A 107,575-nucleotide genomic window follows, 5' to 3' on the forward strand; every position below is an offset into this window, starting at 1 on the left:
GCCAGCCAGCTAGCTAGCTAGCTAGTCCCGCCGCGGGATACTACAATTCTCGGGCACGGATTTCGAAACTGAAACGAAAACCCCGAGGTATTTTCAATCGTCTTCTTTGCTGGCAGTGCCTTCGGTTGCCCCTCGGAGCAATTCTTCGTCCTGGCCGGACCGATAGGTGAAGGCAACCGAATGCATTTGCTCCTCGGCATATTTTTGGCGGGCACGTGAAGCAAGATTTTACGATCTGCACAAGGTACTTCGGAGTTTTTCGAATTTATTTCGACGCGCTAGCCGTGTTCTATGTCACCAGACAATGTAGCACAGGCAACTATAATTTTGTTAACGCGTTCACCGCCGCAGCAGCGTCCATAAAAGCCGATCAAAAGGGAAACAATTTATTTAGTAGTGTAAGAATAGAAAATAGGAGATTTATTATAGCTCGACTACTGCTACAATTATTTAGCAATGTCAAAATAGAAAAGACGAGATTCATTATAGCTAGACTTAACGTACAGGAGCTACACAAACATTTATTTCTTTCCTTGATCATTGTAATAAGCTGGAAATGATACAACAACATATTTAAATTATTTAAATGTTTTTACAGTACAAGAGGCTGATTGAACAATTGTGTCATCCATATTTGACCGACGTGGCAGACAAAATGTTAGACTATCAGTTTGCTATTCAAGCACATTAGACATTTTTAGAGGTGTATTAAAATTAATCATACTTTACAAACAGTGATGTCTAAACGTTTTTTCTACTGGATCCGTAATTAAAGAAATCTGCCAATAAAAAGATCAATTTCTCTTTAATTGTACTAGCGATAGCCAGATGTTATTTGGTAATGTACATGATAGTCACTATTTATTTAAGATTTAAGATAAAACTAGTCGCTAAAAAATTAGAATTTGTGCGGAACGTTACTAAATTTTTGTCAAAATTGACCCAATTCCCGCCGTCCGATGGTTCGCCAGAAACTGAATGATTGAGTAACGATTTCGATACTCTGGGTCGAAATAGACCCGGACTCTGCGGTCGGAGTGTTAAAATAGAAGTGGCTTTACAGTTTGATGGTTCGCCTAGCCTGATCACAAATGCATAAAATCCACAGTACACTGATGACTCTGAACTCGAGCCTATTTTATCCAATAATTGCTGACGGTGTAGAAGGCCGATGAAAATTACAATGGCGATTTGAAAGTTCGTACAAAGCTCGGGAGATTTGACGATACGTATCGGCAAGTGGAAATTCAGAAAATAGTAGTCGATTTGGTTAACCCAGTTCCATAGACCTAATTCTCGGGGCGTGCGCGACCTTTACATCTGTTGGTTTGACTAGCCGAGATAGAGAGGGATCCACCTCAAAAGCTGCTCCACCTGCCACCGGACACCAGTGTGACCAGGCTGACCGTCCGGCAGACCGCCCACACGAATTGCTACTGCGTTATTTCGAGTGTTTTAGCCTTGGGTGGCGGCCAGAGAAAACTTTTGAAATATCGGGGAACGCTTCGCGAGCTCTCTTTCTCGGCCATCAGAGTTCCAAGATAAGTACAGACCATCGCCGACTGTTCACGAGTAGTAGCTGCAATGACTCTACGCCATGAACGCGTACATTCCCGAAACTGTGACACTCTACTATCGGACAATAATACCAATTTTCACTAACGAGGGACTTAACCCTCAAACACTCCTCGGAAATAGTCCCATGACGGATCTTTATGCTAAATAAATATTTTATACCTGAATTGCGATAAACTAGAGTGATATACATAGAAAGTTATTTTCTTTTTTATCATGGCTTAAAATAATATAGTAGCGTTTTTAAATTCTCGTAATGTCTTTGAGCCGTTTTAAATTGCGCTTACTTTTTTTTGTCATAAATGCATGAAATCCGCAGTCTAATGATAACCCATTTTTCTCTAGACTTAAGCAGCAAATTATGTTTCATTGATGACGTCACATTTTAAAGAAATACAAACATATATACATTAAAACAAAAATGTTAGTTGAATTAGTATTGATCATAATTAATTGACCTGTGAATTTTAGAATATTAAAAAACATTTTATATTGGTTAAGTAAAAAACAAACAGGAATGGATAAGCCGAGATATTTAAAAAGTATTAGTGCATTAGACAGACAGATTGAAAGCGGGTATAAACATAAAATAAAATAAATAGTAGTATACCAGAAACTCATAAGTGTGCCAATACTTTTGTTTGAATGAAAACTACTTTTAATATATACTTTATATTAATAATATACAATATTCTAAAATAAAAGATGCAGTAGTTATGATTAATAAAAAAAGCTAATCTAATATCGTGCTTTTTCTTCCATTTATGTGCGTTTGTATAATTAAAAACCAGTTGTGTCACAACACAGACAGATAGGGATCAATAATTTTATAGACCGAAATTTTATGTTCATTTCTCATGACGAAACCTTGATATAATGGACTTTGACATAAACTTTGCAACTTTTATTCAATATTTACCCTTTTATTCCACTGGTATGTAATTTGTGGGCATTGATTCAGGCGATGTCTACTTCGTCGTAAATCATCAGACGTTGAATTAACGTTGCGTTCCTCCTCGAGATACCGATGATGACCGGACTGACTGTCAGCCAAGATTACAACCGAGTTATGATATATTTTGTCACGTGCTGCTTGCACGTTCTCATTTTCCGAATATCTGTGCCGTGGAATTTACGACCAAAATGCGAAAATTATGCAAGTCAATTGCAGATTAACCCCTTGCCCTACGATTTATTTTACGATTTCAGTGATTAGAACTTTCTTTGAAGTTCGTAATTTCCTGAAAAAGGAGAAAATGTACATTTATTGTATGCCTACGTGTTCTTCAATAACGATACATTAACAAAACCAAAATAGAATTTCATCTCGGTTTAAAGACGATTAATAACATACATATTTATTAGACTCTGTTCAAAACCTTCGTCACGAGTCTGACATGATATTGTAAAGCAAGGGGTTAACATTAGTTTTCACAGTGAAAGTCATCCATTCTTTAAAGATATAATAAATTGTCTTATTCAAATTATAAATACATATTATATTAACAAGGTTTGATCTGTGAGTCATCTGCAGAAATATTACAAATAAATTACATATTCAGAGTACCAATTGAACTGTAACAATTATTTAATAGTATAGTGCTTTCCTTTACAACTGAAATTACAACTGTTCGAATAAAAAAAATACAATCATTGAATATCATTGATATTCTACTTTCTAACCAGCATGATTTGTCTTTGAATTTACTTTCGAAGGAATTACTTTCCAGGAATTCTGTTTGTCCCAAGTAAGCAATCTGCTTAAACTGCGAAATTTATAACATGAGAGCGTTTCTCATAAAAGTTGTACGGTGCTACAGAGCTTATCCAAAAATACCATAATTTTTTCGGTCTCTAGTAAGGAAGGGTTTACTGTATTATTAGGTTGTTGCGAATGAAGTGTTCAATTTTAGAACGTGAATACTAATACTTTATAATTATATTTTTCATTTTGTAGCGAGATATCCCGGCAAGGAAATCTCAAGAATTTCTCAACACGTTATAAACGCTATCCCCGTCGAATTTATAAAATAATTCATTGAAGCAGATTAAGTGAAAATTGCGGGAGCAAGTTTGCTTATCCACAGTCGCATTTCTGTATTCTAACTTAAACAGAGGATCATTGGACCGGTGAGGGGTTAACGTTGCCGTTGAGAATGAGGCATATCTCACATGCAACAACCTAATATATTTTTCAGCGAGATTTCCCAGCAAGAAAGTCTCCGAGGAATTTTCGTCTACTGTGACGTCACATGCGTTTCGTATTATTTGGCACGGATTGGGTGTGACGCAGTCGACGAAAGGCAATACGTGTCGAGGGGAAAAAAGTGTGATAGATGGACGTGCGTGGCAATTGACGCGGCTCGGCCGGGACGGTAGGGATAATTGTATTTTTCAAAAGAGTACGGGCTTGGCAGCGGGAAACACTTCCTTGGCGAAAACGAGCGCTGGCCACGACACCGAGCGTTCGGCTCGAACGTGAAATAATAATAACAGCTCACGCAAAGATTCCACTCATGATTTCTCGATCGGAAATTTAAATAGATCCCGCGGGCCGCGGTTCGCCGAGGGACGACGTGCGGAAGAAAATACACCGGTAGTCTGGAAACTGAATCGAAGTTTGTTTTCATTTGTCGTCTTGGTCTCTCATCTTCACCATTCTATTTTACATTAGATCGTACAAAAAGTTTTCACTACGATCACCATCGTCAGCTATTGTAAAACGATCAGTTTTGTCATCTCTCTCCGTTTGGTACGAGCGTGCCGTTATACTTTTTGTCTGCATTATTCTCATCCTATCGTATTATACCACAAACGCAGAGCATCCCACGAGAAGAGGTTTGCCCTAATCAGGCACGTTCTTAAACATACGTCGGATCATCCAGGCGACCACCCCACTCGTTAAGATCAAGCCGCTCCTATAAATAAAAGCAATTGTTTTTAGCCTGCTATGCACAATTGCATGGTTGTTTCCCTTCAACCCTTCTCCGTTAGCGCCACTATGGAGATCATCTAATGCCCAATAGTAACAGCGATAGTATTATTTTTATTTATCGTGCAATAAAGTAAACCAATAGAAGTAGTAAATTGATTCACAAGTGTTTTCAATTTTCTGTTTTTTTGACGAATCATTCCACCGAAGGTCATGCGAAAGTCAACATATCATACGTAGTTGAATTTGTTTTTTCATCAGCTATCCCATTATACCAATCAAAATAAGTCATCTTGTTAAAAAAAGCAACGACGGCCTTGAAATTGTTCCTATCATAATAATTGCCTCTATGAGTCAAACAGTTTCTTTTTCATTTAGGTGAAAATTCCGGATGACGCGTCTTGTATATCTAGCGGCACAAATGGTGGCTTGCGGAAATGGCTTCAGGAGAATGGCTGCCACCGTCCTCTTAGTTGAAGATACTTAGCTCAATTTCTCAAGGAATTTCACTTAAACTTCACGTGATAAGAACGTGCATATGTAGTTTTTAAAGAAACATAATTTTACACTTAAACAAAACATTGCTGAATTTCTCTTATTTCCCAACAGTTCAAAGGTATGTAGCCCCGCAGTCCTCAGTAAGCGGATTCCCGGAAAGCGATCACAGCGATTATTCGATGCTTTCCACAAAAGGGGAAACAAACAATTACGTAACAGAAGTTTCGCAAGGGTTTCGGTGGAACGTCGAAGAGGAGCAATCGAAATCGGAGCATCTCCAACGTTTTACCTTAGTGTTGGGTAACGCGATGGGTGCCACGATCCGCGGCTGCCTTCGCAACAATTGGCACCGTGAACAGTACTTGTGCATCTACGGCAATCTTAGTGCTAATTAGAGATTTTGCAGGCACAGCGACTCTTCGGCCCCGCTAAGAGGGGCCATTAATTTGTTTGACGCAACGAGTGGATAGCCTCGTTTTAATTCAACGGATTGAATTAAACCCGCGCGTATCGGTATCGGAACGACCCGTTTAAAATTCCGATTACATCACGCACACCCTGGGGTGGTAGAATGTTACCGAATTAGTGCATACCGCGTGACCTCGGGAAAATGGCACACGAACGATGCACAGTGGCTTAAAATCGTAAAAATTCGACTAAACTCGTGTGCTTGTTTGCGAGTTTTAGAGATTGGTTTTAACGATTTCACCAATGAAGTTCCAAGACGAAGAATTGGAAGGCTTGATGATGATCCATGTCGGGCACTTAAAGAATTATCAGAAACACCATCACTGCTAATCGTTTCCGAAAACAATTAGTCAATTCAAGTCGAGCATTGAAAGAAGAACAGCCTGAATATGTAAAAAGACAAAGTTTTCGTACGAAAATGCTAGATCATACATTGCAAAACTAGTGAGAAAAACGTTGTGACTAGGATAGGATGTGCTACCACACCCGCCATATTTGTCAGATATTGTCCCATCAGATTACCATTAATTGATACCGGTAATTAAGACCTGGACAATAGACCTGGTATTTGATAGAGAGGACAATTTTAGATCACTGTAGCGGCGGCCCCCAGGCATCGAGGGATCGTAGCCGGCGCACCAATCGTAAAATATTTGGTCCTCGAGGATTGGTCGCCGAATTCTGCGGACTTTCCACCGTGTATAATAACTACTATACCAAACGCAAGAGCGCATGGTCCATGTAATTTTAGGACCGTGTGATAATGCGGTAAATTATGCGGCGATAAATGTCGCCGGCCGTTAAATCACTTACACCGACAACTTTATATTTACGCACGGGACGCGTTGAAACGTGCCGCCTGTTAGTGTTAGTGGTAACACTGAAACAGTACTTTCAAAAAATAAAACGGTTCCAAGCGATCGTAAAAGTGTAAGAAGGACAATAAAATTGTAGTGGAGCATTCCTTATGCGCCTTGATCCTAATGCATCCCTGTGCAATTATTGGAGCACTGTAGCTTCGGAAAATAAATATTTAGTTGAAATGATTAGACTGTGGATTTTTATAAAAGAATTGAAATGTTCTATCGCAATTACACCTAGGCATTAAATAAAAAGCTTTTTCCAGTTTAAGCATTTGAATAGCTTGGGATTTTCAGTTTAAATTTTTCAGATTGTTTGAAATAAACCTTTTTAATAGAGTTTTTAGTAATCTGTAGTGATTGAATAATATTTCCTTCAATCAAGTAAATGTTCTTTTAATATATCTATGTATCTCGGTGCTATTAATAATAATTAAATTTCCCATTTTCTCCACGTTTTGTTTGCATATAAAGAATACATAGCTTTTTGTTAGTTGTCTAAAACTTTTGTTAGAGTGGTGCACGTCAGAGTGTTCGACGCACGACTATTAGTAAGTCAATAATTCAAATTACGCACCATAAAGCGATTTTCTTCGGATGAGCGTGCCTTATTGAGCTGTATCTAGCCACCTGCATTTCCTTGCTGTTCTGGAAATGGTTCAATATGTCGACCGCACTGTAACAAGATTTTTAAAGCGACCACAATTATAACACCTGGGTAAAAATAATTCTCTATCGATTATGTTAAGCAACGTAACTGGCTTGCATTACTGTTGTCGCAGTGGGAAACAGAATTAGAGAACCAATAAAATTATTATTACTTTTTCAATCCTTGTATTTTGTGTTAAAAGTTCGAAGATCTATTTACCGAGATATCAATAAATAAGTGATCTTTGCAAAAATACTGTGACCGATGATTAAATTGCGGATTTCTATGCAAAATCAAAATTGTCTGTATTCATTGTAAAATAGCGGAGATACAATACACATTTATTTCTTTTCGTGATCATTGTTATACGTCGAGAATAATACAACGCGCGGGGTATTATTAAATTATTAGAATATTCTCACTGTTTAAATTTGATCTACTCATGTTCGTTAGAAATGCATAAATCTGTTCTAAAAATGAGATCAAATGAAAACAACCTTTTGGAATGGCCAGCATTATTATTATATTATACTTATCAACGAAAACAGTGTTGCAGTGAATTCGGTTTGCATAATTCGGATAGGCGGCGGCGGCGGCGCTAATACAAAAGTGCGTCGGTTTGAAACGATACACCGACTTTGGAACAATGCCAGTACTGAAGAAAATCTGATACTTATAATATATGAACGTCGGTAGGCCGCGAGTGAATTGTGCTGGATGGTGAACGTAAAAGAGAATGCATCACGCTCGTGAAAATGCATACTTGATAGCGGGGCACCGGATAATTCATTTTGATCTAATTCGGGAATGGTGAAGTCACCTGACTTGCGTACCCCCGATACGCGCGATGGTCTTTACGGGCTGAACGATACCCTTTGTGTTCTTAACCAAAGCTATTGTTGCAGTTTCGAACGCCACACTCCTAGCTGGATCCACGATGCAAATTTTCGTCACAAGAAAACTACCCAATCGTCCCTCAACACGACCAATCCTTAAAATTCTCACAAAATCAATTGCCTTATTTACCCACTCATAATTAGACAGCGGATCTTTATGCAAAACAGAAATGTTCTACCTGAACTGCAATAAAATGGAGTGAAATTGAAATGTATTTTCTTTCTCGATATGTTTTGAAATTCCTCATTTTTCCTCATGAACAGTATTTTGAAATTCCTCATTTTTGTCATAAATGCATAAAATTCGCTGTCATAATCTTTCATCATAATCTTTTAAAAACAGTTTACGAATGTTTCAAGCAAGTTTCCTGAAATTCGAAAATGATCTAAATTGAATTTCTAACACAAGACGAACATAATTCAATCATATAAATGTTATGTGCACTCCTTTTAAAAGGAGTAGACATTTAAATCTTCATCGGCCGTTTAAATTTCATCGTGAGTTTCAATGAAATTCCAACGGCAGGATGCAACAATTTCCCGGTTACGATAGTTCTTATATAAGTGCTCGTTGTTTCGGCAGCTCGTCGAATGAAAAGTAAACCTATTTTAATGGATTCGCTTGAATTCGATATTTCATTGACGATGGTTTGTGATTCGAAGCTATCTGAATTCAGAAAACGTGATCGATTGTTCACTCGAACTGTTCAAAGAAATAAACTTGTGTGTGAGGGTTATTGTGACTGTGCGTGATGATTCGATTCGTGCAGCGGGATTATTTATAATGAGCTCTACGCCTCCAGGTCTAGATATTACTCATCGTAGTTTACCCGAGTGGACGTTAACGTATTAATGATGCTTCAATAAATTCTTATCCTATAATTGTCGTTGAATTTTTATCTTCATTCTTAAATCCTTATGAGATTCATATACTATAATCTAATATATAGCTTCTTTCGTGTAAGATATAATGAAAATAAAATTCACTAACTCATTCTCACAAAAGATTGAAGTTTAATCATAATTGCAATTAAACTTTCGACACAAACTCCAAATATATAATTCTAAATGTAACGAAACCTAAATGTACATCACGCAAAGTATTGATTGTATAATTAGATTTATATGGAAACTCTAATGGTGAAAATAATCTTCAAGGGATCTTAGGTCGTTCACCTCTCCCGCCGATATTTATAGCTTTCCTGTTGATTCACTACTGACAAGTTGTAGAATTATACTAAATCTGTTTCCGAGACTAACATTATACCATGCTAATTGTATTCTGCAAACAGGTAATCAGTCTCCTTTGATTTTATACGTATGCGTACGCCTCAGCCTCGAAATTACTAACGATCATTAGCCATGTGATGTGAGCCAATTAATGCGAGTTTTCCAGAGAATTTTTATGAAAAATATCTTGTCGAACGGTCGGGGTAGGGCTAACCAGAACAAATATCGGCAAAACGGGCGTATATAATAGTTACATATAAAATCATATCCACTGAGATTACACTTTGTAAGTGCAACGACGAGTATACGTGGTTGCCCTTGGATATGATCCAAAATAGTTCCGCCACCTTACTTCATAGCAGCTTCATACTAAAATACCAACTGCGTACTTAATACCTAATTATATTTGCCTGGTGCGTGAACGAAAGTATAATGTGTAAATAAAACGATTGCTACTAATGTGTCTATATTTCCAGACATGCTCGGTCGACGGTTATCGTGACGGAAATTTCAATATGTCACGAATCACGCAAGAGATTCATGGTACCCGGTATCTCCCTTTAATCTCCCTATTGTTTTCTTAACCCGGATACTGTGCCGTACGAACTGTAAAATATGAGTTTCTGTGGGAGCATGTTTCATGTCAGTACGACAGCCTGCACTAGGGTTATTTGTGCTCGACGACAACTGCGTTTAAATTTGTTTCGCTCCGAACGAGTTATCTGCTTCGACAGTACATGTATATATTGTACATACATATGTATGGGCGGTTCCATACTTCTGGATTATTGATTTTGCTAATTGAATCTTTTTATTTCTACAAAATTATAAACACGCGACACTGTATTAAACGTTAAATTAGTATGTGTATATACTTGTATGCAAGGTTGACTCTCGAATGTTCAAAATGGTTTTTAAAGTTAAAAAAGAATGACTTAGCGATTTACAGCAGGTAAAATAGTGCGCGTTTTACTAAGATGGAGAGTATTTTTAAGTCGAATAGCCTTCATAACATCTTTCCTAAAGTATATGATCAGACTGCGGATCTTTATGCAAAATAAAAATTGTTTGCATTGATTGAAAGACACAAAAGCGAAATAAGCATTTCTTCCTTCGTTTAATTATCTAATTAAACTGAATCCAATACACTGATGACTTTAAATCTTTTTAATATGTCCACTGCTTCAAATGGTGCTTTTTTATTATATAAATATTTATAATTATAATAATTTAATTTATTAATATAATTATTATAATTTATTATAAATATATTTTTATCATAACTGCATAAAATCCGCAGTCTATATATGATAAACCCACGTTTATATAATTTATAAATTCGTGCACTGCATGTTTCAAGTTAATGTCAAGTTAATATCACCAAAAATTTAACGTTATACTAACCTTCTGGGATTCACAACAGCTACCAGTATACGTCTTCGAGTAAAAGGCATTACATCTACAACTCCAAAACTTGACATCTTATCAGCAATCTATTAATGAAATTATCAATTAAAATAATAACAATAAATAATGATATCGCTATACATATAAATTAGTATTCTGACACACCTGTTTTATGTTTAGAGATGATGAATTTAATTTAACATGAAGCCATTGTGGTCTTGTGCGTGTTGGGTCCTTTCCATCAAGTTTCTGGAACAATTGGAACTTCACTTAATCACTCGTCTCATTGTGTTGTTAATTCTAATGATTAGTTTTCTCTTACCGAATATACTTCATTACTCCTTGCTATATTTATAGAGTTCACAAAATGTTTTACACTGCTCATGAACTCAGAATGAGTAACAGCACGCTCTTCTAAACCCCTAAAATTTAAATAATTATTGATGTGTAAAGTTTTAATAATTGAAATTTGTTAAGAAATGAACACACTTTCCGTATTTTTGGATAGATAATACATGACCCATTCTCACGAAAATATATCCAGCTACATAGGCATCCCAACCCGCAGTATGATAAGCATCTTGTTCTGAAATGGAGTTTAAACGTTATTTATCATTTTAAAATAAAATACAAGGCGTTACGAACAAATTATGAATTAATTACCTTCACATGTACCATCCATTTTAATATTTGGTGAATTAAATGCTATAGTGTTTCCTTGATTCGACTTAAAATATTGATATATTCCACCGAGTGTATTCGATTTCCAATATACTTGAAAAAAATTGTCAAATCATTATATTATTATGTGCTGTTGTTTGATTTTGCACTTCCACTGATATTTCCATTACCTTCCTTTCTGCTATGCTTTTTCTTGAATTCATTGCTCAAAAATTTTGTATCATACAATTGTGGAAACAAAGAATGTATATTACTTTTAAATTCACTATACTTTTCTGAAATGAATATAATTTAATCTAATTAGCTTTAAATATTAATAATTATAAATAAATGTTACATATAAATTAATTATGTCTAGAAATATTAATAACTATCAGTTAAGTACTAGTTATTTAAGAAAATAGTAAATTTTTTTGTGGACTCGGATTTATCTATTTAATTTTAAACATATGTGTAATGCTTTTGTGACAAGACTAATTGAAAAACCTGGACCTAATTAAAATACATGTGCTCTTAAACCGATTCTGGTTTAACAATAAATAAATCTACTTTTTCCATATTTTATGAACTACGTAATATGCAACCAATTACAAAAGAAAGTAAAGAACAAATTTTGTATGAACATAAAGTTACGAATATTGTCTCAACCATCTATATGTATATGTATACGCGAAATAAGTGCAGCGACCTGTACTACCAATATTACTAACTAATTTGGCACATACTACATTATATTTGACTTAATTTGAAATCCCTGACATCAACTTCAAAAAATTATTTGTTTGTCGTGATTTAAAAGTACAGGTTCTCACATTTTCTGTGATCAAATTTAGAAAATTTGAAATGAAATTGATAGAAATATACTTTATTCGTTTCTGTTAACAGGATTTCAATACTGATATATATTCTTCAGCGAATCTGCTTGACATCCACTTGATCTCTTAATTATTTGAAGCATAGTTACGTGGTAATGGCTTGTAGAATTGTTGATGCATTAAAATTAAATCCAGAAGCACATTATGTCCTATTATTGGTTTCTTTACAGAAGTTAAGAGTTTAAATACTTTAGAAAATCCTATATAAGAATCCAACAATGCTTCCTCTAATTCAACACCATTATCTAATTCGTAAACATTGCGCATGTCCTGTGACGTCCTTATAATGATCACCTAGAAACAGTATAGAATCTTATAAAACATTTCATTCGTGCAAGATTTTTACTAATTACTTTCTACATACCGACTTGTAACTGGACATTGTCCAAATATTTTTAAAAGCACTTCTTAACTCTTTATGTATCATATATTGTAAAATAGGACTTGAAGTTGCCAGTTTAAGAGAGATTTCGTTCGGTTCATTCGTAAGCCACTGATACACTCTCTGTTTACACTCCTTAAATTCATCTTCCTCTGCGTACGATAAATGTTCTAAACTATTATCTAAATTGCCTTTTTCTAGATATTCTTTCAATAGCTCTTCATCTATCTGGTTCACAAACGATATACCATTGTGCATACACTAAAATGCGAATAACATTATTTACTTTCATTCAAAATTGCTTAAAATTATAATCATCTTCGTACTACCAAACTGAGAATTATATTTGTCTCCTTACTTTGTTAAAATCAAAATTATGTATGGAGAGGAACTCTAATGCAGACACTTGCAATGAGAATTTCCTATTTTTAAATGGTACAGATCGTGGCAGCAAGTAAAAATTATAACACTTTGCTTTGTAAACATTTTCATTGGGTATATGCTGGAACGCAGCAATACCAAATTGAATTATTATGAAAGGCTTCAAGGTTTGTTTTAATAACTTGTATCGGTCATCGATAGAATCGAAAAGGCTGAAATAAAATAGCAAGCATCCTAAACAATATCAGCACAATACAAATTATTGTTATGTGTAAATATTTAGAATCGTGCTAACCTGTACTTCTGTTCGTGATCATGTGACTGTATTCCTGAGAATTCTGAATCCATCGCTATAAAAGTTGCATTTTTTATGCTATCCTCTATATCTGGATAAAGCTCCTGAAAATTTTTATCCACAACTTCATTCATTATTATTGTTTTATGTACTCTGTGATCACACAGTATCGAAATACATAAATATATTTACAGGATAGGGAACTATAACCTCAATCTGATAAGCGATTGTAGCACCATCGCATTGCTTTTGAATTTCTTTATTGTCTATTACTAGGATCTATATTTTTTAAGTAATTTTAATATATCACATATTAGAATTAATTCTTTTCTGAATATGCTAAGTTATAAACAAACGTTTCCGAAGCATGAAGTAAATTTATTATACATTCACATTTCTTCTTTGTAGTTATATTTTCAAATATGAACCACTAAATATATACTTGAACAATTATTTCCAAGTAGATTTGTGTACATTTATAGCGAATAAAGTTTAAACGGTGTCAACATGTATGTTGTTATTTAACGTGATTTAGAATTTATTTGAAATAATTTTCCTTTTTAGTTTTTAGTTGATCAAATACTTTTTCAACTACGTCGGAAATACAATTCAGTTAGTTGATCAATTTAGTTCAACATTTTATGTAAAATTATTTGTTAATTTGAGTCAAGTATTGGAAATAATAAATTATTTGTAAATAGTTCATTTGAATCAAGCATTATCTTATTTCAAATGAAATGTGCTCAACACTGTATGTAAAACAGACGTCTATTATATCAACAATCTTTTGTCAATATATTTTACATAATTATATATATAACCACAACGTGTAAATGTAACAATTTCATGTAGAATTTGTTGTAGTAAATTACAATTTACGGTCAGTTAACCAGTCAAACAATTGTTATATCTACTCTAGCAACGATACAAGCAAAAATTTGCCGACATATATGTTTATGGTAAATAAATTTTAAACAGCATGACTTAATTCAGCACGTAAGGTAATTTGACTTGCTTCCTATTCTACGAAAAAGAAAATTAGCGTCCGTTAGAATTAGTTAAGGATTTCAAGTTGATATAAAACAGACTTCCATCGTTACTGCATACTAAATCCTCTATTACATGATCAATGTTTTTATTGTATCGTATTCATCACGTCAGCATATGTTACAGACTTTCTGGGAACGTATAAGTGTAACAATCTCACGTAGAATTTATTACGGTAAATTACAGTCAGCCAGTTTTTCAGCTATTCCGGCAACAACGCAGACGGTTTTCCGGTGTGAACAAGTAATTTGTTCGTTCTTTACGAAGCAAAAATGCGATCCGCAACATGCGGATAGTAGGAGCGCGAGCGTTTTCGCAATTGAAAGATCTTTCTTTTTAATCAGGAAACAACTCTCTCCCTGGCAATGAACTTGTTGGTAACGTGCTAGTGTACCCGCGACCACGAAACCGGCCAGTTCGGGCACCTGATCGTTTCGTTCTCGCTGCACACGCCGAGTACTGAACTCTCGCTGGATCGCGCGGATCTTTCTCTTAAAACTCGAAGTATAATGTTCTTCAGATTCGCAATTTTTGTCGGTCTGAGCTCCGTCGTCGCTACCATCATTTATTTGACACCTATACCAGGTCAGTTTCGTACAATATCATCATTCGTGTCCGCTGCACCCTCTCGCAGTGAAAATCACTTGCGAGGCTTCATCTCATAATGCATATTTCTTGCGCCACATAATTCAACTTTGATCAATTTTATATATAAAACTGTCGTTACAAATATATACGTAGTTTTCACCGATGCGAGAAATTATTGGATTGGATTTATATAATAATAATTAAATTGTTTAAATTTTTTGAATGGGACTCTAATGGTTCGTACAGATTCGGAAATGTGTTATCTTGAGTGGACATACAGTTTAAGAGGAAAATATAAATTATAATTCGATTTTGTTTATTACAAATATGTGAATTGTTGCTATTATTGGCTGGTACAGTGCTTGAGCAATTTTGGAAATGTTTTTACTAAATTATGTTCATTAAAAATGAATAAATTTGATTTATGAATTATTTCATTATTTATTTCTCTGTTATAACATTTATAACGTGACTATATTACTTTTATTTTTAGTTTCGACAAATGTGTTAATGGTTGCTATTATTTATTTCTACTTTTAATTCTGGTAAATGCGGTAATTTGTGTCTACTATTCTTTTTATTTTTAGTTTTGACAAATGTGAATAATTACGTTTCATCTATAATTATTTTCTATCGAAGTTACGCATAGCGCATTTAGACTTCATGCAACGAAAATTTTGTACTGATTGGAGGTCGATGACTTCGTCTTAAGATCGCACTCCTCATACCAGTCTTTACCTCAAGAAACTCAACCACAAGCACCAATATCATTATGTATCAAAGATACAACAACCGTTATGAACGCGAGATGCGATTCCGTATAACCTGCTCTTTACATCAGCAGTATCATACATGGTGTTCCATAATAAATGATTTAACTAAACGGTAGATAAATAGTGTTATATAAATCTATCCGGTTCTGAAAGTTTTTCCTTAAAAATGTAAAAAGGCAATAGTTTTGAAGATACTGTATAATTTTTGTAGAACTGATATAGTTATTGCAGAATTAGAACTTTATTTCGCGACACAGTCATGCAGCATCTTGTGCTCCTAGAATAACCTCAAACAAAAGTGACTTGACAGGTGAGAGCCTAACATGTTCGTCTCTTGATGAGCGAATTGGACTTCAAAAAGTTGGTCAGACTACATATTTTCTGTTCTTCGGAACATAATTCGGAATATATAATTTATAAACAAAAACTTTTTAACTCTGGCACCAGAGAAAAGTTAATTAATCACATGATTATACATGTAGTTATATTTTCATCTACCAGATCTAAAAGTGAAGTAAAAAATTGATTTTCTGGATCGTGCAAAAGTATTTTCACATTACAAACTGTATTCAAGTTCTGAGATAAACGTACTATTTAATTGTAAATACATCTTCGACTTTTTTCTCAAGACAGCGACTATAAATACGTATAGTGTTTACCAAGGTCCGTATTTAAACATTTTAACGTGCTTGACAGCGAGCAAAAGCTAAGCGTGAAAGCGTGGTATGTATAGTCTTCTGTCTGCAGAAGGAAGTCATCTCGACTTTCTTCCGCTTTTAACATCTGCTCGCTTCAACGTTAGTTTTTTGCTCAAGCTTTCGTTTAACAGGTAATTAAAATTCGAGTGTTTTCGTATCCGTCCTGCCGCGTTTTATCTCGAGAGAAACTGTTTAATATCCCGATGAATCATTTGCGCCTCACTTTCTCCGTCGTTCGTCAACATTAAACATCTGTAAAAATTAAAGAAAGTCGAATTACTTAGAGATCTACGCTTTTAAAGTTTGATGAATCGGTCTCGAAACATCACGTTGTTGCGCAACTTGCACGGCGCAGCAAAAAATCGTGGCACAACAAAGTTGCTAACCGAAGTATCTTACCTCGGCTGGCGAAAGTGTTTTTGTTTGGCAAAGAACATTTTGTTATTTGCAACGGCGGCAATTTGGAGACCCGCAGAAAACCAGTTTCAAGGGAAAGTAATTCGCCAGGAATTGCGTAACTGGGAGAAGAAGAAAGTACGTTTTCATCATGGATAGCTGTTATTTTTATACATACATATATCAGACAGTTGTCTCTGTGCGACGGCGTGAACAACGTGATTCTATCTGGAAATATATAAATATGATTGAAGTTTGCATACGAGTCTTCGCTTTCACGAAAAGTATTAGCAGAGGAAAAGTCACCGTCAGAAATGATCAGTCATGATTACGATTTCATGCAGTTACAGTGGGTGTACGAAGTATTCGTACATCTTTTAAAAACGAATAACTTTTTGAAAATTGGACCTTACAATTTCAATTCTTTTGAGACGTCAGAAGGATTAGTTTACTGGCTAATGTGCAAGTAATTTTTTTTTAAATTAAAATTTTTTATCTGTGCCTCTAATGAAAATTTAAAACATGTAGTTTGTAAATCGAAGTAATTTATACACATGTACAAAGTTTCATTGAAATCGATCAAGGATGCTGATGCGTCAACCGATTTGATTGAAACTTTGTAAATGTATATATGTATAACTTACCTAGATTTACAAAATACATGTTCTCAATTTTCGTTACTAATTTTTCAACCAATTATAACTAGACTGCGGATCTTTATGCAAAATAATAAATGTTTGCATTGATTACAGGACACAGGAACCAAATAGAAATTGTATTTTTCTTTTAATTATCCCATTAAGTTTAACTAACACATTGATGTCATTAAATATTTTTTATATGTCCGCTGCTTTAAATTGTACGTACCCATTTTTGTCATAAATTTTTCTTTCAATATTTCTTATCAATTTTTTGAAAAATATTCTTGCAGTAGTGTTCGTTTTAATTCAGAAACTGAGTAATTGAGCTATTTTGATACTCTGGGTCAAAACAGACCCGGACTTCGGAGGATTAAGAAAGAAAATTTTGTATTTCATTCACATAGTTACGACGAGACAACCGATTTCTAAAAAACGAAGCTTCATATGCAAAAGTTTGATTCCGAACTTTCATTAGCCCGCGTACTAATTTCTTCATTAGAAATCAAGCTTCTCCTGGTTACGATTTGCGGGAGCACTCTGTACACGTGGACTGAGTTGTACAGTTTAAATGATAATCTGATAATAACCGCAAAAACTTTGAGAAGAAATGAAATGAGCTCACGCGAGTTTGAAATGTGGGGTAAATTGGGTAAAATGAATCTCAGGTGTTGAATCCTGCGATATGCATGACTGCGTATGGAGATTGACGATTTCATGCCTATCGCGGTGGCACGAAAACACGGTTTAGCAGTCCTTCGATCGGCGTTAAAGCGAATTGAAAAGATAGACGATGCATTAACTTATCATCATTCAAGTTGAAAGTTGTGTGGAAACGAAAGAAGTTGCAAGACGAAAAACTGTAGCAAACCCCTCCAAACGGAAGTGAAAGCGGCTGCATATTTGACGCAAACACATGCGAGCAGTCGAACGCACGCACGAATGCTTCTGTCTTTTTTCTTTATTGATTATCGCAAGATAGCAGTGATTTAAACAGGTGCTAAAGTACTTGACTGAAATTCCATACGTGTAAACAATACGAGCAGCTTTCTAACGTATGGAAACGAGACGGGTTGAAGATTGAATTAGTTTCCGTCGTCCTCGTCTTTCGCTAAGCTTCAATGAAAGTTTCATAGAAAGGAATCTAATCGCAGGTATTCATTGGTTTTAGTTCTCCATTCTTGGCTGCCCCTTATGTAGGTTGTGTAGTTTTGTTCATTACTTCGCAAATAAATGAAAACGCATTCTATCGTATTATACCAGTTCCTTCATTCGCAAACTACAGAAATATTAGTTTTACTTCAAAATTTGTTCATGCAATTTCCAATTTTTGTAGACGAATTTTAAGAAAGTGGAATCAAATTACAAATTATTGTCAGTGGTAGAATTTTATATTCTAGCTTCTTTTAATTTCCAGAAGCCATAAATGAATATAACAGGTTGTACTATAAACTTTTGGGAAGTAGGACAGCTTCTCCTTATTTCAATCGTATGCTACGTTTCTCACTGAAGCCTTTGAAAGTGACTGGAACGGAGATGACAGCTTGTCCCAATAATGACTGCAGCATGGCCCCGAAACAGTGTCGCCAGATAGGGTAGATTGAGGGGAATACAGTTACCCTCTCTCTCCACTATTACGTCCACGACGGCAACTTCAGGGATAATTCTTCAGAACTGACCACAGCTATCGCTCGATAAGCTCGAGCCCTTTAAAGGGGAATCTCAAAATTGTAGTAATTGTCAAATGCGTACATTCCCCTGTAGGAATCTCAATAGTCAGTATTAATGCATGTTGATCCACCAATAAGTTCTGATTAGTTCCGATAAGTACTAATTAGACAATTTTTTTTAAAAAGCTTCAAAATTTTAGACAAATTCACTTCAACTTTTACTTAATGAAAATACGTTGAGTTAGTCTTGTAGAAATTTTATAAAGTTCTATAAAAATAAGTATAGTGAAAATTCCTCATGCTCATTTTGAGTCAACGCTAACACAGATTAACAAAACATATGTATCAAGTTTCTTATTCCGATCAAGAAAACGCAAACGTGAGGTCACTCGCCGCGCAGCGCGTTACAATAACCTGTATGACGTGATCGAATATATGTTCACTTTGTGGTGAGAAAGTTTTCAAATGTTATCTAATACCAGAAACACAAAGTGTAACCATCGAGTTCCATCAAAGTTCATGCATCTCAAAGTCTCCTTCACCATTAGGTACGCATAAATTAGAATCGCTATTCAGTTACTAACACAAATTACTTGCGCTCGCGCGCACTCTTCTGTCTCACCTGAGGCTGCCATCGTTACGCACCTGTAATTCTAGTAAGAAAGCAGACAGGATAGTAGCTGAGAAGATACGCGTGTAGTTGACCCTCGCGATAAGTGCATTCAGCTCCTCGGAAAGCCCTGGTGCCTCGTATTAGCAATAATTAGCATGCTTATCGAGCATGCACTGTAGGTATACCTGCAATCGAAGATTGAAATTAAGTAACCAAGTACAATAACTTGTTCATCGAATAATCAATCTTTTATGATCGTGCACATTACAATATTACCTTAAACAATTATTATGATAGCCAATTACACACAAACCGAATAGCACAGAAGCAAGGTGGCTAGGCTTATTATTTTATGTAACTCTAAATTCTAAATAATCCTAATCAGGAGCATCAGCTAGTACATTGTTTATAATAGCACAGCTCGTAGATACTACGAAGCCTAGTAGATGATACATCTACAACAATACGCCAATATTCCTTTAAATAATCCTCATCAGGAGCATCATCTACTACATTGTTTATAACATTACGGCTCGTAGTACCATCTACCAGATTTTTTGTAGGTGCTTCACAATTAAGTGAAAATTTGATGGAATCCGTTTATCTAGGCTTTAGATTGGCAGCGTGCGTCTTTTTAGAGTGCCGGCCGATAAACTAGAACCAATGATTATAAACGGCACGCATCGAGTAAGAAGTAGGTATAATTACTCACGCAACGAGTATAACGATTATAGAAAGCTATCTGGAGTAGACCGATCTCAAAAAATGCTGTCTCTGGCAAGCATCCCGATTAATTTGTTGGTACGATTTACTGTCTGGTTGCTTGGTCAGAGACGAATCCCGGCGACAATTAGAAAGCGTCGCTGTTTGATCAAAGGAGAACGGCACCCGTTCTCCAGTCGGGGAGGATCAATAGAGCTGAGCCTCTCTCAGCGAAAGTGAAATCTTTTGGACCAAGGATCATCGGCGAGAGGTTGGGTGTGTAATGTGCAACCAGAGGAAAGCAGAGGCAGGTTGCACCAGAGGGAGAGAGAGAGCGAAAGAGAGAAAGAGGAGAGTGGGGAGAAGGGAGAGGAAAGGGTGGGCTCAGAAATGTCGAGAGATGAAAGTATGCGTGCAGTTTCTTGCTAGACGTAACGAAAAGCCTGAGGTAAGATACGCGGGTGTGTGAAACCGTCTGCGAGCCCTCTGGGCAACTTTCACTCGGTCGTTTCGACGTGACGCTTCTGACACATATTTCGAACAAGGTTTTACCAGCGAACAGGAGGCCAGCCTGGTCGATTGTCATCGGAACCGGTGTCGATCGCAAATTCTGTTCCGGAGGAAATGCTAGAACACGGAAGCTCGCAATATACACGCGACTAGAGGGAGAGCCACAAGGGAGGATCGGTGTCACGAGAAACAGAGAGAGAAAGAGAGAGAGAGAGAGAGAGGGGTGGGGAGGAAGGTCGCCTCCAGTTTTGGCAACGAAATTTAGGCGAAAATGGTCAGTCGTCGACGAAAACCGCGACAGTGACTTAGTTCGGATCGTTTCGAGTACACGTGTCCAGTTGATACACGGTGCAGTGAAATCCTAAACTTGTTCCCCTACTGATCTTCATTCCGGGATCATTTCACCCAATCGATCGGCGCATTCAGTTTTCACCCGTCGACTCGATCCTCCCGTTTCGCCGCGGCTTTCGTGATGCTTGCTTGCTTTAATCGTCTCCCCTGTTGGTGCTGGTTCACCGCGGACATCGATCAAACTTAGCAACCGGGAGGACATGACTTCGTACGGGACTCTTCCCTTTAGAGTTCTTTGGACATTATGTTAATGAAAGATATCTTCGTTTTATCTAACGAAATTATGTTATCCTTAAATATTGTAGGATATATAAATTTCAAACACTTTAACGTGTGCAGGCTTATATGTATGTAAACGATTTCACTGGTTAGTGATTTAGTGAATAGATACTTCGAAATAGTTGATAATAGACAGTGGATCTTGATGTAAAATAAAAATTACCTACCTGGATTGCAACAAACTGGAGTGAACTAGAAATTTATTTTCTTTCTTTATATGTTTATATAACAGCAGTATTTTAAAATTCTTCTACTGTTTTTACTGTTTTGAATTGCACCTATCCATTTTTGTAACGAATTCATACAATTCGCTGTCTAATAATAGATTAAATTGTAGAGAATTTTTGCGTATTTCCATCTTGCTGCAATGTGTCACTTTTCAAAGAGAGTGTAAGTGCAGGACATGAAAGCTTGAATATTCATCGTCACCCAACGCTTCACAGGATGACAAGAGCTCTTCCTTTTTGTTTTCTTGAAAGTTATCGCACCCGCTTTCTAATGTCTTCGAGCCTTTCTTTCGAATTTCACCTATCTTTGGCTTGAAGTGAGCATTTTCTCGAAAAATTTGCCACTTGTTTGCGAACACGTGGTCGTAAGAGAAACAACGAGGTGTGTAACACGACTTAACCTTCGACGTTTGTGTTATTCGTTGTCAATTGTCGATTTTGACAAGACGGAGCCTTTCCTTTCTGTTATCGTGCGACATAGGCACCATTCGTGAACTCCATATTCTAAGAATTCGTTTCTACTTTTCAAGAAATGTTTAAAGTCTTGAAAATTTATTCTAAACTTGTTATGGCAAAGAAACGACGAGCTTCCGAGCATACATTTGGTCATGGGGTACATGTAACATAGTCGTTTGAAGCTTTCATACTGATACCAAGATGGTTGCGCTTGACCCCTCACGAAATCAACTACTGTTCACGTACTATAGTGCCATATTTAACCCTCGGACAGCGGACCATTCGTCTGTACAACTAAACTGCGGATTTTCATGCATTTATGGCTTCTAAAAATTTTCAAAAAAAATGCTAGAATATAGAATTCTACAGAGTTTAATACGATTTTTATTTAATTTTAATTGTTCCCACTTTCTTAAAATTTGCCTACAACAATTAAAAACTGCATAAACGTCTGCAGTCTTTACGTAACTATGCAATTGATGATGTTTGGGACCATTACTTTGTTTACCAATTTCAAAATCTTGCAGCAACTATTAATTTGCCATTAACTGAGTAATTGAATGACGATGTTAATACTGTGGGTCAAAATGGACCCCGGCTCCGCCGTTGAAGGGTTAAATACGCCGAGAAAAACTACATTTACAATCAATCAAAAAAGTCTTTATATCCTTTATCCTCTTAACTGGGTGGCTTTTCAAAGATGCACACTGGCAAACCGAAAATTTGATCATAATGAATGTAATTGCAATATAGTTCACAGCAATATAAATGATACAATCAAGTGAAAGGGTTAGTCATTGAATGAACAGCACGACACATGGACGAATCACTTATCCATTTCCAGTTCAAAGATTGAAACAAGGTAACTTTTCTCAAATGCGTTTAAACGACTTCAGAGTAGATGTTAGAGGGACTACTTGTTTTAGCTGGTGTCTAATATTTTATAGAAAAAATACACGCATGCTGACAATTTTACCACAAAAATAACTGACAGGCACTGAAATATATAAGTTAATATGAGTCTTTATGCGAAATCAAAGTTTTCTGCGTCGATTGTACGAAATAGAAACTTCTTTCTTTAATCATATTAGTACTTGAAAATATTGACATTTGTAGATTCTTTGAATCTTCCTTATTCAATTTTATTCTTGTCATAATGGAACCATAAACGTTACCATATATGGAACCGATGGAAATCAATTATTATAAATATATATTATAATTATATTATTTTATTATATATATATAATTATAATATAAATGGCTATGTGAAATTAATACTTACCATCGATCAATATCACATCATCTTTACATATCTTGTAGTAAAAATTCTTCTGAGCTCTCCAACACAAAACCGTGAAGACATAAGTAGACTTTAGGAACATTGTCACTTGTTCTTCGCCTGTTGAAATGATCGAAAGAAAAAGTTTGTCCTCATTTCTCACAATTGACTTAGAAAATCTGCGTTTATTTCTGCTCCGCAATCTAGCGATCATTAAGTAAGATGATTGCGTCCAGATTATTACGGTAAGGCTGAGTAATCGAAATTCTCTTACACTTAGATAATTGCCAGTTATTAGCATCGAGGGCGGAAAAGGAAACATAGAACCCATTTCCTCTCGTGACCGGATTTTCTCGGTAAAAAATTGATTGGACTGCCCGCGGATGACCGATGTAGAAGCATTAACAGGTTGTGCATATCGCGCGGGAAAAGAACGAGAACGTGAAGCAGGAGAAAGGGAAAGCGGGAGAGGACACCATTCGGTGTGTTCTGGCAACGAATTTCGGACTCGGGTTGCCCGGCTCAGTTGTTCATGAGAAAGCGCAAGTGTTTACGAGTTTCGAGTGTTGGGTTCAGGTTGGGGCAGTCCTGACGCAGTAGAATATGGCATCCATCATTATTTTCGGCTTTATGGATCATATTTCACAGCTACCATATCACACGCATTACTAATAAGTAGTTTCCCATTTTCAATTTCTTTCTCGGTTGCTTCGGAAAATGTATCATTTGTGATTGTACTTCGCCAACTAGTTCTTTCACTTCAAAAACAGCGTTCTTCCCTCAGAGTTTGTTTAAACAATTCGCAACAGTGTGAATTTGTCTAATTAATACAAACAGTCTCAATACAAATTCTTGCGACGACGTCAGATTCATAGATCTGCTGTGGTTAATTAACTGGACAAACGTATCTCGACTAGTGGAATATCATATATGTATATCACTCTACATCACTGAATGTATCCTTTATTATAGATTGTACTACTTTCCCTCCATCGACGTACCATCCATTTTGAATCTCTTCTGTGCACTTATTTCTCAAAATTTTCTCGAGACAGTTCAAGCACAAGTAGATGGTCCGTGGCTGCTCCTTTTGATCATTGTCTTGCTTCTCTGAGGAAAGTATCCTTCAATTCTCAACGTTGCTCAGGGCGAAAATTCACCCATTTGTTTCACTATCGCTGGACTGCAGAGTTGATGCATTTATGGCAAAAACGAGTACGTACAATTCGAAGCAGTGGACGTATTAAAAAGATTTAAGGAGATCTCCAAAAGAAGGCAGAAGTGTCCATCAGGCCTCATTTCATTGATTCTATATTTGAGGATAATTTTATTAAGGGATTTAATGCAAACATTTTTTGCATTAAAAATGCAGTAAAGTGTCAAGCAAGAAAGTAAGAACCTATGTGGGTTAATAGACATCATTCATCATTGTTATTTATCATTCACGATTAGCGAGTGGATTCTCGTCACCATCCTCAGCAGAATTTTGCTTCCACATGTTACGAATTTCCATCTCTGATATCTGTTCGCAATTCCGCGAAATTCTCACTCGTTCCTATCATTCGACCAAGGTGATGTGCTCTTCGTTTATGAATGACATTTATCGACCCTGTGCGTTCGAACGTGACAATTTTCGTTTTAATTGCGGTGCGGGACGCGTGTGGACAGTGGTGCTATAACGCGAGTGACGCGGCACGGGGCTAATTAAAATCGCCACAAGGATTCCGTGAGGTTGGCGCCAGGAGTGATTCTGCGTCGACCATGTGAACGAATCACGCCACTGGGGTGCATTATGCGAGGATTATACAAGATTTTACGTAATCATAATGACACCGTTTAAAGGAGAACAGGAACGAGATTGCGTGGCCTTCATGCATCTCTAGAAGACATTATTTAACGTCGCTTAGTCTGCTCCCTTGCCCGCGATAGTCCGCGAAAGAATATCGGGGGAAACTGATATTAACATTACGTCATCGGTGCTCCACAGAACATTCATGGCTTGACTGTGGCATAAGATTCTGATTACTAACTCGTGATAAAAAGATTAATCTCGGTAAATTCTGCAGCCGATCAGTGAAGCAGTTTCAGTGAACCCTTGCATGGCTTTTGACGATTTTATGGCAGCGATTCATTAAAATCCTTTTCTAACTATAACATAAATGATCTAATGATTTAGCTTGGCTAATTCTTCATTTTAGTTTTTCCTCTGCTTCAAGTGGTACCTACTCAATTTTCTTATAAATGCATATGCAAACAATAAATATAAATTTTCTTTTACGGACATTATTCGTAACAAATTAGTTCCAATCATGGTAATTGTGAATGAAATCACAAGGGGTTAAGTATGTCTATTCATATTCACCAAAGGCAATATAATTGCGAAGAGCTTTCTCCGCAGATATTAAGATTAATATTCATTACAATTTGATGCACCATGAAAATTGCAAGAGAGACATGTACAAACGAGCACTTAATTTTGCCGGCACAATGAAAGAAGCTGATTCCGATTGTACATTAACATGCTGCGCGTTTACATAAGCTTGCAGTGAAATTGAGTATGCTAGTACTTGTTAAAATTTTTATTACATGAAAAAAGATAAGATTGCTATTAGTTGTAATGTATTATCTAAGAAAATCTTTGCCGGCTCGGTTACGAGTTCTCTATTAATGGTCGTTTGGTTATCTCTGTCGCATCTTCGAGTTCGTATTCGAGAGAAGGGTGTCGTTTCCCGTTAGTAGCAACGACCTCGTCGCTTTAACGTAAAGTTACATCGTAAGTGTTACAGCACGAGTGTTTACTCGATTCGCAAATTGTTATATTCAAAACAGTTCTTCGTGCGACGCGGATAATGAATGCAGTCAAAGGCGTCTACCCTCGCAGAGTATGGTAACGAGGCGATCAAATTCGAATATTGTGACTTTCATCTTCAACGAAGCGATTACTTTCGCTTTTTTCGGCACTAACTTTCACTTCGTGACGTCAAAACGCCGGCGTCCGGTGCTGATCTGTCGGCATTTTCAACCGAACACAAAACTTGCTCATCCTACACGTGGCATATCTCGACATCGTCATCGTTTCTGTCGCATGATCGAACTGCGGAACAGTGAAACCAGAGGCTGGCTCATTCATTTGGATCATTGCGGATTCGTGATCCTATTATTTGTACCCGGTATTGTCTCGATATAGTTTACAGACTCGACATTTTTCTGTTTCTAATCATTTTTTTATACAACTTTTAATAACATATTCGTGACATTTTTCTGATTGATACCAAACACGACACGATTCGGATGGTATGTACTTGTTTAATCCACGATACTTTACCACCTCGTTTATCTGAACTGAAGATGAAATCGTTGTAATAGCGTTGTTATAACTTCGTATATAGTTGTACGTTGTATAACTTATTCTTACAATTAATCATGTTGTATATGAATGGAATTATTTAAATGTGGAGGATTTAGGTACCATTGGTTCGTGAATTAAACAAGTAACTACGAGCCAAATTGTATCGCGTCGGGGCTCATTTGAATCAGAAAAATGTGACGAATACGTCGGTAAAGGTTTCATAGAGAAATAATTATATCCTCATAAAGGTTTGTTGTATCTAATATTACGTTACACTCTCTTCCACATAATATCGAGCCATTACTGCACATCGGTAAATAATCTTTCCTAACATAAACACACTGATTAGGCGTCACAAATATAACATTTACTCACATAGAAATATACGGAAAGTATAGAAAACGATGTATAGTAAGAGTATACCATTCATCATCTATGTAATAGGTGTTGGTTATGTTTCGTTTCAGCAAGCAAAATATGAAACATGTACACGCTTAAAAAATCACTGACATAATTCTGACATAAAATGGATTCGATAAAAGTTGATCCAGTTTTACCGTCAGACGGTTCACTGTTGCACCCCGTGTTTAACCTGTGATTCTGGCTTGTTTGCGGAATAGGGAGAACTCGAATATAATTCTCAGAGGTCTAAGCAGCTAAAGGTTGCTTTTGAGATTTTCTGGGAAGAGAGTTGCTGTCACCGAGAATGCAGTCACCTTTTGTTATCGTTGTATAACAAACCGGTTAGACGATGCAGTCTGCAAAGGGTGCGAATTGCGCGATGACGTCGGCCACCTACGGCCTACGGTTTCTGGTGGTCGTTTTTATGATCGCGGCTGCGGCGACCTTTTTGCACGTTAATAATTACAGGCCCAGTAAGTGTACATCATCACGCGATTATCGCGACTAGACACGAACTAACAGTCACATCTCACAAGCAGCATCGTCCAACTGTCAATCATTGATTTTTACGGAAACTTTTCGCGTTTATAGTTCAGCCAAAACTATTTTATATTTTTATCGGCGGATAAACAGGTTTAGAGGGTGAAATTACCCCTCGAATTAAAGCATAAAGGTGCGAAAACTCTTCAAGCTCAATAACTCGAAAACTATCAGACATAGGAAAATATGATACAAATGAAAATCACTTGGATATTATACAACGAGTAATATGGCGAAGGCGAAATTTTATTGAAATCATAGGTGGCGCCTCAATAGCCAGAAAACTCAGATTTTTAATTAATATTTTCTGCAAACAGCAGTTTCTTAATACAAGTAGTGGAACCTATCAAATACATATTTCTCCTAACTCTTCCAAATTATTGATAGAAGAATAAAATTTTTATTTGGCTTCAGTAAATTGTAATTGGTGCAGATAATTTTTATTTTGCATAAAGTTCCGCAGTCTATTTATTATATTGTGTTGGGGTTCCATAAAGGAATTTTTCAAATAGTAAATTGTAGAGAGATATAAGTAACTAAAATACTTCTTCATCATCATAGAATCTATGGAGGTGGAGCATCAATTAATTAAGTCTTTTGGTTATTCTGGCGCCATCTATGATTTTACTCAATTTTCGCCTTCACCATATTATTCCTGCTAAAAAAAGTAAGCATTTTCATCATATTTTTATATGTCTGTTACTTTTCGAGTTATTGAGCTTAATCAAACCTCTACTTTGAGAGGCTTCATCCCCTAAGCCTTAACCCTCTAGATCCGCCGATGATAGAAAATACGCGTAAAATAGTTTTGGCTAAACTATAAACATGCAAAGTTTTATCAATCTCTGTGACTGATAGTTTCCCGATGTTCCTTGTCAGCATTTTCTCAGAATTATCTTTCTCATTCAGACCAGGGCACGAGGTACACCTGGGAATTAATTTAATTAACACTTAGACCTATTTATTAAGAATAACGATAGCTTTTCTTTTACGTTTATTTACTATAATTTTCTTTCTCTTTATAGAACAAATATTCCTTTCGTGCGAGAGACCATGTCATCACTTGGATTGGCCGATGATTTGCCGAGTGAAACTCACCCTCGAGGTGTTCCAATCTCTTAGCAAGTAACGTGACATTTTCTTTGATACTAGTTTCTTATTCAGATGCTTTTTCAACATTTTCAACTTTTGTAACTACTATAGTACATTTATTCTTAGTGCAATGCTCCATTACTGCGGTAAATTTACTTTTCAAGGAGTACAGTAGTGTATTGTTGATTTTAAAAGCGTCATTCTTTGTAAACATCTTAAAAAATTGTTTTGTGAGTGATTTTCACAATTTTTGTCTGAATTCTTGTTGAAAGAAATTAGCTTCTTGACGATTGGTTCTCCTCGAACTATATACACACGCTAATAACTAGACTGTGGATCATTATGCAAAATAAAAATTCTTTGCATCAATTACAAGAAACAAGAGCTGAATAGATAATTTTTTCCTAAAGCAGTATACTGAAATTCTTAAATTCATTTATATGCATAAATGTATAAATATCCGCAGTCTACTAATGATTGACAACTTCAACAGTGTTCAATATCCTGACAATTAATTGTAAAAATAGTATTTTCAAACAGTCTTCATGAAAATGTTTCCAGTTTTAGTATCTCGTCTTTTGAGAATGGTTTGCCATTCCAATTGTTCTCTGGTTTAGTCTAACTCTTACGAAATAATAAAGTCTTAAATAAATTTGGACATCTCTATTTAGAATCATAGATCGAGTTAACAACCGTTGAAACAACCGTTACGTAATTTCTCTGTGAGTTGAAACGCGGAAGTCTGTCGAGCGAGCGGGCCATGGCTTTGAGCAATCGCCTCTGTTTACGGCACGATCGTAACCCATTTAATTTCTTACAAGTAAACTTTTTGCGTAGATCATGCGGCGACTGTCCGCAAAACGAGACAGCATGCTTGTCGAATCATTGTGTGTCAGCCGATGGACAGAGACGCGGGATCCTGACGGCAAATCGGCAATTACCCGGTCCTACTATTCAGGTAAGCCAAGAGTTCAAAGTGAAACTTTGAAACTGACACGAAAGAGGCGTGGAAAAGACGAGATAACCAGTTACAGATTTTTCTTACAAATTATCTTAATTCTCATAAACAACTTTTGCCTTAAACGGCTCATGTGTAACTTCATTCATCTATTTAGAACCGTTGAGAAATAGTACAACCCGTGGCATAATGTTTCCGATCGGAGGCATTGATACGAATTTTAGAGGAAAACATTCACAATTTAGAAGTATAAAATATTACTTTATGGAGTTAAAACTGATGGGAAATGAAAACGGGCTTATTGAAGAATGAAAAACAACATAAGCTTCCATTTATTATAATAAAGAAACGAGAAAATAAACAAAATGTTACACGGAAAAAAGATCCCGATTAATACAACAGCTGGAAGAAAGTTTCCGATTCGATTTACACTGTCCAACATCAAATTTGTTCAACAATTACTGTTGGATGATTCTTATCGATTTTTCCCCTAGCCGCACAGTTTTTGAGAAACTTGATTTTGAAAAAACATATTTTTCAACTTTAAACAAATATTGTGATGTTATTATAAAAGATATTGAATTGTCTTTGCAGCAAAAGATTCTGTAGACTTTTCCGAATACAGTGATATCCAATATTAATACATTATGAATGTTTAAACAATCGTTAACGATGGAGAGACACCACTTTTGCACCAATTGTTGAGGATATTTTTTAATTTATCTCAAAAAATAAGGGTTTAGCGGAAAATTGAACTACACCACGCGATAGAGCAGACTTTTATCTTGGGAAACCACCCTTTAAAGTTTGCAACGTCGACGTGTTTTCGAACCAAAAAGCAAAATATCTTTGTCCGACATGAATTGCCGCCAGTGGCGCTCACCACTAAAACGGCCGTTTGTCGCGCCATATCCCGTCACAAGTAAAATTAGAACATCAGAAAGATTAGAGGATCTCCATATGTAATTTGCACCTTTTTGAAGTCATTGATTTCAATTGATGGAGACAATTTTTATTTTGCATAAAAATCTGCAATACATTGATGAATTTTACGTAAATCTATTAGTGCGAAAGTCAATGACGAGTCTGAACCGACATAGAACCGGAAATGGTTAATGCACCAAATTTTTCTAGCAAATATGTTAATTATTTACAAACAACCAAAATGAATTTTTTTAAATAATCTCTTAAAATAATTAATGAATGTGTGTCCAGTAGTACGGATTGAAAATAAATTAACAATTGCGAGAATCACGAATTAGTTTGTACGCCTAATGTACACCTAAGTCAGGATCAGCTTGACCTTGGCAAATAGCGTGCCAGTCGGAAACAAGTAATTATCAGGGTAAAGCACCTTTAGCGATTATCGCCGGCATTATTTCATCTCTAAACCGTTTATACTCCTGTTACGTTATATAAAATGTTATTTATGTTTCCTGACAAATCGGCACGGGGCACTGATTCATGACGTCGTGACTTTATACATAATCGTAAGAACCTTAACGTATTTCAAATGATTAGACTGCGGATCTTTATGTAAAATAAAAATGTTTCGCACTGATTGTGGGAACGCTCTTAACGAATTTGTTACATTAAAAGCAACGTTAGAACATTCTTGAATTTCTTAAACCACTTACTGTTTTATATTTCAACCAACCTATTTCTTCATAATTGCATAAAAAGATCCGCAGTCTAGTATAATTACTAGACTTAATAGTTAGAGGATAGTTTCCAGCAATAAAATAAACATTGGCTGAATATCTTTTCACCACGTCGTCTGAATAACAACTTGGAAACGTAAATGGCCAATTAAGAGTGATGGCTGCATATTAACAAAAACTTTCGCTGGAAGAACAGTTTGCGCGATGTTAATACTCTTTGCAGAATTAGAAAGCGATGTTTTATCGGGAAAAACGCTTGGAACATTGATCGCGTTATTTGCGAAACTTCTTCGAACGGTTTGATGGAAGATTATACACACATAATATTAAATGCAGATCCACTTGGCGAGCGGATCGAATTTTCCAGATGCAGAACTTGATAAGAGCTATTCGCGTAATGCATATTCCGCTGCGTTCTCTACGTTGATGAACACGCGTTACTTACTTTTACCCTGTACACCGACTTACATAATATGAATACATATTTAAATAACCTGTCACCGATGTTGCAATACCCAAGAATGAGGAATTACATGGTGTACTCCGTTCTAATTTTGTGTACACATTAAAGGCAATTCGCGTTCTCGTGAGTCATATAGATTACTTTCATTTTTCCTCTTCTGAGGTTTCCATTAACTCGTTCACCGGTAAGTTATTTTGACAGACTTTCTGTTCAGTTAGACCGGGCCCGGGAAACTTGTTCCCCGCTGTCGCTTCACGATCCCCACTATCGATGTACCGGTCCCCCCACTATCAATATTTCATATTGCCCCTACCGTGCTTTGCCTCGCGTGACTACGAGGATTCTAATATCTCCAATCCCCTCCTACACTCCACAGGAGTTCGGTGGGGAAAACCCAGGAGTAGGGAGAGGAGTCGTCTGCGGCTCGCGAGTCTGATTGAGATTTTTGTCCCCACTCTACCTTCCCTCTCTACGACGGCATTCCCCACGCATCCGCTGCGACCAGGTCACGTGACGGGTCTGGTCTCTGTCGTGCCCGGTACTGACAGAGAGAGAGGGTAACTATTTCCCCTCAATTCCTGCTCCCTCTTTTCTTGGCGATTCTGGCCACGAGTTGCCCAGGACTTACTTAAATAATATTGTATTAACCCCTCGCTGTATAATTTTCTCTATCCCTAACGATTTCCCAGTGGAGAATGAAAACGTATATTTATTAGGTTGGAACGAAAGTTCGTAGCGTTTTCAAATCAGAATTCAAACATAAAATTAAGATATTCACAGGTTGATTGAATAACATGATAAGTCATCTAAAAAATGGCAAAAAGTAATAGAAGAGAATGGAAAATATGTTATTGAACAAATCTCTATGTATAAATATCCTAAATTTATGTTTGAGTTTTAATTTAAAAACGCTACGAACTTTCGTTCCAACCCCAATATTATTAAAACCCAGTGCAACGTGTAAAAATAATGTTATTGAAATGTTGTCGAGCAGTTAGTCTTCAAGGCTTCGATACGAGCCAGATTAGCCGTCAACAAACGTGTTAAAAAAGTGAAAGATTATGAGGTTCATCGAACGAAATTTTATACGTATAGGTAAATCAACTTTTTGAGTTATGCACTGGTGTGCTGAAGTTCCTTCAGCAGCTTTCTCTTTCGTTTTGTGAGGCCTATGTACGAGCGATGCTTTAGAGTATGTTCGCAGGCAGGTTGTCGTAATAGCGAGATATGCTCAGTTGACAGCGATCACCAACGACAAGCTCTTCTGTCATTCAGGTTTGTGAAAACGACATCTTGGTGGTGGACGTGATCAATCGGCTTCCGGGTAAAGCAGCTGCGATGCACTGGCGCGGTCAATCGCAAGTCGAGACACCGTACATGGACGGAGCACCTCTGATCACACAATGCCCGATACCGAGTTACACTACTTTCCAGTACAAATTCCGGGCTTCAGCCGCTGGAACGCATCTTTGGCATGCTCACGCTGGTAATTCACAATCTACATTTATATCAGTACCTGTAACTAGGGATGGGATCATGTTCAATATGTACTCACGAATCCGAGTCAATTTCAATAACCAAGTTTCATTTCATGGGTTTCGATTACTACTTAAAAGCAATAATGTATCAATGATTATGTCGCTGCTCCGGAAGTATAATGACACAACTGCAAAAATTGAAGATTCGGTTTAATTCTTCTATGAGAGTAGTTTATAGACATTGTGGGTTATTATTGCAACTTTTAAGTTATTTCAATTTATAAAATAATAAGTACCAGCCTCGATTTACATTATGTCGATTTACAAACATCTAGTAAATCAATTTCACAAAATTTTACAGTTGCGTCATTATACTTCCGGAGCAGCGATATTTGAAAAGTATTCATTCTATACAAACTGATATCGAACCTCGGAATGAGCACTCACAAGTTTCGAAAAGATACTTATAAGTACTTCGATGTTGAAAGGAATCGAACCTTTCACAAGTAGTACTCGAATCTCGAAAATCAGAACTGTATAGTAGGTCTGTATAGTAGGTTTTAAGCACTTTCTTTATTAAATTCGTAACTATTTCAGAATAGTATTTCATTTACAATATTTGGTTTTAGCCTACGTCTTTTTTTTATCTTTGATATTTCCTGCTTTTGAAAACACTCTTTCTGAAGGTACAGAAGTGACCATTATACAAATAAGATATTCACATGCAATTTTTGATAAAATGAGGTACTTAATTCAATTTTTACGGATATGTATTCATGTGAAAATACGATAGATTATGAAATTATAGTTGTACATGCTGAGTTAAATTATGCATTAAAGGACAGCATAATTGATTTTAAAAGTAAAAAAATAATGATTAGAAAAAAGTCAGAGAATTTCCGGTACGATATTCATAAAAGTTTCGAATCTGTTCGAACAAGATTCGAATATACTTGCAAGTATTATTTTCGTTTACCAAAGTACTTGTAAAAGGTTCGAAACTGTCTGGCATACGTTCGAGTATACTTAGGAGTACTATTTCTGTTTTTCGAAGTACTTATAGAGAGTTCGAATTCAATCAATCAAAGTTCGAACCTGTTTGTGAGGTACTTGATCCCATCCCTATCTGTAACCTCCAATTAAAATATCACACTTTTATCAAATATTATCCTTTTTTAAATTGTACAGAATTTACGAAAAGAACTCTACGCTGATTACTTTTCAGGGGCGGACGTTACGAACGGAGTATTCGGCGCGTTGATCGTGAAACAAGCGGATATTCGAGACCCGCACCGTCCCCTCTTCGATATCGATGATCCGAAACACGTGGTCCTGGTGACCCAATGGCAGCATACAGCTGAGACCACGTTCAGCCAAGGTTATACGAAGCCAGCGATGCTTCTGATCAACGGGAGAGGACGTCAGCCAAACGGACCGAGTGTTCCGTTTGCAACGTTCACCGTCGTCCCCGGCCGTCGTCACAGGTTCCGTTTGGCGAACGCTGGTGGTGCTGGAACCTGTCCAATAACTATTTCAATCGATGCTCATCCCCTTCTGCTGATTGCCCTCGATGGGCACCCGGTGGACCCAAGGCAACTTACATCGATTACTCTGGCTACAGGTATGCCTACACAAGCTTATCTATTTAGGGGGCATTTTATTTAATCCATCTACCTTGGTAGAAAAACTGAAGTTGTTTGGTCCACTTATTGGGTATGGGAATAAGTTTCCGCCCTTTTTTGTTGAAAAGAAGCTCTTTATTCAGAAATTCAAATGGAAAGTAAATTCATTCAAAGTATGCTCCATCGGCATCGACAACCTTCTTCCACCGTTCAGGTAATAAACGAATTCCTCAAAGAAAAAAATCTGGTTGTTTCGATGCAAGCCATTCATCGAGCCAATTTCGGATACTTTCATAGGAAGTGAACTGCTCTCCAGATAGGGCCGACCGCATGGACCGGAACAAGTAGAAATCTGAAGGAGCAATGTTCGGCGAATATGGCGGGTGGGGAAAAATTTCCCAGTTCACTGCTTCCAAGTATTTCTTGACGGGTTTTGCGACATGTGGCCTAGCGTTGTCATGTAACGGAATCGGCTTATCGTGCCTGTTGTCCCATTCCGGTCGTTTTTCTTGTAATGCCCGCTTCAAACGTAATAGTTGTACTTCTTCAAGTGTTTGACGTAGATTTTCATCAAGTAATGCTCGCAAATTTGTATCTTCGATTTTTTTTTGGCGCACCATCGCGATCTTTGACCCTTACGTTGAAACCATGGTTTTTAAACCGCCGGAACCGTTTTTTACAACTTGTATTTAATGGAGCATCATCTCCGTAAATATCCACGAGCAAACGATGCGTTTCCGCGGCACCTTTCTTTAAAACAAAATAATGCAACACAACTTCCCGCAAATGCTGCTTACTCGGAACAAAAGTCGACATTTTTGACGCGAAAAATTGACTGCTGTTCACGCTCCAAACATTTGCCACTAACTGTGTTTTGAAGCTTATTGTTATAGATGCACACCTCTCAAAAACATGTACTAGGTTCCCAATATAAAAATGTTATTCTGATATAAATTGAAGATTGGAATTAAAAAAGGCTGTAAGTGCCAAAATAACAATTCGGAGGAATCAACCAACTCAAAACTTGTGACCAATCGTCACGTCCAAGCTTACATCCTTCCTTGTGGAAAAAACAATCATTAAAAAATGGCACTTGCAGCCTTTTTAATACCAGTCTTCAATTGTGCGCCATAAATCATGTGACTGACTGTATATGACAATACCGCTGCGATGAACTGACGTTTTAATGACATCGTTACTGTTTACTGTCTCCGCAGGTGAAAGGGCAGACTTCATCTTGAAAGCGAACAAGCGCGTTGCTTCGTATTGGATAAACGTGCACACATCGAAGGAATGCGGGCCCAGTCCTATAAACGGTGCTGCGGTTTTGAAGTATACGGGAAGCTCGAGCGAAGAGCCGCTATCTGCGTCGGAAATTATCGATCAGATCGAGGAGGAGCAGACAGCAACGAAACGGCTTGCTATGACAACGAATCCGGTCGAGAAATGCGGAAATCCCGAGAGTCTTTGCGTCACAGATTTGAAGGCGTTGCGGAAGATACCTAATTCTCTCTCTGCGCCGAAGATGGACGTTACGATACACCTGCCGATAAATTACAAGCTCCAAACAAATTACATAATTGGTACGTTACCGATCTGTCGAATATCTGATTACCTTGCAAGACCACTTACGTCGTCACATTCGCATCTACTGAATGTTCGTCAGTCATCTTGTTTTACTTTCACTACTACATTTACCAGTTTCTTTTACAATTATTGTTACTGTTTAATTGGAGTTTGTGGTATAACGATCGTTTGCCAGGATGCAGACTAATCGCTCAAATCTATCCGAACATATGTAATTATTTTCTGTCGATAGCTTTGGAACAGGTTGTCCTGTAATATTATCAAATTATATCCGGTTCGTAATTTGTGGAAACAAAATTAATGAAGAAAATGGGCCTATTATATTTTTAAACCGAAACGATTTAAAGTTCGAGTTCTTATTTCTTGTTTAGTTGGTTTATCCAACCATAATTACCTAACAAGTATCTGTTCTAATAAATACCATGCGTTCGAACACAAAATGGTTCCAGTTTTCTGAAACGGATTTTAATTTCGAGGAATACCAGGTTTATTTGTATTTTCACCTACTGATCGTCCACCAGGAGATGGTATGTAGTTAGAAACTTGTAGGAATCACGTGATATCCCTACTCCGCGCTATGCGTCTTCCGCTATTGGTCGAATCGGTGACGCTGAGCTCCTATAAGCGTATGAGTGGGGTTTCGCAGATCCCCCTGCGCTCCACTGTCGAAATCACTGCCATTTCCTGATGGCCGATCAGTACCTACATGTATTTATAAATGTCAAATATGTTCAAACTATTGTAACTTGATACTGTTCCTTATATGTGTAATAATTAATTCTTTCTTCGCATAATGTTTCTGTAATCAAGTTATTCTTATTTTAGTAATTGAGTTACCGACAACCGTGTCGTCAACTTTATAAATATACTTTTTCATTTCCAGGATTGCAAGAGTGCGGGATGCACCATCTCATTTCTCGATAATGCAAAGATGGGGGTTTTCAGTAGTCAAAAGCGCTAGATACAAGATCAATCTAGGCCCTATCTGTAATAAATAATGTAAATTACGCCACATAAACGTAAAAATAAGACTGTCAAGGGCGACTGCGGCCTAGATTGATCTTTCTGCCTAAATTGAGAAGGTGTATCCCGCACCCTTGCAATCCTGGAAACGAGACTACCCCTCTGACGGGAACGTGTTTGAGGAAATATTTTCCATTATTATTTCAGGCGACAGCGGAGTAGAAACAAGAGTACTTAACGTGAACAACGTTACCTTCACGTATCCCTCATCGCCTCTGTTGACTCAAGGCGATGATGTCTCCAAAGAAAATCTGTGTCTCTACGAAGCCGACAATGACTTTCACAACGAAGATAAGGGAACAACATCATTGTCATCGCAGCCAAGCTGCCGGCTCGGTAATGGCAACGTGGCCAGCACGTGCGAGTGTGTTCACGTGAGACACATACCGCTCGGAGCGACCGTGGAAATTATTCTTCTAGATCAAGGTAACCAGTGTTCAACTGAACAAATTATAAAAACGTTACTTGTATCTTTCAATTTTTAACCAGTCAGTAAACACAATATCAATCCAGGGACAAATCTCTCTTTGTGTTTATTTATTTTTTACCACGTTTTTATCTTAATGAACATTTCACCAACACCATTTACCATGAATTATGTCATGTTTGTACTCGTTTTAACCAGAGAAAAGATAGTTAAAAAGAAACAATTTTCGTCACTGGATAAATATTGTCTTATCGATGTATCTAATTCGATAACTGCTACACTGCTCTCTGTTCACTCTGTTTTTCGAAAGAAGATGGCTGTTTTCCATCAGCTAACTTTCATCATGTTTGAAGTCATAACAGTGGGGTGGACAGCTATTTTCTTTCGGAAAACAGATGACAGGTGGTTCCACACTCGAAAGAGAAGCTTTCTGCTACATTAATACTTCATCTTTCTTATTGCCCGACTATCCACAGCCCTTTGATGACAGCTTGACTCTCGATTCCCTTAGGGTATCCAGGACTCTTGCTCCTTGGCAATCCTCCAAGTCTTCATCCTTTCCTCTTTTCATTGCTGAACACCTGATAGTTCGATACTATTGTAGACCTCGTTGCAATTTCTGTTGCTATCTTTTGTTTTGTAACATTATTCCTCTTAATTTATTGTTAGCAAGAGATTTGAAATTCTAGTGTTGCTAGATGAAATCCTTGAATTGGCTAGTGTACCATGACTCATAATTGATCAGAATAACTTTTTTTTAAATACAACCAAATGTTTTTTAAATAAATTGAATAGAAATTTTGAAGCAGTAGTGTACTTGACCAATTTCAAAAATGCAGAAAGGCCTCAAGTATATTAATCAGTCCCTGGCATGTTAGATGAAACATTTACGGAAATCGGCATTAATATTTAAGATTGACTAAATAGAAAATAAATTACATGTCTTCTGGAATCACGTCACTGTACCCAGAAGCGAACGTGTCATCTTTAAGAGACCTCATATGTGTAACGTTCTACGGCTTCGTCTGTGATGAAACGAAAGGAGAAATTAGATTTTCAATTACCACCGCGGTAAACACGCAATTTGCAACAATCACGGCTCTGTCGATGCAACGCTGCTAGACTTCAAGAGCACCTGTGAGAATCTAAATGAACCATTCACAATCGCACTCGGTTCATTTCACGTGCAGATCCGTCTGCGATTTTAAAAATTTACTAACTATTTTTTCATAAAGTATTTTAGATTTAATGAAAATGAAAAATGTTTCTTAGCACTATTTTATATTTCTTTTAAATTACACTTTTACAGCTTACGTCACTTCTGCTACGTTAAAGTAATGCACGCAAGTGCACTGTTGTTTAAACGTTTATTTTTTGTTGTTTCGAATCTTAACGTCAAGTTACATATTTTTAATTATACACGTCTATGTGCTTGTAAATCCTCTTAATTATAATGCCTCGTTAGTTCCAAAACAATTTCGAAAAGTCTGATATCGCGGTCGCGTGACCTTGTTAGAGTGTAACCTTGCGTTAAGGATCTTGATCTATATTCAAGCTGCTCGTACAGCCCGGGAACATTGATCTTTATTTCAACTCCGAGAGTTACTTCTCAGAATAAACACGATACGGTCACATTAAAAAACCCATTTGAACGTGTAACAAATTTCTTGTTATCCTCTATCTAATTGTCCATCTGCTAACTTACACCATGTTTTCACTGAACAGTATTTCACGTTAAAAGCTTCGATGATCTATCTTAAGAAACATCTCGTGCGTGAACTAGTTTATTTAGACACATGTTCAGTTTATTCTTCCATCTTCACATTCCTAACTACGCTGCCTTCATGGGGTCTTCTTCTATCATACTTTCGTTTTTAAACAGTTTTATGACCGAGTCACGCTTTCTAATTTACAAAGTAGTAATGAAAAAATTGAAGGAACATTTCTTTCGTAAAATGTCGCTACCATCGTTTTCCCAATTTGGAATATACATTAAAATTTTATTCTATGTATTCGCTAATCCTTTTATTCGATTCAATATACATACAATTAGGATCAAAACTGATCACACACACTCTAAATCAGAATAACTTTTTTATGGATGGATCAAAGGGCTTCAATTTCTCTGTAAGGCTAGAGGAATTAGTTTAGTAGATGACGTCCAAAAAATATGTTGGAAAAATGCATTTGGTCGGAATTGTAAACGATAGTAAAAATTGATTTTTACAACTTTTTTAGCTGGGCCAATAACGAAAATTTAAATGTGTTTGGTCAAGTCGTATAAATTATATACGCTCTGAAAATTTCATTGAAACGATCAAAAATGGTAAAACTTGCCACTTTATGGTACACTACAAATTACCACTTTTGATCGTTTATAATTCGCAAACCAATTAACTAATTTCAATGAAATTTTCAGAGCCTATATAATTCATATAGGCCCAGCTAAAAAACTTGTAAAAATCAATTTTTACAATTGTTTTTCACAATTCCGACCAAATGCATTTTTTCAACATGCATACATTTACTAGACGTCATTTACGAAACTGATTCTTCTAGCCTTACAGAGAAATTGAAGTCGTTTGGTCCATCCATAAAAAAGTTATCCTGATTTAAAGTGTGTGTGATTAGTTTTGTTCCTAACTGTAAGTAGATAATAATTTGAACTTGGTTCTAAAATCGTCTGGATCAAAATGGACCCAACTACTGCCATCGGGGAAAGGTTAACATACTAATTAATAATAAATAAATGAGTGTACAAAATTTGATTTAGTTGCGGTATGATTATGTATTACATGCAGCATGATTGTGAACATATTGTTCGCACCTCTTCAAAGTCTTTAACCGACGTCAGACAGATAGAAAAATAATTTTAACAATACTGTATGAAATATTATGTCTTGTTCAAGGTGGTCTCGACGATCTAGTGTATCATTTGCACGGATACACATTCCACGTGGTAGGCGCGCGGAAATTCGGACGCAGCGTGAGTTTGCAAGAAATGATAAATCTGGACAACAAGGGACAGCTGTTCTCTCGAAATTTGGACTGCGCGGTAGCTAAGGACACAGTGGTCGTACCAAAATTCAGTGCTGTGGCTATTCGATTCAAAGCGGATAATCCAGGTAAAATTCCCACCACAACTATCCAAATTGTTTAATTATGAATACCTGCATTGTTACACAATAGCTTGAAATCTCTGAAAACTTTCAAGTAATTTCTAGAGTACTCTTAGTCTTCTAAAAGTCATGGAACGATCAAATATCTGAAAAGCAAAGCATTTCTAAGGAAATGTTAACACCAAAAATATGTTTAACCTTGAATGAAGGGATGAGATGGGGGGAAATTTTATTTTTTGAAATGGAACACTCCAGTTTTTATTATGTAGTGTCAGAGCTGACAATGAGACTTCTTCTTTTGTTAAAAATTTTCTGAGCTTCTCAAAAAACTTTTCAAAAAATGGTGGTACAATAACTTTGACCACTATGAATATTTCCGTTATTTGTAATAATATAACAAAATTATACATACAAAGTTCCGGAGTTTTCAAGGTTTTGATGGAATGACCTACCTTTTATATCGTCGATCGATAGAGTATCAAGCTCTGCGTGAAACTGCATTGACCGTCATATGTACAAAACCTAATATAATTAACGAGATTTAATATAGGTTACTGGATGCTGCGAGACGAGCACGCTAGTGATTGGACTCGCGGTTTGGACGTGATTCTTAAAGTTGGAGAGACGAACGATGTAGTACCAGCTCCAGAAGACTTTCCCCGGTGTGGATCTTTCGTTGGCCCGGACTATTTTCTCATATAAACTGCTGAAGATTACTATATAAACCACTTAAGACGCATTTGTATATATGGTTGTAAATAGATACATGGAGACTGAAAAGTATATACGCATAGATAAACATTTCATTACTGCTTGATTTTTTCTAATATATGAACGTTCATATCATATTTTTCCATTTATCATTTATTAGTATTGTAACGAAATTGAGGTATGCGTATTTGTGATTCAATTGAGCATTTTCGAAAGTCGGAAACGAATTCAGAAATTGTTAGATTGCAATAAACTTGTTTATAAATAAATACAATCGTAACCCTCTATTTTCCCATTGCCTTTGTTTTAGAAAACCCTGCGAAATATCTTTTAACATCTCTGAGAGATTGAATGTAAAGAACCTCTAGGGACCACGTGATATCCCTACTCCGCGCTGCGTGTCTTCCGCTATTGGCCGAATCGCTTGACGAAGACGTAAGAGTGGGGTCTTGCAGATCCCCCAAAATCACTGCCATCTCCTGATGGACGATCAGTACTTACATATACATTTCTTACACCATCTTTAAACTTTGTAACTCATTGCAACGTTGGCCCCGGTTTTGATAAAATTTTCAGAATATGTATAATCTGCGCAGATCTAGGTATTTTAAAAATTTTCAATATAGACTTAACTTTCAATATAAACAACAACTTTTAGTATTGTCTCTGTAATTCTTACCAATTGCCATATTTTGCCAATCTTGATTTTCCACGTCATGTAGTAAACTGATTGTTCTAACTTCTAAAAGCCTTGTGAATCACTGTAGGTGAAACTCGTGTGAACTGCACAAAATTCGCGCGGCCTTCAACGCAATGAAGTTGCCCGAGCTGTCCTCCGACATTTGCTATGAAATGATTAATAAGAAACAAAGGAACCCGGTTGGTGCCGTGGTTCATTTCGTCTGCAACGTCACGTTCCAACTGCCTCCGACTGCATATAACCGTAATTGCGGCAACGCTCGATGCTGGCGTGAATAAATTGGCAAGGATCGGGCTGGCGGCGTTCGGCCTTGCTAGCGATGTCCTGCCTGACCGCCCTCTACAATCAGACAGTGACCTTGCTCTCCGTCCCACAGGAAATACTTCTTCTGCAGCACAAAGTCTTTCAGGAGTATGCCAAAATCACCGTTGGACCGGACTTTATACACACGTTGCCGTCCTTCTTGATCATGGCTGCGTTGACGATGGCTCTATGGAGAAGTCCACCGTCCTTCAACAACTTAGACCATCTGATGGGCACGTGGGTTTACAAATTTCTCCAGGTACGATGATTTCCAGGTTTCCGACTACAGTGCACACTCGTTCCGTGAACGTTCTATTGTATCAGGTGTACAAATTAACCCTAGCACTCTCCAAGCTCCGATCCTTCACGCGGACTCCCAACGGGGGGGGGGGCCTCGAGCCCATACTCTTCTTTTCTCATTTCTCCTAAGAAAAAATTATTTAAAGCAGAAGGTTGGTAATATTTAAGCGTGTGATACTTAATGAACATTCTATATTGTATTTAGATGTATATGTATACAATAGAATAATATAAGATAATGTATACATCAATACTACTCTGAACTCGATTCTTCAGATGACAAACACGAATGACAGGATACAACACTTATAGAATGCTTTTTGCATACATGATTTTTACATTTATAGCATTTTTGTTTGGGTTTCGATATATTATTATATTTGATCCTTAGTTCTGGGATTATTTGTTATTTTTTGGAGATAAGAGGAGTTTTTTCTCTTCTATGCACTGTAATTTCTTTTCTATAGCAGGAGAACACTCTGGATATTAAACTATAATGTGTAAACGACAATAAATAATTTTTTCAGAATTTTTCACCCAAGAAAAATAGTCCTAATTTCAATTTTTCCAACCTGTGGGCTCGAGGAGCCCCCCCCCCCTCCATAGGAGTGCTAGGGTTAATCCCTTGCATCACGGTTACTGTGAGTAGAACTTGTTTTTCGTGCGTTCATCATTTCCTAAGGAAGAAGAACATTTCAATCTGTTGTATACGTTTTCCAATGGTTATACGTTGACAGCAACAACATTTTATTTCGGTTTAAAGGAGAATAATATACAATGTAGTAGATTCTGTTCGCTAAAGTGGGAGGTGACGTTTCACCATTTCACACGGTCAACGATCGTACCGCCACTAGTGGGGGCCGCGTGTGGCTCGCGGCGAAGAACAAGTTGGACTCCGAATAAAATATTAGAAATGATTTTCAACTCATTTCATACAACAAATACATTCAAAGAGCAATCTTCTTAACGGTTTTGGTGTTTCACGATAACGATCTGAAATGCACTTGAAACCATCTTAAATTAAGAATGAAAAAGTTACAGGCTTCATCTTCTCGTCTTCGCCTGCATCGATCAACCTTCAAAATTGTTCGAGACTGTTGAAGATTAGTAAGACGAAATATTCTTAATGGTTTTGGTGTTTCACAATAATAATTAGAAAAGCACTTGAAATCTTCTTAAATTAAGAATGGAAAAGTTACAGGCTTCATCTTCTCGTCTTCACCTGTATTGATTAATCTTCAAAATTGTTCGAGACTGTTGAAGATTTATAAGACAGAATATTGCAAGAACGAACGAAGCGAAATGTTTTAAACAGAGCATTATTATTTATTGCAAGAAGCACCATATAGGAACTTTCCTTATCCTTTAATCATAAGTTGACACTGATATATTGATATTTTGAAATCCTTTTAGAATTTGCATCATTTTAGATCGCACAAACTATTTTCCGTAAATACATGAAATCCGCAGTCTATATATTTGGGTTCACTTCGAACTGATATAATTAATACTCACGCGTCTGCTTCATTTTCCAAATTCCAATTCAATAATTTCTACTTGTCTGCGATCGTAGAGAAAGTAGTCTCATTGCAACAAATTATTAGAAAGTAAAAAACAACGAACTCTTGGTATCTCCAGGTAATAACATCTCAGTTTATTGCTTCTCATTGCAGCACATGAATCTTTCAATAAGCTGCATTGTATGCGTCGGATATACACGTTCGATCATTTAACTCTTTGCAATAATGTTCATGTATAACCTTTAATTGTCGTGAATTCGAAGTTTCACTCCGTGTACTAGCAGATTTTCTCTCGAATTATTTTGATGATCGATCAGTATCTGCAAAAGACGAAGATGAATCGTGACGCCTCGGTGAACATGATCACTATCTCATCTTTTATACTTATTCTCATTTCTATTGACTTTTCCGCCACAGACACATCCTGGTTTATATTTGATGTGATCATTAACGATTATTCGCTTTAGCTCTTGCTTGGTAATATTTAAATAATTTGTGAAAAATTTTATCCATCAATATCAGCAGAGATTTACTTTTTTAATCATTAACAATAGCATTGAAACATATACAGTGGGTGTCAATGTACAAAGTATTCGTACACCTTCTAAAAACTAATAACTTTTTTATAATTGTATCAAACGACCTCATTTTTTGTGATCAATTAGAAGCATTGGTTGACGAAGTGATATGCAAAAAAGATTTTCCAAAAATTATAATTAAAAAATAAAAAAGGCATTTTTTGAAACTTTTTTATTTGGGTCCCTAAATGAAAATTTAAAATATATGTTTTGTAGATCTATGTTAGTTATACACATGCTGAAAATTTAATCGACATCGGTTGACGTAGGAAAAAATGACACGCATCGAAAGATGTACGATTTTGTGGATTTGAAGCAGAAATTGATCAAAAGTCGTGTAAAACTACGATTTTCACCATTTTTAACCGCTTGTAGCTCGTGTGTATGTTAATCGATTTCGATTAAATTTTCAACATGTGTGTAACTACTATAGATCTACAAAACATATATTTTAAATTTTCTTTAAGGGCCCTAATATAAAAAAAGTTTTAAAAAATCCCTTCTTTATTTTTGCATGTAACCTTGCAAACCTTTTGCATGTAACCTTGTAAATTATAATTTCTGGAAAATCTTTTTTGCACATCATTTCATAAACCAATGCTTCTAATTGATTATAACAATTATAAAAAAAAAGTACAATTATAAAAAAGCTAGTTTTTAAAAGATGTACGAATACTTTGTACACCCACTGTAGAAGGCGTCTCGAAAATATTTATTTTGCACGAAGATTCTCAGTCTAGTTGTCAGCTATTGTGTGTGTCATCTAACTTCGTCATCCGTGGAAATACTAATTGCAATATAGTGTTCGAAGAAAGTCTCCTCAAGCAAACTACAACGAATAATACAGAAAAAGTAGAAATTCTTTTTTGCAACTTCGATTAATATGGTTTTATAGAAGTTCTATAGAAGTGCCTTATAATATATTGTCGCGGAGTGTAATTCGTCAGCGAAGTTGCTTTCAAGGTAACATCTGGTACGTTCGTGGTTGAAGGTCACGGTCGGCTGGGTCGTCGCTATCACCGGTTTATGGTTCTGGCTGATCCTTCAAAGGTTGCTCTATTGCTGCATCTGGAACTACTGGACTTGCGTAAGTAGAAGTTTCACGAGCTCATCAAAACAATTTTATTTGGAATATATACTTTATTTATTTCAATTTATTTTTCCCCTTATTCGTGACGACCGAATATTGTTCCTGAAAATATCGGTGGAGATTTGTAAAAAAAGATTCGTGCAAAAACATCCTTGACCTTGATTGTCAAGGTCAATATTTCTTTCCTTTGCAACATATAGTACTCGTAACGAGGAACAAAAGCAATTTTCATGCAGAAGACCATAAATAGTTTGGTTCACTTTGAAAAATGTTATTCTGATATGGAGGGTGTTTAAACAATTATGTCGGTCACTGTATATAATTTGCAAATAGAAACTTTAATCTCAGGCTCATCTGAGATTGAACGGTATCAGTTGTGACAGTAGTTGGAACGATGATACATAACTTGTCAAAAATTTCATTTCCCACAGGAGTCTGAGTATCGTGACATTTCCTATCAGTGGTGGCAACGCGTTTGGTCTTCGTATTATCCTTCGCCGTTGAAGCCGCCAACGGTGTCAGCTGATTTTATCAGTTGGATCGCATCTATGTCAATCGCGATAACCACTTTAGGTTGCACGATCTCGACGAATCCAATGCGATATGCTGTCAAAACTTTCTGGACTGGATTCAGGGCTGTTTTGGAGAGGCTGAAGTACTATGCCAATTGTCTTCTTAAAAGGTAACTATGCAGTTCTCAATCATTGATTACGTGATTTTAGACTAGACGTTTTCAATGTACTATTATTCGCTGATCTAACAGAATCGCACGATTTCATTTTACCAAATATCATTACTAGACTGCGAATGTTTATGCAATTTCCAATTTTTGTAGATGAATTTTAAGAAAGTGGAATAAAATAAAACCTTAATTTCCGTGGTAGTAGCCTTTTTACGTCTGAAATAAATCAAAATCGTCATTTTTTGAAAATTTTCAGAAGCCATAATTGCATACAGATCCGCAGTCTAATTATATTAGATTTTCATTAACAGATTAAAGTCCCCATGCAACAAATTGGCAATCTGAACAAAAACAATAGAATTTCACTTGGACTTTCTACTTAATGCACAAGTATCAAGAAACTGTGTAAGATTAAACAAAACCGAACTAGAACTTTCTTCAACAATCAAGAAAATAAAAATGTCCAAAATTTCTTTTTCATGTCATCAGTAACCTAATTATTCTATCCTCCAAAAAGAAATCCGAATCGTAAAGTCCGTTATTCAAAAAGTTCGAATGTTATTTCGGCTGACTGTAGTTGAAAATAGGAACAGTTTCGTTCGATCTGTGCCAGTCTATAGACGACCGCGGTGTCATATGGTGTTCGTCTTCTGTCGTTCAGAATTCTGCGGTTTCTGTTGCAACACTGGCCGCAGGAAGTGTCTCCGATGAAGTCCATCGTGCCGGTGGACGAGAGCGAGGCGAGTTCAGTCTACGACGACTATCGATCCGAGATCCCCAACAACGTGAACAATCCGGCTCGGATGGAGATCCACCCGATCTCTTATGGGACGAACTGGACTCCGAAACCGTGTTTCTCCGGTTACAAAGAAGGCCAGAGGAAAGCGTCGATGCACACGGTCGCCGTCGTTGACGACATCGTGGACTCCGACAAGCTGACGTCTAAACAGCTACGACACAGACGGGGCTGTCACACGGTGGTGCCAGTGCCAAGCAACTCCAGCGACAAGTCGAGTTCCTGTTGAAGAGGACACATCGCTCGACGCTGTCATGACGCAACGAGATGGCGTCGAATCGCCGCGATTCAACGGTTGGCTCATCGAGTCCGGAAACTGTGACCGCTTTATTCCGGGTCCTCTGCCTCTAGCCGTGGAGGACAACGCATAAATGTAAAAATATTTACTGCGACACGGTGTTCGTCGCCCACACGGCTAATAAGCGGACAGATAAACATGCATATGTACACGCGAGACAATCTTTATGGCAGTATCGCGTGTTGACTCGTGCACATTGGTGAATCACCGGCGAGCCTGAATTGTTTCGACGGAAGAAATATCCGTAGGTCTCTGGACAGGTTGCAATTTGAATCCGCGTACCCTATACTCCTATCCTAGACCTACTTTAACGCTTGGAAGTATGTAAGATAAATAGTAGAAAAACGTAATAGGAAATATATCATGCTGACATTTATTCGATCATGTAGTTGTACTGAAGAGCTCCGTCAAGGTCAACTTGAAATTTTTAAATACAAATTTGTACTCTTTATTCCATATTAATGACTTTTACATATATTCGATCGTTCTCTCTCTCTCTCTCTCTCTCTCTCTCTCTCTCTCTCTCTCTCTCTCTCGTGGAATATTACAGTAATGTCTCGGCGTATATGAAAGAGATGTGCACGATATTTATGGAAATACGCAGCAACCTAGCCTTGAGAGGTCAAGTAGTGGCAAAACTTTTTTTGAGTGGTTTGTTATGAAACATTTACCAACATATTTGTGACATTTTTCTGATTAAAATGAATCCAATCACGACACAATCTGGGTCGTGTTTTAACTTTACTTAACTTCAATTCACAATTCAGTGCAAATTCGATTATCCGAACCGATGGTGTCTGAATTCTGCTCGTGTAAACAGAACAATTTGATCCTCGACTGACGGACCTTTTCTATTACCATTGTAATTGATAATGTTTAGGACCGTTTACACAGCTCTGATAATTAATTTTTTAATTATTGTCTCTTATTGTTATACATATTAGTATTATTCCCGATGCAACAGCTATTCATTTAGTTTAATTGCCCGAAATTTAGTGGATACTCTGGGTCAGCAACGTTACAATACGGATAATCAGTGTTGTGCTGATGTCACGAATATGATGGCAAAGGTTGCATAAAAAAATAATTTAAAAAATTCTGTCATTAGATTAATGAATTCTCGGTGTTATACGTTTGTACACGATATAAGTAACATTTCGGGCCCGAAGTTTTCTCATGTATCGAGACATAACTGCACCTGCTTTTTGCATCTTCTGCATGAAGCATTGCTCAAGTTGACCTAACCCACCCTGCATCTACTGAACCCAAGTAGAGTAAGTTATGACTAATATAACCCTATTTTTTTCGTGCTACAGTAAACATTTTATGGACGCAAGAAGGTGTTACACGTTGAATGCAAAAAGATATCCCCTCCACTGCGAGGCAACACCGCAGGGGCTACTAAGCTCGAGCTGCCTCGGTCGCAGTGTAGACGTAATTTGATCTCTGGTCGAGTATATCGGTGTGAACCACTACTAATCTAATTACAAAACTTTGTTATTTTTCATTATTTTTTTATGGGACTTTCACCAACTTATTTGTGGCATTTTTCTGATTAAAATGACACTAAACACGATATAATTTAACTGTATTTAGTGGTTTAATTGACGAAATGAACATACATTATGCTTCACATAATACAGTACAGTAAATATGAGCCAAATTATATCTTGTTTGGTATCATTTTAATCATAAAAATGTCACAAATATGTTGGTATCATAGACATATAGAGATAGACTGCGCCGTCTTATGGGCGAGTTGAAGCCCACAATGGCGGCGCGCGGTACAAAGAGTGAGAGAGAGAGCATTAGCCGGGGTCCATAGCGCTCTCTTTCTATATGATGTGTCGACACATCAATTAGAAAGAGAGCGCTATGGACCCCGGCTAATGCTCTCTCTCTCTCGCATGCCGCCATTGTGGACTTCAGCGCTTCGTTCAGGCCGCGCAGTCTATCTCTATATGTCTATGGTTGGTATAATTTCATTGAAAATAAGTAAAAACAAACACGTTTCATTTATTGCATAAAGCGGTCTCATCCATACGCCATTTTCTGCAATGTTCGGATCAGTCTTTGAAGCACAAAAAGATAGTGTCTCTCTATGAACTATACAAACGAACCTCCCCGAGGCCCTTGCGTCCATCGAATATTTACTGTACAGCTTGTCAAATCTAGCTGTGCGGCTGAATGTCCCCCGCAAGGGGAAATGACCCCGCTGCGCAGTGGTAAATAGGCGGAACTTCACAACGATACGTCACCTGTCAAACGATTCACGTTGCGACAGTTCAGTTAAAAAGTATAGTGACACAAGTGTATTCACACAAACATATAAACAGTTGTTTTGTATGTTTACTGCTGTAAGAAATAATGGACAGTACGCACTTTTGACGAGGTGTGTACTTTACCGTTCAAATGTTGCATCCTTCTCTCGTCGAGTGCGGTCTTTGTTTTCTTCTACGCATCCGTCAACCGCACAGCTACATTTGACAAGTTGTACTTCTCGCATTAAAGGGGTGAAATCAGTCCTTGAAAAAATGTTCTTTTTCGTGACATATCTCGAGAACAACAAATGATATGAAAAGAAAGTTCAAACGAAAGTTGCATGGTATTATCGTGGCTACGAAACTGTGTGAAAAGGATTTTTTAAAATGCATTTCTTTTCTGAAAAATTTCCATGACTGTAGCATCAATCACAAACGACGGAATCGCAAATCGTTCTTGAAAGGCTGGCAGATTGATATCTCGGCGTGGCTAAACGGCGCCGGGCGGTCTGTCATTATTCAACAAATGACGATCTCGTCGACTCCTCTGATTATTTATCAGGAGAAAAAAAGTTCCGAGGATTTTCCAACCGCAGGACGAAAGTCATGTTCTTGCTGTGGAGGGGTGGCTTTTATGTTGCGCATGCGTTCGAAAGGGGTAACACTCCCCATCTTGAAACTCAGCATTATTCTGTAACCACATCCCTTGTGGGGTAGATCGACACGAGGCACGCTTTCGAACTGACGCGCAATAAACATTCGTCGAAGCCGAAAGCGCAATTTGTTGATTTGGTGTCCCATCTTGGTGATTCTCCGCTTCCACGTTATCTCGACTGCGCTGAAGGGTAGTGCACATTCTGGGATAGGTGACGAGCAGCTCGAGGAACGGGCGTGAGCAGATTGTTTTCTGCCGTGGGAATCATCCCCCGGCACGACGTCGCAACATCCGAACGATGTAAATATCTTGGAGCAAACTAACATCGCAGCTAAGGACCAGCCATCAGTTTCAGCTGATAGATCGACGTCGATCGCGAGGCCAGCCGACGGAGTCGCATTCCGAGGTACGTCGATATCCTTTGTCCTGAATCCGCGAGCATACATATACACTTACTTCAGTCCAGATTGCCGGCCATCCTTCCACGAACCGATTTGCACATTTGAAACGAAAACACAATATTTCGAAATTGTTTACGTCACTTTTGGCATAAATGGAACTACAAAATGTGCTCTGTACGAAGCAGACACATAAAGAAAAGGAAAATAAACAAAATCGATATACAAAATATTTACACGGAACTATACTGAAATATACAATAAAAAACACTTAAAATATATTTAAATGAATAACATCGAGATATAAAATATTTATGTATCAGTACAGATGAAACAACTAAAATTAAAATGAATAAAATCGATATTAATAACATAATTATGGAACTAATATAATAAAATACAGCAAAATAAAATATACCCTATACAAGACTAAATCACTAAAATTAAAGTGAATAAAATCGATACATTAAATATTTATGGAACAACTAAAATACACCACAATATACATACATCTTATACGAGACGGAATAACTAAAATTCGTATAAAATACACATTATAAATCTGTATTTCGTTTAAATCGTCCTTTCGATTTCAAGTGAAAACGTTATCGTCTCTAATTAAAAGGTGTATTCATTTTACTATTCAAAGTAACACAATTTTAATGCAATTTTGCATTGAAAAAGTTTTTCCGATTATTCTGGTTGTTTACAAGTCGGTTTACAAGCGAGATTCGGCTATTTTCCCGATTAAATGACCGTCCACGTGTAACGTGAGAGGACAGAAACCTTGTTATTGATTTTGCGTTCAGCATCCGTAGCGCGCAGACTTACCGAGAGTTTGTACACAACGACAGACGCACGCGCGTTCACTGACACGTGTACGTGTACGAGATCGTGCACAATAGTAAAAGGCACACATGGACAGGTGAATGCAGAGCTATCCACGCACACGAGTACGCGAGTAATATCGACACGTGCAACCCTCCACCCAATGATAGTGAGGATAACGGTCTGCGTGGGTTAGGGCCGAATTTTCATGGTAGGGAATTTTTCATTGAAAACTAAACCGGCGTCAGTGGATTGCGTCTATGTGGATAGAAATTGCAGACTGAACTGATCACGGAAGAAGCCGACAGTCCTCCAACTTGACCTAAAAAATACCATTGAGGTTGACTGCGATTGTGCTGGTTGTGAGATTTCTATGCGGCTTGTTTGAACAAATTACTCGATCCTTACTCGGAATAAAAAAGTACTTCTATACTCGTGCAGTTGCAATCTGTGAGTAATTCATCTATGCTTTTATTTCACCGAAGCAACACATTTCTTTCAATTTTTCAAGTGAAATTATTGGACTGCGGATGTTTATACAATTTTTCATTTTTGGTGATAAATTTTTAGAAAGTGGCATCAAATATTTTTAGCGGCAACGGGTTTCGTAGATACAAAATTAATAAAAATCGTACGAAATTGTATTGAGTTTCGTATCCTAATATTCTTTGAAAATTTGCATTCGCCATAAATGTAGTCTGGAAATTATATTTCACATGTGGAATAAAAAAATATCATTATGTATGTGATGTTATTTATTGGTTTTGGAAATGACTGACTAAATTACTAAAAAAGAGCAGAACTTGTCCCAGTTCTCAGAATCACCCTGTATAGTAAAATGGCATGCATAGAACTTAGCTGCTAAGTTAGTAAGACTTAGTAAGTCTTAGCATAATCAGTAGACTGCGGATCTTTATGCATTTATGGCATATGAAAATCTTTAAAAAAGAATAGAATATCAAATTCGACAGAATTTCTTACAATTTTTATTTGTTTTGGATCTACAAAGGCTGTTTTCATTAAAAAAAGAATTTTATTTCATTCGACTCTCTTTAAAGTCTACAAAAATTGGAAAATGCATAAACATCCGCAGTCTAATAATCAGTAAACAGATTTTCTTTACGATTATTAAGGAAAGCAGTAAATGTCCATATATCTCCTGTACATTACAATTAATCCACATAATTTTCAATAAATGAATCATTTCAATTTTATAAAAATTCTCAGTCGAATAATCAGTATAAAACTCGGTGTTTCTTACATGTTTTGCACGGTTCGTAGTTCTGTGGAACTGAGGCAGGAAAATGCATTTCACGATACCTGTTTATTATTTATCGATTTTGCATTCAACAATGCGAGAACAGGAGAAAGAGGGATATGCATTGTACGTCATCTTCAACGTCCCAAGAACTGCGCAATAAGTTTTCACGCCTCTCACTCGTCGGCGAAACGTTCAAATAGACTTTGATAAAATACTTACGTATTAAGACTGATGAAAGTAATTTATTACAAAGTTAAAACAAATTTTTATGCTAGTTAATTGTTTATCGAATATTCACTATAAAGAAGATCTAAAAGTAGGTACAATTTATGCCATGGCTCAAAATTGAACTACAAGATAATTCTGACTATCTTGATCGCTTGTTTATTAATTTCCTCTATATTTTGTAACGTTAATTAGGTATTAGCGCATTTGCCAAATCGGTTTAACTCCAGAAAATAATTTTAAAATAAATTTTAAGAGCTCTTTCATTCATTCATTGTTCTTGTATATTTTGTAATGATAATTAGCTATCAGCTCATTTTCCAAATCGATTAATTCCACAAAATAAAAGGTAAAGAAAATTGATGAAATAATATATTTTTTAAATCCTTCAGTTAAGCCTAATTATTAGGTAAAAAGTTAAGCATAAATTAAGTGTAGTGGCAACTTATTAATTCCTCTTTGATTATTATCGAAACACTTTTTTTTCTATTTTCTCAGAATATATCAAATGCATTTGAAATTGAACTTGTTAGCCAAATTTCGCAATATTTCATACGTGTTTGCCACTGTCATTTATCGACGAATTTTCAAGTGCACGTCATATAATGTTTCAATGCTACTTAAAGACATTTCGCATGTAGAATACCTTGCGAATCAATTTGCCAATTATTCTATTTAAGTAAAAGTGTATAGCAAGGACATTACGAAACTTCAAAATTGGTACATGTCATTAGGGTAACGCGTGTCTACTGCTTATCGAGATAATTTCGCTTCTACAAGACAGTTTTACGTAACCGCCGTGATTATAATCGATTATCCTGAATTAGGACACCGAAGCAATTCTCTAAGGTCACGTTTCCATTGCAGCAAGATGCAGGGAATGTCTCACTTGTCGAATCGCGGAAATTTTAATCTTTATAAGCCACGCTTCAAATCAAATACATCATATACTAAACAATACCTCGTATACGATCAATATATAAAATAAATACTCCTTGTTCATGCTATATCTATCTTAATTATATTTTATATATTTTTCCAAAACATAACTTTAAGAAATATTTGCTTTTTTAAGCAAGGAAACACATAAGGCTTTTCAAATATCGCTGGCATCGATTCTGAAAATATCATTTTCAGAGAAATGCGTTTCAAAGCTATAATTATCAGCGACCTTAACCTTATAGGAATTATTAAGGGGACATCACACTTTCTTGGTCGAAAATTTTAATAATTTTTATGGGACTGATAAAGTAATGAAAAAACATTTTTTTGAGGCCGTAATTTTTTTGACATACATCTTAAGTCTTCAAATACAAGGAAAAATGTTTATATAATTTTGCAAATAATAGGGGTGTTTTTGCAGCCTCATGGAAGTCATTGATCTGCTGGCGTGCACGATTGCGGCTCACACTGGAACGTCTGATTAAAAGGAATTATCCTTGGAAAAAGAATAAAATAAAATAAGATTGGTTAACGTTTTCCTCAAATTTTAACGTTTTTTTACGAAGAAAATGCTATTTTTGAGACCACCAACTTTGGAGGTCCACCATTTTATGAATATTTGCTCGAACAAAATAATCGTAGTCTATACTGGGGCAATAGTCATACTATTTCTAAGGATAATTCTCTCTTTCTTCAATGACTTCCATGAGGCTGCAACATTTTTTTAATTACGGACTCGAAAAAAATGTTTTTTCATTACTTTATCAGTCCCATAAAAACTTAAAATTTTCGACCGAGAAATTGTAATGTCCCCTCAAGTGCAACACAGTTTCATCTATTACTTTATAGAATTTTGAGGATAACTGTGGGAAACATCAAAATGTTTGAATCTTCTGCAAATTACAGTAACATTATACAGTGCTGGTTGCACGAAAGGAAACAAACAGCTGCGCGTCGCGTCGTGCCCGAAGGGTTAACTGATTGACTTTGTGATTCCAGGAAGGATGGCTGAGAAAATGTACTATTGGGGGGAGGAGAGGGATCAAGTGGATCCGGATCAGACATTCATAGAGTTCAAAGCCAAGTCGGTGGCATCGGAGAAGGGAAAGGAATCTTCCCGGGCTGATCCCAAGACGACAGTGTCCTTTGCGCAGGGTAAGGTGACGGAATTCGGGAACCGGGAGGAAGACACTGAACGAGGAGGTTGGGGCAACAAGCTCGATTTCCTCTTTTCTTGCATCAGCGTTTCCGTGGGTCTGGGAAATGTCTGGCGCTTCCCTTATCTATGCTACAAAAATGGTGGCGGTAAGTTTGGCCCTTGTTCAAACATTTCTGAATATTGTATAGTAATCTGGTAACTGCGTACAAGCGTTGTCAAATTAGGCATGCATTTAACCCTTTGCACTGCGAATTATTTTTCAATTTTGTTGCCAACAACTCCCTACTATTTCAAGTGTTTTGTTTGAAATTTACTTCAAAGGAGAGTTCCTCGACTGCTACTTATTCTAAACAATTTTGTTTACTAATTATAGTAAACACAGCTCTCAAACTTTGTTGTTATTTATATTTGTTTTAACTAAAGAATAAGACAATTAAATAAAAGGGGAACCAAACACATATAAGAACCCGTTTTATTTATATTTTTCTGTCTCTGATGTCGAGTCACACTCAACAAAGGAGTGCACAGGGTTAAGGGACGCCATAGCGCCTTCATAAGTTAATTTATGCAAAGATAATTCAATTTTTATCAATACTCCGACTTCTACCGCTAATCCTTCATTCGAATCGTGTTTCGTATCGGCTAATTAAAACTGTTCGCTCGATGCATACCTGATCAAACAGTAATCAGTGCGTTTCTGATGTTCTGTTGGTGAATTACGTGTGAAATGTTAATTGCAGGAGCGTTTCTGATCACGTATGGCATCGCCATGATGTTTTGCGGGATCCCCATATTTTTCCAAGAAGTTGCCATTGGCCAATACCTTGGCGTTGGAGGGATGACACTTATGGAACAATTGTGTCCCTTGTTGCAAGGTACATATGTTTATTTTAGGACATACACAATTGTGGATGTTTTATTAACCCCTTAACACAGCGATCAGCAAACCGCGGCGTGTAGTAGGCCAAAAGTGGAAACATAAGACCAAGTGCGGGCCGCAACCGGCAACGAACGCTTTGTTGCATGGACGAAGGCCGCCGCGGGGCGCGGGTTGCTCATCACTGATTTAACATTACGGTTTTAATATTTAATATTTACGTCAATAATACTACGATATTACGTCTCCTAACACATACAGTGGTTGGACAAAATTATTCGGTCATCCTATAAAAAAGAATTATGAAGCAAAAAAAAATGACGGAAAATGTACGGGTCACGATATTTTTAGCTTTTTCATATAAAGAAAATTTATGATATTTTAATTTAAGATTTAATATTTAATTTAAGATATAATTTTATAGATTTAAGTAAATAAAAATAGAGTAAAAATGATATAAAAATTCAATATAAGAGAGTAAATGTAACATTCTGAATCACTATAATATTAAATTGCACAAATGTGTATATATTGATGGTGTAACCATGTCTAATAGTTGGCGCTGATAATGTTTTGCAGGTGTTGGATACGCCACAATGACGATCGTATTCTTCCTGGACGTGTATTATTGTATCATAATCGCTTGGTCACTCTTCTACCTTATAAGTACAATCGTGAATGCACCTGGAGTACCTTGGAGTGGTTGTGGTCAGTATAACAATTATAAACCAATAACGAGTGGAAGGTCTGGGTTAGGACAGCAAATTCGAAAGATGTATAACAAACAATATTTCCATGATTTTCTAGGCAATTGGTGGAATACCAAGGATTGTTACGATGCTTCGAACGTTACTGAGCATTTCTATAACATGAATAGTGGTCCAAACAATACAAACTCTACGATCAATGCCACTTTACATCATACAACACCAGTCGAAGAATATTGGGAGTAAGTAAGAGCCTTCTTAGCCTCAGATTCATTCATCTAAAATCTCTCGTTAATTATTACGCTGGGGATCTTTATGCAAACTAAAACTACAACTGATAATTTGACTAAAATTATAATCTGATGGTATGAAAACTGAACGGTGGAAATAATATGAAAACATTATTTTTATTTTAATATACGTATAACATATTGGCGGTTTAAAATATTTTATCTACATCATTTGTGTGAGATACCCGGCTAATTGTTGTATACTGCGGTACCTCGTGGGTAACCGGGTATGTATGTCAAAGGTTCAATCGAAATCACCAGCCCTATTTGAGGGAAATTGAGGAAAAACGTTACCCTCTCTCTGCCAGAACCAGACCTGCCACGTGACATTGTGACATATGCTCGACAGAGACGGAACGCGTCACGTGACCGGTTCGTGGCAAAAGCGTGGGGATACTATTCGGCGACTAAGGGGAAGGTCGTTTTTCCAGAATTGCAAGGGTGCGGGATGCGCCTTCTCATTTCTCAATAATGCAAAGATGAAGTTTTTCAGTAGACAAAACCGCTAGATAAATGATCAATCCAGGCCGCGATCGCGCATTTACGGGGCGTAATTTGGTTGTTTTCATAAAACTGCAACAGCTACATGCTGCCGAAAAATGCAAATTACGCCCCTTACTTTTGTGGGAGATAGCGCCATAGATTGATCTTTTATTTAGCGGTTTTGAATACTGAAACCCCCTCCTCCCATCTTTACATTATCGAGAATTGAGAACGCGAATCCCGCATCCTTGGAATCCTGGCAAAAAGAGTCTACTCCCTTAACCCCGTTGCCCGACGATTTATTTTACGATATCAGCGAATAAAACGTTTTCTGTGATTTTTAATTTCCTAAAACAGAAAAAACTTTATATCTATTGTACGCCCATATATTTTCGAATAGCTGTACATATTGATTAGACTCTGTTCAGAATCTTTAACACGAGTCGGACACAATATTGTAGGGCAGGTTTGGGCGACGCTGACTCGCGGAACAGATGTTGCTGCTACTCCTCTGTCGGAGTGGGCGTGGTTGGCATTGTCTTGCCGAGCAAAGGAAGGAAAGCTTATCGAGCAAGAGAAGGAGAGAAGCAGTCACATCTATTCCGCGAGCCAGCATTGCCCAGGCCTTTTTTTTTGTTTGATTGTTCTACGTCGCTTCTTCAACTGCTATGGCTATTAAGCTATGGTTATAAGCGTTGCCTAGGCCTGTTGTAGGGCAAGGGGTTAATCTGGCGACTCTGAATCGATCGTCGGTAGTCATACGATTGATGGATAACTCGTGATTATTTTGAAATTTTAGACGACGAGTTCTTGGGATCACCTCCGGTATCGAAACCATCGGTGGGATGCAATGGGAGCTGTTCGGTTGTCTGATTCTCGGCTGGCTGCTTGTTTACTTTGTCATCTGGCGTGGTCTGCATCAGAGCGGTAAGATCATCTGGTTTTCAGCCTTGTTCCCGTACGTGGTGCTTTTCATTCTTTTGGGAAGAGCGGTGACATTGGACGGCGCCAAAGACGGATTACTATACTACATCACGCCCAGGTGGAAGGAGTTGCTTACAGCCAGTCCATGGATCGACGGTGCCACGCAAATATTCTTCGCGTACAGTATCGGCACCGGAGCTCTGCCAGCTTTGGGATCGTACAATAAGTTCCACCATAATTGCTATAAGTAAGCTTCCCCAGGTTCTCATACATTTCATTGACGTAGCGCGCGCGCAACACATCGCTCATTTATTTCCATCACTTTTTTACTACCCTTGGCAAACATAATTCGATCGGATCTTGCGTCTGTCATTGTAATTATTCATATTTTTTAACGTGGAAAATATTTCCATTAACGATAAAAATAAACTTGTCATATACAAGGTGTTACAATAATGGACTTCCTAAAGGGGGTGGTTTCTGAGCTCATTCGAAGTAACTTTTTCCTTTGTGAAAAAGTTCTTCGCGGCTTTATTAATGAGTCATTAAGAGAAAACGCGGACCAATTAGAGCGCGATTCCAGTAATCGAGTGGTTCCAGTAAATGATTGGTCCGTGTGTTTCGTTAATAACTTCTTGAACAAACCGCGAAGAACATTTTCGTAAAGGAAAACGTTATTTTAGAAAACCTTAGGAATCAACCTTTTCAAGGAAGTATGTACGACATGTTTGGGACACCTTTTATAAAGAAACTATTCATATAAAATATTTGTTTTTTTTTATAATGAGCAAATAATATGAGCAAATTAACTGATTTAAGGGAGGGTTTAATCACCTTCAAGAATTCAAGATATTTTTATAGTATAAGCATTGCTTTGTGATATAATGACTTTATCTAGTAAATGAACGAAAGGTTTTTAGAAGAATTGATTTTTCACTAAATTGAAACGTAGAATTTCATTAAACACAAATCCTTGGTTTATCTACTAAATAGAGTCATATCGAAATTAACAGACTCGGTCATTATATTAACTGTTTTGCACAGGCACTTCTTTTAAGGTTCTGGAGCACAAAAATTACTATAAATTGTACAATATATTCTTATAAGGTACTCGTTTAAGAAAAAAGTTCATTAACCTTTTTACAGAAAATTTGGATTTGTTAGATATGTTAGGCATGAGCTCTTAAGGGTTCTTCATAGTTTGACGGTTTGTCCGAATCGTTTTCTCTTTTCTGTTTGCATTTTCATTCAGTTTATTATCCCCAAGCATTACGGCTGAATTCGAATATTGAAATACTGAGTACTTTTCCTTCAAAAAATTCTCAAAAGTTACCTTGTAATCAGAGCATCAAACTAGTGTTACCTAGTTCGGACTCCGGAGGTTAGAGGCATGTAGGAGGATCATTAACACGTTGGGTCATTTCACGTGAACTGTATCACTTTCTCGCACTCTTGGATTTTGCTGAAATTGAGATATGTTCAAGTCATCTTTGAAATTGTTTAAAGTTTAAAAGATACGGACCATCAAAATCTGTAATTCTTACCGATCTTTAAGAACCACTGGTAAATGGTGGTCGATCAGTCGGCGTAACGAATTTTTATGTAGATGGTGGAATACGATTCCAGATACGTCAATATTTTAAATATTTTAAATATTTTTGCTTCAAAAAATTACGTTCGCATACAAAATGATAAATTATTTACAAAGAATTACGATGACGATTAAAACGAAGAAAATCTTTCTATCTTTAATAATAATCGAGATGTAAATTGTTTTGTGAAGGTTTTCAGAAATTGCAAACTTTGATGGTCCGTATCTTGTCAACAATTTCGAAGATAACGAAGTGATGACTAGACTGCGGATCTTTATGCAAAATTAAAATTGTCTGCATCGATTGCAAGAAATCTTCTATTTTGAGTATTTCCAACAATCTTGAATTTTATCTACTCAATTTCCCTATAAATGCATAAAGATCCGCAGTTTAGTGATGACTTAAACCCCCACCTATTTTGACATAGAGTATACCGCATTTCAATTTCAGTAAAACCTGAGACATAGTGCAAAAAATCTGATCAGCTTCACATGGAATGACCTCCTTGACCTATCCTTTGTTTATTGCCGAGGGTTTTTGGGTGTGCGACCAGTTCTTTTTAGACAACGCTAACCCAACGAAGTCTTTGAAAGTGTGAGTTTTGTCTTCCAGAGATGCACTAATCACTTGTATTGTGAACACCTTGACTTGTCTTCTGGCTGGTTGCGTGACGTTCTCCATATTGGGTCACATCGCGTCCGAACAGGGTACGGAAGTGTCCGAAGTGGTGAAAAGCGGTCCGGGTCTTGTCTTCCTCACGTATCCGGAGGTCGTCGTGAAGCTTCCCGGTGCTACTATGTGGGCCATAATCTTCTTCGTCATGCTGCTCGTAAGGAATAATTAACACTCGAACGGGGAGGAGTGTACACCCCGTTTCTTCTGTGATCAGATATTACATACGTATACAATTTCATCCACGCAACAATCTCGATAATCGCCGATTTCGACTCTCTTCTATTTCATAATCTGCTAGCGAAACGTTGTTCGCAATTTTTCCATTACTTCTCGAGAAACGAAAATTGATTACACGATTTAATTCTGTTATTTGAGAACAAGGGTTGAAAATGGTTTAACGAGTGTTTCTCTACGCCGGGAAGTAATCGCGGTTCTCTTTTCTACAGATACTTGGGATCGACAGCGAATTCTGCATCGTCGAGTCGTTTGTCACCGGTGTCGTCGATAACTGGCCTGAACTCCTTCGACCCCACAGAAGGAAGTTCACCGTTGCTATCTGCGTTGTAATGTTTGCTATGGGCATCCCAATGGTCACCAATGTGAGTGTTCTTTTTAATTAGAGGCAGCAATGTTTCGAAATACACTTCCAGTCTAAAAGATAACACATGTGTGCTATCAAATATTATATCATAATTTCTCAGTGACAATGTACAATTTTGTGTTTGTCAGAAATAAGACGTTAATATAAACAATATCTCTCTCTCGAAGTCTTGTGTAAAATCAATTTAAAAGTTTTTGTTTTTTCGTAGAATCGGATCTTTATGCAAAATAAAAATTGTCTGCATCGATTGCAAGGAATAGAAACTAAATTGAATGTTATTTCACCTCTTAATGATTTTAATACAGGAGAAATTATACATATATTGACATCTTAAATATTAAAAATTTTCCAACAATCTGGAATTTCATGTACTCAATTTTGCTATAAATGCACAAAGATCCGCAGTCTACTGATCATACATTCAATTCTCATTTGAATTATAGTGAATAAAGGATTCTTGACAGGGAAAAATTGTACACATGTTTTCCAGGAAAATGGTTAATAAATAAATGCACAAAGATCCGTAGTCTACTGATCATACATTCAATTCTCATTTGAATTATAATGAATAAAGGATTCTTGACAGGGAAAAATTGTACACATGTTTTCCAGAAAAATGGAAACTATGAACGATTGATCTTGTTCCAGGGAGGAGTTTACATATTTCAATTAATGGATTTCTACTCGGCAAGTGGCATGTCGATTCTCTGGGTCTGTTTCTTCCAAACGATCGCGATATCGTGGATCTTCGGAGCAAAGAGGTTTTGCGATTGCATTCACCAAATGATGGGCATACGAATGAACAAATTTTGGTATATTTGCTGGGTAGTGTTGGCGCCAGTCATCATGGCCGTAAGTATTAAATTCGCGAACAAATTATGATCGTTAATACACGCAGAAGGTAGTAGAGTCGATGCTCTTTCCAATGCATTTTGTCCCATCCCGATATCTCAATCCGTTCTCAAGATATATAAGCGATACAGTAAATAGTAAATACTCTATAATCGCAAAAGCCTCGGGGAGGTTCGTTTGCAAAGTTCGTAGCCGGACACTATTTTTTTTGAGCTTCAAAGGCCGAGCCGAACGTAGAGAAGAACAGCTATGTAAAGAGAGACCGCGCACGGCCGAAACGACTGCGACTCTCCGCGTCTCTTTCTTTCCCATACAATGTTCTTCCTTGCGCCCGAAACGTTCATCGTCAATTAAACCTCTAAATACAGTTGAAATTATATCGTGTTTGGTATTATTTTAATCAGAAAAATGCCACAAATATATTGGTGAGAAAGTCTTATAAAAAGATAAGAAATAATAAAAAAGATTAAATATTGGTGTTACATTGTGAGGGCGCACGGGCCTTTGAACTGTGCCGTCGCGTCGACGCGACTCTCCGCGTTGCATTATTAGTGGCTCACACCGATATACCCGAGCCGAGATCAGATTACTACAGTGGAGGGGATATTTTTTTGCGTTTATCGTGTAAGGCCTTTTTTGCGACTGTAGAGGATTTACTGCACAAGTTTTCATTTAAAACAAAAAGAATGGGGTCCCCCACGCTGCCGCCTCAATCCGGTCACGTGACGCGTTCTGTTTCTATCGTGCATGTATCACAACGTCACCTGACTGATCCGGTACGAGAAGAGAAAGGGTAACTGTTTCCTGAGAGAAAGAGATATGTACCTTGTATTTACAATTTACACAACGATATCTCGTGAACTAAGCGTCGTATCGTAACGCTACAAAAACGGTTTTAAAGCGCAGCTTCGCGCTCTCCAACAGCCACAGTTTTATGAAAATAGTGTCAATGGTATTTTCCCTGTTTTTCAATTTCCCCGTGCGAATTTCAATTTCCTTTTATGTGGCTGAACATTAGCACCATCTCGATACCGCATGTGTTTTTCTATTCTTACTATGTGGGCAGTTTACAAATTTTTTTATTACGGACATCACGTCATCGAAATAATTGACTCACACATTTCTTTAGTTAATGTCCTTTCATTTACATAACGATGTTATTATAGAACTCTATAAAGTTTCTACAATATAAAAATTCGGAAATTTGTAATACGATCCAAAGATAAGTTGCCACTAACTTTTAGTTTTATCACTATATTCTAGAGCGTTTAATTTTACGTGTAATCCTCATTAGTTGTCATTTTTAAGGTATACACTTTTTTACAGTATTCATTTGATTTATATGTTACAGTTTATCTTCGTATTCCTAGGCGTTCAAGATAAACCCTTCAAATACGGAAGCGATTATGAATACCCAACGTGGGCGAATTGGGTGGGCGTACTTCTTAGTATATCCTCCATGATTTGGATACCAGGATACGCCATCTATTACGTCATCGTGAATCCAGGATCAGTTTACGAGGTAAAATCATCGCCAAGTAAACGCATAACAATATTTGCATAGAAATAGGGAATTAATTTCTCACATCTATTAAAATTTATTAAGCTAAATTGATAATTACTGACGGATCTGCATATCGAATTGTAATATTTTATGCATTGTATCGTGTATATGGCTTACAACTTTCGTATTATAATGAACTGCATATAGTTTTATTGAAATATCTTTTACATAAATAAATATATTAGGTTGGCAACTAAATTCGCGACTTTTTGTTTCGTAATTCTTTTATTGTATCATTATAATCTCATTCAGTGACCATTCCTTTTGAACTGTATATCATTGGAAAGCTCTGAATTTTTCGATTAAGTTGATATAAAATACTCGTGCTTAAAAAATACATATAAATGACTTTGTTTGAGAAAATATGGAGATCGCGAACTCAGTTGCCAACCTGATATAATGTATTGAAATATTTTTTAATAAATATATCATTTATTAAAATATTGATCACTTTCAGAATCTCAAGAAAGGGTTGACACCGAATATAAAATCGCATCCGAAGCTACCGAAGGGCGAGAAGTCCCCGGTGATACCGATGTCTGAAAGCAGTGCTGGCTTAATCACCAAGAACAGCAGTTTCCTAAGTCAAACATGATCGGCGCAAATGACACCAATATTCCTAAATAGGTTGTAATTACCGTAAGCGTAGTATTTTTAACGGGTTTTAAGACACGAGGCCGGTAGACAGCAAAATGTTCGAGTTCAATTACTATTATAAATCCACGATTATCCCCATTTAAATTCAAATCATTGTATAAAAACAACAGCTCTCAAACCTTTGTTTATGTCGAAATATTTTAACACATTTTCAACAGAATGTAAAGCACGCCTGGGCAACTAGTGCCCCGAGAGTCGACGATGTAGAATCGGCTACCCCCACTCGGCCGGCCAGACGAGGGGACAGGCGACCGGAGCGCGATGGCGGGGGTAGCTGATCTACGTGATCTACTCTCAGAGTGCTAGTTGCCCGGGTCTGATGTAAAGTAAGTGAGCAGAATCAGAAGAAGATAGTAAACCTACTGTTGACACGTAGATTGATGATCGATTGTTAATTAAGCGAAAGACCGGCCTTGTTCCTCTAATTATTAAATAAACCGGTACCATGCGAGACGTGTTTGCAACTAGAAAAATATAAGATGGGTGAAAGCAGAGGCGAGTAGATAGTCGACTACGCGAAACTTATATAGATACTACGATAGCGGTCTAAAACGCTAGAAGAGATCTATTTTTCCATCGCGATACGGTTTGCGATGCATGTACAAGGGATTATTAAAAGACAACGTAGTTTAGTTGGTAGCTTCGCTGGTTTAACCTAAGGGAACACAAGTTCTTGCAACAAATAGTACCGAGAGGAGATAAATATATTTACAAGATATTATTCATATTCTCCTTTTCAAGTTGGAAGATTTTTCTACTTTAGTAGTTGGAGGCGAATTGATCGCGTTAAGAAATCCTGAAGGGACCCAGGAAAACATCTTTCTCAAATACCGTAGCTTTTAGTTGATGGTTATTCAAGTTTTCCAATTTCTGTAGTCGGCGCACTAGCTATAAAGAATGTTCGAAAAGTATTAAAACACTAATAGAAGTTGAAATTGATGGGCAGTGAAGCCTATTTTATGACGTCGTTCTACAAATTAACAGCACAATAGTTTTCCAAGTAACAAATCTAAGTTTTAACCCTTAGCAGTCGAGGGGTGACAGAATATTGTTTACATTATTAAATTATTTATTACATGATTAAATATAGGTATCAATTTCATATCCATAAAATGAAGTAAATTATAAAGAATGTAATTACATATTCTAGGTTGAAAGAAACGTTCAATTTTCAAGTTAAAATAGCTCCGACTGCAAAGGCTTAATACTCTAAGTTGAAAAAGAAATGACGATTTTCTATATATCTTGTATTTAATTTCAGTATATGAAAAATGTTTTTCACTGGATGGTATAATGATTTTTTTTTTAAATGCGAGATATACCAAGCTGGAGAAAATGACTGATACTGATAAAAAACACGCCTAACACTTCGAACAAACATTCATTATACATTATACAAATTAAAAGATACAGCAAGCCCGGGTAACTTCTTCCCCACTGTCGCTTAACGACTCCCATTACAAGTGTACCGGATGCCCCACTATCCACCTCCTCGTACTCTCCACAGGAGTTTGGTGGGAAAGACCCAGGAGTGGGGGAAGAGTCGTCAGCTCGTGAGCCGCAAGTTGCCCAGGTCTGCGAGATAGAGTATCAAACTAAAGTAGAAAAATCGTATTTTATTACTTGTGTGTATATTCCTCAATGGACAAGTTTACAACTAATTTCATTCTCGGAAGGCATTTGTTTTTGACAAAGTTCGGTGACACATTCCAAGCAGGTTTCCCAAGTATTTCTTTAGCTTTCATACGAAATGCGTTGAAATAAAAATAAAAATTTGTGCCTGAATAAAAATGCTGTTGTTCAAGATATAATCAAAAAGTGAAAATTATAAAAATAGCTGCGTACACTTTCTATCGAATTTTGTACTGTTACGTATATCAATAAGGAGTTCTATTTGTTTTCTGATTTGAGATTTATGGATTTATCGTCGCTTATACAAATGTGTAATTAAAAATGAAGCTTTAACAGATTCGTTTTCCGCGAAAAGTTTATGTACAATTTCTTACGTGATGTTGTTTATTAAAGTGCTTACTGACATTTTTACATTTCTGTATTGCAATTATATCAAGCCATGTGTTCCTTTTGGTACAAATTGTACAAATTTTCTTCTCGATGTTTTAAAATCCAGAATCCAGCGTTACTCAGTCTAATCATAAGCGTATGCTTTAAGGATGTTACAAACTTACAGGTCACGGTACTAATTCCATTGTATGATAGCTCTGAGCCTAAATTGAGGGTTCCCAAAATGATCTTGCGCGGAGACAGATTTATTCACCGAAGACCCGCGAATCCCATCGTCGATGTGCAGGGTGGAAAGAAAAGTCTCGGCTACTCTATTGGGTTGATAAGAAAGTAATTTTGGTATTTTAAGGTGAAATAGAGCCCACTTTTTTTATTCCAGCAATGAACTTCAACGAATGAGACATTTTCCCTTTTGTTCGATGATCTATTGCCAAAAAGAACAAATAAAAAACTATTTTATTGATTAAAGTTCATCGCTTGAATAAAGAAATTACTTTCTTGCCAACCCAATACATCTTCGGTTCGATGAGGGTCTGTAAAAGGAAGTTGCCGCAAACTTGACTTTGAATCTCAAGGTCAAAATTTGTATACCATTGTATTCTACGCATCATGCTATAAAAAAATATTTGACCTTGAAATTCAGGGTCAAGAATTTTACGGCAACTTTTTTTACAGATCCTCATCGATCCGAAGATTTCTTTACATCCCGTACAAGAGTAAATGGAATAAGAGGAAAACGTGGGTATAGTTTAATCGAGTTATCTCAATGTAAATGTAACAATATGCTGTATTAACGACTCTCTATGTCAGTGTTTGTTATTCCACGTCCCTTAGAAATTCGTATAAGTGAAATTCGAGGTTAAAGTGAATGTTGTTCAACGAAAGAAACGATATTGATCATATTTGAGAGGGTTGATTTCAAGAAATGTTCTACAGACTTTAGGGATTCGTGTTGCTATAAAGAAGATTGTAATTCTATGTATGTATTTTGCTACGTGTAGAATTGAGAATTTTTCAAGATTGTGCAACAAAAGAATTGCTACAAGTTGTACAATACATGTACTCTTAAATAATACACTCGTTTAAAGAAGAGTCCGCAAATCTTTTCAGAAAAGATTGTTGAAAAAACACCTTTTTTTATTGTTAACTAGCCATGACCTCTTAATGAAACATGCTAAATTTCTGGTTTCAGTTACAAAACATTAATTGACAAAGATGTAATAAGCTGTTCATTTTTGCCGGCCCCAGCACAGGCACTAACATATGGCACTAACGGAATCATCGGAGTTCTATGCATAATAAGTATGAAACATCGATTTCGATACAGTGCCGGATAAATCAATAGACACGTAAGACATGTCTGAGGCTCAGTTTTAGTTTTTAGATCAGAAGAAAATAAACAATAAAGTAAGAAAATATTTTTTTAATAAATCTTTAATATAAAAATTTTAACTGACGTTATTCCAGATTTCTTTAGAAGCAACTTAGATAAATGTGGCCCCAATCTAGATTTTAGCTAGGTCCCGTTAGACACTTGATCCGGCACTGTCTAGTCTAGATAGATCGTCTCCCGGTATACATAGATATTTGGTACGAGAGCAATAAAAATATTCGTAATGCAAGGAACAGGTACAGTTGTCACGGGAAGTAAGTTGACGATTGCAATTTCTGGGTAAATGAATATAATTATAAAAATAGTTTATCCGTTTAGTTAATCGCGTACGAGAATAAAAGCAAACCAATAATTTGATTTTATGGTAATAGGGAAATCGAAACAACTGAAAAATGTATATTTTTCTCATTGCAGACTTGATGCGCCATTGAACTGATTTATTAATAATGTTTGTATTAACACATTGTTCCATTCAGATTTTAACATGTTCTATTATTTTTTGTAAACTTCTTTATAAATGCCTCCACATAATATTTTTTTCAAAAATTTAATTGTAACTTAAGCTTTGAATTTTGGATCGCTGTCCTCTTGATATATGAAGCTTTTTTCATGTCCTATTTTGCAGAATCAGATGAATGCTTTTTACCGTATTGACGCATCTGATTGCTCTTAATCTAATAATAATTTTCTTTAATTTTATAAACTATTATTGTACAGATCAAGAAAGATAGACTATAGTATTTAAATTAGCTGCTCTTTACTTTACCGGACTCAAAATTTGTGCCTTTCTCCTATAAATTATGATGTATTTGGTATGTAATCCAGTAGATTTGATCCCGGGGCGGCTGCAGACCGAAGTTTCGATCTTGTAGGATCAATGGTTCAGGAGTTATGCTTGCTTAAAGTTGAGCAATCTGCAGTGTTTTTGACAGGTAAGGGCACCGCCAAATTGGTTTGTGTCGCGCCGCTTGCAGAGCAGAGCCTCTATACTCTATCCAAGGAGAGGACAGTACCGTGTGAAGACCAGTTTTCGTTCGTCGCTGCGCATCTTCGCCCTAATTGGTTCAAGAAAGTGGGGAGTGAGAGATGATAGGCTCGCTGCGCCCCACCATCTTCCAAGCTGCGCGCAACGGTACTGTTCTTTCGTTGGATATACAATAGCTGGTAGTTGTTTGGTGATTAGGGGAGCGGCAAGGTAAACGGCTTGCGGTCGTCACTACAAACCAATATGACGGCGGCCTTACCTGTCAAAAACACTGCAGATTGCTTAACTTTAAGAAAGCATAACTCCTGAACCATTGATCCTATAAGATCAAAACTTCGATCTGCACCCGCCCCGGGTACAAATCTACTGGATACATACCAAATACATCGTAATTTATAGGAGAAAGGCACAAATTTTGAGTCCGGTAATGTTTACCCAAGTCTTATGAGTCTGTGTTCGGGTAATCGAGGTTCTACTGTAAATGTTCAAAATCCAAATATTCTTGTTTATATGTTCCTACAACATAATTGCATTCATTTCCCCACAATAGTTAATTTATTTTCCTAGGCGACTATACAACACGGGCCTAATATGGTCGAGCATTTCATTTACAATTTAATCTTATAGGCTACACGCGACTGGTACGTACTATTTGCGGAGTTTTGAAAACAGTTGTTAATGTTGTACGATATTAAGAAATGTTTGAAAGCTTTATACGATGTTTGTTTATATTTTATGATCGCATTGTTACGGCACATTCTCTTCCAAGAATAGCGTAAGGGTCGTAAGTGCTGTGAATTTACAAGAATACTGTCGACAATTCAGATGGAAGGCAATTACACCCAATCTGTAGCAACCGAAGGAATTAGTTTCCACAAAATTTTGCTGATCATGCTGTTCAACCGTGTAACTTTGTAAACTTTTCTATTGAAATTACTTTATCACCTGGAGAAACAAGTATTTGAAAATATGTTAGCTCGTAGTACGAAATATTAATTTATAATCAATAAAATATTGTCTTACAGCGAAGCCTCTTACCAGATAAGATTAATGTTTTTTACTAACAATAAAATCGTTGTCGTTTTCACCAATCGTCTTATGTTAGTGTATTATAACGTGTAGCAAAATTTTTGATTACGAAAGCTTCCAGTTTATTTTAACACATTCGCAGTCGATCATTTTCTCATTTCTCTAGCAATAAGAGCAAAAGTAAACAAAGTTATATATTAACTAAAATTGTACACAAACCACGGATAAAAATGATAAAATTTGTTTTGAAATATCAAGCTTGTAGGACAGGCCTGTCCAACTTGTTTTTCGTTGCAAGCCACAAGCCAAATAGTAGGAGAACGTCACCTATCACCTTAGCTCAATGAAGGAGTGGGGGTACGGGCTAAATGTGGCTCGCGAGCCGCAAGTTGTACAGGGCTCTTATAAGAAATCGTTTTTTTTTTAAACAAATAAGCTTGGAAACCAGAAAAGATTATAAAATATGTGAATTCGCGCATCAGCGACAGTGAATGTGTTAATTGCAATATAACCTTCTGCACAGAATTGAGATTTTAATTTTACGAAATTTTAATTATCTATAAATTGTAAAATTATGTATTAATAAAACATTTATTGGCTTATCCTTATATTTACTTTCATTGTACTTCGAACTATGACGAATATACATTCTATATGCTTCGAGTAGAATGGTTATTAACAATTTTTAGAGCCTGTACAAGGGTGTATAAAAAGTAATGGTCATCCGTCGTAGGGATGAATCTACACCTCTGGATCGGTGGACGTTTGTAAAAGAAACTTGCCGCAAAATTGTTTATAACAAAGAAAATTGTTGTTAAAGTTTGTTTTTATATCAGTACCTTCTACTCATCAATGAGAGGAAGAGTTTGAAAGGAGCCACACGTCGCAAACAAGTAGTTATTGAGATATAAGCTGTTAAAGTTTCTGCAAAATTTGAATGTGTAGAATTATACGTATAGAGACAAACCAGCCTACTATGTACTAGAATCCACACGACCATGTCGATTTTAAATGAACATTCGTCGCTAGGCCCGTACCAAGTGATCGTCTCCCTACCCTTTCGAATCATCTTGAAGTTGCAAAATGTGCAAGAATACCTTATAACCATTGTCACACATAAGAATATATAAAATACTAATGTCAAGTATAGGTACTTACAAACAAACCCGCGAGTGGACCATTTTCTCGCAACGCTAATTTATAAAGGACGTACATATTGAATGTCTCGAAAAAAAAACAAACGCGACCAGTGCATTATTATTCGTGATGTTAATTTAATAAATATGTACAACATGAACAATTACCGTGCACTTTAATTCTTATACGCAACTCTACAGGAAATCTTCATGGGCCGCCATCTTATTTATCTCACCTCAGGGACGAAGTATCTGAAACAAATCTTGGGTTAACATATAAAAAAAAAAGATAAATATTCAGAATAGTTGTCCACTCGATATATTTCAAACAACGCGCGAGAGTGGACCATTTTTGCGCAACGCTACTCTACAAAGTGTGCAATGAACATCTCAAAACAACGCGAGCAGTGCATTCTCTACCGCGACGCTAATTTAGTAATATTAAGTTCTAGTATATCTATTATATCATATAGATATAACTGTAAAAAATTACATGCAGAGTTGAGTGTTTTTACTAATGTAATGTAATGCCAATATTAGATTATGCCAATGTTTGGATCAAACTTCATTATATGTATTTAATATACATACAGTGACTCGGAAAGATATTCGGACGCTCTAAAAAAGAAACTTTTTCGGGAAGCTAGAGCAATTAGTTTGCTACAGGATGTGAAAAGAAATTCTTCCAAAAATTGTTATGTTTATTAAAATTGCGTTTTACAACTTTTTTATGTGGGCCTATATTGCAAATTTTAAAAATACGTTTTGTATACATCTGTGTCAGTTAAACATATTCTAAAATTTTCGTCAAAATTGGCCAACGTTGCAATGAGTTACATTTTTCACGATTTTCGGCCTATAACTCTGCAGATTCCTACTTCTTTCAATGCCTGTCGTTTCTTTCTGCATCAACTGATTTCGAAAAACTTTCACAGTTGATACAGATCTACAAAATAGGCCCACATGAAAAAGTTGTAAAATGCAACTTTTAGTATTTTTTTTACAATTCCGATCAATTGGAATTTTTGAAAAAATTTCTTTTCACATCCTGTAGTAAACTAATTAGCTTCCCAAAAAAGTGTAAATCGTTTAGTACAATTAAAAAAGTTATCGTCTTTTTTAGAGCGTCCGAATATTTTTCCGAGTCACTATATACAATATATTATATAATTTTCATGTTGTATTTTAAAATTTGTTTTCTTACGAAAAGAAATTGTATACTGCATATTATGCAGTCTAATAGAACGTTTAGATTAGGAAGCTTTCATCTCCTCCAATTTCATATTTAAATATACCTCCAATTGCTATACTATTTTACCAATAGCAGATGCGAAATCAAAATCCGATTGTCTGAACTGAGCCTAATAAAATGAACGGATTCAAGTTCGTCACAGTCCCGTCAGTTTTATTAATTGTTCGTGACGTAAACATTTACATTTCCTGTAATTAGTTAGGTTAAAACAAACCTTACTTGTATATTTTCATATTATTTTAGTATTGTGAAAAATTGGTGTAAAAATGCAGATTTGTACTCCGGAACCGTAAGTTTATATTTTCTTTAGACAATTAATACACACGTTTAATTTTAGTACGCATTGTAGGCAAAAGCGTATGCTAACGAATTCGAATCCTGATTCGTATAAGCCGCTTCGAGTAAGTTGAATCACATTAATCCTGTACTATAAAATACCTTTATCGTGTCTATAAAACAATTTGATTTACCTGTGTTCTTTAACTCCTACGAATCACTACAAACTATTTCTGCTGTTCCTACCATGCAGCCTAATGATACATGACAATTAATTTTAATTGTGTAAGTAAATTTCCATGTACATATATTTTTTTATATCCATACAAAATTTTTCAATCCGAAGCTGTTTTTTATGCTGAATTAATATAAGTCTTGATATCTGTTTAAATTGAAAGATGATATATTCTTTTTATTTGAATGGTTTCAGAGATATTTAATAAAATAATTTTTTCAGTCCCAACATTGTGGGCTGTTTTCACCTTTCGAGCATGGCGAATTTCTTTTCACAAAGTACTACTGTTTGTTTATTTTAAATACAAATTCTTTTCTAATATACACCAACTTACAATTAGTATTACTGGAAATCGAATATACCTATGGAAAATGAGACGACATATCGGCTGTCCTATTGGGAATCTCCCCAAGTTACCATGGAGCCAGTTCTACCACGAAATAGTTTAGTTTCTGGCGATGGTGAAATATCAGACGAAACAACTTACAACGTAAGTTTCTGCCAACAATAAAAATCGTGTAGTAAAATTTCTAAGGTGTCTTTAGAAAGGAGAAGCTTCGATATTCAAATCTACGGTATATGCATTCACGAGAAAAATTTTTTCATAAATTCGTATAATTTTCGAGCAAAAAGTCTTCAGTTCTTCATGTGCTGTAGCATACAGTAGAACCCTCGAGATTTAAAATCAGTTTAGATTTGTTGCTATACTGTTCCTGTAAACGAGAAATGATCACAGATTAAACGTCGACCATTTTTCAAAAATCAGAAAGTCCGTGTTCGAATACGTTTTGGATACACTACACAAGTTGTTTCATAAAAAATACAAGACGGAATTTAGTTAGATTTCTCGCAATTTTGATAACAATATGTGGATGAAGAAATTTATTTAACAATTGACGGAGTCATGTTACGAGGCCACCCTGTATAGTTTCGTGATTAACAATTCGTGGTGCCTTTCGACAGCTTGTTTAACTAAGAAGCGATGGGTATTGCGTAGAATGAGAGAGAGAGATTCTCGTACAGGTTTTGCACCCCAAGTTCACCCTTGCGCAAATCAATGTTGGTAAAATTTCATTAAAAATAAGTAAAAACAAACAAGTTTCATTTATTGCATGAAGCGGTCTCATCGGTACACTATTTTTTGCTGCGCGTCCTTTTTTATTACCACGCTTATATTAGCTTGGCCAGTTGTCGTTGTCGTTGTCGTTGTTGTTCTTGTTGTTGTTCTTGTATGCGTCAAATCTTGTAAATCGAATTTTAAACCACTTCCCGATGAGCTAGAGACTTGAAACTGAAAACATAGCTCAGAACTGGATGACAATGCAATATTAAAAAACACATTAAAAAAAAAACTGTGCGTCTAGGAGAAAAAAAATTTCTATATTAACCGTCACACATCGCCGCGCGACGCTCGGTAGTACGTCACCACGTTCAGCGATCCCCACTCAGCGTGCCAGGGCTCCCTACTCCACTACATTTAAAAAAGACTAAAAAGTAGAAAATAAAAAATATATAGAAAATTATTTTTAAAAACCACGCTAATATTAAAATGCACAAAAGGAGAAAATCATTTTTTTAGACATTAGTGACTATGTATATGTATATAAAAGCGTGGAGCGCTAAATTATATTGACGTAGTCTTCGTGGGCGCTCCTCGCTTTCATTTACAGTCACTAATATCATGATTTTATTTAAATTTGTATATTAAATTTTTCTATCTATTCCGACACCAATTTTATAACAGAAGAAATTTTGATGTAATGGCTTAAAGTTTTGGGGATGAATATTACTAATCATTTAACTAGGTTCGGTATTTTATGGAGATCCAGGAAAAAAATTATTTTCTCGTTTTTAGTGCATTTTAATATAAGCGTGGTTTTTAAAAAGTTTCTTTTATATATTCTTTAAAATGGAAGTACACATGTTTTTATTGAAGCGTACTGAGTATTGAGCCTTATGTTTCCATCGCATTATAACATCGTTCATGCCTGTTTCTAACGTCACACAGCACTTCTCTGTACCCTCCAGTCCATGGTGACTTCTTCTGAACTCAAGGGAGATGATTTTGAAGTGTAATTAATTTTAAATATTCTTAATGGGGGTGAAATTGATTTGCGAAAGGGTGAAATTGGTTTGCAAAGGGTGTACATATTTGACATGCAAAAGGGCAAATTTGGAGTGCGAAACCTGTACAACTCGTTACACATAATATTGTTCTAGGCTAGTTACCTCGGAAATTGGTGTATGAAGCCGGACCCTTCCATCAGGCCATGTGAGAAACAATGGCTCGGCAGAGGTCCCATTCAGGACGTGACTACTCAGAAACATGACTATTCGTGGAAATCTATGCAACCAGAAGCACCGATCAAGCCCCAACCGAACCTATATCCCTATGCAGAAGCATTATCTGGTAAGAACAAGCGAAATAAGATGGTTGGGACCCCTCAAGCGCTTGCTTCCCCCACCAACCGTTGACATCCGTCCGGTTTTCCCCGCATTTGGCCTACTTTTTGGTGTGTCCGGGGACATTCGGGGGGATTTTCTTTAATCCTTTGCACTTCTTTGTCGAGTGTGATTCGACATCAGAGAAAGAAAAATGTAAATACAACGGGTTCTTATATACTTATATATTTGGTTCTTCCTTTATTAATTTTCTAGTTACAAACAAAAACAAATATAAGTTCCACAAATATAAATTACAACAAAGTTTGAGAGCTATATCTAATATAATAAGTAAATAAAATTGTTTAAAATAAGTAGCACAATCGAGGAGCTGTCGTTTGAAGTAAATTTCAAATAAAACACTTTTCAGATAGTAGAAAGTTGTTGGCAACAGAATTGTCAAAATAATTCGGAGTGCAAAGGGTTTTAAGGGTCTGGGATTGTCGATGCTACAATTGTCGTTGTCACTAACTAATTAAAAAGTTTTGACTGATGACTATTTTGCTATGACTAACATTCAAGAAGACTATTAGTCATTTTTAAATATTAGTTGATTATTGCCCTACTCTGTGGTGGGGAAGATTTTGCCTGCATTCAGGCAAATGTGCCCACGACTGTTCTCCAGGACCTTTTAAATCTGCCAAAACATCTTTTTTCTTTTAGATAATACAACATACAACCTAAGCTACTATCAATCGGGTTGCCAACTCCCCGCAGTATCGTATGCTCCTATAAGGAAATACGTTAAATCAGATATTCCAATAGAAGATTGTACAACGTACAAGCTTAGTTACTGGCCGAACGAAACCCCACAACCAGTAATTTCAATCACTAGCACAAATATACCATTCTATAAGTTTGTAACCATTTGGACGAATGAATTTTTAAATATTACAAATAATTTTTCGAGCACGATACAACTGGCATGTACAAAGGCTCCGAAAGAATATTCAGATTATATTGCGCGTTCAGTAATATTTTTTTATTTAACTAGATAATTTTATATCATTTTATATCTAACTATGTATACACTCCCATCGCGTTATAATTTCGCTGTACCTTATAGGAAAGATCATGGGGTCCTGAAAGAAAATACACGCCCCCCGTGAATCCCATGGAGGGCTGTACAACTCATAGATTGAGCTTCTGGCCACACTGCGAGAAAAAACGATCCCCGATCGTAATCCCAGAAACCGAGAACATATTAAATGCCGGGTGTTGTTCTGACAATAATACTACTTACCGTCTCAGTTATTATGGTTCCGAAGGCGACAAACAAAATCCTATTCGACATCCCGAAAATGTTCTGTTCCCATCCTGTCCTTTATCACACGACACCATACATCGAGTAAGACAAATTAATCAAAATATTAAATTGTGGCATATGAAATGTTCGATTTTAGAATGCATTCACTCACTCATTCATATTCTTTCTTACCTTTGATCAAGTGTATAACAATATTGCCAATAGACTAATTAACAAATCACCTTCGTACGTGTATAACGCTGTCCAACAGCCAAAAAGTATTTCGATTCCCACCATGCGATTCTTGTAGAGTTTTCCGAGCTGATTCCGAATCTGGTTTTAATTTTTTTTCCTATACGTCCAGTTTTTGAGAAAATGGAACTTAAAAAAAAGACATATTTTTCAACTTTAAACAAATATTGCGATGTTATTATAAAAGATATTGAATTGTTCTTTACAGCAAAAGATTCTGTAGACTTTCCCGAATACAGTGATATCGAATATTAATACATTATGATTGTTTAAACATGTTTAAACAATGATTAAAGACGGAGATGCACCACTTTTGCACCAATTTTTGCGGATATTTTCGAATTTATGTCAAAATATAAGGGTCCAGTGAAAAATTGAACTGTACCACGCGGAAGAGCAGACTTTTATCTTGAGAAACCCCCCTGTGAAGTTTGCATGGTCGACGTTTTTTTCGAACCAGAAAGCAAAATATCTTCGCGCGACATGAGTTTCCGCCAGTGGCGCTTGAGACGGGATAGGGCGCAGCGACGGGATACGGAGCAGCGAACGACCGTTCTGGTGGTGAGCGCCACTGGTGACAACTCATGTCGGGCGAAGATATTTTGCTTTCTGGTTCGAAGAAAACGTCGACCATGCAAACTTCATAGGGGGGTTTCTCAAGATAAAAGTCTGCTCTTTCGCGTGGTATAGTTCAATTTTTCGCTGGACCCTTATTTTTTGAGATAAATTCGAAAATATCCGCAAAAATTGATGCAGAAGTGGTGCATCTCCGTCTTTAATCATTGTTTAAACATGTTTAAACAATCATAATGTATTAATATTCGATATCACTGTATTCGGGAAAGTCTACAGAATCTTTTGCTGTAAAGAACAATTCAATATCTTTTATAATAACATCGCAATATTTGTTTAAAGTTGAAAAATATGTCTTTTTTTTAAACTCCATTTTCTCAAAAACTGGACGTATAGGAAAAAAATTAAAACCAGATTCGGAATCAGCGCGGAAAACTCTATAAGAATCGCATAGTGGGAATCGAAATACTTTTAAAAAGTTGAAATTTGTTGGACAGTGTAATCAATATGTTTCTTTCAGATGAGTTTCTTAGGAAACTGGTGTATGAAGCCAGATGCGGCGATAACACCATGCAGTAGGCAAATGTTAGGTAGAGGACCTATGCAGGATGTAACTACCCAAAAGCATGACTTTACGTGGAAGTGCATACCGACAGAATCAGAAATTCGTCCTGAAGATAATCTTATCTGTCCAGCTATACCTTTGGAAGGTATCTACGATCGGAGAACTAATCGTCTATTACGAGATGACAGTGATTTCGACAGTGGGGAGCAGAGGAATCTGTGGACCCCACTCTTACGTCTTCGTCAAGCGATTCGGCCAATAGCGGAAGACGTGTAGCGAGGAGTAGGGATATCACGTGGTCCCTAAAAGTTTCTCGCTGCCATCTCCTGATGGACGATCAGTACACTATTTCACCGTAAATAAGTATCTTCCTACAATTCTTTATAAATTCTTATAAAATTCTTTATAAAAAATGAAATAGATATGCATATATATATACATATACATGTATATATATGTATATGCAAGATTGCTCTTATACATGTAATTATTCGGTATAAGAGTAATAAAGAGTTGTAAAATAGAAGTTTGTATTATGAAAATTGAATGATACATTCAAATAACTTAAATACAGTTTACACTCAAAATATCAGATTGTTATTTCAATACATAAAAAGAAAAGCGGAAACACAAAATTCAAATCTTCAACACATCTTTATCAACAAAATGATAACGCTCTCAAAATGAGTAAAACGTTCTGCACTTATTTATATGTGTTGTCTAATACTAACTAAATAAGGAAACAATATTTATTTTGCTATTGTTAAATGTTAATAGTTTTGCTGTATTAAAAATTAAATTGAGATCTTAATTCTCTAAATTGTCACAATAATAAAGAATATTTGAAATTTTTTGCAGGTTGTACTACACACAGGCTGTCGTATCTATGCAACAACGCCCAACCGATGGTACCTATACAAAATTATGCCCCCGTACGTCGGTACAGCGCACCATGCATCCCAATGGAAGCAGAAACTACTATGCAACTGAGCTATCAACCTGTAGACGTTCCAGATCAAGTCCCGAAACCGTGGAGCAAGCAACAAGCTTATTATCCACCTGCTACACCAATGGAGGGCAATACCACATATAACAACAGGTTTTATTTAGTTTTATTTATCCTGCCTATAGTAAAAATTTTTTTCCTTTCGTTTTTATTTCTTTGCATCTCTTTGCTCTTTCTTATGTTCTACAATAAACTGTGATTTTTATCTTTGATCAATATTCGTGGACTACTTTAATTCATTTCGGTTTCAATCAACTGGAGTCATTTATTTACTACAAGTTCACAATACAAAATTTGTTCAGTCTACATTTAATTTTTGATTGTACCGAATCTTACAATTAGATTATTAACACTTTTTTAAAAGTGGATCACACGACTTGAATTTTTTTTTGAGAAATTAGAAGAGGCTCGTATGAAGCAAGCTTGCATAAAAAACTTGGGAAAGGCAGCTTTTATTATATTTTACAATTTCTCCGAAATTTTCATTACGCGTCATCTACTAAAGCTTCACAGAAAAACTGAATTAATTTAATCCATTTGTGAAAAAGTTCTCTGACGTAGTGTGTGTGATCAATTAAGTGAGTCATCGTGCGTAGAATGATCTCCAATTGCATCCCCTAATCTACCACATCTTCTACACAATTTTGCTATAGTTTGTTGTTCCTAAACATTGTGCACGCTCAATTACATTTACTTATTTGTTTCAGCTATTTTTCACCTGGTACGCCGTGTGCATAATCACTAGTGCCAACATTTTGCTTTCTAGAGTTCAAAATGTAAGTGTTTTACACATTGTTATCACTAGACATCCATTAAATTATTATATATGCCTATATTTTTACCAGCATATACGTCGGGAGTTGAGAGAAAATTATAATTAATGCAATCAAAGTAATTGCTGGTACGACAGAAATACTTTACCACATCTTTGAACAATGTCTTTTTAAGTGATACAATAGAATGTTGAAAAATAATTTAACACTCGATAGTATTTACAAGCTGACTAATTTTCAACATGGCTCGTAGACACATATTTGTAAAAATGTTTATAAAAATATTCTGTAGACACATGTATGTACAATAACAATAAATTTTTCATACAGAAATTCCTCGTGTTCATCATCTTGAGACGAGGAATCTCTCTGTCAGTAGCAACATTATCTAAAATATTCCCGGTCAAATTTGTTAATGATCGACTTTTAACTGAAATCAAGGAGAACTGTATAATCAAATACACATTCAATTTCTATCATAAAGTTTTATTAATTACATCTTTTTTTGTATTTTTCATGCATCTTGCTCGAAATATTTCCTATAACATAAACTACAAACTAGTAAAAGTCGAAACGATGGTTATCTGTGGTCAATTTAGACATTAACAGATTGACAGATATTTTTGCTAAAAAAAAAGGTCATTCAAATCATTTTCATGTTCAAAATGTTTCATGTTTTCACACATTTTCATGTTTCAAATTAAGTCTCAAGAACTACGTAAAATGCTTAGGGTTGGGATGGGGTCCGCAAAAAAAATGTTGTTCACGAAGAAGGGGGGCTCCGGATTACATAAGTTTAAGATCCACTGATAGAAAATTGATTTTTGTTATACGCATTGAATTTTTAATGTTTAATCGGAGACATAGTTATTTAACACTAACCCTACCACCGGTCAAATGACCGAATTCATATTTTTCATTTTATGATTATTGAAATTATGAAGTTGCACACATGGAAATTGATTCGATAAATTTTTTCGTCCAAGCACACATTGTATTAAAAATTGCGCGAGATCTAAGTGAACAGAGCCTTGTCATTTTTAACAGCTGAAATATTTTAATCGCTTTCAGAGCTCGGTACTATACCACCATCGGTCAGAATGACCGGTTCCAGATTTTTTATTTTACAATTATTAAAGTAATAAAAATGATTTTATAAGGAATGGTTGTATAGATATCTTTAGTAGAGCACGTATTACAATAGGGGCCGCACAAAGTCTAAATAAAATCAATCTTGTCATTTTGTATAAGTGAACAGAGAGAGAGTTACTTTTGAGGCTCGGTAAGTTTAGTGTTAAAGAAAAGTATTGTTCACATAGCAATGGGCACCTCTAACGTAGAGTGAGTCGTCAACGTGTTCAACAACTGACAATGAGTTTACTATTAATATCGAAACACTGAAATATTTGTCGAACGAATGTGTAATCAAATAGACACAAAATTCAGTTGTTCATAATTTTTGTCAAAAATATTTGTTAAAATACGACACGTTTTAGACAGTTTCCATTGGATATGAAATATATACGTCTTCATAAATGATCTGGTTATTTTGTGTTTTCTACTCAAAGATTATACGATTAAATTATACAATTATTATGTGACGTATTAATGATTCACACATGTAACAAATAATATTACAAAAACCTATTTGAAAATAAGTAATCAGGGTACACTATTAATGAAACCACGTTGTTAGACAAAGCTCAACGAATTTCCCATACTTCCAGATCTGGCTCTAGGCACAATGTTATCCGTAAATCTAATAATTACTTCCGTGACAGCCATATTTCCAGTTAGGAATTGAGGCATAGTTTCTATACCTGCTCGAGCTTGACGATCGAACGGATAGCCCATAGGACGTGCATCAGGATACTTCTTATCTCTCAGGCCGCAGTAACTAACTGCATCTGAACAACTAGACGACTCACCTTGTTCCACCTGAATGTAAAAAACACGCTGTTTCATCTTCATTCTTTGCTTTCAGTTTACTTTTCACTAGTGACAATTGACCACGTTTCTAATAAACAACGATGTTTCGATATACAGTTACTCAAATTAATATTCCGATGCTCTAAAAAAGACGATAACTTTTTTAATATTGTACCATACGATTTGAACTTTTTTGGGAAGGTAGAACAATTAGTTTACTACAGGATGTGAAAAGAAATTTTTTCAAAAATTGCAATCGATCGGAATTGTAGAGAAAACATTAAAAGTTGCAGTTCACAACTTTTTTATGTGGGCTTATATTGAAAATTTAAAAAATACGTTTTGTAGATCTGTATCAATTAAACCTATTCTGAAAATTTCGTCAAAATCGGTCGACGTTACAATGAGCTACAAACGTTTAAAGATTGTAAAAATTGCATCTCTTACATCTTTCAATGCCTGTTGTTTTTTCCCGCATCAACCCATTTCGATGAAACTTTCACAGTGCATATAATTGACACAGACCTACAAAACGTATTTTTTAAATTTCCGATATAGGCACACATAAAAAAGTTGTAAAATGCAACTTGTATTTTTTCTACAATCCCGATCAATTGCTATTTTTGAAACAAATATTTTTCACATCCTGCAGTAAACTAATTGCTCTAGCTTTCCAAAAAAGTTCAAATCGTATAGCACAATATTAAAGAAGTTATCGTCTTTTTTAAAGCGTCCGAATATTAATTCGAGTAACTGTACGTGTTACGAGACAGGTCTGTGGTTATACAACACGATTCACTGTACAAATTAATAAAGATCGAGTCTAGCACTGTACCCGAGTAACTGTTCTATTGGTCAAATACTCATGTTCCACTGAATAGTACGGATAATCGAGGTTCCACTGTGTATCGTAGATGAAATAACTAAATGTGATCCGAACTGTGTCGTGTTTGGTGTCGTTTCAACCAGCAAAATGTCACGAATACGTCGGTGAAAGTTTCATAGAAAGAATCATTAGAAGGAAAGTGTTGTGATCGGTCAATGGTCAATTTTCTGGAGCATACAATACAGCAAATGATTACACAAAATGTACTCACAGCATCGTCATCATAATTTGACACCATAATGAAAAGATCCGTACGATAGCCTGCTTTGGTTCCTTTAGGCACTAACATATGCTGCGGCCACCCACATCCACAGAAATTAAAAGAGTCCAAAGATTCGGCACCAACTGGTCTGTTCTCTTCTAAATTTCGGAATGTTCTTTCGAAGGGAATAGTCACCGATGATTCTGTTGACTTGCGCTCAATTGTGTTCTGTCCTGGTTGCACTGTAATACAACGCGCGCGGACGACAAAATTAAAAATATTCCACGCAAAATCATACTTTCTTTTTATTAACCCTCATACGTCCCTCGTGTTAATTTGACACAGTTTTCCCGAAATAAGTTATACTGTTCTGTTATTTGTAGCTTTTATTCGAAACCACGTGACTTTTACTTTTTTAACGCGAAACACATAACCGAAAAGCCTAAGATGTAAATGTTAACTCATCAATTTGAAAAAAACATTGAAACAAGAAAGCGAGCTAATAAAAACGTGGTAAATATAACTGTTTTTATCTGGTTATTTTATTGATCTTTTATCACTGTGCCAATTTGACACCGGGACGGATGGGGGTTAAGAAATTACCGAAACAAGCAATTTGTGGATATGCAATTTAAGCGTTCGCCATTTCACTAATTTCCAGAAAAAATATTTCTATATAACGAAAAAGTAACAAACTCGATTACGATATAAGAACTAAAAACGTAATTGAAACGATTAAGAAAATAAATAAATGTGCCACCTGTACATTGAAATTAATGGAATTGTTATTTTGCATAAAAATGTGCAGCCTATTTTACAAATGGAAAATCCTACATGAACTGATTAAATGTTTGAAGAAGATAATAATGATGAAGAAGATAACATACGGTTGACAGTGAACTTGTCCAGCTCGATCATTAAATTCTTCTGATGTCTATACGTGAAGGGTAGTCCACGTTCATCTTCTTTGGGGCCAATGAAGATGCGTACTGTTCCTCGTTTCAGTGATTTGTTGCGATTGTTAACAATAATTGTATAGGTGAAGTCGGAATGGTTCAGGTGAGTAAATTTGACGAGCACTGCTCCTCGAGGAGTGAAATCAAGTCCACGAGACAAATCAACCACGCTCTGAGTCCAAAAGGTGTTTAAAACGTTGCGCTGCTGATTTGACGTCAATCGAATATCTTCTATTTCAACTCCAGGATATTCCAACTAATAATATTAATATTCGTTTATTTTCATGACACATATTCTAGATTTATACGTTCTGTGATTCCGTGTATATATAAAATTGTATGTCGCCACCACTTTAGCGTGATTCTGCACCTCTAGATAGGTGAGGATTTGTTACAAAAATGGACCGCAAAAGTGACCTTAACCCTTAGCAATCGAGTGGCGACTCTGAGGCGCCACTAAAAATTGCTGTACCATTATTCAAAATATTGTTTACATTACTAAATATGTTAGTGTCTATTCAATTACTAAACATTTAAGTATTGCGTGAGGTATAATATCAATTTCATATTCATACAAAGAAAAGAATTAATATAGAACGGAATTATTCTAGGTCGAAAGAATGTTTAATTTTCCAGTTAAAATAGGTCCGAGTGCAAAGGGTCAACATTGAATCCCATGGGCAAAACTGTTTTTTATTTCATCCTATAGTACTCATCGCGACGAACAAAAGTCTACGAGGAACTATAGGTCTCAATTCAACCGTTCTCTTAAAAAACGACTTTAAAGATTGGCCAACTATTTTATTCTGTATGTCTACAGGGTGTCTTAAAATGGAATAAACGTGGAGGGGACGTTTCTACACGGGAAAATAAGTCGAAAATATGAAATAAATTTTTTCATTTGATTCGTTGTTTTCGAGCAAATTGACTAACAATCCGTCAAGCTCGCGTGCCTAGCGTTCTTACGAAGTAGAATGAGTCGGTCATGGACAGACACGTCAGACGATTCCTATTCAAAATAGTCCGCGTGTTCGTCGAATTTTCAAATTCAAATTTCTCGGAAAGGAGGTGACAAATGAAAAAAATTTGTTCTATATTTTCTCATGTTGAATCATCCCCTCCACGTTTATACCATCTTGGGACACCCCACATGGTCCTAATAAACTACTATACTATAATACTAATCCCAACAAAAACATTCTGTAAACAGGAGCCAAGTTCTTATGGCCGTAAAAAGTTGTGAGATCAAACAAAATACGGCCAAGTTCGTTAGCTTAGAAATACCTCTTGCAATACTGAAAAAAGCGTTTGTAAAAATTAGTTAGAAAGAACGCTATTTAATTTTTAAAGAGTCACATGGAGGGCTAAATTATTCAAACTTGGCCGCTACCTAACACCTTTTATGGTCATTGGTTTAAAGAGTAGCGGCCAAGTTTGAATAATTTAGCCCTCCATCTTTAAAAATTAAATAGCGTTCTTTTTAACTAATTTTTACAAACGCTGTTTTCAGTATTGCAAGAGGTATTTCTAAGCTAACGAACTTGGCCGTATTTTGTTTGATCTCACAACTTTTTACGGCCATAAGAACTTGGCTCCTGTTTACAGAATGTTTTTGTTGGGATTTCATCACTTTTCGTTGAAATTCCATCAATTATCAAGTTTATGGTTAAGCCTTTTGAAAATTTCGTTATTTTTGCGGTAGGACGCACCGTTCCCGAGATACAGCCATTTCCTATATGTTCTATCCTACGTACCTATTTCGTAATGTTTTTTTTCAATACCACCCCTTTAAGGTGTAAAATTTCAAACTTTGACAATTATTCCTTCGATGGTTTGTTATGGTAGACCTGTGTGCCAAATTTCAAGCTTGTAGGTCAATGGGAAGTACCCAAAAGGTTTTGATGATCTGTCAGTCAGTCAGTCAGTCAGTCAGTCAGTCAGTCAGTCAGTCAGTCAGTGACAAATTTAACGATTTTTGAGGTCCTATATCTCGGAACCTACTAATGTTGGAAGATTAATGTTTTGTCAATATTGAGACATGATAGCATTTAACAACTGTACGAAATTATATCTCTCCATCTGCCTCCAGTGCCGAGTTATAAGCCTCTAAAAAACGGCTAAATTGTTTCGTGTAAAAGGTGGTAGTGCAAGAACTTGGCTGGTGCACTACCGTGCACCTAGATATGTGAGACAGATACGATGAAATAAAATGTTAAGGTGAATTTTGCGGTCCATTTTTGTAACAGATCTGCACCGATCCAGAGGTGCAGAATCAGGCAATAGTGGTCACGACATATAATTTTGAAACACCTCGTACATTTTATGTACACATATGCTGACCTGTTGAACAGTATATGCTGGCAGAGTGCTCTTATACTCTTGGAAAACGTCATCAACGAAAGCATGCCATCTGTAGAACATTGGATCCCTCATGTCAGTGGCTTGGTCAGACATAACACCGAAAGGCTCCTAAGAGTAACACAAGAATGAATCCATTAATTAGTTATTTATACAATAGAAATTCAAGAAAGAATCAGCATGAAAAATCAACTTTTCGAAGATACTAAACAGGACTTCGACTGTAATCATTAAACAGCGGATTTTATGGATTTATGAAGAAAATGAGTAGGTGTAATTTAGAACAGTGAAAACATTAGAAGACATTAAACATACTGTTACAATGTTGTCAACCTATTCAACATATTAAGAATGAAAATAAATTTCTATTTCGCTCCAGTTTGTGACAAATCAGGTAAAAAGCTTTCTAATAATCACGTTTAAAAGTCGAATGCACTGATCGTCCATCAGCAGATGGCAGTGAGAAACTGGTAGGGATCACGTGATATCCCTACTCCGCGCTACACTTCCCGCCAGAGCCTAAGCGTAAGAGTAGGAGATCTGCGACTCACAGTCGAAATCTCTGCCATCTTCTGATGGACGATCAGTACTCGTCATGAAAATATGGCAATTTTTTAGATAATGGCGAATGTACTGTAGAGCAGAAATCTGTGGTTGTCAGGATAAACGCCGCACAGTGGGACCTTTCGTCCAAATCGGAGACAAACTCAAAGAACTTTCGATAGAAATGAGGTAGAGCGATGAAATTTTTTTAAAATTAAAGCTGAAACTTTGCAGAATATGGGAAAAATAGGGAGATTATGGTACGAACGTTTTATAACTTTAAGAAAATTCGTTAAACTTTCACAATTTCAAGAAAATTGCGGTTTTTTCAATACCACGTGCGGAAAATTTTTTTTTTTTAAGATGCTACACATCATTTCCTGTAGATTTTTTCACGCTGATTTCAAATCTGGTCTCAAAATTTGTCTGCGACCTCAATATTCTGCCAAGTTTCAGCTTTAATTTTAAAAAAATTTCATCGCTCTACCTCATTTCTATCGAAAGTTCTTTGATTTTGTCTCCGATTTGGACGAGAGGTCCCACTGTGCGCCGCATGTCACATACACTACTGTCCATAAGTATTTGAACACATTCAGTTTATCGAAAATATACAAAAGTATTTAAAATAAGGCACCCCAATGTAAACTTTTACCATAGTATTTCTTTTATATTTGTATTTAATAATACAGATAATATTCAACATCAACTACTGTGAATAAAAAGATAATAAGAAAAATTGAACGAAAACTGGTCGAGGTTTCAAGTGTTTCTCCGCTCTATCTAGTTACTATTTCCAGGTTGTTGCTAGATTGCCTCGAATTGTAAACGCCATAATTGCCCAGCGAGGTGGATATATTGATGAACGAAGTGTTTAATAACTTTCATCTATTTACTGATAAAATCCTTAACATGTAATTCATGTAATGCTTCTATGTCAATCATATACATTTATATTCATTCTACTTCTTGAGCGGGGGTGTACGTGTAAATGAAATTCTCCGATTTCGAAATATTTACCAAGTAACGATGATCCGGATCATGGCAATAACCGATAAGAACATGGCCCATGTTATGAAGATCGCCATACAAGTTTCGATTAGGAGACATGATGCTGGCTTCCATGATATTTCCCAATACGTCGATACCGGTTTTCTCACTTAATGGTACTCGTTCGCCTGTTGGACTAGTCACAGATCCAGTGTGAATAGCTTCGTATATGCGATCTCGCCATCTTTCTAGATCCTGGATATCGACGTTTAACTGATCCGCTGGACGATTAACGTCTTTAAGAACGGCGCCACTATGGCGAGCAGGCCAGGTACGACTAGATACGATAGAGTCTAGCTTTGGGAAATAAGCTTCAGGAATCGGCTCGCGCCAATTAATAAAGCGCTTCACACGACCGAGTCGATTGCACAAACGTTCGCAGTTGTACCTAAATGTGTAACAGATGATCAGTCTTTGGTATCTGATATTCAGATGATCTCGTTGTTTGTGTATTGTATATTGTTTAATGTGAACATACCGTGCTTGGATTTGTTGATGCATGTAGTAAAAAAGTTCCCCTCGACGATCTTTGCCTACGATCTTAATGTTCCCTTCGAATGGGTAAACCAAATGCCAATGCCAATGATGCAGATTGATGCCAATGTCCTCCCTCCAGTATGCGACACGATGCTCTTCATCAAGATCTGAGGCACTGTAATCTCGAGGAATCTCAATTGGGATCTGCATTCAACGAAAACGTTTCAACTTGAACGAAATCTCGTGACTTCTAATGAATGAAGAGCAGCAAGATGGTTTATTATTTATTTTCTCATTTATTTGTAGTATAACCATATAATCAATCATTTTGTACAAATACATGGAAATATTAGTACCGTAAGCAAAGTAAGTACAGTATACAGGGTCTGTACGGAAAGTAATGCGATCACACTTAAAAAAAAAAAATCTATTAAACATACGGGTACAAATAGGGATTACAATTCCGGTATACCGAATACCGGTATTTCGTGCTATTTTGCAATTTCGTGAAACCGGTATTTGCTAAGGTAGAATACCGGTATTTTCGGTATTAGCTATAAATAATAAATATTTTTTTTTGGGGCATCTATTCTTATTTGAAATACGTTTGCCGCTGAAATCTGTATTTAGAAACTTCTGATTTTGATTTCGAAGAGAGTGACAATGAAGAAAATAATAATACAATTGTTGAATGTACCTCATTTGAATATGACGAAGATAATAGTAACGAGGACGAAATATTATCTTATCAAGGATTGCTTCCTATAATTAAGAAAATTCCAAAAGTTGTCAAAATATTTATACGTTTCCCTACTAAAAATGCCGTTTTACAAAAAGATATACTTACTGAAGTAAAAAAAGAACTTATGCTAATATTAGATTCTAAAACACGCTGGAACAGTTCGTTATTAATGATGGAACGATTTTTGAAATTAAAAAATCCAATTCAGAAAGCATTGATTGACTTAAATTTAGAAATTAATTTTTCCGATAGTGAATTCGAGATTTAATATCAAAAACTGTATCAGCTCTGCTTCCAATAAAAGCTGGCTGTGGAAGCATTATGTCGGAAGGATTTCAACTTATTCACAGCGAATGCAGCAATAAATTTTATGTTGCAATCACTTATAGATCAGGACACGCCACTGTCTGAGGAATTATACAGTGCATTGAAAATTCGTATACAGGAAAGGCATAGTGAACTAGACAATTATAACGACTTTAAAAAAGAAAACGGAAAGGAAGAAAAGAAGCTAACAAGGCCAAATTTAATTAAGTTCGTCGTCGATTTCCACAAAAACATTTATGAAAACCAAACAGAAACCTATCCAGAAGAATTCGTTGAAGATGATGTTGATGTTGATAACGAAAAAGAATTGTCCTCCGAGAAGAAATTACAATTAGCTGTAAATAAAAAAATTGCCACGAACAATAATACAAAAAATAGATTTATCCAAAACCGTCAGACGAGAGACCGAGTTGTTAGAAGATGAAGGACATCGAGGCAAATATTTAGAGAAGGTATATCGCTTATTATTAACAGTACCACCAACCAGCGTGGATGCGGAAAGAGCATTTTCAACTGCAGGTAATTTGTGCAGAAAAATACGATCAAGGCTTAATAACAGTTCAATAGATGCATTATGTTTTTTACAATCACATTTCAAAAGTATGAAGTCAATGAATTAGTTAATGTTTTTTCTATTAAACAACTGTGTTTTTGTACCTTCATGAAAATTCCTAATACCGGTATACCGGTACAACGTTTAAAAAAATACCGAATACCGGTATTGTATTTTTAATCCGGTATTGCAATCCCTAGGTACAAACCTTTACATTTCTTAAAACCAGGATCCTTGGGCGTCGACACATTTTTTCCAGCGCGATTTCCATGCTTCGTATGCTCCCTGGAAGGCGTTTTTTGGAACCTCTCGTAGTACCTTCGTCACAGCCACTTTGACGCGTTCCACGCTTTCAAAATGGCATACTTTTAGCACATTTTTAATTTTTGGAAACAAGAAGAAGTCGGCGGGAGACAAGTCAGGACTGTACGCGCGGCGGGGGTTGAGGAAGTGTTGTGATCCAAATAAGAAGTACCGTTTACTGTTTTCCCCGTAATCTACGGAAAAGTTTTGGTTGGAAGTGCTCGACGAGGCTGCGACGAGGGTACTACGAGAGGCTCCAGATAACGCCTTCCAGGGAGCATACGAAGCATGGAAATCGCGCTGGAAAAAATGTGTCGACGCCCAAGGATCCTACTTTAAAGAATTTTAAAGGTTTGTACTTTGTACTGATATATTCAATAGATCAAAAAAAAAAAAATGTGATCGCATTACTTTCCGGACAGACCCTGTACATTACTATCTCAAATCTAAAATGGAGTGAGAAATTATGAAATTATAAAATGGAAAACGTAGTATGGTAAACAATTATGAAAAACTATAGAATAGAAACAATAATATAGTAAACAATTATGAAACTATAAATTAGAAACTGTAATAAATTAAAAAATTTGATTTGCAGCCACACAAAAATGTTCGTACACAAGGGCGTGGTTCATTCAATTTAATTGTACTAAACCCCTTAAAGATCTCAATTGTGAAATATTATTTGTACATCGCGTAAAAATGTTACTAAAAAATTAGAAAAGTTGAGTTGAATAAATGTTATTAATGTCCCCGAATACACTTGTGAGCTACTGCATAGTCTCGTACCCTTGATCCTGGAGGCACAAGATTAGCTTCCTCCTGGGCTCTAGTAAATATTGCACCATCTACGAATTTATTCGGAAATACTTCGGTCAATGGTGGTACTGGCAGATCCTTCGTATCAGGACGATGCAATATTGCTACTGACAGAGCATAAATAAACATGTACGGGTTTACACGATCGCGACAGTAAACTGCTACAGATAGGAAGTCATCGTATGTCCTCATGCCTATAAAATATAATATTACAAGTGGTTAAATAGAATGAAATGTAAGTATATTTATATTTACTCAGATATAAAATACTTGTATACACAAGTATAGCATATTGTAACTGTTTGTGAAAAGATTGAAACATCAAATTGCACACACTTAAAGAAGAGAGCGACAAATTAATCAGTCCTATTAAATTCATACTACATGTGAGAAGTACCCGTACATATTATTCGATAGTTTGTTAATTCACCATAAAATTGTACATAAGTATGCTATTTAATAAAAATTCGTACTAACTATAGGACAGTACACGGTAAATCCATTGCTTTCTCTATTAGCAAAACTTTTATATTTGTGTAATATGTAGATTGAAGGTTTCTTCCTTTTACGACAAAAATGTGTGCTTCAAATCACACTAGTCAAAGTTTCAGAGCAATTTAAATACGTTAACATGTCCATGCCAACATATTAAAGTTACTAGAAGAGGAAATAAATTTCTCTAAGTATTTTCTAGTAAAATGCATATTAATGTTTACTTCTTGCCACTGATATAGACAATTTTTATATTGCAAAGAGATCTGCAATCTAGCAATGTGTAAAAATAGTGTAAATTGTATAGAACACTACGTACCCATGAAAATATCGATTAGCCGTCCTGCTAGTTTTCGATGCGAGGGAATGAAAATCGAAAATGGCTCACGCCTACCCAATTGCGAAACAAAATTAAGATCCGGAAGGGTGATGTGTTTCACTTGAAGTTTCGATTCAGTTTCATCGGCGAAGCGGTTGAATACTTGGGTTGCGACGGGACGGTACCTGTCGGACTAGAGAAACAAACACAACAGCACATTATTTGTCCATAAACATTTGTCATTCACATTTGTATACTTCAATTTTACAGGAGAATGACGCAGACAAATTAAAACGTACGAAGAACACCAGGAAAATATTGTTCTTTGTTATTATGCGCAAATATTGCAGATGTAAATGAAGAGTGAGTATCGATTGAATTTAAGAAATAACTGATCAGATTTCTCTACATCCAGCAGTTGAATCTTTCCTCGAAATTGTAAAGCTTTCTGGTGAAACTTACTATAGTGATTCATACTTCAGTATTAAAATCAAATACCATATAAATTCTGTATAACGTTTAATTATATTAAGTATATATCGTGCACTTTATATTCTGCTATTATTAATATTATACAGAAATGAATGAATATAATAAGAAATCAAAATATAGAATACATAACAATACTGACCAAATAATCGTTGGGTATCTCAAAAGCGACTTTCTTCTCACCCTTGGGTACATAGACCGGTTCAGCAGGTCGATCGAACAGATACAAAATCCCCAATTTATCCTTCGTCATCTTAATGACTTATATTTTATAGAAATCAACAACAGAACGTAATAATATACGTAACAATTACACAGAAGTAACCAGTCAAGTTTATATAAGTCTACGATTATCGTGACACAGGTGGCGAGGTATTAATAAAATATAACGAAATAAACGAAATCCATACACCGACGCGATCTAATACGATTTGCAAGAATGTAACTGCAATGTATCCTTTATAGGATTATGTTCCAGGAAAAAAGGTGGTCTCGCAAACCGCAAAATCCGTGTTGGTATAAACTAATCAAAAGTGAAGTTGATTACTGATATTCCGTTCTGCACATTTCCTGTTTTCAAAGGAAACGGATTATCATTGAACAAGGATAATTATACTTAAAGAATGCATATTTATATTACATTGGCCATGATATTGTTGTCCGAACTATTAATCTAATTTTTGTCCAAACAACTGTTATACTTAGAAAAATCGTACAGGTCTGATAAAAGTATGTGTATTGACATGCAACAGAAATAAAAATAAATATTCTTTATCTATAATGGCGTACGTATGATTGATAGAAATAACAAGCCTTATTTATCTTACACATTTATGTGTAAGAAAGAACAACGAGAAAGTAACAAATTTTAAATCGTACGGAATTCAAACGATTCTGAAACTTTAACTACTAAATAGGACTGATTCAATTATTTCATCTGTCTTTGGAGATTCTTCTGTCTCATATTAGAATTCACATCTTATTTTCATATCATATTCCAATAAATTGTATTATAAGATATTTTTTTACAAATAAAATCTTTCGTTCCCAAAAAGTTTCGATGCATGTCTAAAATAAAAAAATTTGATATTTGCTATTGGAAATAGTATGTACAATATTTATAAAAGTGGAATTCGGGTCATAACATATAACTAAACGTATAGTTAATTTTTGTTGTAGTTTTTTATTAATTACATCATTGTTTTGTATTTTTCATATATCTTGCTTGAAATATTTTCAATAACATACTATACTATAAACAGAAAAAAGCGTAAATAAAGGATACTTGGTGACAACTCAAACCGAAAATGAATGGGTACATATATTAATAGCCCAGTAAGCTAAATGTTCGATTTTAGACGGGCATCTGTGCGCGCATTAGTATCGTTTTCTGCGCTGTCCAAAATCGAGCAGATTCCGAGCATCTTCAGCTTCGAGCGTCGTCCGACAGCATAATGTCCGCCATCTGCTCGCCAGGCTTTGCTCCAGACTGCTTGGCTGACTGCAGAGTTGGGCAAAAATTTAATCAACGATTGACGAATAAATTTCTACTTCAATCGTTAATCGCAATTAACAATTAATCTCCTAGTTTAGTCGTTAATTGTGGTTACCGATTAAGTACTTATAAATCGTTAAAAAAAATTTCGGTTAATGATTAAATACTTATTAATCGTTAATTGGAAATAACGGTTAAATTTCTACTTCAGTCGTTAATTGCGATTAACGATCACATTCCTTTCAATTGTAATCGTCAATCGGATAATCGGATCAATGATTAACTGCTGATACTTCGAAATGAAATACGGAATCAAAATTATATGAATACTGAAAAAAAAGTAAACTGAGTTTTTGTTGAGATATATTTCTGTCAATTCTCCATCTCCGCTCTCTGTCTCTATCTTCCTCCTTATTACAATTTATGGATAGACCGTATGGCGATTAACTTCATCAATCGATTGAATCAATCGCCGATTTTTCAATGATTACTCTTTTAATCGTACACATTAATCAATCAATCTTGATTAATCTTTAATCGAGTAATGGCCAACTCTCGATAACTCTACCAAAGAACTTTCGATAGAAATCAGGTAGAGGGATGAAATTTTTTTAAAATGAAAACTGAAACGTTGCAGAATATGGGAAAAATAGGGAGATTACTGTACGAACGGTTTTTAATCTTGAGAAAATTCGTTAAACATGTAGAAATTCAAGAAATCGATTTCGCAATATCCTGAGGTCGTTGACAAATTTTGAGACCAGATTTGAAATCAGCGTGAAAAAATCTACGGGAAATGAAGTACAGCATGTTCAACAAAAATTTTTTCCGCACGTGGTATTGGAAAAACCACAATTTTCTTGAAATTGTGCAAGTTTAACGAATTTTCTCAACGTTAAAAAACGTTCTTACCATAATCTCCCTATTTTTCCCATATTCTGCAAAGTTTCAGCTTTCATTTTAAAAAAATTTCATCGCTCTACCTCATTTCTATCGAAAGTTCTTTGATTTTGTCTCCGATTTGGACGAAAGGTCCCACTGTGCGCCGCGCTGGTGGTTTTGCCGCCTACTAGAACGCACCAGGACCGCATCAGCACTTTCAGTGGCGCTCACACCACTAGCGCGGCCGTTCGCCGTGTAACCATATGCGATTCGAAACATAATCAATACCTCAATCGATACCTCAACCGACACCTCAATGAATATCCAAATCGATATCCCCATGACATGCTGATAAGAAAACCATTCGATAGACAATTCACCTGACACCCAATCGATACCCCGCACTATGCGCCGATAAGACCCATTATGTATATATGCCCGATGAGTCACTGTAACGATGGTAATAAAAAGATTGTCTTTTCTCACGAACACATGTCATTTCGCTTCACCTCACCTTGTAAGAGTCGTAAGATATATCTTTTCACGAGTTAATCTTTCTTTTATTTCAATCGCGCTAAAGCACGAGTGTTAGTTCGATGACTATACGTTAGTTTTCTTCTTTCCTCGATTGTGCCGCGTGACAGCCGCGCCGCGCCGTAACCTGTCAAACGACCTACCCAGACCGTTCTAGTGGTGACCGCCACTGGCGTGATTTGAAAGTATACATCGCATGACTAGTCAAATGCACATTTGTTTGTCCTGCATATAAACTATACTCCATATTATCATTATATTCCTAGCTGTTGCCCTGTTGCTACTGCAAAGTAGAGGTAGACTGAATCCAATTAATTTGTTGCTCGACTTCAATTACTCTGAAGTTGTGTTCCACATTTTTAATCCACGCCGTGCTATATTGCTTCCAACACTTCCATTTTTGTATTATAATGTTACAGTAATTTGAATTGATGGTATAAAATACGGTTATTTAGAAAACATTTATTAAAAACAGAATTTATTAATAATATCAGTAAATTAAGAGAACATCTGACAAATGTATGTGTAATGAAATAAAGTAGAAATCAATGCAATATTGGTTTTTATGACAATTTTTATTATAGACTTCATTGTTTACAATTTTATTTCTTCTCCTGACATGTGTATCTAATTTTACCACATACTTTTCTAACTGATTAAACATTCAGTAACAGAAGAAGATATTTTGTTTTGTACACAACTACACATTATAAGTATAAGTTGATATAAATATCATGTTTTTTTTTTTTACTTTTTATGCCTTGCAATTAGTTAAAGATTAATCTTCATGATTGAAATTACCCTTTTTGGCTTTCTTAGCATATCTCATATTTTAAAAATCACCATTGTAATTCAATATAGCAACATGGTTTTCGTTAAAGTCAGCATATATTAGACATAGGGATCACGTTATTAAGCGTCAGGCATTTTATCGTCAAACTTAATCATCACGCAATTGGTTTTCATATTTTTAGTTAGAAAGGCGGACAAGTGTTTCACTTTTTCGTGAGGTGGACGATCGAACGGATAGCCCATGGCACGTGCATCGGGATACTTCTTATCTCTCAAGCCACAGTAACTGACGCCATCCTTACAGCTAGACGATTCAACCTGTTCGACCTAAACATTGAAAAATAAACTATTTTACTTCGATTATTCCCCATCGTTTCCTAAATAATATTAGTATATCACCGAACTAAATAACACTTTTCAACTGTGTCGATTCGTATTTACTTACAACATCGTGAGTGTAATCTGACACCATAACAAAAAGCACCATAGGAAAGCCTCCCTTGACACCTTTAGGTACTAAGAGATGTTGTGGCCATCCACATCCACAGAAATTGTCACGTTCAGGACATATGTGTGTATCTTTATGCGGGAACGTTTGTTCGAAAGGTATAGTTACCGATGAATCTGTTGACTTCTGTTGAATTACGTTCCGTCCTGGTTTCACTATAACGTTAAAAATGCATTCTATATTTTATTGTATCTAAGTTTAATACTTTAGCCAACGCGAAAACTGATTGTTAGATTGGCACAATTAGCTTCGTGCTTTGCTAACAATTTTTCTGGTTCATTTTATTATTCATATTACTTGTTACTAGACTGCGGATCATTATGCAAAATAAAAAATGTCTGAGCCGATTCCAAGACATAGAGGCTAAATAAAAATTTCTTTCTTCTTTTAATTATTTTATTACACTGGAACAAATACGTTGTCGTTCTTAAATTTTTTAAATATGTCCACTGATTTAAACTTTACGTACCAATTTTTGTTATAAATGCATTAAAACCGCAGTCTACTTAGTACGTACTAATAAAAACCTATTGTAACATGTCCGGTTGCAAATGTAACTATATTCTAATTGTAACAATATGTTTCATATAATCACATATAATCTCCAATTTATATAATTGATTGATCAGTTCATCATTTTGTTATTTAAATAAACAGAAGATATCGAAGAGAACCGAACGAATTTGTTACCACTGAATATCTATTGCACCTAACCCAGACCAACCTAATAATAATTATTATTGTATCAGTGTGCTTTATCTAAAATGAGTTTAATAATTACTGCAAGAACTTACTCAAGTTACTACATTATGTCACTTGAGATAACACGAATTATTTCCAGTATTGAACTACTCCTTAAGAGAGTCTCATGATGTCTCACGATGTTCGCTGTTTCCCACGCTTTGCGTACAACACTAGTAGAACCAGTATATGGGAAACGGATACGGAATTTGGATAAATAAAGTTGATTTAATCTCATTTCAGTACGCGGAACATGTGATGCAGGTCCATCAAACAAAAGCCGATTTTGGTCAATGACATCTACAATTGCTACGAATTTGCCCTGATACGGGCCATTACTTATACATAGAGGCAACGCGGCCCGACTCGACAAACCTCTGGAATGGCATGATTGCCCGGAAGTAAAAACTAAGTCAAAAGAATAAAGTAACAAATGATTAAAGCAAGCATACAGATATCTCTATGAGATTATTTTCGGATCTGACACGATATCTCAAGAGCCAGTTGTCCGATATACTTCAAAGAATCTTTAGCCGACTTGCCGCTATCGCATCAATCAAAATCTTCAGTATACTTTGATTTTTTCAAAATTGTAGAATAAAATTTTCTCACTTGAGGCCCCTGTTCTCGGAAACAAAGCTTTACATAAAAAAATTTTATTCTACATTTTCGACTTATTTTGTTTATGTAGAATTGCCCCTAGTTATACCTTTAGTTGCCTGTTACATTATATTTTACGAGTAATTTAGTACAATTGTGAGAAGTAACTAAACATGTATTATGTATAATAAAGATAACATACGTGTCACAGAAAATTTGTCCATTTCGATCATCAAATCCTTTTGTTTAGCAAAACTAAACGGTTTGTGACGTTCGTCTTCCATCGGAGCGATGAAAATTCGAACTGTTCCCTTTCTTGATTCGGTAGTGGTGTTGTTAACAGTGATTGTGTATGTAAAGTGGGTATGATTCAAGTGGGTAAACTTAACGCGTACGTCATTTGGAGGGAACCAGTTAAATCCAGATGACACATCCACTTCGCTCTTAGTCCAGAAAGTATGTACAACGTTGTCCTCGTTATTAGTTGTCAATTTAACATCTTCTACTTCGATACCTAGATAATCCAACTACAAATGCCAAAGTGTAGTATTAGTTAATATTTTTTTATCACACACGTGACCTGTTTAGAAAAGACTGGGATATTTATTAAGGACTTTATTAATTAGTTTCTTCCAACCACATTGAAATATACATATTTAAATATTCAGGGCTCAAGCCAATGTAAGTCCCTGAGATTCAAAACTGATTGTGAGACAATTAATTGCGTCCTTTAAAACTTGCAGAAAGTACCAGTATATGCAGGGCGGACCGGAAATCATACTACAATCGGGCAGGGGGTGATTCTACGTGAAAAATTAAGACAAGATTTCAGTATACCATTTTTTCGTCCGGAGCTTCGTTTACGAGAATATCGAAAGTAGGAACCGTCTGATGCGTCTGACCATGACCAAACAATTTTACTCCTTGCGTATTTCGAGCCTCGAGCTGGCCGAAATTATTCGAAAGTTATTCCAAGCCTTCGAATAATAGATGAAAATTGTATTCGAAGCTTCAAATAAAAAAGTTATCTATTATTCGACGAATAAAATTATTTAAATAACGAGTTAAACAAAAGATACCTTTTTTTCGGACCTTCGAATAACGAATAAAAATTTTGTATCTTTAATTGGAATCGTTATTGAAATAATTTTTTATCTAAATAATGCCCAACTCTGACTGAAACACGCGAAACTAACTGACCTTTAAACTCGATTTTCTCGACAACGAAGCGTCGAAAGAAAAAATTTTATTCCTTCTTTCCGATTTTTCTTCACATGCAGAATCACCCGCCAACCTAGTTGTACTACGATTTCCGGCCTACCCTGTATAAAGTTTTAGAAGAATATATGTATGTATTGGGTTGGAACGAAAGTTCGTAGCGTTTGTAAATTAAAATTGAAAGCTAAAATTCAGATATTATTCACAGATTTATTCAGTCACATATTTTCCATCCTGTTTTATTACTTTTTACCATTTTCGAGGTAACTTCTCGTGTTATTGAATAAACATATGAATAAATACCTTAATTTTATCTTCGATTCCGAATTTGAAAACGCTACGAACTTTCTTCCCAACCCAATATTTATTAAATGATAACATACAAATAAACTGTTATGGCTCCAATCAATTGATATGAGAAAATTGGATTTACTAATTGACTTCTGGACTTTTCATGTGTACACGTACTAACCTGCGAAATTTCATACGGTAGCAGAGTGTTTTTATAATCCAAGAAAAGATCATTAATAAAAGCATGCCATCTGTAGAATATGGGATCCCTCGGGGCAGTGGATTGATTACCCATAACGCTCATCTCTTCCTAAAAATACCATACGCACCAAAATATTATTATTACTTGCACTGCAAAATTAGTACTGGTTTAAACCTACCACTGCCGGTCAGATGACCGGTTTTATATTTTCATTTCACAATTATTGAAATTATGATTATATTATTTATATAATTATCCAAGAACTAAATAAAATCTAAATAAATAGAGTTGTGTCATTTTTGTATGTTAAGTTAAAAGAGAGTTAAGCTAAAACATTTGTTAAAAAATATCAATTAATTTGTGTTCCGAATCGTCAAGTCCCTTACAATATCGTGAAAGCAGATCACACAGTCCTATTTATGTAAACAATTTATGTAATTACCATGTTACTATTGTCTGGATCGTGGCAATAAGCAATAGCAATATGGCCTTTGTTATGAAGGTCGCCGTAAAACTCTCGATTAAGAGACAACATACTGGATTCCACGATATTCCCTAACATATCGATGCCCTTTTCTTCGGTCAATGTTACTTGTTCGCCATTTGTATTCATCACTGATCCGGTATGGATCGCGTTGAATATGCGTTCGCGCCATCTTTCTAGATCGTGGATGGTGAACTCTTCACTGTTTTCTGGTCGTTGTATATCGCGGAGAACAGATTCGCTAGAACGAGCTGGCCAGGTACGACCACTGGGAGCGTGCAGCAGTTTTGGGAAGTAAGCTTCAGTGATTGGCTCCCGCCAGTTGATAAAGTGATTCACACGTAGCAGTTTGTTGCACAAACGTTCACAGTTGTACCTGAAAACGCAACAGGCAATTTGGAGTTGACATCTAATAACGATGTACAGAAGTCGACAAAGCACAACATTTAAAAAGGGATAACTTTTTCAAAATTCGACCACAAAATTTGAAATTTTTTTGGGATACTAGAAGAAGTAATCTAGTAGATAACGGATCAAAAAAATTTGCTTACATTGTAATTTGTCGTAGTCACCGAAAGAAAAGTGCAGGTCAGGATTTTCAGCTTTTTTTAAAAAGTCTATAATGAAAATTTCAAACGTACCTTTTGTAAATCTAACGGCAAGTACACAAATGTATCTCAGTAGTTTTTTATTCCGAATTTACCATTATATTGAAATTGAATACGAAATAAGCCGTTTTATTTTCGAAAACCAAAGTGACTTTCAATTCTCTATGCGAATCTCATTTTCAAACATTATTTAATAAAAATTAGAATTAGGAAACAATGTCCTTCGTCAGCTAGAAGTCTCTCGATTTTAGAAATAAAATAGGTATGCTATTAGTTTTTGTTGATATTGTTATAGTTTAATTATTAATTGGTTTAAATCTTGTTACTTTTATTCGAAACATTTTCGCGTGTTGTCTAAAAAATGAAGATATTTCAGGTGGACAGAGTTCGTAGGACACACTGTAATGTAACACGTACCGGGCCATCATTTGTTCATGCATGTAGTAGAACAGTTCACCCCGACGATCTTTGTTGACAATTTTTATCGTTTTCGCTGCGGACGGGTAAACTAAATGCCAATGCCAATGGTGCAAATCAAGCCCAATATCTTCTCTCCAGTATGCAAGACGATGTTCCATGTTAAGATCCGATGCGGTGTAATCTCTAGTAATAATGTCAACTCCAGTCTAGATTCAATAAAAATATTTCGGTTTTAACAAAATTCTCCGAATACTGTAAGTACTACAAAGTCATTAAGCCTAATCATGTAAACAGAGAGAGTTTTTCGAAATGGCGCTACAACTGGGAAGTACTTGTAACTCCATTAAAAAGTAAGACGAAAATGTTAGTTGCAATAGTTTCCAAAACTTTATTTTCTTATTTTCGATTTTCTTAAAAACAAAGTCTCATGCGAAAAAATATTATTTTTGCTGTGATAAATTAAGACAATCCTATTAAATATGTGAAAATGTTACTTACAGCTTCGTGTACGCCATACTCTGCAGACATAAGATTAACGTTCTCCTTGATTTTAGTTAAAACCAGATCATTCACAAATACGTGAGGAAATATTTTATATAATTGTGGTATTGGCAGATGCTTCGTCTCAGGATGATGTAAAATGGCTACTGAGAGAGCATACATAAACAATTCTACGTTCAGACGATCACGAAAGTACACTGCTATCGATAAGAAATCATCGTACGTCTTCGTGCCTGTAAAATATTATATTAGATATAGTAGTGTGTAGACTGCAGGTCTTTATGCAAAATAAAAAATATTCTTAATCGATTGTAAGATTTTAAATAAAAGTGTACACCTTCTTTCAATAATCGTAATAAATTGAAAAGTGTAAAAGTATTCATGAATTCTTCCAATGTCTTTGCAATTTGATATTTTATGTAACAGTTTTCATAATATGAACCGTGAAATGTTACGAACCCATGAAAATGTCGATAAGTTCGCCTGCTAATTTTTGATGCGTTGAGAGAAATATCGAAAAAGTCTCGTGGCGATTCAATTGTTCATGGTGTGTAAGATCCGGAAGTTCTTTAATCGATTTCACTTCAATCGTACGCTTGATTTTATCGGCGACACGCGAGATGTGTTTCTTCGCTGAGGATAGCAACTTTTCAGGCTGAAAAAATAAAAAGACACAAATATTGAACAAGCGAGAATTTCGTCCATCCTCAGAGTATTCACTTTCTCAGTTACATCAGGAACAACAGAAAGACTATCTATAGAAGGACCACTAAAAATATGTTTCACAAACTTGATGAATGAGGCAGTGATTAGTTTCAAACATCATCAATTATAAAATCAAGGAAAAAATTTTCGCTGAAGAAAAAATTACCTCAAATTTTTGGAACACTCTGTATTGTAAGACGGACTAGCGCTGTCGAATAGCACGAAAATGATTTTCAGCGAATTAATGCCACCAAATTTATTTATTTATTAATATTAACAACATCGAATTCAATAAAAATTTTTAAAAAATAACAGAAATACTTACCAAATAATGATCTGGTACATTAAAGGCGACCTCTCCCTTCCCCTTGAGCATGTAGACGGGTTCTAAGGGTCGGTCAAATAAATACAAAATGTCCGACTTGTTGTCCGCCATCTTGAATAACTGCACAACGAACTTCGAAAGCAAAAAGCACTGAAATCTAATGGAATGAAAGAAGTGTTGACTCTGAGAAAGTGATCTGCTGAATCGAGGAAATCCTTCCTTTATATATGTGCCAGTGTTCCTGGTCGCCCAAATCTCAACCACACAGTTAATTCGACATGCCTTCTCGTCCCGTCGTGACGTCACCACCCTGATCGCGACTTCACGTGAAGCGGTTCCTCGGGCTCGCGTTACTGGGTCGTGCCCCGGCAGGATTACGCGATGATCATGATCCAATCAGTGAGTGCCCTATTATCGAATAATCCTCGTGAACCAATCCCCATAAAGGCATAAATCCGTTGTGCGGAATCTCCTGATTCCACGATAATTCGTCAGATTACTCTTTGCTATGCCTAGTGGCAGAGATGGGCAAAATTTTTATTTGAATAAAAATTCCGGGTAATGAATAAAAGATACAAAATTTTTATTCTTTATTCGAAGGCTCGAATACAAAAGTATCTTTTATTCAAAAATTATTTGAATAATTTTGTATTCGCCGACAATTTATTCGAAGCTTTGAATAAAATTTTTATTCTTTATTTTTATTCTATTTTCGAAAATGAATAAATCCATGAATACTTTCGGCAAGCTCGAGGCTACAATGAACACGACCGACGCCCGAGAGTGGAGCCCTGAGGCCTGAGCCCAGAACACAATAGTAGTGCAATAAACACGGCCGAGCAATCCCCCGACCAGCCAGGTAGCTCGGCATGATGGGCAGAAAATTATTTGAATAAAAATTTCGAGCATACTTTAATGAATAAGACCAGTAGAAACAGTCCTGATTCCATCGAGTTTAGGCTTTTCTTAATCGGCAGAACGTCACGAATTAGCTCGTGTGACTTTCGTGAGGGCAGCACGGAAAATAAATAAGTTCAGCATTCACTCCTTAGCGGTTTCATGCCGAGCTACCTGGCTGGCCGGGGAATTGCTCGGCCGTGTTTATTGCACTACTATTGTGTTCTGGGCTCAGGCCTCAGGGCTCGACCCTCGGGCGTCGGTCGTGTTCATTGTAGCCTCGAGCTTGCCGAAAGTATTCATGGATTTATTCATTTTCGAAAATAGAATAAAAATAAAGAATAAAAATTTTATTCAAAGCTTCAAATAAATTGTCGGCGAATACAAAATTATTCAAATAATTTTTGAATAAAAGATACTTTTGTATTCGAGCCTTCGAATAAAGAATAATAGTTATTTATCTTTTATTCAAAAATTATTTGAATAATTTTGTATTTGAATACTGCCCATATCTGCCTAGTGCACTAGGGCCGTCACGGGGAGCGAGACGAGGTTTATTTAATTTAATTGTACTAATCCCCTTAAAATTCTTAATCGCGAAATTTTATTTGAACACCGCGTGAAAACGTTACTTAAACATTTGGAAAGATGAATAAATTTCATTAATGTCTCCGAATATGCTTGCGAGCTACTACATAGTCTCGAACCCTTGATCCTGGAGGCACAAGATTAGCTTCCACCTGGGCTCTAGTAAACATTCAACGAATTTATTCGGAAATACTGGCAGCTCCTTCGTATCAGGACGATGTAATATTGCTACAGAAAGAGCATAAATAAACACGTACGGGTTTACACGATCGCGACAGTAAAGTGCTACATAGGAATTCATCGTATATACACAGCCTGTAAAATATAACATTACAAGCCGTTAAATAGAATGGAATGTAAATATATTTATTTAAACAGATATATAAAATACTTGTATACTCAGTTATAGCATATTGTAACTGTTTGTGAAAAGATTTAATCAGCAAAATGCGCACACTTAAAAAAGAGAGTGACAAATTAATCAGTACTATTAAATTCATACACTAACGTACACGTGAAAATATCAATTAGCCGTCCTGCTATTTTTTGATGCGAGGGAATGAAAACCGAAAACGGATCACGCCTACCCAATTGCGTAGCAAAACTATGATCCGGACGGGGGATGTGTTTCACGTGAAGTTTCGTTTAGTTTCATCGGCGAAGCGTTTGAATACTTGGGTTGCGATAGGCAGGTACTAGTCCAGTCGCCAGGTACTTTTACCTGGAAAATATTCCGAACTTAATGAAATTTTGACACGTCATTTAGGGGTACTCTGGGGTGTCGAATCTGAGTTTTCGACCTCGCGGGCCCTGTGCTAACTTGGGGAGGGGGAAAATCCACGATTTTTGTTACCTGTTTTTGGTATTTCGCCTATAACTCAAAAACGATGGGTCCTACGAACTTTTGTCTTCCATTCTGGGAAAGAACATTAAATTTCCTTCAAATTTCACTAGTCAAGACGTATTTTTTGATCCAATAGGTTACCGAGAAACAGGCGTTCAAAATTCGGAAATGTTTCTCAAAATGTCATTTTGAGCCACACATTGTGACATTTAGCAGGAAATTGCAGGTTTTTGGCTCACAAATTTAGTTTTTCAACATATCTACATATAATCTACATACTATGTATACCCCTTACATTTTCTTTTTGTAAGCATCAGACATGGATTCTTACTCTTCACCTACCCAATCTACATTTACTCCTCTTTGAGATTACGGATTAATGGGAAAATATAAAGTCATAAAGTGATGACCAGGCACCTAAATAGGGAATAAACTGCAATTATAACATTAGGCACTTGTCAGCGGACACCCCCCCCCCACCCCCTCCAAACCATGTGAAGTCAGATTGATAAGAGTACAATGTTAGGGTTTTTGGAGAAAGAGAGACTTTTTTTACGTATTTCTCAAATTCGTCTTCCGGGGGTTGGGGGGGGGGTGTCCGAAGGGGGGAGTGAAAATGTAAGGGGTATACATAGTATGTAGATTATATGTAGATATGTTGAAAAACTAAATTTGTGAGCCAAAAACCTGCAATTTCCTGCTAAATGTCACAATGTGTGGCTCAAAATGACATTTTGAGAAACATTTCCGAATTTTGAACGCCTGTTTCTCGGTACCTATTGGATCGAAAAATACGTTTTGACTAGTGAAATTTGAAGGAAATTTAATGCTCTTTCTCAGAATGGAAGACAAAAGTTCGTAGGACCCATCGTTTTTGAGTTGTAGGCGAAATACCAAAAACAGGTAACAAAAATCGTGGTTTTTTCCCCCTTCCCAAGTTAGCACAGGGTCCGCGAGGTCGAAAACTCAGATTCGACACCCCAGAGTACCCCTAAATGACGTATCAAAATTTCATTAAGTTCGGAATACTTTGCAGGTAGACGCCCTTTTTTCGACCTGCCGACTGGACTATGCCTCTTGGTCTAGAAAAACAAACTCAACAGCATATTATTTGCCCATAAACATTTGTCATTCACATTTGTATACTTCAATTTTACAGGAAAGTGACGCAGACAAATTAAAACGTACGGAGAACACCAGGAGAATATTGTTATTTGTTAATATGCAGAAATGTTGCAGATGTAAATGACGAGTGAAGAAATAACTGATCAGATTCCTCTACGTATCCAGCAGTTGAATCTTTCCTCAAAATTGTAAAACTTTCTGATCAAACTTATTATGACGATTCATACTTGAGTATTAAAATCAAATACTATACAAATTCAGTATCACGTTTAAGTATATTAAGTATATATCGTGCACTTTATATTCTGCTATTATTAATATTATACATACATAAATGAATGAATATAATAAGAAATCAAAATAGGATACATAACAATACTGATCAAATAATCGTTGGGTATGTCAAAAGCGACTTTCTTCTTACCCTTTGGTACATAGACCGGTTCAGCAGGTGAATCTTTCCTCGAAATTGTAAAGCTTTCTGGTGAAACTTATTATGGGGTGATTCATACTTGAGTATTAAAATCAAATACTATATAAATTATGTATCACGTTTAATTATATTAAGTATATATATCGTGCACTTTATATTCTGCTATTATTAATATTATACAGAAATGAATGAATATAATAAGAAATCAAAATAGAATACATAACAATACTGACCAAATAATCGTTGGGTATCTCGAAAGCGACTTTCTTCTCACCCTTGGGTACATAGACCGGTTCAGCAGGTCGATCGAACAGATACAAAATCCCCAATTTATCCTTTGTCATCTTAATTACCTATATTTTAAACAAATCAAAAAGAGAACCTAATGCTGTACGTAACAATTACACACAAGTAACCAGTCAAGTTCTTATCACTGTACGATTATATCGTAACACAGCTGGCGAGTTATTAATAAAACATGTATGTATAACGAAATAGCCGAAAAACATCCACCGACGCGACGTGATGTAATAAGATTGTCAAAAATTTAATTGCTTTCCTTTTCCAGGATAAGCTGGTCTCGTAAACCACAAAATCCATGTTGGTCTAAACTAATCAAAAGTGAAGTTGATTACTAATATGTAATCCACTGTATTCCGTTCTGCATATTTCCTGTTTTCAAAGGAAACGGATTATCATTGAACACGGATGCATATTTAGAAAGAATGAGATAGATTAAAGAATGC

At 36.1% G+C, this 107,575-nt stretch overlaps 6 protein-coding genes and 1 long non-coding RNA gene across 17 annotated transcripts; 5 read left to right on the forward strand and 2 right to left on the reverse strand.

The window, feature by feature from the left end:
* Positions 1-1,071: 1,071 nt before the first annotated feature.
* LOC143213625 (uncharacterized) lies at positions 1,072-11,189 on the forward strand. The gene is made up of 4 exons (XR_013010003.1): positions 1,072-3,705; positions 3,774-4,171; positions 4,886-5,039; positions 5,117-11,189. It is a non-coding gene; the product is annotated as an uncharacterized LOC143213625 (long non-coding RNA).
* Positions 11,190-11,384: 195 nt separating this feature from the next.
* Positions 11,385-13,629, reverse strand: LOC143213623 (pre-piRNA 3'-exonuclease trimmer). 2 transcript variants are annotated; one of them, XR_013010002.1, is made up of 5 exons: positions 13,130-13,629; positions 12,812-13,046; positions 12,436-12,714; positions 12,061-12,365; positions 11,385-11,471 (listed from the first exon to the last, which is right to left on the reverse strand). XR_013010002.1 is itself a non-coding variant. In XM_076433664.1 (4 exons), exons 1-4 carry the CDS (start codon positions 13,261-13,263, stop codon positions 12,138-12,140), a joined length of 876 nt encoding a protein of 291 aa, XP_076289779.1. In that variant the 5' UTR covers positions 13,264-13,629; the 3' UTR covers positions 11,485-12,137. The 2 variants fall into 2 exon arrangements, 1 of the variants encoding a protein (XP_076289779.1); XM_076433664.1 differs by lacking the exon at positions 11,385-11,471 and having other exon boundaries at positions 11,485-12,365.
* A 923-nt stretch (positions 13,630-14,552) lies between these two features.
* On the forward strand, positions 14,553-41,988 carry LOC143213620 (uncharacterized). 8 transcript variants are annotated; one of them, XM_076433654.1, is made up of 10 exons: positions 14,638-14,761; positions 27,329-27,583; positions 28,676-28,775; positions 29,580-29,700; positions 33,100-33,310; positions 34,528-34,923; positions 36,142-36,507; positions 37,682-37,960; positions 40,871-41,086; positions 41,631-41,987. In XM_076433654.1, the coding sequence occupies exons 2-10, from the start codon at positions 27,460-27,462 to the stop codon at positions 41,780-41,782; spliced, it is 1,965 nt and encodes a 654-aa protein (XP_076289769.1). In that variant the 5' UTR covers positions 14,638-14,761; positions 27,329-27,459; the 3' UTR covers positions 41,783-41,987. The 8 variants fall into 8 exon arrangements, with proteins under 8 accessions (XP_076289772.1, XP_076289769.1, XP_076289771.1 ...); XM_076433656.1 differs by lacking the exon at positions 14,638-14,761 and adding an exon at positions 20,639-20,702; XM_076433650.1 differs by lacking the exons at positions 14,638-14,761; positions 27,329-27,583 and adding exons at positions 20,640-20,702; positions 20,800-21,112 and having other exon boundaries at positions 41,631-41,988.
* Positions 41,989-42,231: 243 nt separating this feature from the next.
* Positions 42,232-48,554, forward strand: LOC143213622 (uncharacterized). The gene is made up of 4 exons (XM_076433663.1): positions 42,232-43,053; positions 46,184-46,279; positions 46,714-46,964; positions 47,626-48,554. The coding sequence occupies exons 1-4, from the start codon at positions 42,811-42,813 to the stop codon at positions 47,987-47,989; spliced, it is 954 nt and encodes a 317-aa protein (XP_076289778.1). The 5' UTR covers positions 42,232-42,810; the 3' UTR covers positions 47,990-48,554.
* A 2,433-nt stretch (positions 48,555-50,987) lies between these two features.
* LOC143213815 (sodium- and chloride-dependent GABA transporter 1) lies at positions 50,988-67,918 on the forward strand. 3 transcript variants are annotated; one of them, XM_076434110.1, is made up of 13 exons: positions 50,988-51,380; positions 52,298-52,411; positions 52,480-52,650; positions 55,628-55,933; positions 56,528-56,662; positions 57,244-57,372; positions 57,472-57,613; positions 58,944-59,315; positions 61,273-61,489; positions 61,782-61,934; positions 62,585-62,788; positions 64,140-64,310; positions 64,810-67,918. In XM_076434110.1, the coding sequence occupies exons 4-13, from the start codon at positions 55,633-55,635 to the stop codon at positions 64,945-64,947; spliced, it is 1,962 nt and encodes a 653-aa protein (XP_076290225.1). In that variant the 5' UTR covers positions 50,988-51,380; positions 52,298-52,411; positions 52,480-52,650; positions 55,628-55,632; the 3' UTR covers positions 64,948-67,918. The 3 variants fall into 3 exon arrangements, 2 of the variants coding, with proteins under 2 accessions (XP_076290225.1, XP_076290224.1); XR_013010041.1 differs by lacking the exons at positions 52,298-52,411; positions 52,480-52,650 and having other exon boundaries at positions 64,159-64,310; positions 64,810-64,966; XM_076434109.1 differs by lacking the exons at positions 52,298-52,411; positions 52,480-52,650 and having other exon boundaries at positions 50,990-51,380.
* A 5,174-nt stretch (positions 67,919-73,092) lies between these two features.
* Positions 73,093-80,785, forward strand: LOC143213673 (uncharacterized). The gene is made up of 9 exons (XM_076433727.1): positions 73,093-73,115; positions 73,176-73,227; positions 73,678-73,827; positions 75,558-75,747; positions 76,443-76,597; positions 76,846-77,127; positions 78,371-78,560; positions 79,274-79,514; positions 80,129-80,785. Exons 1-9 carry the CDS (start codon positions 73,093-73,095, stop codon positions 80,157-80,159), a joined length of 1,314 nt encoding a protein of 437 aa, XP_076289842.1. The 3' UTR covers positions 80,160-80,785.
* Positions 80,665-103,149, reverse strand: LOC143213674 (uncharacterized). The gene is made up of 18 exons (XM_076433728.1): positions 102,943-103,149; positions 102,372-102,567; positions 101,910-102,145; positions 101,409-101,617; positions 100,342-100,759; positions 99,879-100,007; positions 98,391-98,715; positions 96,785-97,002; positions 96,466-96,666; positions 92,779-92,889; positions 92,148-92,340; positions 91,307-91,530; positions 88,594-88,796; positions 88,086-88,503; positions 86,508-86,636; positions 84,099-84,423; positions 83,221-83,453; positions 80,665-82,132 (listed from the first exon to the last, which is right to left on the reverse strand). Exons 1-18 carry the CDS (start codon positions 103,051-103,053, stop codon positions 81,887-81,889), a joined length of 4,125 nt encoding a protein of 1,374 aa, XP_076289843.1. The 5' UTR covers positions 103,054-103,149; the 3' UTR covers positions 80,665-81,886.
* Between the last annotated feature and the right edge of the window lie 4,426 nt (positions 103,150-107,575).

This window comes from Lasioglossum baleicum, chromosome 11, assembly GCF_051020765.1.
Source record: "Lasioglossum baleicum chromosome 11, iyLasBale1, whole genome shotgun sequence".
NCBI classification, from domain to species: Eukaryota; Metazoa; Arthropoda; class Insecta; order Hymenoptera; family Halictidae; genus Lasioglossum; species Lasioglossum baleicum.

Bases quoted from the DNA above. Each gene is read 5' to 3' on its own strand.
- LOC143213673 (XM_076433727.1), top strand. From the start codon at position 73,093: ATGCAGATTTGTACTCCGGAACC. The intron at 73,228-73,677 runs GTAAGTTGAATC...ACTTACAATTAG, and splicing joins ATTCGTATAAGCCGCTTCGA to TATTACTGGAAATCGAATAT. The intron at 77,128-78,370 runs GTAAGACAAATT...TGTTTCTTTCAG, and splicing joins CACACGACACCATACATCGA to ATGAGTTTCTTAGGAAACTG.
- LOC143213620 (XM_076433650.1), top strand. From the start codon at position 20,655: ATGAAAGTATGCGTGCAGTTTCTTGCTAGACGTAACGAAAAGCCTGAG. The intron at 28,776-29,579 runs GTAACGTGACAT...CTTTTTGCGTAG, and splicing joins GTGTTCCAATCTCTTAGCAA to ATCATGCGGCGACTGTCCGC. The intron at 41,087-41,630 runs GTAAAATTCCCA...GATTTAATATAG, and splicing joins ATTCAAAGCGGATAATCCAG to GTTACTGGATGCTGCGAGAC.
- LOC143213815 (XM_076434110.1), top strand. From the start codon at position 55,633: ATGGCTGAGAAAATGTACTATTGGGGGGAGGAGAGGGATCAAGTGGAT. The intron at 57,373-57,471 runs GTCAGTATAACA...ATGATTTTCTAG, and splicing joins AGTACCTTGGAGTGGTTGTG to GCAATTGGTGGAATACCAAG. The intron at 59,316-61,272 runs GTAAGCTTCCCC...TTTGTCTTCCAG, and splicing joins TTCCACCATAATTGCTATAA to AGATGCACTAATCACTTGTA.
- LOC143213623 (XM_076433664.1), bottom strand. From the start codon at position 13,263: ATGAATGAAGTTGTGGATAAAAATTTTCAGGAGCTTTATCCAGATATA. The intron at 12,715-12,811 runs GTAAGGAGACAA...TTCGCATTTTAG, and splicing joins ATAATTTTGATTTTAACAAA to TGTATGCACAATGGTATATC. The intron at 12,366-12,435 runs GTATGTAGAAAG...TACTGTTTCTAG, and splicing joins CAATGTCCAGTTACAAGTCG to GTGATCATTATAAGGACGTC.
- LOC143213622 (XM_076433663.1), top strand. From the start codon at position 42,811: ATGTCCTGCCTGACCGCCCTCTACAATCAGACAGTGACCTTGCTCTCC. The intron at 43,054-46,183 runs GTACGATGATTT...TCGTGGTTGAAG, and splicing joins GGGTTTACAAATTTCTCCAG to GTCACGGTCGGCTGGGTCGT. The intron at 46,280-46,713 runs GTAAGTAGAAGT...CATTTCCCACAG, and splicing joins TCTGGAACTACTGGACTTGC to GAGTCTGAGTATCGTGACAT.
- LOC143213674 (XM_076433728.1), bottom strand. From the start codon at position 103,053: ATGGCGGACAACAAGTCGGACATTTTGTATTTATTTGACCGACCCTTA. The intron at 92,890-96,465 runs GCTTAATAACGT...TAAGTCATTAAG, and splicing joins TTGACGATAAAATGCCTGAC to ATGACGAAGGATAAATTGGG. The intron at 86,637-88,085 runs GTAAATATTTCG...TGTTACTCTTAG, and splicing joins ATCCGGATCATCGTTACTTG to GAGCCTTTCGGTGTTATGTC.